Source organism: Gymnoscopelus microlampas (assembly GCF_963454915.1).
Source record: "Gymnoscopelus microlampas genome assembly, chromosome: 6".
Lineage (NCBI taxonomy): Eukaryota > Metazoa > Chordata > Actinopteri > Myctophiformes > Myctophidae > Gymnoscopelus > Gymnoscopelus microlampas.
In genome coordinates, this window is record NC_139943.1 from 40,717,156 (window position 1) to 40,861,334 (window position 144,179).

The 144,179-nt window shown below is 42.0% G+C and overlaps 5 protein-coding genes across 6 annotated transcripts; 2 read left to right on the plus strand and 3 right to left on the minus strand.

Moving 5' to 3' along the window:
* The first annotated feature begins 1,189 nt into the window (after nucleotides 1-1,189).
* rasef2 (RAS and EF-hand domain containing 2) lies at nucleotides 1,190-14,806 on the plus strand. 2 transcript variants are annotated; one of them, XM_084059054.1, is made up of 17 exons: nucleotides 1,195-1,752; nucleotides 6,480-6,632; nucleotides 8,993-9,083; nucleotides 9,518-9,613; nucleotides 9,844-9,921; nucleotides 10,041-10,156; nucleotides 10,843-10,911; nucleotides 11,069-11,150; nucleotides 11,281-11,351; nucleotides 11,461-11,656; nucleotides 11,739-11,843; nucleotides 12,121-12,265; nucleotides 12,686-12,767; nucleotides 12,921-13,035; nucleotides 13,793-13,906; nucleotides 14,019-14,095; nucleotides 14,416-14,806. In XM_084059054.1, exons 1-17 carry the CDS (start codon nucleotides 1,436-1,438, stop codon nucleotides 14,516-14,518), a joined length of 2,010 nt encoding a protein of 669 aa, XP_083915180.1. In that variant the 5' UTR covers nucleotides 1,195-1,435; the 3' UTR covers nucleotides 14,519-14,806. The 2 variants fall into 2 exon arrangements, with proteins under 2 accessions (XP_083915181.1, XP_083915180.1); XM_084059055.1 differs by lacking the exons at nucleotides 13,793-13,906; nucleotides 14,019-14,095; nucleotides 14,416-14,806 and adding an exon at nucleotides 13,247-13,771 and having other exon boundaries at nucleotides 1,190-1,752; nucleotides 12,921-13,050.
* A 1,663-nt stretch (nucleotides 14,807-16,469) lies between these two features.
* On the minus strand, nucleotides 16,470-48,529 carry fkbp16 (FKBP prolyl isomerase 16; the record flags this gene model as incomplete). The annotated part of the gene is made up of 8 exons (XM_084059575.1): nucleotides 16,470-16,556; nucleotides 16,675-16,812; nucleotides 18,362-18,439; nucleotides 18,908-19,095; nucleotides 21,154-21,371; nucleotides 46,677-46,765; nucleotides 47,351-47,520; nucleotides 48,076-48,529. 8 exons carry the CDS (start codon nucleotides 48,527-48,529, stop codon nucleotides 16,470-16,472), a joined length of 1,422 nt encoding a protein of 473 aa, XP_083915701.1.
* Nucleotides 48,530-54,012: 5,483 nt separating this feature from the next.
* On the plus strand, nucleotides 54,013-85,445 carry LOC311046618 (RNA polymerase II elongation factor ELL). Its single transcript, XM_084059060.1, has 12 exons — nucleotides 54,013-54,156; nucleotides 57,182-57,229; nucleotides 68,829-68,956; nucleotides 71,777-71,931; nucleotides 75,953-76,194; nucleotides 77,166-77,290; nucleotides 78,792-78,906; nucleotides 79,299-79,911; nucleotides 80,382-80,445; nucleotides 81,132-81,303; nucleotides 81,416-81,460; nucleotides 81,561-85,445. Exons 1-12 carry the CDS (start codon nucleotides 54,019-54,021, stop codon nucleotides 81,726-81,728), a joined length of 2,013 nt encoding a protein of 670 aa, XP_083915186.1. The 5' UTR covers nucleotides 54,013-54,018; the 3' UTR covers nucleotides 81,729-85,445.
* Nucleotides 85,446-88,114: 2,669 nt separating this feature from the next.
* On the minus strand, nucleotides 88,115-91,818 carry pex11a (peroxisomal biogenesis factor 11 alpha). Its single transcript, XM_084059069.1, has 3 exons — nucleotides 91,518-91,818; nucleotides 90,755-90,870; nucleotides 88,115-89,078 (listed from the first exon to the last, which is right to left on the minus strand). The coding sequence occupies exons 1-3, from the start codon at nucleotides 91,571-91,573 to the stop codon at nucleotides 88,510-88,512; spliced, it is 741 nt and encodes a 246-aa protein (XP_083915195.1). The 5' UTR covers nucleotides 91,574-91,818; the 3' UTR covers nucleotides 88,115-88,509.
* Nucleotides 91,819-113,921: 22,103 nt separating this feature from the next.
* gnrhr4 (gonadotropin releasing hormone receptor 4) lies at nucleotides 113,922-121,732 on the minus strand (the record flags this gene model as incomplete). The annotated part of the gene is made up of 4 exons (XM_084059576.1): nucleotides 113,922-114,014; nucleotides 116,034-116,290; nucleotides 116,491-116,683; nucleotides 121,262-121,732. The coding sequence occupies 4 exons, from the start codon at nucleotides 121,730-121,732 to the stop codon at nucleotides 113,922-113,924; spliced, it is 1,014 nt and encodes a 337-aa protein (XP_083915702.1).
* Between the last annotated feature and the right edge of the window lie 22,447 nt (nucleotides 121,733-144,179).

A 144,179-nucleotide genomic window follows, 5' to 3' on the forward strand; every position in this document is an offset into this window, starting at 1 on the left:
TTGGCTTTCCCCATGGGAGACTCTGGTCCGAATCCTGGGCGTTACACAAGGCTACAGTAAATTAAGACCATTATATATTATATCAACCCATGTCCCGCTGCACTGTAGCAAAAAACACACACACACACACACACACACGCACACGCACACGCACACGCACACGCACACACACACACACACACACACACACAGTACTTTTTATACTATTATATTATTTTTTGTCTGGAAGCGAGCCCACATTGTTTCTTCAGGAACAATATTTTCTAGTTTTAACTTGATGTTTTTGTGAAAAAGGTCCTTTTGCACACCTACTGGACAGTTGTGTAGGAACAGGCAACCAGTGCATGAGACAATGAGAAAATGGGAATCCCGCACCCTGTCTTTACTTACAGCAAAAAGGTATTTTATTAGGCTACAACGTTTCGGTCCAAGTCCAACTGACCTTCATCAGATACCTGATGAAGGTCAGTTGGAACGAAACGTTGTAATGCTAGTTATTTAATGATCTTTACAAGTTATTTTGACTTTTGAGCCATTGAGAAAGAAATGGCTCTGCATGGCCCCAGTGTATTTGTTTTAATCTATCACAAATCTTTATTTATAACAATTATGACATACAATACGATACAATACAATACAATACAATACAAAACAAACACAAACAACAAACACAAACATAACAATACAGCAACATCAGAGCCAGGGGGATTTACAAACAGAAAACATTTGCCTAAAGAGTGAACACAAAAGGACAGTTTTTGTAGCTTTCTTTTTTTTGTTGTCATAAATTGTTTTAATGTAGGCTACTGCTTGGCTTCAATCTCAAACACAATAAAAGAAGGTTTGGAATGACTAAATTTGGATTTATGTATAATTAATTATGTTTACCTATTACAATTATTATTGAAGCCAAACAGTACATTTCGCCAGTAAAGACCAAAGTCCAGAGTCAACATTATGAACAATATTGTAGGTACATCCTTCCAAAACGTGTTAGTGTGGGTACAATTCCAAAATAAGTGCAACATTGTCTCTGGGTACATTTCACACAAAGCCCCAGTATACTGTATTACTCACCTGCTCCCACAGCTACGTGTCTAACATAGGCCCCTATTTACACCAATAGACGCGCAACGACAATACAAACGACAGGTGACCGCAGTTTCAGACCGCGACGTGGCTGGCCAATCAGTGTGTCGTGTTTCCTGTGCGTGTTTAATTGAGGCTTTGATATGGGGTTTTCATTGACATATTGAATGACTGCCCCAGGCAGGCATACATACCAGCACCCGTTAAGTAGGCTACAAGCATTCCATCACCTGATTCTTACTGGCGATACAGGAGATCTATGCACAAGAAAGGCTTGCTTATTTCCTTATCCGTGTGATCGGCCTAATTGTTTTGTTTTTAATAGTTTTTATTTTATTTTTATTTTATGAAAATGGAGAGACCCAGCCTTCAAAGACTGTTTTCAGCGTGCGATGTGAATAAGTCTGGTATGATCGAATACGAGGACTTCACGGTCGTTTGCCGAGAGCTCAGTGTCTCCGAGAGTGAGATGAAAACTTTGTTCAACAAGTTCGACGCGGATCAAAACGGATACATCAATTACAACAACTTTTCGTCGAGGTTCCAGGAGGTTTCCGAGACCCTGGACCTGGCATCCTTCGGTGCTTCCCAGATCCAAGACCAAGGCTCCCCGTGGGACGAGTTTCTGAGCAAAGTCGACGGTGCAGTTCTTCTCCCCGAAAGGTAAGTCACCGTCATAATGCCTATTGGCTATAATTATGTGCAGACTGCAGAACACTAGATTAGATAGATTGGCTGTGATATTACATACATTTCATCTTCATGTATTCCACTAGCCTTGGATCACAAGATGGTCATGACCGTCTTGACGTGGATGATCTTCAAAATAGTGTTTTCACTTTGCCCCTTTTTGGTACGCATATCTACATAAAGTAAACGTTCAGATTTCAAATTTAAAGTGCTTACCCCATGGCCACGGATGTTACAATTATGCACGGCCAGACTCAGAAGTACCCGTATCTTCTGTATTGTTCAATAAAAATCAATTTAATCCGATCGGTGGCTATTTTCTCATAGTTATACTATATCAGGCTCAGTGCAATATATCTCCCAACCGATAGGGTCGCGTACTTGAAAGCATTATGGAGAAAATACGAAGAAAATGGCCACCGATCGGATTAAAATGCCTTTTATTGAACAATACGGAAGATACGGGTACTTCTGAGGGCCCATACAGAATTTTAACATCCGTGGCCATGGGGTAAGCTCTTTATATTTGAAATCTGAACGTTTAAGTAGATGTACGGACCAAAAAGGGAGACAGGGCAAACACTATTTTGAAGATCATCCATGTATGACAGTCAGTCATTGAAATCAGGGCTAGTATTCTACATAAACAGCCATCATCACCCTTCGCCAGAGCTGGCGATAACTTCTGGGAACTCAGATTATCATCACCCCGGCAAGAGCAGCATACAATTAGGCCTAATAGGGCTCACCTGGGGCACACAGTTGACAGGTGCGTCGCCATTGGCGTGCATTTCAGACCCGTTGCGGGCAGAGAATGTAAATGTCTTGGCAAAAGTGGAGATATTTTACCAGAGCCTTCTATTGGCTCTGTTTTTTTTCTCACTAAACATACGTTTTCTGCTAGAACTTTCAACTAGATATGATACTTTGATATATATGGTATGGCTGTATATTGTGGAAGGATACAGGAAGGGTGGGCACCAAAACATTCTGGGCATACTGATACTGGGCATTTTGGATGAGTGGGCACTAGGGAAATCTGGGCACCAAAACAGAGTGGGCACTAGGCCTTTGAAGAGTGGGCATTAGGGGAAATGTGGGCACCAGGCCTCGTAGTGGAGCGGCTAAATGCTTTTTTCTGGCAGAATCTTTCAGTTGATGATAAAAGCGTGAAAATTGGCATGAGCAGTCTCCATGGGTCACTTGACAAGAATATTGTCTGAGCCATTTGTAATTTCAAGATGGCGGCCATTTTTCAAGATGGCCGATACCTTAGTGGGCAGTTAAGTGATATGATGGTTTATTTGGTGATACAAGCATGAAAATTGGCATGAGCAGTCTCTGTGGGTCACTTGACAATAAGCCACCCACAGCTACTTGAAATTTCAAGATGGTGGCCATTTTTCAAGATGGCCGACACTTTAGTGGAGCATTTAAGTTATATAATGGTTCATTTGGTGATACAAGTATGAAAATTGGCATGAGCAGTCTCTGTGGGTCATTTGACAATAAGTCACCCACAGCTACTTGAAATTTCAAAATGGCGGCCATTTTTCAAGATGGCCACCACCTTAGTGGAGCAGTTAAGCTTAAGAAATCATTTAGTTGGTGATACAAGCATGAAAATTGCCATGAGCCGTCTCAAAAGGTCATTTGACAAGAAACCGCCCACAGCCACTTGAAATTTCAAGATGTCTGCCGTGCGCCATGTGGATCCTTAAATGATACCTTTTCTCATAGAAATGTATTGGGTTCCTCAAAAAGCTCTGTCAAGAGAGGTTGTTTGACTGTGTTTTGTCTGACTCCTCGCCCACAAGCTGTCCAGTTTGGTAAAACCTGTCAGGAGTTGCCTCCCACCGGCATAGCTCTCAGTGTTCACTGAGGTAGGCTTACACAAGCTCCCTTACCACGACAAGGTAACAGTCACAAGGGAGGATAATATATATATATATTTTTTTTAAACTAACAGCCATTACATGTGTCAAATAGATACTAAGGGGTGGGGAAACAAAAAAATAAGATGAATAAATTAACACAGTTGTGGTGCTGAACGGACAGTGCTCCAAAATTATGAGCAATGGCTAACACTGAATGGCAATAGCCACGGAACCATGACAAACTATACTAAGGAACTAAACTGAAAATGTGCTTCACTGTTAGATATGGCAGTGGAAGGTAGTGGAAGCAATGTTACAAAGTAACAACTGAAAATTACACAGTAATAGACTAGATACAAAGTAAAACATGATGCGCCGATGTGGCGAGGGGAAGCCGAGCCATAGGCCTACCCTTGAAAACACAGAGGACAACGGGGAATAACTGGCAAAATAAACATGCAAATATAGGTTCTAGCAGGGGCAATTACATAGGCATGTGAAACTGGGTCCATATCTGAAGCACTTACACCTTCCAGTACATGCCTTGGTGCACCCACAATTGGTCAACTCCCAACAACTCTCCGCAATAGGTGGAAGTGGAGTCCAGAAGACTTTCCACTTCTCGTCCTGTTCCACCCATCCCCAGTCAGATGGGCTCGGCATTTGTGGAGGTCGCTTCAATGCCTGTCCCCACACGTATCCAGCCTCATAATAAGCACGTTTGGCATGCTCTTTGAGTGCTGCTTGAGTTTGCAGGATCAAGTCATATCGTCTTTGCTTTCTGGCAAAGAGATCAAGCCTGGCCTCGTTCACAGTTGTGACATCACTGGACCGGTCATACATTAGATCTTCTTAGTCTCTTGACATGGATATCTTTGGTATCTTCAGTGTCTTCAGCAGATGTAGATGCTCTCTTTTGGGCCCTTTCCAGCTCTGTGTTGTTGAACAGCTTGAATGATATGTTGCTCTGTTTCTTGTCAATGTGCTTTCTATGCCATCACCTTCATCTAGTCGGGTTGGACTAAGTAAGATAGGCAGAGCATTGATCTTATGAAATAATGGAACATTTCTTGCAATGGTATCATGACCAGTACGATCGTGCTCTCTGTTGAATAAACTTGGCTGAATGAGTTTTTCCTTGGTGACCTGCTGACAAATGAAACATCTGTCCCAGTTAGTTTTCACAACTGTTATGATGGCTTCTGCCATGTCTGCAGCATAGGCAGAGGCAGAGGGTTTATCCTTTTACCACCTTTTACCAAGCACTTTGATGTATGGGATACAACTAAGTTTGTGCCTTAACCCAACACTTAGTCCGATCGTTCATCCAATGCCATTTAAATCCCATGCGATCTGTACACCATCCGGTTAATTAAAACCCCATTAACCTTGGCTAGGCTCTCCCGCGCTGGCACAACCTGTCAATTCAGGTGCGGCTATCTAACTGTTTTGGGGTAAATTAGACAGCATTTGGGATACTAACTTTCAATTAGCTGACATTGAACCCCACTCTGAGGTTTAACAGCAGTGATATATCACCAGTGTGCCCTGGTAGTGCAGATATTCACTCTTATCTAATCTATCTATGATCAACAAATCAACACAACTGTTTTAGCATAATAATAATAATAATAATCGTCCTTAATGAAGAAAAAAAACGTACATTTCTATGAGAAAATGTCTTTTGAGGATCCAGGGGGTGACCATCTTGAAAATAGAAATTTCAAGTGGCTGGGAGTGTTTTCTTGTCAAGCAACCCTTAGAGACTGCTCATGCCAAATGTAATGCTTGTATCACCAAATAAACCATTATATAACTTAATTGCTCCCCTAAAGTGTTGGCCATCTTGAAAAATGGCCGCCATCTTGAAATTTGAAGTAGCTGTGGGTGGCCTATTGTCAAGTGACCCAGAGAGACTGCTCATGCCAATGTTCATGCTTGTATCACCAAATAAACCATTATATAACTTAATTGCTCCACTAAAGTGTTTGCCATCTTGAAAAATGGCCGCCATCTTGAAATTTCAAATAGCTGTGGGTGGCCTATTGTCAAGTGACCCACAGAGACTGCTCATGCCAATTTTCATGCTTGTATCACCAAATAAACCATCATATCACTTAACTGCCCACTAAGGTGTCGGCCATCTTGAAAAATGGCCGCCATCTTGAAATTACAAATGGCTCAGACAATATTCTTGTCAAGTGACCCATGGAGACTGCTCACGCCAATTTTCACGCTTTTATCATAAATTGAAAGATCGTAGCACTTAGCTGCTCCGCTATCGGAAGAGTGTGCACAAGGGAAATTTGGGCACAAAAACATAGTGGGTTCCAGACCTCGGAAGAGTGGGCACTAGGGGAAATCCAGGCACCAAAACCGGAATACTTTGAAGTCTGGCATGCATATTATTATACTTATTATACATTATATTTATATTAATTTGAGGTTACGGTTAGGCATAGTTTTACTGAGGTTAGGATTAAGGTTTGGGTTAGGCATATTTGACTAAAAGTTGCCCAGTCTGCCTACTTTGTATTGATGCCCACATTTCCCTAGTGCCCAGTCTTCCAAGGCCTGGTGCCCACTATTTCTGGTGTCCACTCTTCTGGAGTGCCCAGTCTTCCCAAAAAATGGTGCCCAGATTTCCCTGTTTCCCACCCTTCCTGTATTATAATGGAATACATGAAATGTGTGCAAAATCACAGCCATTCTAGGGCTAATATGAGCATAGGTTCCCAAGCTGGCAGGTGCCAACTTCTTTTTCTCCTTTCTGTACTTCAGCTATTCATTCATTTGCTGTACTAATCTACTCCTAATTTATAGTCTTAAGGATCAGTTGGCTGATTTGTATCAGACCCTCCAGTCCTCCGCAAATATCGATATGCTCCAGCAGTACGAGGAAGTTGTCCACGCCCTCATAGGAGAAAGCATGGATCACAGCATGGAGAGAGAACAGCTGGAAAGCTGTTTAAAGAGGTAAGAATATATATCTGAGTTCTCGAAGCGCTGCTTAATTAGCGGGTCAGGGTTACATTATCGAAGTACAGTTCCTCTGTCTGTACAGTGTATGTTGGGCTCCAGTCTGGCTACCATTGGGGTAGATTCAGAAGAGCATAATAATGCTCTTTGTAACAGTGGCGTTCCCAGAAATTACATTTAGGGCAGGCGAGATTTTTTTTCTCTACCCCCCTCTCGGGGGTACTCGGGGGGAAATCTCGGGGGAAACAAGTTAACAACAACACTACACTGACTACAAAACTGAAAAACGTTAATAAAAACAATATGCAAGTATAATCAATCAATCAATTATTCAGCGGTGGTCTCTTCATGTTGTAGCCTAGTTTAATGGCTCAAGCTGCTCTCAGAGCCCCTTTTATGCCAGGTGAGTACAGGTGATGGCCCAGACCCCCACACCTGGCACCCCATGAAGATAAAGGAAAACATTTGCATCACTATAGGCGACGTCGCTCTGCCGCGTGAATGGACGAGGAGGTCCGACGGCCACTATTGTCTTTGGATTTTTTTCACTGCCTGTTTTTCAGTCTTTTACTTTATTTTCTAGGGGAGGCTAGATTTTAGTTGGGCAGGCGGCCGCCTGCCCTGCCTCTATGGTGGGTACGCCACTGCTTTGTAATGTAATTTCACATGCTTAGTCTTTCCATAACCTGGTTTATTGTCGAGGACAGCATTTTTTGTTGTTAAGAAATGTCAACAGACAAATCATCTACTCTCAAGAGCAAATTATCCCACATAATGGCATAGACCACAAAATGTGACAGCCTTTGGTTTTACATACATATAGCCAGAGGGTTTGTTTATCTACACAAAGTTGTGGCCCTCAATAATGCAACCTAAAGGCTTCTACCTTGCCATCTGAAACTATTCACTTGGCATAATATGTGAGTTCTAGTTTTTGCTCTTTCTTCCACTTAAAGGACCACTTCACCCGTTTTCAACCTATCTTCATATAATTGGTCCTCACTAATGCTCATTATAAGACAGAAGCATTTATGTCTATTGTCTACTCACTCGTCTCAGAGGAGGGCTGTGATTGATAATTTAAAGATTTATTTTTGATTAATGCAAGAAGAATGGCTTCTATTTCAGCACACTAACTTTCAAGGAAGAGCAAGGCCTTAGTTTCTATTAGCTTGTTATCCCCATCGAGGATGTCATTGGTAGGCAGGTTTCTGAACTGTTCATAGATTGATACAAGACGATAATAGATCAGTTTGTATAGAAGGGTTGGCTAGGATGACTGAATGACATCTTTTAAGGGTCAGACATATGTTGTTAACTTAAACTGTCACCTGAAAAAATATATTAAATATGACACAAATGATCTTGAATAGGCTGCAGATATACAGTCAGCAAAGCATATTTTTTATAATTGCACCTACACAATAGTAGATCAATTGTTGGAATTTGTGGTGCAATTAGCCATTAAAAACTCTTATTTATCTATACAACTGATACAAAGGATGATTACAACTTGGATGGCAAATATTGGGGGTTTCATGGATCTAGTATAATAATAGTAATATAGTATGTCATTGTCTTTTCACAGTTTGGGCGATTTATATTGCACATAAATATGGGCTATTTGAATTTCGTATTTCTTGACATTTTCTCCAAAGTCATTCAAACATCACCAAACTTACCTGAATAACTGAGTCAATGTTGACTAAACACCATTGTGTGGTTTATAAGTCATGGGAGGGGTTTGTGTCTGGGATATTTTCTGCTTCACTAAAGCACAAGGGACAAGTGACATTCCACACTCAAGGAAGTGATTATGAACACTGCCTGTTCCTTCTTATTTTACGTGGAAACCCTGAAAGTATTCCCGTTGTAGGCCGGTATTTTCTCTAATTTCACACATACAGTAAGTAGTTTTAGGAGCAGTTTATTTTGGTTCTTTAAACATAACATGGATATCTGTGTGTGCTGTGTGTATATATAAGGTATACTGTATATATGAGGAGTCTCGCAGACAGACTGTTCCCCTGTGGAATCTGTTTTCTGAGGACAGTCCCTCCCTTGGTGCTGTCATCTGACGAGAGCGGGGAGTGGTACAACTACACTGTGTGTGAGCTCCTGCTCAACTCAGTAGATATGAAATGTATGTCCTAACAAACAGTAGTTGTTTTGTATTGTGTCTTAGTTCAATTATGATAGATTGACTGATTAATTTAAACCTCCTGAAGTCGAGTTGGTTGGGTGGGAAGGGGGGGGTAATTTATCCTTACGTCTCAAACGTTTGTTGTTGGACAGTTGGACTTGGTCTGCTTTAGGTTGAAGGTACACATTAAATCACAGGTCTATGACCCTAACAGAGCAGAGGACATGAACAGTAGCCAGCTGGCGGAAATGGAAGATGACATGCAACAGCAACTTTCCACACTAGAAGAAAGGGTGAGAGAAGAGGTGAGTTGAATGTATTTGTTAGTGACATGCCAAGTTGTTAATACAGAGCAACATCATGTACACTCCTGTTGTTCACTCTCAGAGTTAAATCAACTACTATGAGGATTTTACTGTGTAGTGTAGTAGTGTACTGAACCAGTCTTTAGCAGTTTGTATTAAGAAAATTGCATTTTAATATGTATAACATGACAATGGCAGTTGTATATTGAAGTATAGTATTTGAGGAAATTACTTTATTTCTTTCCTAAGTGAAATGAGGGGCACTTAATAACCCTGCAGCATTCTTTCCTGCTTCTTGAGAGTTACCTAGACATTTAGGACACAGCAGCTGGTTCCATTTCTCACAAAGGGCCTCTCTGTAAAGTTAGATGAAAGCCCCTGTTCTAAGCTTGTGTCAGTGGGCAATTCTATCTCCTTGGGTTTCATGTTTGTAGGAGCGTAAGAGAATGGAGGGAATCATGGCCACCATGCAGAGGAAACATGAAAATGAGGTTTCGGACCTTCATACTGCTTTAGACAGGGTGTTAAAGGTAAGGTTTACACAACCAAGAAAACAATTTCATGTCTATTTCGTTCTTTTCAAGACAAAACAAATGTCTTTACTCTGTTTTAAGTGTAGCAAAGAAATTATTTGAGACTACATAATGATTCTGAAGAGATGCTATGTTGTCATCCAGCATTTAGCAATACAGGCTTATCCACAGTAACCCAATTAATATGCTGATTTAATAATGTGGTCATTAAAATGTTTATACTCAAGAACCAAGAGGAATCTGAACTCAACCGCTCAAGAGAGGATGTTGACAGCTTGAACAAACGTATCACTGAGCTTACACTGGTAGGTAATGTTGGGAATAGTTACTTAAGCAATGAAATTCTACTGGATGAATACTAATGCACTTACAGTACTGTAGTGTAGATAAACGTTCTAGTTATTTTTGCTGTCGGTCTCCTCAGGAAAATGAGCAGTTGCGGAGCTCTCTGATCAAAGCACATACAAGCATCTCCATTCTGCATTCAGAGCTGGATAAGCTGAAGAATATGTATGGAGATCAAAAAGTTCAGCATGAAAGGTAAGGTGCCATCTTAAGGCCATACTCATTTCAAGTCTATTCACACAGTAAACCCCATTGCTTTAGGCCATTAAATATACAGTAAGTACAGCTCTGAAATAAATTAAGAGACCACTCCACACTTTTCTTAACTCAGCACCTCTACATGTATGGCAGCCATGCCATTCCATTGTGACTCTGTGCATGCTGTAACTGTAGTTCACTTTTCCAGAAGGTTCCGGGTCAGCAACAGATTTGAGCTGGGAACGCAGTACACCTTCATATGTGTTTCCGGTTCAAATCTGCTGCTGAGCCAATCAAATGAAGCTATGAGAAGCTGATCCGGAACAGGAAATATTTATGCCACCTTCTGGAAACAAGATCAAACAGAACTGGCAAATCAACCTTATGGGAGCTACAGTAAAGTACTGTAACTAATCACACTCACATTCTAACAAACAAACAAACACATCAAAGAACAAGCACAGTCTTGGATGTGTGGCCGGTTGAGAGACGAAAAGACAGGTGATGCCCAGTCGTCTTATATAGCTGATCAGCCAATCAGCAGCCCCACCAATTATCTCTGTGGAGTGGCACTGATACATTTGCATACAGCAGCACACAAACACACATCCTTTCAATCAATAATACAATATAAACAACATTATAACACAATTACGACCATAGTTGTTGGTTTTATTTTGCAGAGAGAGCGATGACCTGAAGAGGATGGTGTTGGAATACCAGTCTTACTCTAGTCAAGTTGAAATTCTACAGTAAGTCTTAAGAGTAAAATTATTTTTCTTCTGTTTTAGTTGATGCAATCAGACCACAATCTATATAGACCACACCCTCTGTATGACAGTAAACACGTTTGTGCAGTAAAGTACAAAAGATCAGCGACAGATTTTTTTCTATTTCCTGAAACGTCAGGGAAATGAACAAAACGCTGTATGACAGCAATGATGGGCTGCGTTCTGTATTAGCCAGTGAAACGATGGCAACCAAAAGGAGGGTAAGTCTTTTCAGGTCATCTATTCAATAACACATTACATGTTGCCTTTACAAATGAGGACTTGCCCATACAAATGAAGTAATTGATCATGTTCACTTGAACATCATGACCTGCTTTATCTACCAAACAGTTGTCTCCTCAAAATGAAATCCCATCCAGAAGAATGAAGCCCCTTCGAGAAAGTACACTCATCCACAGCAGGTACTGTATGACCATGTTCCCTGTCGTCTCTTAAATGTGGTTTAAACTTGTGAATTGGATTGCCAGTTTCACAAATTATGTAATTGATGTGTGTTCCTGTGCTGTGCAGTCCAAAGATGGCTGCCGATAAAGCAGGCTACTCCCACGTGGACAGCTGGGCAGATAGGTATCTGGACAGTGGAGTTAACATACCGATGGATACTGGCACTGCTGAAAACTCAGGCAGCGATTATGACAGCGATGACAGCAGAGAATCAGTGCAAACTGTTCACCACAGTTATTCATGTGTCCCCTCTGAAGTGGAGGTCAGGTCAACCAACCACCATGCTTACTCATTTATGATGCTATGGTACTAGTGTTGATCTTTAACCTCACTGTCTCTGATAGATATTCGATGTGAAATCAGAGGCTACTGTGTCAGTGGCTCCAAGCAAAACCAGCTCTTTTGCATCATCAATAAGAAGACGTTTGTCTGCTTTCTCTTCCATGAAGGTAGCAGCATTTTCTTATTGTATACATATATTGTATGTATTATGGATGTTCTTATCTTTGACAACAGACATTTATGACTTGTGACATGATTTATGACAAAACTAACAGTTTATTGCATAATGCTGCTGCTGTATTTGGATTTTTATGATGATACTGCTATTTGAAGTGGGTGCACTAAACAACATGTCAATCTTATCTAATCTTGTCTTAATACTGTTATGTAAGATAACTTAATTCCGCATGCATTTGGGTAATTTGTTGTATCCATGCTACAAAGCCAAGTGAAACGGACATTGAAGAGGATGAGGGACCCACTCCGATGTACCGCCTGGTTTTAGCTGGAGATGCAGGGGCTGGAAAGTCCAGCTTCCTGATGAGGTTGACCCTTAATGAGTTCAGAGGAGATATGCAGACAACACTGGGTGAGTGAAACAGTGCATTGGATTACATACATGGCTTTGGAAGCAAAATCGACGCCTCCCAGGTGATGGGAGGTAATTTTATTGGACAGAGTTGCACATTTTTGTCTGTGGCACGAGTAGTAATGTTTAATAAAACTACAACAAGTTTACCTCTCTTAGTAGCGTCACGCATCATCATAGAGTTGTGTGCTTCTCGCATCAGGGAAGTTGCGCGTCAGAGAGAGATTACATTTATTTGGTGTCGGGCTTGAGCTAATAAATTGATTCAAGTCAATGTCTGGCTTGGGTGGGGGTTTTGGGCCCGTGCAGGGCTCTAGCAGTATTACAAATATGTTATGTTCACTGAACAAAACGTATTGATGCAATGTTTTCAGATGCTAAGTTATTATTATTCTAAAATGTTTCATAACTGTTTCTCAGGCGTTGATTTCCAAATCAAGAAGATGCTGGTGGATGGAGAAAAAACTACCCTGCAGATATGGGATACAGCCGGACAAGAGAGGTAATAATTTTAATAGGGTTATTAAGGAAGTAACAACAGCAACATATGGGCCTTGTTGCTGATCCGTGTTAATTCAAAACCGGATTCAAATAACAATAGAAGCAACCACGTGCTTTCAAGTTTTCAAGTAATGTTGTTTTCCTGGTACTGTAGGTTCCGCAGCATTGCCAGGTCCTATTTCCGCAAAGCTCATGGTGTCTTACTGCTCTACGATGTTACTTCAGAGAGCAGTTTCCTCAATGTCAGAGCATGGGTGGATCAGATCCAGGTAACTGTGGTGACTGTGAACAGCAGTTAACCCATTTAGACCGGGAACCCCTATACGTAACTATACCTTACAATCCAGGAACCCCTTTTGGGGTTGTTGTTGCTATGTACAGTATATAGCAACATATGTTTTTTGTCATTTTACGTTTTTTGTAAAGTTTTTCAGAAAACTTAGGTCAGGATTTAGAAGGTGTTTTTAAAATCGGCCTGAGGTCTAAATGGGTTAAATGTGCTTTTAAGTGATTTTTTTTTTTATCAGAGTTCGATAACTCTATATTCGCATAGCAGTCATTGCTATACAGTAGAGTCTTTGTACAACGGCTCTAGTAAACAGAAAAAAATAATTCAGGTCGGCATACCAATTTCATCCAATTAGGATAGAGAACAGAAATCACACAGGATACAGTGTGAACGTGAAGTGATAAAATAAAAAAGATTACCATACACAATTGTATGGTCAAATGGAACACAAGCTGATAAATGATTCTCTCTCCTGATTGGAAGAAATTTGCAACCCACCTGAAAATGTATTTTCTGTTAAATAAAGAGATGGAGAGACAGAGAGACCCCTGTTACTGAACAAACTATAGCAGTGATTACTATAGGAATATAGAGCTTAACATTTGAACAAAATACGTTGTTTTAACAAAAAAATATATCTGTTATAGAAACTTTTGTAAGCGTTAACAGTTAACACAAATCATGAAACCAAAGAAATATCTGTTGAATGGAGTCAACAGCACCTTTTGTTTGTACAGGACTCAACAGATGAGCAAATCCCAATGTGCGTTATTGGGAACAAAGTGGACCTAAGAGAAGAGTTACCAGAGGGGAGCTGTGTTAGCAGTGTGCATGGAGAGAAGTTAGCCAAGGTGCATTTCTCTGTTATCCTTGAACAAAAACCTATTCAGCGGAATGCCTCGTCTCCATATCAGTGTCTGAATCATTTCAAGGTAATCATGCATATCCATTCTTTGTTTGCAGGCATATGGGGCCTTGTTCTGTGAGACTAGTGCCAAAGAGGGGACCAACGTAGTTGAGGCTGTACTCCACCTAGCAAGGTAAGACCCAATGACAAAGCTTGTCTTTTGGTATCATTAAAGGTGACCTATTATGCTTTTCCTTCTTTTCTGTCATATTACATTGTTGAATGTTCATATTAAAGAGGCAGGAGCTAAAATGGCATGTTTCAGACAGGCTAAAATGAGGGGCTGCATAAAGAGCCAGTATAAGATAAATATGAGTTTTCTTTGAAACTGTAAATCATGCTAAACTTATTAAGTGGATTGAGTCCCAGAATAAAAATATAATGGCTGGAAATGAGCATATTAGGCTGCCTTTAAATTCACCATAATTAAACTATTTTCTTTTCATACCACAGAGAAGTGAAGAAAAATTTTAAAGTGAGACCTGAGTCCGACTCGCAGGTCAAGTTGAGTCCAAATAATTCAAAGAAGGCTCTGAATGCTTGCTGTGGATTATAGGCATGCATGTCAACAAACATAACTGCCTGGGATGGAGCAAAGAAGAAACAATCTTTTTATAAATAAATTCCAGTGTTAATAGTTCAACCCATTGCTATGGTTATTTTCTATACACATATTTTTCTAGACTTTTTTTAAAAGACTTTTCTCTGGGACATTTTAGATTATTTTTGAACAATGAAGAGAACAGTCAATGCATTTAACAAAAAATATGTTTTAATTTCAAAGATTTGTATTTCATTGTAATGTAAATTTTAATAATTTTAATAAAAACCTTTTCCAAGCTTTGATGCTATTGAGATTCCATCATTCCTTATTTCCGCCATCACTACTTATTTAATATGTTACATGGGGCCTTAGACAAAGTACCCACAACTATGTTGTTCTTTTTCATCTTTCTTATGCTGTTCTTTCCTGTGTACTAACGCCGACAGGAAGATTATCATTCACTGGTGCGTTCTGTGCCTGTGACACATAAGGCTTTAAAAAAGTAGGCCTACCCCTGTCATGACCAAAAAAAATAATAATAACCCCAGTCCCCGGAAACAAAAGAACGTCGAGCACGACTACCAAAATACACAATGCCAAGCCAGTAAATATAGCCTCCCCTATAAGTAGCCACGCTCTAACCACTTTCACCCCACTCAAATTCAAAGCATACAAGTCCCACTGGGGAAACACGGTACCACCTATCAGGGTCAGTTGCCCCTTTTATTTAAAAATGAAATAAATAAAACAACTGCAGTTTCCAACACAGGGAAACATACTGCCAAACATAGCAAACAATGCAAACACAAATAAACCGAAACGCTGTTCTGTGGACAAGCCCCAGCATATTGTGGCCCGGGTGGAAGAAAGAGCAAGGGGCAGGGGGGCTATTTATCATATGCTATTTATGCTCTGAGGAAACACTAGCCATGTGTCTCCAATCACCTGATCACCTCCATCCACCAACCAGCACACTGCAATAGAAGATAGGCACACGCAACTTAAACCGTATATACTTTGTTGACTGGCATCCCCCAGGGGTCTATACTAGTCATCCTCCTTTTTTCCCTCTACACCAAATCTCTTTGTCGAAAATAGCCAATCACAAGCTCACCACACGCTGCAACACAACGTGTTGTGAGCTTGTAATAGTGATGCTAGAGTTCATGTGGTTAATTGAAATGTCCTGCTAAGCAACATTTGAATCATTTCAGAAATGTCTATTTACTTGCGTCTTAAAAAATGTGGGGGAAAAATAATGACAAGTTGGTTTTTCAATCAATCTTTTTATTGAGCGTCACTGTAAGCAATAAGTCATTACAGCTGCAACACATTTACTTCACTGTTTCTGTTGAACACTGGACAATGTTTTTCCCTGCTGTTTTGGATTCTTCTGGGCTTATGAGCTACAGTGGAATGGCAGATGGTGGAAAGAATTTGCAATTAATTTTGCCATATGTTTTTATCAGATTAGTTGCAGCTTTTTTATGTGGGATGATGATGTGGGGATTGTGATTGTAATAGGGTTTTTGCTCAAATTGTGACTGTTGCCCTTGCCATAAAATTAGTAAAAGTTTGTTTCAGTTTGTTTTTAGTTTTAAACTTGGTTTCCAGAAAACATTGCACAACCAAGCTTTTCTTTTTCAATAAAGAGAAATGGAAGCCCATTCACAAATCGCATGGCCCAATTCTCTAAGATACACCTGACCCAAAGATTTCTCTCTCATGGGTCAATCTGCTTATACTGTAAATGTGTATACTGTTGTAGTGTCTTGATTCTTTGACGAGCACTTGATAATTGTAATGAAGAACATTAGTCTACTACACTTTGTTACTCTCACATAAAAACTTGGGAGATCAGCACCACCGTGGCCTTTGTGCAGTGCATGCCATGTTTTTCTGCTTTAGTTATTTTATTGCATAACCTGGAGGTGAAGAAGATACTTCCTTTTTGTTGGCGATGTCAGTTTCTTGCTGTCAGAATGACTGATGTCACTAAGCTGCCCAAGGCCACCACCAAAGCTCCAAGCAGGAACTTCCATGACATTCCCTAAAACACCAAACAACAGTCAAAACAATCTATACATAAACAACTGCTTTGTCTTTTAAACTGAAGTGAATGAAAGGCATTTCTTACTCGGCTAAAGCTATGAATTGGCTTGGCTTACAGGTGGCTTCTTTTTGGATGGGATCAGAAACGGTGCAATATTCTCTCCAAGAATCTGGGCAGGTTTAGGTTTCCATTTCTGGGTCTCACAGCCTCCGGATTGCCTTTTGACGAGTTTAGACAACTCAACATGGATTGCCTTAGGTGAAAAAGACAACATCTCAGAAACAAGTGACCTTAAAATCACTTTTGTCTAAATACCTCCATCTCATTACAAAGTTTACTTTAAACAGGATCTTTACATGTGAGATTGTAATATTGAAGTTGTCCAGTAGATGGCAGCAGAAGTCTTATTATTATTACGTTCTGCATATTCTTAGGTAGGCCAAATGACTTAAACTCAGTGTAAGCTTCAGCAAACAGAAAACAAACTAACATATTCTTTATAGTTTTAAAAGTTACATTTCACTGCATGTTCTACTGTAATGTAAAGTGCTCAACATCAATCTTAAAATTGTTAAGCGGAGAATTAAACTCATCGTGCATTGATTGTATAATGTAGCAGAATCAACTCTATTATTATTATATTTTATTATATACTATTATTAGACAACGTATCTGTTGAATCTTTTTCCCCTGCCATCAGATTCACACCGTAGACCAGTACCTTCTCACAGTGCAGCTAAATTAAGTTTCTGTAAAGGATTTTATCCGCCATCGAGACAAGGGTGTAATTACCAAGCCAGCAGATATTTTAGTTTTGTCTAGACTAGACAAGACTAGACGTATGGCAGCTATGGCAGATCATGGCACTGTGCACTTTAGGTCTGTTCGAGAGGAGCAGAGGCAACAGTGGGTTGACAAGAGTTAATGCCATGGTTATTGTGTGTTGTATGTAAATGATCTTATATCTCACAATGTCTGGCCATTTCACCTAACAACAGTAGGTTTGATCAATGAGTGAATTATCATGTCAAGCAAAAGCCTCTTGAGGTTAATGTGACAATTGCTGTTATGATTAACCATTCTCCATAGTAAGCCAGTAAGATGAGTGCTGTTCATTAGTCAATGTAGAGTATGAAGACAGCCGTAATGGTTCTATTTATTATCACCTTCTTTGCAGTATGAGACTGCAGCGACCCTTCTATCTACTGTCAGGGACATTATTTAGTTGATGTCTGGGTCATACGAGGTGCAGGGCTTTCCAGACAACTCTAATCAGTGTGGTCAGGTGGAGGATCTGGCAGACTCCACTACCCACACAAGCAAGACGGAACAGGTCCTCAAAGGAGCCCGAGTAGTAATGCACTAAGATCATAGGAATTGACAGTGTGATGAATGTGTTTATATGGGTTTGTGATTTGTCCAAATTTCAACTAACATGTTCAGTCAGTACACAGGTCTTGCATGGTTGTTTTCTTGTTGGTTAGATAGCATCTTTGCAGAATTGCATGAAGTGAAAACACAAATTAGTCCCTTACCATTAATTTGGGGTGTCAGGAGATGGGCCTCCCTATTGACTTTAGGGAGCTATTTTAGACTGACCTTTGCTCTCTCTGTGTGTGTGTGTGTGTGTGTGTGTGTGTGTGTGTGTGTGTGTGTGTGTGTGTGTGTGTGTGTGTGTGTGTGTGTGTGTGTGTGTGTGTGTGTGTGTGAGAGAGGTATGGTTGGGTTTCACAGGCTGTCTTTGGTAGGGAAACGCAGGTGGTGACGAAAGGACAGACATGCTCACCCATATAGAGTCTCACCTTAGTGGCAGGCTCCAGTTTCAAGGCCTTTTTAAGTAGCTCCATTGCCTCTTTATTCTCACCCTTGTCTGACAGCATCTGAAAAAGAGATGGCAACACACCCATAAATCTGACAATAAAGATAAACAGATGGCAGTGATCAGGAACCTCAATAAAGTGCCACGCCAAAATAAAAGTAACCTTACAGTGTGAGTGGTCACATGAATCTTCCTTGGAATAATAATAATACAGTTAATACATTTGATATATTAACTAATTGAATCCTAGCTTCCCAATTCTGGAGCAAACATTCAGAGAAAATAGATCTACAAGCTCACAATGTGTCATATTGCGACGCGAGATGAAGCGTGTAGATGAGCTATTTTGCTGAATGAATTTGGTGTATAGGGAAATACTGGTGGACCTAGAGCCCTGGGGAAGCCCAGTCAACTTAAGTATACAGGGTTAAAGTGGTTGAAGCTCATGACCTGAAAACCATAATCTTGGGTTGCAACCGTTTTTGCTGCGTTCACCACCAATAGGAAATCCAAAGGGAAGTGGCCTCACCTTTCCTGTCCTGAACAAGGCCTTGACGTTGTTAGGCTCCAGGAACAGCACATCCCGGCTGGTGTTCAGTGCATCTTCGTACTGTTCCAGTTTGAGCTGAGCGGCGGCTAGATTGTTCAGACTCTTCACTCTGTAGTCCCTCACCTCCTCCTCTTCCGCCACCGCCAACACACCGGCATTGTTGCCATCTACAAGAACACAGGGCCACACAAGACTCTCACACCTCCTGCCACTTTGTCACGGATATGTCCTGTCCTACTTTGTCCTCTCTACCTTTTAGTGCGTAATGTCGACAGAAAACAGGTGAAAGCGAGTGCGATGGATCAGGTATTTGATATATCGTAGGGCAGGAATGAAGGCTGTGTGCGTTTCTTGTATTTATTGCGTTGAAATGTATTCTGTTACGGAAGTGCCGCCACAGTTGCTCCTCTGGGATGGTTTGTTACGGTCAACACCTAAAGTGCGAGTCATTAGTTTTGTGTTGAAGAGGAAATGCTGTTTGAAGATTCCCGTTATATGCTCCATCCTTTTAAGGATGGAGACTAGAAATGTAAGTAATTCTAGACCGTTTGAGTGGACTGTAATGGTTTCCATGGCAACGGCCATCCTAATGGGATTATACGGAAATTGGCACCTATTGTAGGCTACCTGTCATTTTCTCTTCAGTTACCATATATGATGTTCAGATTCCTTAATGACAGAGTTGAACAGCTTAAGAAGAGCCAATTTCTTTCAAAAAAAGGGTGTGTGGGGGGAGGTGTTGCATGGTTATAGGATATTTTTACTGTGCATGGTGGGTTTAAATATCTATTGATTCTAAAATAATTTATTGTAAAATAAATGCAACAGACCTGAAAGCAAGAGTCACATGTTACTGTCCGTGCTGAATTATTTCTCACCGGTTGCCTCCCCACCCACTTAAACACATGAACCTGATGGCCCTGATCTCATCCTTCCTTCTTAAGTACCACCGAATATTCAGCCATTGGTCCATCATCATTGAGACATTATGAACCAGTCCATGCTCCACTCCGCCATGCTCCCCTCTTGGGGTGACAGCGCCATCTCCTTAATTAAAGTAATTAATGAGGTGGAAATAATATGAAAGCTGATTAGCTTTGATTTTCATTAGAATTATGCTAAAACATTTATGGCGGCTGTCACGCCGCATTGAGAGATGTGGCTCTGCATTGTGGTGGCGTGATTAGTGAATGTCAGAGAGAGAGAGAGACGTTATATGTCAGAGCTGAAGAAGTTGAAAAAGAAGTGGCTATGAAAGTTTGTGTATGTGTGTATGTAGGCTATACAGTATTTAAAAAACATCATTATTGTCCTGATGAAGGTCCGAAAATCGTTTACAGAATACATTTTTATGCAAGCTCCAGACAGTGTGTGGGACCTCTCTTGACATCTATCATTGATATCAAATGTCTCTTTATGTGCTTTTGGACGTTCCTTTTTGCCGTAAGCACCTGTTGTTAACCTTTGAGGTGTGCATCGGACTTATTTTCAAGTTACACTAGTATTAATGGAAAAACGTCCCGCATACTGTCTTCAGGGCCATTCGCACTGAGCGCTATAACTATACAAATATGTCAATATGTCAAGTGTATGGCAGAGTTCACACCAACTATAAAAAAAATACAATGGTGAACGATATAGTTATAGTTATCTTTATAGTTATAGTGCTCAGTGTGACTGGCGCTTTCAGCCTGGTTCCCAACATTTTCTCATCTCATCTTGCTTACTGTAAATCGCTCTGGATTAAGAGCATTGCCTGCTGAATGCCTAAATAGTAAATTGTAGAGGAGAAAAGCCTGGTTCCGACCTAATGCAGATCTGTAAAGCCTCAACGAAACTTCCGTCAAATTCCAGTAGTTCCGTTTAGACGCTCAACCGGCTAGGTCTCAACCGGATAGGTCTCACCCAGTGTGGTCTTCACTTACACAATAAAATGTATTAAAGAAACAATGTTTTCGGTCAACTGACCTTCATCAGATATCTGCAGATACCTGATGAAGGACTGTTGACTGAAATGTGTTTTTCTTTCATACACTCATACACCGCTGTAAGTGAAGACAGTGTGCAGGACTTTTGTCCTCTTCTCTATGCTGGCTGTTCACTCCTACACACCATGGTGTACTATAGGACTTTATTTATAAAGTACTGTCAACTGCCATGATGAATGTCTGGCATTATTGAAAATGTTTGTGTAAAATAAACCTTCGATTTCTATGGTCAGTTACCTTTGGTGCATGGGATTAGTACACCCAGAGCCATGCAATAGGCTCTTGCAGCCATGCTGTACGCTTCCCTCTGAAAATAAAAGTTCCCTCGCTCTCGCTTCTGGTTGCCAATGCGGATGCGGTCGGGTATGGGCAGAGTCAGGGGGTCTGGTTTGTCTCTGATGTGCAGGAGCTGGAGCTGGTAGAGTAGAGGTGCCCAGGGTGGAATATCAGGCTCCCTGCCAAACACAAACAAACACACATGACACACACTCATACATAACTAATAACATCATGGGGAAGTGAGGGAAAACATGTATATTTAAATATCAGCATTAGGAGTTCACTTCATGTTGTTACATATGCCGGAGTGCCTGCCAGGTACACTTATTATATTATACATCATACAAGAGCAACACAAGGGACAGGTGCACTTTAGATGTTTAGAATTCTCTCATAGCATTATGAAAGTGTAAATGTAAATCAATTAATTGAGAATAACTTCATGATACGATTACTTCTAAATAAGAAGATTGGGTAAAAAAAAAGCCAGGCAACCAATTTCAAGGTCTTGTAAAGCAATTACGTTTAGAAATAGAGATCAAGTAATACTGAGGATTTTGCAGTGTGGAAGACAAGGCAGAGGCCTTCAAGCAAGTGGTAATGGGGTGCAGATTATACACTTTATTGTCCCTGTGGAGAAATGTGTGCTCTGCATTTGATCCACCCTGGAACAGTGAGCAGCCACAGTGCAGAGACCAACTCCAGTTGGAATTGCTTCCCCTTCTTACAATGCAGGTTCAGATATGGGCCCACAATCGGCTATAAGTCTTCCCAGGCCACAGTACAACAATACGAAGAAGACACAGTAAAACAAGTAATGAAGCCAATAGCCGATATTCAAGCTCACAGTGCATTGAATCGTGATGCGTTGTGAGCTTGTAAATCGGCTATTTTCACCTATAATGACATGCCCAGAATAGGGACCTACCCAGGTTAATTAACTGGGTAGGCTGCTACAGGGCAAGGTTGCTGACATCTTGATCACTCAAAAAACCAACACAACAAATCCAAACACTCAAGAGATATCAAGATACAGACTAGCCTACAGGCTGATAGATGAAGAAGTGTAGCATAATGTTTTTCAATGTGGTATATTCCTGTTTATTTAAGCTACACCTGTACAACATCCGTTCATTCTCAAGCAGGTTCAATAAATTAAAGTATTATAATATACCAAGGCAGTAACAGTTTAGGGGCTTGTGAACTTAAACGCGTTATTCAAGTCCCTTTAAGCAGGCAAGTAATGTAAACTGGTGTACCTGTGAGCCATGAACGGCATCAGCTTTACTCAAGAATCACTGAGAAGGAAAGTTAATTTAGTTTCCAAGCATCCGGCCTCTGCGACCACATGACACACAATGGGGCATTATCAGCACTACCTCTGTGGCGGCTCTTATTCCTGTGTGTGTGTGTGTGTGTGTGTGTGTGTGTGTGTGTGTGTGTGTGTGTGTGTGTGTGTGTGTGTGTGTGTGTGTGTGTGTGTGTGTGTGTGTGTGTGTGTGTGTGTGTGTGTGTGTGTGTGTGTGTGTGTGTGTGTGTGTGTGTGTGTGTGTGTGTGTGAGGACGAGGAAATGATCTTCGATTTGCATTACATTTGAAAAAGTTAAACTCTGCTTTACCGTATGCTAGAATTGTAAAACAAATGTCAGACGCCATAGTAGAAACAAACAGACTGTCTAAAATCGACCGTGGATGCAGTGTTGGACCACACTTAGCCTACTTAGCCCCCGTTCCATTTAATGCCAGTGCCAGTCTGGTGCAAGGTGATAGCAGCTACGGTGAGTTGTGTCAAATCATGAATTATTCAACCTGGCTGTGTCAATGACACAATTTATGTCTGTCTAACAGAATTAGCGTAGCCTACCCCCGCAGTCGGTGGGAGGTTGCGTCAGCAGGTGGAATCGGGTTACCCTTTCACCTCTCCTCCCTGGGGACTGCATCCGCTGGACCACACTCAGTGACCCTCAAAGGACCACAATGGACATAAGCTCTCCACCGTTATTGTGTTTTATTCTTCTGACAGATACAATTATATGTTTATGCTTATGGATTTGTCAGTAAAGATATTAATCAATCAATCATCAATCAATCAACCAACTGTAGAATGCACAGGAAATGCAAACCATAGCCCCCCCCCCCCCCCCCCGTGTAATCACTGTAATCCCTTAGACTAGTTACTGTGGAAAGTAATAATACAGTACTGCATATTACCCAAAACTGGTTTACACACAAGGCGCTTCATTTAGCAGTAGAAGCCTGTCACATCTATTTGTGACGGCACCACTTGTTGTTGTATCCGTGCCTTTTCGCATCTGACTCCTAACAGTTTATATGGATCAAAGACCCACCTAGAGTTAACTCGGTTGTGTAATGGGTGAGCATATACGTCCACTGTAGAAGACTGTAAACACTTGGCCTGGGATATGTTGGGTAACATGATGAGTGATTCTATATGAGGCCTTGTAATGATGAGAGACTAATCCTGTTTCTTCCTCCTTAGTAGGTTTTCCCAGGTCGTGACATTGCATGCATGTGAATACTCAAGTGGTTTGCTTTGCTCACTTGTTATTCTTTTCTTTGCTGCTGTTATCTGTCAGTATTTCACAATATTCCAAAGGCTACATGTTATGTAACCGTGTGCTCCATCTAACAACAATGCATACAGTGTATACTGTCATCCTACTGGTTGAGGCCAGATCCAACCACTCCCAGTGCCTATAGGGATTCCACTGGCCCCGTTTCTGAATGAGGACTCGATCAGTCAACCCTGAGGAAATCACTTGGCTGCATTCTTTAGGGAAAGTTAGCCTTGCATCCCCTTGGATCACTGTGACTCTGAGACACGCTTTTTATTGAGACTGATGTTGTTATCACAGCAGCTGTTACGTAATGAAACATGCACTCCCTGTCACCCATACCACTCTGATGCTACCGTGGCTGCTGTGCCATGTCGATATGACAGCTTACAGAGATCGTCACAGCAGTTTCAGTTCACTTAATTTATTTCATGATGGAACAACGGAACCATAGAATGTGTGCACACTGCATCAAAAGCAAAACATCTTACATATTATTCTCAGTTTACATGTGTTTTTCTTTTTTTTTACAAGTTGTATTTTTATTTGTAAAATGTCACCAAGCATGTCGAAGCATATTACAAAACGTACAAATTAAGCTTGTGTGCAATGATTTAATGATAAAATTGCCTCCATCTGATGGAACAGATTGGGTAGAATAATGCAATGCATCACAATTTATATTTAAGCTAAGACTTGAAAGTAAGTGAGGTTATATCAGGTCTCAGAATGAAAATATATACCACTTAAACTGCATTTTGGATGCCAAATATTTGAAAAGGCATAAACCATGTCCATTATGTCATTCTAGACATATGTCATTCTTTTATTTCATGTCGCTGGACAGGGAGAGGGAAGGCTACACACTCCCACTTTGCTGGCCATGAGTCACATAGGAATACATCAGATGAGAAGTGATGAGTCATTTCTTATTCAGGTACGGCTACATCAAGGCTAGCAAATAGGACCAGATGGGGAACATTCAATCAATTCAAAATCATTGATGTGTTCTCAAATATAAGTAATTAAAGTCACACACACACACACACACACACACACACACACACACACACACACACACACACACACACACACACACACACACACACACACACACACACACACACACACACACACACACACACTTGGATCTAAGGTTGAGGTCATGTCTAATTCAAAGTGATGTCTCACAAAAGCAGCCAATCATCCTCTTGCAGTATTGGACAGGTGACCTTTGAAGCACATTATCATTAAGCTGAGCTTGGTGCCTGGATGGTAAGCATGCCACTGCATACACTAACTGCCAGGCCTATATTGAACACAATACATGCTTGTATGTGTTTGTAATTATGGACAGATTGGACACTATGTGGAGCGGATGCGCCATTGTCACAAACTCTAAGAAAAACAGGTAGCATTGGAGTGCTGTCAAGTGTAATTTGAGAGGGAATTGTGCTGACAGATCTATATGGTTTATGGTGTCAAGAAGGTCATTAGTGATTGGCACCATACAGAAACACTCCTGCATCGAGCCCAGCAAATGAGCCCCCAGGGTCTGATTAGAGCAGACAGGAAACGCACAGCCAGACTGATCAGTGGGACAAAGTCATCTCCCACCATAACTCAGCCCCATGCCCTTCCAGTGAAACCTGAATCTGGAACCTCAGTCCAGTTAATGTCCTAAAACTAGGCTGAACTGCTCCTCTCTCTCCTCTCTTTCTTGTCCCCCCCCCCCCTCTCTTGTCTCTCTCTTTCTCTGACAAGTGAAAGAACCGAGTGTTCTTTCACTCAGGGTAGTGTTGTCATCCACACAAATATTAAATTACAATGCTTTGTTGGGATTGAGCCCCGAGTTACTAAACTTGGAATGCTAGCCAAAAGTCAGTCAAATATTCAAAATCACACCCTGTGTGAAGGAAGCGGTGCCTTTGGGGCGGGGCTTAACTCATTTCAGTTCGTCCCTATTGGTGGTCTGAGTCCACTTACCAAGTTTGTACTTGGTAGCATGCTGCAAACTGGAATGATGGCTGTTTAAAGGCCAGCCAATGGGCAGACAGAGGGGGCGGGGCTTAAGTAATTACAGTTTGTCCCTATTGGTGGTTTTAGTCCATGTACAAAATTTGTACTCCGTAGCATGCTGCGAACTTGAGTTATGGCTGTTTAAAGGCCAGCCAATGGGAAGACAGAGGGGACGGGGCTTCAGCAATTCATGCTCGTCCCGTATTGGTGGTCTAAGTCCACATACCAAATGTGGACATGGTGGCATGCTGCAAACTGGAGTTATAGCTGTTTAAAATCCCGTGCTCATCCCGTGCTCATACGGGTGGACGGACATAACATACGCTGGGGGTCCCTGGACCCCTCTTTGATAACTTCAGCAATTCATGCTCGTCCCTATTGGTGGTGTAAGTCCACATACCAAATTAGGACTTGGTGGCAGGCTTCGAACTGGAGTTATAGCTGTTTAAAATCCCGTGCCCTAAACGGGCGGACGGACATAACATACGCGGGGGGTCCCTGGACCCCTCTTTGATAACCAGTGGCACGTGTGGCCAATGAGAGGAGAGATGGCATAGGCAATCTCCGAGAGGAGAGATGGCATAGGCAATCTCCAAGTGTGTGTGTGTGTGTGTGTGTGTGTGTGTGTGTGTGTGTGTGTGCGTGTGTTTGTATGTGTTGCTTCTTTGCCGTGCTGACATAACATACGGACGCTCATACGGACGCTCATACGGACAGAGTCAAGAGCGGTTGGCACCGCTAAAAATAAAATCATCATCCAGTTGTATTGATAATCACAGCCTTATTACAAGCTTAGATGTTAGCTAATTTGAAGTGAATTCACAATTTTAGAACTTCCATAGTAACTTTTTTCAAACAGTATTTGCTATGTTGATAGGAACAAACCATAAAAACAGCTTTATATACATAAAAAATGAGACTCTTTTCTAGTATTATTGTCATTTTGCAAGAATGAAATTAGCCCTCTAGTAACCATCTGACCATCTGACCCCAGAGTACTGCTTACGTCGTACGGCTAAGTACGTGCTCATTCAGTAGGCTACACAGATAGACTACAGCAAGAGCTTTAGAAGTGGGAGAAAGCCCATGGGAAGAAAGGGGCTAAGCTGGGTTAAATACTGGAGACATCAACATTAGACAAGTATTAGCTGAGACAGCGCGTCTGTCGGCAGTGAGAGGGACCAATTTAAGAAAGCCAATCCAAGTAGAGCTATACAGATCTACAGTAGGCCTATATACTGGTATCTGCTCCGCACACAATGATTTATCCAAGGCAGAGAGCGTTGACGAAATTTCCTTTTTTTTAAATGCACTCAACCAAATAAGCCATGAAGTCTGTTATTTATTTTTTCCGTCCATGAGTCAATAATCCTGTTTAACCTTGTTTTCTAGCATTGGGTTGCCCCCCGGTCTGCACATCATGGCGTATAGCAAAAGAGAACTGTATCTGTGGATTGGCAGAAAATAGAATGTTAACCAAGGTATTCTGAAATATCTCCTGTCTAATCTCTTACTGTAGGTTCTTTGGTCTCAAGAATGAAGAATCACTTTATTTGACACTTTTCCCAAGTACTTACATATATAAAGAAAATGAAATACCATTCCTCCTCAGTCACTTGCAGTGCAACATAAAACATTAAGCCTATCTAAGAAACATAAAAGCACCAAAACTAAAAACACAGCATAAACAAACATAAAAAAAACAACAATATGTATGACTTGCATGTCCATCTGTAGTGCTAAAGGCCTCATGATGTATGATGCCTACTTTACCTATCTGCCAGGCTGATCAGTTGGATGTTTTTTGTAGTTGTTGTAAAACGCAGTAATGTATAGAGAGGCATCTTGTTACAAATTAATCATTGGTCAAAAATGTGATGATCACCGGGGTTATGTTTATTGTTAGGGAAATATTCTCACTCTGTTTTCAAATAATATTTCTTAAATGTAAGTTTTGTATGTTTTGTCCAAGTTGAACTTCGTCCGTCTCTAACGGCCAGTCTATGAGTCATCTGTGACATACAGTATATATGACCTATGAGTCATGACTCCATATTTGGGCAAGGTTTCAGCCAGATTCAACCACAATACACATCCAAAAATGTTAAATATTTCAAAAAATATAAAACGTGGCCTAGTGGCAGCATGAACAAGAAATTAGGCGCTGATCGGTTTGCGAGATTAGTCCCGGACAAACACACACACACTCGCGCGTGCGCACACACACACACACACACACACACACACACACACACACACACACACACACACACACACACACACACACACACACAGACACAGACACAGACACAGACACACATGCACATACACACACAAACAGGCCCTCTTCTAGATGGCTTGCCTCCGAAAGAGACATGCCATAAAAACTTTTCCATCTTGTGCTCTTCTGTTATGAATATGAACGGTTCTCACTTAAACTAAATAAAGACGTATGCTTTGTCTCCCCTCCTCATATCACCCTCTATGGCGTGCATGTATTCATGGCTGACCAATCTGACTCACGCACTGCTGCAAAGCAAACTTCCTCATTAATGTTTATGGCACTCACTGCAGATGACTCACTTCGTGTTATCTGCCATGAGGACACCTTTGCCGCTCTGAATGGAAGGAAAAAAGACAGTAGCGCCTTTGACGTCATGCTCTTCATTTTATCACAACCCCTAAGTGATGGAGAGGCCAGCAGTGTACCTCATAGCAGTTGCTATGGCGATAACTGGCCAGTATGTTCATGTTGATGATAAATGCGAATTGTATGCTAATAGAGTGCCGGAAGATTTGTTCGTTTTCTCGTTGTCCTTACTGCGGTGATAAACAGATCAACTGCTTTGTTGGTTGTCTGTGTTTTCATTTGGGTGGACACACCAACGCAGCCACACAAAGGAGCTTAGCTTTAATCCTTGCCTCGGTGAATCGTCACAGCTGTTTTTCCTCCCCTTATGCCACACCGGTTAATGTGTTGCAAAAAAGAAAAGAAAAAGAGAAGCACCCCAGGTACTGCTTATGATTTTAGGACCAAACAGCCTGTCGGCTGTATTCAGCACTGCTGCTGCCTCAGGTTTGTGTTTACTATTTGTCTGGGTTGTAGGGGTGTGGGGGATCCAGCAGGGATCAAGGGTAGCCACTGCCTACAGCCTGGGGGTTGAGCTCTTCAAACGTCCCCCATAATCTTCAGCAGGCCTTTCCTCAGCCTGTTAAAATGAATCCAATCACAGCCCTGTGCCTATCTTCCGACTCCGAGGGTGTAGAGGGTTTATTAAGGGTAGCACCGTTCCAGTGGGACTATTAGTGAAGAATCAGTCTGTTGAACCACAACTAGCATCATGGTGCAGGTTAACCCATTCTTCAAATGTCTTCTAAATCCTAACAGTTTTCTGAAAAACTTATGTTGCTATATCAGTGGTTCTCAAGGACCCCCCAAAATGATGTGAGTTTGGCCGCGGACCCCCATCTCTAAATATTTTCTTCCAGGGACCCCCCAGAGGCAAAGATTTTTGTTAAATGTTCGCTGTTAGCAGATCTACAAGCTCATAGTGCGGCACAAAGTGACACGCTATGAGCTTGTATTTCTGCTATTTTTGAATAGCCAACGTATAAAATAATGGTTAAAGTCGTTAAAATGACTTGCTTGATGCTTTCCCGTTTTTAATGGGTTAAAGGTTGGGTTATGCTAGATAGGACAAGAGCCAATAGACTGACCAGACAAGTCTGATTTGAGGGTGTGAATAAATCCGTCATGTCATACAACGTTGTTAATACCAGAACTGTGTTACTGCCTGGGCTATAGAAACTTCAGCATTCATCCAAGATCACTGGCGAGGCCACATGACATGATGTGGTATCACCACAACAACACACCATTACCACAACTTAAGTCAGCATTCTAAATATTCCAATAAAAACCTGAATTTAATTTTGCATCATGTCCAGTTGTTGTTACAAATCCCTCAACAACTAACCCTAACCCTCAAAGGCTCAAAGGTTATAAAGTATGTCAACGAAAGGTGGGAAAGAGAACAATGGATCTAATAGAAAGGTATTATCAGAGCCAATCATCAGTGTCAGTCAACCTTATCTCATTGCAGGATTGAACCTCAACTCATTATCAATTAGTTTGCACAAGCAGAGGTCTCTGAGGTATGCAAGCTGTAGTCAAGGGTAAAGTCTTATTGTTCAAGGGACATAGGGTTTAGTTCAGAAAATTATTTTAAAGGTCCAATGGTACAACTTCAGTTAAACAGCAATGACAGCCAGGCTCCTTCCTTGCTTAGATGTTACGTCTTACAAACTGAATTGCGGCAGTTTTGTATTTCAGTTTTTAACTTCAAAGCCTCCTGTGTTACAACACAAAAGCTAGATTTTTTGAAAGATGAAAGTCTTGCCCTTAATTCCTTTTCTGTTATAGCTCAACAAACTTCATTGCCAGCTTAAATGGAAACCTGAGATCTATACGTAAATATAGCAGGATAGGATTATAAAGGTATCATTATCAATACACTGACTGTAAAGTGATTACTTTGTAGTTACTATATTTACATACATACACCCATTTTTATGTAATCAATTTAGATGTATGAATTAATGTACACTGAACACGAAAGCAAAAGAAAAGGGGAGCTGTGCAAAAAAGAAAAGACCAGTAAATGTTTAAAGTGATAAGGCAGATGAATCATGGTTGCAGCTTGCCTCCGTTGAACCCTCTTTTTGTAGATTTGTGGGACAGTGTAACAGCGTGTTTGTGAACACAAGCTGGTCAGTCCTTCATAAATGACATTCTGGGAGGATAATAAATGTCAGGAAGATAGATATTAATCCAAAATTCATTTCCTCAAAGTAGAACCTGTCACAGACGCATGTGCTAAAAACAAGATAACCAGTGCAGGGGAAAATGGCAATCAAAGAAATGTCACCAGTTCTGGAATATCGCTTTTACAACAAACGGTCATCAGTTATCACACCACGCAGAATCTCTGACTAAACTGATTAACTATGTTATGAAATGTTATGCAAAACGCATTAGCCTATAATTTGATCATGTGTGGACTTGTGCTTGCACGTGTTGCTGTCACGTCTTAGTTTGGGCATTCTACACACTTTAAACCCGAGGTTCTAAAGTACGAGCCCGCATATGAGGAAGTGCTGGACTTTATCAACCAAGCATATGAGACTGACGAGCTGTCCGAGTTGTGGCATAAAATGGTCATTGTTCCAGTACTAAAGTCGGGTGACCTCACCAGCTTGATCCTCAACCATCATAGACCTCCAGCTGAGAAATTCACAGAATGACCCAAAGCAGTCGGGCAGATAGCGGCTTTGAGGAGTATACTGGAAGGCCTCACATAGCGGAACCTGTGATCACTTTTATTAATTTCTATTTAAATTTTTTTACACCATATAGCTCACTCAATAGCGTGGTCTTTCACACTCCCCCCCTGATAGCCATGGTGCTGGTGCTCTGCCTGTATTTCTCTGGAGGAGGAAAGTTGTGGCGCAGGGTCACACTAATAATCACAGAGAGAACTTCAGAAGCAGCCATAGGCAATCAGCCAGTTGATTAATTTATACTTTCTTGTCAGATCACGTGGCTTGTGGAAATATTCCGATTTTCACCTGAACAGCATGACGTGTTGAAATGTTCTAATTTTCACCTGAACACCGTGAAGCAGTTAATACTTATCTTAACCGAAACCGTGCTGTAGAATGACTGTAGCTACTCCTTTCCGTTTCCCACAACACAAAACATTGTACGCAAAACACAGAATATCCTTTGTCATGTTAGGAAAATGAATCATTACATAGGAATAGGAATCATTACTGCTGTCTAGCTAGCGTGTTCATGGGTATGAGACAGTGGAGGCCATACTAATAGCAATGTCAAGGACCCCCCAAAATTATGTGAGTTTGACAATGACAGCTATACGGATAATCTCCAAACCTTAAGATACATCTGGTTTTGATTTTGCAGTCTTTAGAGGCACTCAGAGGGAAGCTGCCAGTGATTATTGAAGTAGTGCGTCTTCAAAAAATCTGTGTGTGTGTGTGTGTGTGTGTGTGTGCGTGTGCTTGTGGTACGCTATGTGTGCACAGTGCCTGCGATCTTATGACGAGGCGCTGACGTCTCTCTGAGATGAGTCATGCTCCACGTCTCCAGTGACGATAGTGCTACATGGACCCCCACAGCCGTGGCTGCTCTGCTGTGAGTCTTCTGTCTCCAGGCTGAGGCTCCCAGGCAGCCCAGGTCACCTGGTTATGCTCTGTATACCGGTGTTATGTTCTGTACTAGTGTTATGGTTTGCATACTGGTGTGTGATACATTCAACATGTTGGCTCTCAGATAAAGACCAGAACTCTGCAAAGTTGCCATTGTGTGTGTGTGTGTGTGTGTGTGTGTGTGTGTGTGTGTGTGTGTGTGTGTGTGTGTGTGTGTGTGTGTGTGTGTGTGTGTGTGTGCGTGCGTGCGTGCGTGCGTGCGTGCGTGCGTGCGTGCGTGCGTGCGTGCGTGCGTGCGTGCGTGCGTGCGTGCGTGCGTGTATGTACATACGTGCATACATGACACGTGCGCCTGTGTGTGCCGTTTGCCTGCCTTCACATGCAATAAATGTGTGTGTGTGTGTGTGTGTCTGTGGAGCTTTCGTGCAACAACAGCTGGCCTATCCACTCTCCCATCTGCTTCCATTATGCTGGTGGTACAAACAGGCAAAAGGCATACAGTACAGGAGCAGGAGATGTGTTCATGGGTTGCGCTGCAACTATTTGTCTGTCATCACCAGGCAGAAACATTATGGAAAAGGTGTGTTCTAGGTAGGTCTGTCTAAGACTTCAAGCATAATAAGAAGTGACCTGTGGCTACAAATTAAGCGTGGGACTGGGTGGCCCTGAAAGTGATTGGGTCCCAGAACCAGCTTCTGTGGATACAGAGAAAAACAGAGATGACTGGATCCAGCTATGAATACAAAGACCCACGCTCAAATGCAGGAGTGGCAGTGGAACTTGTGGAAGGTTTAGAAGCGGTTCAAAAAGCATTTTCACGCAAGTTATAAAGCACAAGCGTATTTGTTGGGACATGAAATCATGCATCGCTTGTTACTATTGTACACTTGAATTACTGAGACAAATAAATCAAAGTCCACTGACTTTTGGCAGAAGCTTCTAGCAAAATGGTTCATGACGATGGTCCAGCTAGAATAGTTTTATTTTATGTGTTATTGTTACATGCTGGGACTACGGATGAAAATTAGCATCCTTGCTAACTCCGACATATTTACACTGCATTCCAACGCTACTGCTGCAGTTTTGTTGCTGTGTTCATTAATATGTACTGTCCTGTGACCGTCCAAATAAACAAACAAAGTACATATGAGGGAGATATTGGGACAAACAGAGTTATATGCACAATGTATGCTACCCTAAAAGGCACATGACAGCCCACTGGCACTTTGCCAAAAGGCACCTGAATGACTATCAGACCATGAGAAGCTAAATCCTCTCGTCTGATGAAATGAAGATTTAACTATTTGGCCACAATTCCCAACAGCATGTATACAGACAGACTGGAAGACTAGTCAGGATAGAGGTAACTGGGTGGGGATATGGGCTAATTTTAGTACTTACTATGCACTTACTATGCATCCCATGTCTATACATCCCACTGTCTTAACCAAGGGTGCACGAGACTACTAGTGGTCCATGGCATAATTAGGCCTGCAGGTGGTCCATGGGAAAATGTAATTTCATAAATAAAATACCTTTGTTAAATGTATTAAAATATGTCCATCAAATGTAAGAAAATATTTGAATTAATAGGTGTGGTGTGGGAGATAAAGATTGAAATTAAATAATGACTTTAATTTGTTGCACAATACTACGTGCAACAAATTATATCAAGTCCAGGCTTTATTTAACTGAAATATGGGAGTGGTCCAGAGCTGAAAAAAAGATGGAGCATGAGAACCACTGATCTATTCCTATCCCACGGTTAGCCTTATTCCATTCTCTTACTTTATCCAACCTTCCATTAAACTCATGTTAACTGATATACTGATGTATCTTATGTATGACTGAGCAGACACGTGATAATATGGGCAAATTTCCTAATAATAATAACTCAATCTGGCAATCCGGTACACTTCCCCTTCTTGGGATTATAACTCCCTTTTCTGAAGAAATTTCCAGCAACTGACAACATTGATGCGTCATCATAGGTCAACAGGTCATTTAGTTCACTGTTCCGTGGAAGAAAATACATTTTAAAAGCATGGTCAAGGACTACATTCAATACCTTCACGGGACAGAAACCAGTGGTCCACAGACCACCTGTTGAAAACCCCTGTTTAAATAGAGCATCTCAGGAGAGACCTGAAGATGGCTGTGTACACTCCCCATCCAACCTGGCTGAGCTTCAACGACTCTGCCAAGAATGGGAGAAATTCCCAAAAGAAAGGTGTGCCAAGCTTGCAGGCTCATTCCCAAGAAGACTTCATTGCTGCCCCAGGTGCTTTAACCAAGCACTAAGTGAAGGGACTGAATACATACTGTATGTAAATGATATTTCAGTCATTTATTTTTTAATGCATGTATAAAAATACCAGAATCTTCTTTGTTGCTTTGTAATTGTGGAGTATTGCGTGTAGATTGAAGTGGGGGGAAATTAATTGATTCCATTTTAAGACGTCTGAAACATAAAAGGTCTGAAAGGGTCTGACAACCTTCCCTATGCACTGTATATGAGGGAGATCTTGGGAAAAATAGACACATTGGATACTGAAAGATACATTTTGTGCAGCCCTATTCTTTGCTTGGTTTAGTAATGCCTCTCTTATAGGCTGTGCAGCACAGCAGGGGTGGATGATTTGAGAGAGTGGCATAGATGAGAAAGACAGCTATAGGGCAGTGGTTCTCAAACTTTTCCATGTCAAGGACCCCCCAAATTCATATGTATTTGGCTGCAGTGCAGACCCCCATCTGAAAAGACTTTGTGCCCCCATACACAAGATTTGTGTTGTGCTGATATATATACATCATAGTGTTAAAGTGGTTAAAAAGATTTTGATGCTATTAACTCATTTTGCTGCGGACCCCCTGGAACCCCCTCAAAGACCCCTGCGGGTCCCCGGAACCCACGTTGAGAACCACTGTTCTAGGGTAGTTGGATTGAAGCTGGAGTGGACTGTGGCATCTCACGTGTATTCCTCCGGGTCTCTCTGCGACTCTACGCCCTTCCACATGGCTGTGGTTAGACAGCACAATACAGACAGAAAGCGGCCATCGCTGAACAATGTGCGATTGTCCCTCTATGACCCTCTATGTTCCGTCACAAACAGCTTGATTTTGGACGGGAATATGTGACAGTGACTCAGATAGGGGGAAGGGTGAGGGTGGGCTGGGGTGACTGGTAGAGGTATAGGGGGTTGGGGATGTTTGTATAAAGGACAACATCAGCCTCTTTGACCTAGCTGGAACCCACCAGGAGATTATTGTTTATCTTCTTTTGAAATTATTATTTTTGGCTGTTTAAAAAACGGCTAAAGGGGTAATCCTGTCGATATGATGGAGCCTAAGCGATTTCTGTAATGTTAGCAAGGATGATGAAATCGTGTGACATATGAAAATGATCTCTCCTCTCATATTGTCGCAAACCTTGTACCGCCATATTTCATCCTTTTTTCTTTTTTCATAAATCAATGCTATTGAAATTGGTTCACATCTGTCTGTATGGTGCTACAAATATTTAACCAGTGATAAGTATTACCAAGATCTTGTGGCTAATTCTAATTGGATCCATTGGAACACCTGTTGTGTCAGAGCCTGTGGCAAGACATTTACCCTGTAACTCTGAGAGAGGTCAAAAGCAACCCACTCAAGGAGTATGGCTGGAATGGCCGTTCAATCAATCTAAATTGGCCAATAGGTTTTCATATAGGGAACTGAGTTTAGTTTGATTCAACGCTGGATGCAAAGTGAGTATAACCCCAGAAAAAAAAAACATCAGGCAAATGTTAGGGGGATTAAGTCATGTTTCTGTGGGTGTGACGCCCATGATATATGCTACCATACAGTCTGTGCGCTGTATGCAAACAACATAAATGTACTACGAGCACTACCACAGAAGGAAATATAGCCTACCGCTCCTTGCAAACAGCCATCCAGAAAGCTCTATTGGCTAGCGCGTTGTTGAGCCAACTGGCCAACCGATGCTGTAACTTCATTACTCAATCAGTTAAAGACATGCAAGTGTATTGGGCTGACCTGCTGGTCCAGCCAAAAATACTAAAGCAGAAGTTCACATTGAGGGTGGTACCATATTACAGCCGGGGGCCGGCTGTGTTGACTACAGAGATAAGCCTGCAAGCAGGAGAGGAAAAAGGTAAACATCCAGAAATTAGTTGTGGCACAAGCACTGGTCAAACACTCGATCGAGAGGCGAATACATGTCAGAGTGACATTAAATCTAGTCTTAAAGTATTCAAAAGGATACTATTTTCAAGACAAAGTGAACATGTTTGACAGAGTCTACTGCACTGCAGCAGCAGGAGAACACATGCTGAGAGCCTGTGTGTCGTGATCGTTATCTCGGCTGTATGTGTCACGGTTGTCTGTGCACGTTGGTGTGCTCCTGGAGCATGTGGTCTGGGTGTGGCTTCTAGTTGGCCTGCTGCGGGTGTGCCAGGAAAGCTACAAACAGAGGCCAAAAGCTTTTTTTTTTTTTTTTTTCAAACGAAAGAAGAAAAACGTAAACCCAGGCGTTCAATTGCAGGTTTGCTCAAGACTGCTGCTGCAATCTCTTACAGTGTTATGATAAACAGAAAAAAGAAAACCCTCCTCATGTCTGCTCTTACCCTCTTCTGTCAACTTTAACCTTAAAGTTAGAGTGAAATCTTGCACTCTAACAGTTGTGTGTGAAAAGTCAGCGTACAGTTTGTATTGTGTGTCATGGGGGATGAGTCACACAACCATGGGCTCAGAGAGCTATTCTACGTGATCAACCTCACACATCCAGATTAACCTCCCCTGGTGTGTGCAAGCATGCATGTGTGTGTGCTTGTGTTTCTGTCTTTCTCTCTTCCCTCTGTCTCGACACTGAGGGGGAGGCATCAGTAAAGGAATGGAGATTTGCATAAAAGCAAGGAAAGACATGTATTATTCCCTAGTGTTCAAATGATTTAGTGTCCCTGTAAATGTCCTTCTTGCAAGTATTTCATGAGGCATAAAGCAGAACTTAAAGTTCCAGGCAGTATCAGGTTAACACTTACACTGGTGATAAGAGCTAGATTATTATGCAACAAGGAGAAGCACAGAGCGCACACGTGTCTGTCTGTCTGTCTGTCTGTCTGTCTGTCTGTCTGTCTGTCTGTGTGTGTGTGTGTGTGTGTGTGTGTGTGTGTGTGTGTGTGTGTGTGTGTGTGTGTGTGTGTGTGTGTGTGTGTGTGTGTGCGTGTGCGCGTGTGTGTGTGTGCGCGTGTGTGTGTGTGTGTGTGCGTGCGTGCGTGTGTGTGTGTGTGTGTGTGTGCGCGTGCACGCGTGCATTTGTGCATTTGTTCATGCGTGTGTTTTGTGCATGTGCATGGACAAAGAAACACGCACGCACGCACGCACACACACACACACACACACACACACACACACACACACACACATACGCACGCAAGCACACACACACACACACACACACACACACACACACACACACACACACACACACACACACACACACACACACACACACACACACACACACACATACACACAAACAAGCACATACTGTATGTGCTTGTACTCACAATACTCACACACACACACACACACACACACAAACACAAACACAGACACACACATACTGTGCACACTCACTCATGAAAATCGTAGTAAGCACTTTACTAGTGCCAGAGAACAAGTTCGAGCTAGTTATTTTCTCCTGTCACTTCTTGTTCTTCAAGTCTTGGGGAGGTGTAACAGAGTAACTCTGCCTATAGCCCAGAAGCCTAATATCACCCTTGCCCTTTGGAAGAGCAGTAGACGTTTGTTTTCCCATGTGGGTGACCTGGGTTTGAATCCAGGTGGTTACATTGGCACAGGACACATCCAGTCTATTTCCTTGTTGTTGGAAGGGATAGAGAGAGAGAGAGGGAGATACCATATTTTTGGCGAAGCCCAAAGTAACCCTCACGCATCATTAGAAATAATCTCATTCATCACATTTCAGAGTTCACTCTCTTTAACATGTTGCCAGGTTGATCTATGGGTGTATTTGTTTGCATGCCTTTCTCTCTTGAGAATGCCACTGTTATCTTAAACAGCTGCATTCCCAGCGGGATATGGGTGTGTCTCAGACACTGCGAGGATAGGCTTCCACACTTGCCGGCCTCCATAACAGTGTCAACAAAGGAATGTAATCTAATGAATCTAAACACAGGTGAACACCACACACTATCCAATATTGCACAGTTGTCACATAACAGAGCAACATAATCTAATTCAATTATGCACACTGTCCAACACAGGCCACTGACTTGATAGGGTTTGCTTTTTAAAAAAGAAAACCCGAAAGGGGAACATTTTCTTAGCCACTTAAGCCCTATATACTTCATCTTCATATGACAAATAGCGAAAATAGCCAAAATAGCAAAAAAGTTCAGAATAGGGACTCCAGGCTTAGTGTGGTTAACATTTTATTTTAATTTTATTATTGTTACGTGATTTTATCAAACATAAATATCAAACATATCAGACAGTCTTAATTTCCCAAAAGGAAATGTATTTAATTCAGTCTGACCAGAAACAGGGATCAAACAGATCCCCAATGGTGATAAACAAGAACGACCAGAGGGGGAGTATCAAAATCAGAGGCATTAATTCCCCCCATAACCCTCAGCAAATCAAACACTGGTAATGACCATCATCCAACAAGGGAAATGTTCAGCCTACATACATTGGCATGAATTGATGTTTCACTTTTCTGAAAACACGCTCTCACTCAACCCTGTGGCTAGTACTGGGCCAGCAAAGTGGGTAGTCGTCAAGGCTTGGGTAGCCATTTGAGTAGGCTCTTCCCCTGGGGCCTACTGCACCCTCCTCCTTCAGTCAAACTTGTTTGTTGTTATTCCTAACTCAGAAACTCACTGTGATAGCCCTGGCCTGTATGGAACACACATGGCTATCAAAGTGACTCCACCATGTCTCGTAGTCGAAAGGTTTAGTGTAGATATGTAATTACATGTTGTTGTGTAGTATTTCATCATAAACACAACTCCCACAAGGCACATTGCTAAAACAGCTGAATTGCATTCTGGGTTCACACTGTCCATCTGGGCTGGGATCATTGAACAATTCGACATATCCCAGTGGCCTAGTAAACAGCACTCCAACATGCGTCACTGAGAAGTTTCACTCCTCTGCCAAGAACAGAAGTCTTTGCCAAAAATGATAGCAGTGCAATACCTTCGCTATGAGGCGCACCAGGCCATGAGTGGCTGTTTATACTATACACAGTATGCCCATGTAGCCTTAAGAGCCTACCATGTTAAAACATAGAAGCCTTTAATTTCGTATGTAGTACATTTCATGAAACGTCAAGACAACACAAAATGTATTCATGATGTGGCTCTTATGTTTGGCCTATTTCCTTTTACTTTTGTGGCCAGTGTGGCCTTGAGACCTAGCAGAATCCAGGTCCACCAAGAGGAAGTGCAGAGGTTATAAATGAGGAAGCTCACAGTGAAAATTAAAAACTGGTTTGACACAGTAACCCAAGTGTACTGTATGATGTTGAAAAGCAAACCCCAGTCTGTGAAAAAGCCTGCGGCCAAACAGCAGTGAGGCCTTCTGAGGTGGTACAGAACATCACGGTGTCCAATCAAATCTAAAATGTTGCTTGGCTATGTCTGCTGCTACGACTGCCTCATGCAAAGCCCTTCCATAACTGTATACAGTTTTATTTTGTACTGTATTACTGCTTCTTAATTCTTTGTATGTGACAACATATTTGGCAAAAAATGAAGGTTTCACGATTTCATGCAGAGCTGTGGCTGCCAACACCCACTGTAGATATATGCTATTCAATGAAATACGTTTACAGGCCAGTAGGCTTGTGCAACTGTACATTTTCTTTATTTTCAATTCAATTAAATTCTTATTCCTTCTCTTTCATCTGTAGTTTTAAGCGCTGATTATTGCCTTCGCCAGGCTCGGAGGCAAAGCCTATGGACACCGCTGGAACGATTGGTGTCAAACTTTGCATGCACACTTTCATTAGGCCAAGGAAGAGACTCCACCTCAAATAAGTTAGTTCAAATCGGCCTCATCATGGTGGAGCTTTACATTTTAGTCTATAATCTATATTTTAGTCCCCATAGTTTCCACCATTTAGCATTTTCTTAAAAACACTTTTTGCCACTAAAGCTCGCTCCCTCGTAGGGGCTACCCTGGACAGGGTGGAGGAGGTGATAAACGTGCATATAGCGAGGAAGCATGGACGCTGTTATGGACAACCACCCCTTCACTTGGAGATCGTGGTAAGGTTTAGCACAGGGGTAATGATAGATTCATCTTCCCCTCGGGGACAACCAATAGACTTAGACAGTCTTTTGTGCCGCCAGCTATGAAGATGTATAACGAGGCACACAATGGTCGCTCAGCTTAACTCAGTAAGCTAAGACTAATTGCTCTGAAACAAGCAGTTCAATGCAGTATGGACACTATTAGACATGCTTACTGTGCATGCTCTTACATTTTCCTTTGTCTTATATTATGCAAGAACTGCCGAGGGTGCATAGCATTCTGTATCGTGTATGTTGCATATTTTATTAAAAATGTTTTGCCAACTTACTGATGGTGTTGTTTGACTGTGATGTGTTTCTATCATGCTGTATCTACAGTACTTTTTTATTGCCCTGTATCTGTATTTTATCTGCTATAGAGGATATGCGCATGCTTAAAGTCAATGGCACATCGAGTGGCAAATCGAGTGGCAAATCGAGTGGCAAAGCAACATGTAAAGTGAGTTTAACATTGTTTAATGTTGTTTAATGCAATCAGATATGACTTTTCTGTTTGGATGCATGGGCTGTCAAGGCCAGAAAGTATTTTTTTGATACTCAGTAGGCATTCCTGCATAACTTCCGGATTTGATGATGATGTCACACGCATATCCTCTATACTGTCTTTGGTGAATTTCCCTCGCAGGATCAATAAAGGTCTATCTTATCTCCCTTAGCCCTATCTTAACTAACAGAGGAATAGCACAGGGCCAGAGCAGTACATCTTAATGTGTGTGCTGTGGCTCCCCATTTAGAATTGGTCAGTTTCCGTAGGATGTTGTTTGGGGAGCTGACTTTCAATTTGGTGTTTTTGATGTGTTAATTGAAAAAGAGGGTGCGGTCCAGGGTTACGCCAAGGTAAACAGGGTTGGTGCAGTTCTCAAGTGGTTTTCCAGACCATTTGATGTTAAGAGGTTGGTCCGCCCAGTGTCCTAACACTGGGCGGACGGGACTGACACAGTCCATACTCCGTACATACTCCGTACATACTCCGTCCATACTCCATTTTGGTGCAGTACTACTGTGATTGTTTTGAACTGAATTCTGGGTATTGCAGTTCTTACAGACAACAGAGCTGCCAGAGGTGTCGCCAAAAATACTACTACAGTGTACGTTCATTTGTAAGGGTAATCTTATGATCACCCCTAACCTAATCTCTCAAGACTGAATCTGCTAACAGCAGATTCTGTCAGCACTACTGCCCTAGGGTACGGACACACTGGACTTTGAGTCTGCCTTTGTGGCCGTCTTTTTGCACTGCTTTTCAAAGGGAATGGAGCGGTTTGTTGCACTAAGCTTGCGCAGGTTTCCGTGTGTTGCGAACACCTTGTGTTTATGCGTTCGATGCGCCAGGGTGCTTCCAATAGAGAAAAAGTATATTTGAATGAGATAAATGCGCGAGACAGTTGCTGCTTTGTCCAATCGGATGAGTCGAAGAGGGACCGGCCTGGCAACGTCAAGACCGAAGGCGCAGCAAGCTACTCCGTTTCTTAGACTGCTCTGGTTGCACAACCTGCGTTTATCATCCTGCAGCCATAGTTTGGTGTGACCGTACCCTTGAACATGTAATGTTGTTGTTAGTAGGAATAAACACAGGAGCATCCGGAAGGAAGTGGACTGAAAAAGGGGGGGAGTCAAACCTCCCCTTTTTGTGTTAAACAGTTCCTGTTTCACACAAAAAAAGGAGGTTGTACCCCCAGAGGCAAAAACAAAGACTTTTTTCCTTCTTTTTTCCGAAAGGCTTCCCAGATTACCCCTAACCTGAGGTAACTTTCTGTGTTGCCTGTCTGTCTTAATTTTTATTTTATTTTTTTACCTCGAGTGGATCTCAAAACAACATTTAATAAGAAGGAGTTAATAAAGATGCTGAGTTCAGTTGTTTAAGTGCATGTACCAATAACAAGGTTATACAATTAGGGTCTATATTCCCCTGGTTACGCATTGTTTCTGGCACAAGTCATGTGGTTGACAGTGTCTATTCATATTGTTTATGTTGGCGTTGTTGAGGGTTGAGGAGGTGGTCCCAGCATAAACCCAGCATAAACCCTCTAGCCGCATCTCAGACTATATGGGGTTGACGCATGCTTATTGCGTCAGAAACAGACAGTATGACAGAGAAGTGTTCCTTACAGCCGATTTAGTCACAACCACCTTACCGCTGTGTCGGTTCTAATCAATCAGATAAATTGTGGTTCCTGACGATTTCTTCCCCTCAGGGGGTTCTATTAGCTATGTACTCACATTATTCATATTTAGCTAAATCCACATCCACAGCATGTATCAGATGTAATAGTTAGTGGGCCCATCACCTGTGGTGGACAGTAACGAAGTACATTTACTTGATTACTGTACAGTATCTACAAACACTAGTATCTGTACTAGTTTTTTGACTCCACTACATGGGTAACACAACATTGGCGACACAACACATCGCAATGCAACGCGTTGTGAGCTTGTAGATCAACTATTTTAACTATCATTTATATTTTTGTGCATGCATTGATATTAAGACTAGGTACATTGTTTTGTACTTTTGAATACTTATGTATTTTTACCAATTACTTTTGAATACTAATACTAATTAAAAACAAGTACTCCACTACTTTAACAACTTGACAGAGCAATTTTCACTTAGTATAGTATAGTATAGTAGTATAGTATAGTAATATTTGACCCGGAGCTATACTTTGACTTTGCGAACTGAGGTTGAGTACTTTGTCGACCACTAGTACTAGTGCAGTGATGAATCAACCAGGTCGTCTAACGGGTATTGTGTACTGCTCAGACAAGTAACTGTGAAATGCCGTTAGAAGACACACTGTGGCTGCTTGCTACAGGCGACTGACAGAGTTCAATCATTGTATCCGTCAGAGAAGAAGGAGAGTGTAATGAAATTCCTCCTTCTCGACTCTCTGTCATTTAAATGGCACAGACACCCGATGCTTGTCAACTTGTCTCTGACAAGAGACATGTCATTTAAATCAGTGGTTTTCAAATGTTTTCATGTCAAGGACCGCTACTGTAAATTGATATTTATTTGGTTGCCGACTGCCATCTGAAAATATTCTTTGCTAGGGACCCCCATAAGAGATGTTGCAAAGTTGTTAAAATCTTTACGATTTTTCGAAAACAGCAAATCTACAAGATCGCAAAGTGTCGCACCATTTGTTGTGATGTAGATTGGCTATTTTTGATTAGCTTAAGTATAAATATGGTTAAAGTAGTTAAACTGATTTTAATGCAACATTAACCTCAAGGACCCCTGGGGGTCACTGGACCACACTTTAAGACACATATTTACATAGATTTACTTACGTACGCACTTTACTAATTTAGATAGCCACAATATTTTCCCAGCTCACTTTCAAATGTTTCTTTGCCTTTTTGGGGGGGATCTGATAGATCTTCCCTGGATGTTTGCAACATGCTGCAATGCAAACACCAAATCATTATCACATTTATATTTATTAGAGAGATATTTAATTTCAACATTACCTTATAATGTTGCAGTTGTAATTGTTTTGAGTAAAGTATTTTGTACCTAGAGTACAACTATGGGAACAAACAACCTCAGTGTGTCGCTAGCCTTTATATAGCTGGCATGGTGCCCAGATTGTCTACCTTAGGGGCAAGGTTAAATTTGACTCCACGGTATACAACCCTAATCAACTGCATCAAAACAATCATTAACTGAGCTCCTGCTGTTTCTCTCTCTCTCTCTCTCTCTCTCTCTCTCTCTCTCTCTCTCTCTCTCTCTCTCTCTCTACACACACACACACACACGCACACGCACATGCACACACGCACACACACACTCTGTGACTCACCACAAGGCCACAGAGATTTCTTCTTCTACTCACACCTCCCACCTAAATCACCCATCAGCACCTCTCTCACTCCATCTCTCTCTCTCTCTCTCTCTCTCTCTCTCTCTACCCCCCCCCCCCCCCCCACACACACACACACACACACACACACCCAACCAGATTTAACAACCACTGTGACCTCTCTGGAGCACCATAATACAAACAAGACCTCACACGCACGCACATTGCACGCATGCACACTACATAGTAGACCCCAAGACCACAAAGAACCACACACATCACACTGGCCCTGACGAAAAAACAGAAGACCACAAAGAAACAAGTACACACATATGACGTGCTCAAAATACTCTGGTGTCTGTCTTGGGGCATCAGATGTTGTATACATTCCGGGATGTAAAGTATGACTTCTAAAGTTAGTGCTGGGGAATTATGCTTTCATGTTGTACACACAAGCATGCAGGCTAAAGCCTAATTCATACTTTGTCCTACCATGAAAATAAACAATTTTCAAGCGAGAATAACCAACACCAGGCATTAGTTATTTTTGGTGAGCAATGCTCAGTGAGCAAAGTATGAATGAGGCTAAAGTGGCATAATGTAGGGTAAACATGCTTCTGGGCACCTTGGAATGACCGATATTTAATTCATTCTGTGTATTCTATACATGGATCACCCTGTGGTTGCTGCGAAGCGGTTGGTTGGCATCTCCACTGCTTCTACATTTCCACCACTTGTGGTCAAATAAAACTCAGCCTTTTATAGCTCACAACGCATCGCAACGTGTTATGAGCTTGCAGATCAGTTATTTTTGCTACTTTTGCGTGACACTATTGTACGACAAAGTAGGGCATTAATTTACGAAAACAAACATTAGAAGTTGAAATATGGAGATATAAGGTTTCTGCCCGACAGCAACGATGTCTGGGTGCAAGTGACTTGTTTGGCTACAGATGTCCAGACTCCAGATGTAATTGTTTATGATGCATCAGTTGATCCGGAAATGTACGTGACTGAACCGCACTTGTCCTCAAAGGACCAGTCTTTAGTGCTGGCACTAATCCTGGCATTGGTGAAAGTCTGAATAACAAAATAACAAATATAATGTACATTTGATCTATAACAATATCTTATGTAATAATTGGAGAACGTCTGTGCAATAAAATTATTTATGATCACAACAAATTATGATGCATGTTCTATCATCTATGTTGGGTGGAAGCCATTATGTCTATCTGTTACTTTCCGGAATCAAATTCAAAAGTATCAAAAATAGCAGATCTACTAGCGCAAAACGCATCGCTTCACGCCGAGTTTCAAGCTTGCAGATCTGCTATTTTTGATACTTTTGTGTGACGTTGTAGTATGATCACATAGGGCATTAATTTACGAAAAAACACAAAAAGCTAAAATATGGAGATGAGAGGTTTTTGCCTGACAGCAACGATATGACATGGCAACCCCTAAAAACTAGCTGACCAATCCTTTTTATACAGTGGAAAACTGAAATCTCATCCTCACAATGTGTTCATGTTATCTCCAGGTGAGCACAAAATAGAAAACACTAGAACACATTTTTGGGTAGCAACAAACCAGACTCCTTTCTGTTTACACTGCCTCTTTTAATGGCACCGGCGTTATAAACCTAAGCCATTGGCTGTAATATGAGCACTGGGCTGGGAGGTGTTGGCCCCTGGCCACCTCTGAATGGTGTTAGGGGGGAGGCCATCTGCTCCTGTTTATGGTTCATTAACCCTGCTACTGAAGATAACCAGGCTGCCCCCACAGCAACAGGTACAAAAGCCCTGGGCCTCTTACAGAGTGATGATAGATGAGAGATACTTTTTTAAATCAGGGTGATAAATGAGCAAATCTGGAATTCTTGTTTAATCCATTAAGACCTGAGGCCGATTCTACAAATGTCTTCTAAATCCTAACAGTTTTTTGAAAAAACTTATGTTTCTAACTTGCTATAATATCAGTGGTTCTCAAACTTTTTCATGTCAAGGACCTAGCAAAGATTTGAGTTAAAAATGTTTCCTTAAAAAATTGTTAATAATAATATATACATATAAATATTCAAAGATTTGCAAAAAGATTCACGATTTTTCAAAAAATGCAGATCTACAACTCAGTGCTGCGCTATGAGCTTGTATAAAGATCAACAGGACCACGATGGAAATAAGCTTTTGGCTTTCTTGTGTCTATCCTTTTGACTATTCCCTGTGTACATTGTTTTGTTAAGTGCATATTGTCAATAATCAATCAATCAATCAATCAATCAATCAATATATATGCTATTTTTGAATGGCCAAAGTATAAAATAATGGTTTAAGTGGTTACATAGATGCTTTCCTGGTTTGAATTGGATAAGCATCCTCCCCAGGCTTGTAACATCATAAACAGTCCTCAGATTTACAAACTGGTAGATATTATGCCAAAGCCACTGTTGCTGGATGGATGGTTCCATGCCACAGTGTTTTGCGAAGGTAAGTGGTAAGCATCCCTACCTTCCAAGATGTCCATAAGCAAACTGTGAATCTGCCAGCAGTAATGCAATCTCATCCCTCTGCATAGATATGGTACACTCCTCCAGGGCCTGCAGGTTTTGAACAGCATGGCATCACTCACTACTCAGTGGACATTGTTGTATTTGCACCCAGTTATTGAACAGCGGTCTCATTCTCTGCATGTTGAATCCAAACTTGCCCTGTACATTTTGCTGTTGGTATAGTGTATCTATACACATAATTTAGCTCACCTTTAATTATAAAGAGCTTACGACATGTCATTCTTATATTGTTGCTGTTGGCCCGGAAACCTTGTACTGTATGTCCAAAACCGTACCTTTTCAAGATTTGAAAGAAAATGGATCCAATGTAGTTATTTTTAGGTACACACTCTCGTGCCATTGGTAAAATATTTATAAAACACACAGACAAACCTGACCACTTTCAACCTGGCATCCCTATTTCGGTCATATCATTATAGGCTTGTAGATCGGCTACTTTCACAATTTTTTGTAATGTTTTTCAAATAATAATGAATAAGTAACAATTTTGGACATACAAGGTTTCCGCTCGACTGCGACAGTACTCACTTAATTGATTTATTTAGCCAGACACAGGTGAGCTGGAGGAACCTGCTCAGCTGTTGAGAAGGTTGAGAGGTTAAAAGCCCTCACCTGATTTACGTCTCCATCTCCTATGACAAAGACCAGCTTGCAGTCTCTCTCCACCACAGTGCGGTCCTCCACCACACCTTGCATTTTTACAGTGACCTCCTGACCCCAGGCGGGGTGCAAGGCATCTGGAAGCCCAGGCTTCAGCACCTTCTTCCTTAACAGCCGCTCATCTGGATGAGGAGCAGGAAAGTCATGTTGTGGAAACAATGTCAATCTGTTAACAAATCGTTTGTTTGTTGGTGGTTGTTGTTGTTGTTGTTGTTGTTGTCTTGCAGATCTGAGACGACCACTGAAAGTGTCTGCTACTGTCTTGGTTCTAATGTCAAATAGCGATTTAACCTCTTAAGCCCCTATATACTTTGTTGTATGACAAATAGCAAAAATAGCTACAATCTACAAGCTTTGCGTCGCAACACATTGTGAGCCTGTTAATCTGCTACTTTTCCTGTTTTGGAAAATTTACGAAAGTTTCTGAAAATTGTTGACACATTTTGAAAGATGTTTTAAATTGTTTGGACTTTTACATACTACATTTTTTCTTTTTTGTTTAACATTTTTTTTAAATGTGCCCAATGTACCCAAAATGTGCCCAATGTAAACTCCATTGCTGAGCAAATAGACACGTGCACATACCAAAATGTGTATACAGTATTAATGTATCCCGCTTCCAGGTACAACATGCATAAATGATGTATAGCATACATATTTGTGTATCACAGGCTTACCTGTGATGTCCTCCCAGTTTTCTGTCACGAACAGCTCCTCAAATGTAGAGGAAGTCCACTCTTCTGTCTCATACTCTGGGAACAGATTCTCCACGGAGCTGTCCCTTTCCTCATCCCCAACCACTGCTATAGATGGGTCAACAAATCGGACTGTCTTCCAACTGTTTCTCTTCTCAAGCGTCTTCCCATCCTCGCGAGGAAGGCCAAGGGAGCTCATATTCCCAGTGCATTCACTCCCTCCACATTGTCTCTCAGGTTCGTCCTCCTTGTTCCCGTGTGCCTCCTCGTGCCCCTGTACGGACTCATAAGTATGCTCTTTCACTGTTCCGTTGTCTTTGTCAGCAGGCCCAGAAATGGCCTCCCTCACCTCAGCCTCTGCAGACTCCCCAACGGGCTCCTTAGTTTCTTCACAACATGCGTCGGTCTCCATTTCACCATCGGGAGCAAGAGGCATCATCCGAGGAAGCCTCCCAGAGGGATGATCCTTCTTCTCCAAACTATCTCTTATGAACGTGTTGGTTGGTAGTTTGGTTGTAAATGAAATCGTTACCCCTGCTGTTTAATTAAAAACCCCAAAGTATCTTCATCCGTAAAAGACACCATGTGATATTAATAAAATAAAAAAGAGCATCCAGTCCACGTGGTGTTTGATTAAATCCACCTTCCAAATGTATCCCTAAATACAAGCTTCATCTACAATTAGTTTGAAGCTTGGTCTAGCCTTGGAGAGTGCAGAGTTGCTGCACTTTGACCTCCTCTCTGCTCCTCGGCAAATATCCTACTTAGCCTCCATTGCGACCCAGGAAAGGAATGGGAGCGATGAGAAAATGACCAATGTAAAGAAATTGTACGGCGCGACGAAGCACTCTCAGTCAGCAGGCTTGTGGGGAGGTAATCTGCAGGATTAGAAGAGCAAAACCAAATCTGCAGTCTGTAAGCTTCTTAATGAGTTCATCGCACTGACCCATAATGCAGTTTACCAATAAGATCTCAGGAGCTGCAGTCTCTACTCTCTTTTGCTTAATGTATATGCTGTTGTGTGATTTTTGTTTGTAGTTTGACCATGTCACTCTGTGAGTGCGTCAGCGAATCCACAAGTCTCATAGAACAACAGTGGTGACCTGCTGACCCCTGAGTTGTCGTCCACCAGATTACCCAGTTACATTTACTTTTCTTGAGTATTAATACTTAAGTAAACTATTTTTTGTGTGTTCTTTCTTTCTTTTTTGGTAAGCTTATGGCTTTCACTTCACTACATTTCAAATAGAAATATTGTACTTTTGACTCCACTACATTTCTAGGAAGGACTCTTGGGACCCAAACGTACAAAAATATATTATGAATGAATTACTTAAGCCCTATTTCAAGTATAGGCCGATAATCAATCTATTAGCTCACATGGGTTGCAGCGCGACGCGTCACATATGCACATTCTCTGAGTTACAAATGCATACAAATGCATAAATTAACACTGAGGCTTTTACTGTGTAAGAGGATTTTAATATACTAAGCAAAAGCAATGCACTTTCATTCACGTAATCCCTTTGCATGTTAAAAGTAACAACAACAGATGTTGAAGATTGTATATTATTATGCATGGTATTTACGCAGCATGGTCTAATTGAACAATATTCCAACAAACAGGTTTGTCAAGGCTTGCGACATATTGGTTGGTTGGGACTGGTGAGCAGGCAGGCCTCAGTCTGTTTGTGGTTTCTCACTGTTAGCTGTGAATATTTCATTTGAAAGATTTAGAACAAATAACAAAGAAGGACCCTCATAAACACCTTTAGAAATGTTGTATAGCATACTTGTTTGTGTAAGTATCTGCAAACTCATCTCTTTGTTTATAAACTACTAAAATCATGTTAATTGTTCATGGTATTTTGGTGCGTGCGTGCGTGCGTGCGTGTGCACACAAACATGCATGTGCTTGCATGTGTGTTATTATATGCAGATTATTTGTCCTTCTAGGTTGTAGTAGTGTATTTGACTTGCAGATAGACATGGAGCTTTTAGAAACATTCTCCCTCCCTATCTTAGTCAATTGCACAGTTTGCACAATACAAATCACTGCCTATGTTGTCTTAAACGTCCAATATTACAGATTTATATAGTGATTTCCTAATACTCAAAGTCACTTTACAAAAAATATAGAAAAATAAACTTAAAAGAGAAATACATTTGAATGTGACACAATCAGTACAGTAGACTGGGATTTGAGATTATACTGCATATTTGGGCCTTGTCATTAGGAGGATGTGAGGCATTTTAAAAAGTTCTAATTCAGTTTTCAATGAAAGACTTTGTAAACTCTCTGCAGTAGATGAAACAAGGACCTCAACAATAGTTGAAAAAATATATTTCTTTAATAGCCAAATACACATTTAGAAAGTATTAAAACAATATAATAATTAAAAACCAATATGGTCTCCAGTCCCACAGTGTCCCTCAGTGCTGCTTTCTTTTTGCTATCATTAAATCACTCTCTGTTATTGCCTGCGGCAGGCCGGCGACTATGTTTTCACCCCTGTCCGTCTGTGTGTGTGTCCGTGTGTATGCCTTTTTCTCCCAAATTTAGTCATTATGCCAATTCATTCCGCCCCACACACATTTATGTGTTGTCAGTTGTCACTGCTGTTGTATCCTTCTGATCACCTGCCAGTGAGGAGCCCCCAACGGGAGGACATCCTACTCCTCCAGCCCAACACTCCCTGCTGACAGATGCCACCGCAGTCCATAGCAGTATGTGCAGGGCGCCAGTTGGCCTAGCGGTCCAGGCGCATACCACATAATATGTATAGACTCTAATGCAGCCTGACGGCGTGTCGCGGGAGGATTTAAACCTCCAACCTCTGTGGTGGTGGGCAAGCACTTTACCACTGCTACCTGAGTGCACAGTCTATATCTCTATTTTAAAGAGTAGTTTTCCCAAAACAAATCTTATTTTCTATCAATTACACGCCCCACGAAGCCTTAATTCATGTTGATTTTTTCAGAGAATATAAGTAATTTTTTTGGGTGAACTACTGTGTTTCTGATTACATCACCAGGAGGACATAAATGAGGATATAACTATACTTCCAGGGACAAATAAGTTGCGCAGTGGTTTGAATAGTGTTGGTGGGTGGGGGGGTTGTGTTATCATTCCTGCATACATTATTAAGGCATTGCAAGACATTGTAAAGACACCAGTCTTCATGTTTCAAATCAATGTCAGATCAATTAATCTTCATTTGGCCAAGCGTAAAAAACTAAGTAAATGTGAAGAATATACAAAGAACACGCCGAAAAGAGAGATATTATGTCACTGTAAATGGGGACAACTTCATAATAGGATGGAAAATAAGAGCTATAACACAACACGTTTTCACCTGCATGAGCAGAATAAAGTTAAACATTAAAAATGGATGATGTATTATCTCAATTAAATATGATAATGGCCTGAAGCAATAAAAAGAATTGCTGGGACATACTTTGTTGTCTTCAAAGACTACAATGTTCAGCATCAACTGAAGAATTGCAGACCTGAAAATGATTTAGGCACTTGTTAGCGGTGCCAACCGCTCTACGTTTGACTCTGTCTGCGTGTCCGTCCGGGGATGAGCACGGCAAAGAAGCAACACATACAAACACACGCACACACACACACACGGACTTGGAGATTGCCTATGCCATCTCTCCTCTCATTGGCCACACGTGCCACTGGTTATCAAAGAGGGGTCCAGGGACCCCCAGCGTATGTTATGTCCGTCCGCCCGTATGAGCACGGGATTTTAAACAGCTATAACTCCAGTTTGCAGCATGCCACCAAGTCCAAATTTGGTATGTGGACGTAGACCACCAATAGGGACGAGCATGAAATGCTGAAGTTATAAAAGAGGTGTCCAGGGACCCCCAGCGTATGTTATGTCCGTCCGCCCGTATGAGCACGGGATGAGCATGGGATTTTAAACAGCTATAACTCCAGTTTGCAGGATGCCACCAAGTCTAAATTTGGTATGTGGACTTAGACCACCAATACGGGACGAGCATGAATTGCTGAAGCCCCGCCCCCTCTGTCTTCCCATTGGCTGGCCTTTAAACAGCCATAACTCAAGTTCGCAGCATGCTACGGAGTACAAATTTTGTACATGGACTAAAACCACCAATAGGGACGAACTGTAATTACTTAAGCCCCGCCCCCTATGTCTGCCCATTGGCTGGGCTTTAAACAGCCATCATTCCAGTTTGCAGCATGCTACCAAGTACAAATTTGGTAAGTGGACTCAGACCACCAATAGGGACGAACTGAAATGAGTTACGCCCCGCCCCAAAGGCACCGCTTCCTTCACACAGGGTATGATTTTTTTTTTAAGCTCTTGACATTCATCCTCATGCAAAGCCAAGCTTGATAGTAGATTAATTGTACACAGATTGAGTAATTGTTTATTAAACCAAAATTTCCATACTAGTTTTCAATTCACTTTAATGTTATTTAAATGCTAACAACAACAACCTGTTATTTATTTTACCATATGTTTTCTTTTATCAACAATACTTAATACTGAATTATGATTACTGACCAAATCTCTGTGAAAATGCTTGTACTGTTTACACCATAGTTAAATGAAAGTCATCATATTGACATATGTTAAAACTCTCCATTATTGAGACAGACAGCTCTTTAATCCAAAGCCAAAGCATCTTGTCTGTGAGGGGATTAAGACTTAATTAACCCACATTTGATAGTTTGCATCATTGTCTCATCCACTTCATCTGTTTAAATAGTTCTAATCCTGAAATTTGTTTCAAATTTGCTATTATACATATTTCTTACTCGTGAATGAGAATATTTTCCCACCATAATTGGATGACAAATGGCAAAATGTGTGTGTGTGTGTGTGTGTGTGTGTGTGTGTGTGTGTGTGTGTGTGTGTGTGTGTGTGTGTGTGTGTGTGTGTGTGTGTGTGTGTGTGTGTGTGCGTGTGCGTGTGTGTGCGTGCGTGCGTGCGTGACCGGACATTAAATAGGACACATTAAATATTCATGTGAAATAACAGACGTGTCATGAAATATATATATTGTTTCAATACCTAATAGATAAACATATATTGTTTATCTATTAGGTCTTTAAACTTTTGAATGAACAACACATGTCTAGTTAACACATATTGTGCTTCTACAAATGAGTCGCTCTATGACAGTGGTTCTCAATGTGGGGTCCAGCCCAGGGACCCTCAGGCTTCCTTTGGGGGGTTCCAAATGGACCCTTAAAAGTCTGTAACTCTGAGAGTGTACAAATGGAATTTGTACACTCTCAGAGTCATGGGGGTCCTTGAAATTAAAAGGTTTGAGAACCACTGACCTATGACACAAGATTAGTTACTAATAAAAAAGGCCATGATAAAATGCAAAACTTTGTGGCTAGCACGCGAGTGTGGTGTGTGTGTGTGTGTGTGTGTGTGTGTGTGTGTGTGTGTGTGTGTGTGTGTGTGTGTGTGTGTGTGTGTGTGTGTGTGTGTGTGTGTCTGTCTGAATGAATGAATGAATATTTGAATGAATGAATATTTTATGTCCGGACAATTTCCTGACCAATCCCACATGGGATTATCAGACACATCAATTAAATCAAAAAGAAAAACATAAACATTCCAGTGTATATTAAGCCAGCAACTCATAATACAAACTGATTTTGAAGACACATACAGTATACTACATTCATATAGACCTGCAGTGCACACAGCTATATGAAGTAAAGAGAAATGAAAGTTCATCTATTATAAGTAATTTATTAAAATGTGTGTGCGTGTGCTCTCGCGCATACATGCGTGCGTGCGTGTGACGTGTCAGAACAACGCTGTGTGCGTGTGCAACACGCACGTACGGCACCAGTAACTCCGCCCACAGGTCCTCGTGACGTTTCACGGAGAATGTCGCCAACAACTCCCTTCAGTAGTAGAGATGGCAGCGCTGAGGCAGGAGCATCGCTATGGACTCAGCTGTGGGAAAATCAACAAAAACAGCCCGAATAAGACCCTCTACCACGTGAAGCTCACTGACACTGCGATCCGCACGCTGGAAGCCTATCAGAACCTCAAGGTAAAGGCAACAGAATGTGACTGCGGTTCGTTTGAAGACTTGTTTTTGTTTAGATCATAATCTAAAATTGTGAGAACTGTAAAAAAGGAGAAAGAAAAAGATATGTATTTTCAAAAATAGCAGATCTGCAAGCTAAGCGACGCGTTGTGAGGTTGTAGATCTGTTATTTTCAAAGATATTTTTGAAACATTTTTAACAACACAAATCTGATACGCGGGGTCCCTGGCACACAAACAAAATTGGAAAACGGGACACTTCTATATCTTGAAAAGTTCCGATCCGTTGAAATACTCAGCACCGTTTGAACTAAAGTGTCGCCCAGAATAACGTGGTGGTCTTGTTATATGTAGGCTAATATATTCATCTTGTCTGAGACAGTTATACACAGGACGGGACGTCAGGGGGAGCTTGATTTATTATCATAGTCTATGATGAATGAACGGAATTTGTTAAAGTTGCCTTGATAAAATCTTATTTTGATCTTAAATAGATGTAGAGTATTCGAATTAATGCTTAAATAGCCCATTTATATATAGAGCAAATACAAATAAAACGTAGGCTATTCAAGTTCGTATAAGAAGTGTTTATGATTTTACTCTCGACATTAATAAAGCCTGAAACAGTCACTCGTGATCTGATGCCTAGTTTGCCTACAGTAGTTTATTATAAGCTATCGGCGAAAAATATTGTCAGTCATTATAGGCTCACCCGTCAGGTAATGAATGTCTACTACAGAGGCTATGGAATCACTTTGGATATTCTATGTAGACAAACTCTGTTTATTTTTTCTGAACTATTTTGCGTGTCAGCAACAATACTCCCACAGTTGTTGTTAAATCCTACTTTTGTGAGTCTTCTCTGACAGTCACTAAAGCCTATAAATATCCCCCTACAGTTTAGTTGCTTTAAATGTCAGCAGCTGTACCACAGAGAATGGGAGCTGTGGACCAGTGTTGCCAGGTTTTGAGAGAGAAATAAGCAACCAGGTCTAGGCAAACAAGCTCAAGAGAAGAAACTATGCTACAGCCCTTTAAACCTAGAGCCCTTTAAACCTATTTGAAAATTCCGTTGTGAGCTTGTAGATCTGCACATCTTGTATGGGGTCTGCAGGAAAATACATATTGGCTATTCATTTGAGGTCCTTGACATGAAAATGTTTGTGAACCACTGGTTTAAACAACCCCAAAATAAGCAACTACACTTTAGAAACAAGCAACAAACCAAAAAAAACGCAACCCGCAACTACCAATATATTTACAAGCACCTTCACAGAAAAACAAGCCTAAAGTACCTTATAATAAGCAGACATGGCAACCCTGAATGGGAGCTGTGGACATGGGTTCGGTAGTTTACAGTCTACAGCCCAACAGAACTCTGGTTGCTTATTGGGTGGTGTGGGGCACACTACAGCAAGTTGTTGCTGGGCTCTTGTCAGTGTTGCCAGGTTTTGTGAGAGAAATAAGAAACCAGGTCTATGGAAACAAGCCAAAGAGAAGTGACTACATAGGCCACATGAGCACTTTAAACCATGCATCGGCTATTTAAAAAAAAAACTCTTGCAATAAAATGTGTAATATTTGGGATGTTTTTGAAACATTCTAACAACACAAATGCTCCCTGGCTCAAAGCATTTTCATGAAAATATTTGAGAACCACTGGTTTAAATAATAATACAAAAAATTGGAAGCAAGCCTAAATAAGCAAGTACACTTGCCCAAACAAGCCCAAAAAAACGCAACCACCAATTTTTACAAGCAACTTTACTACACAGAAAGTAGCTTATAATAAGTGGACTTGGCAACCCTGACAGCAAGTTGTTGCTGGGCTCTTGTGCATTGTTTTTGCCCTTTAGCCCGCCCAGTTCCAACGCTCATTGGTCCGTCAGGCAGGGTAAAACTTCTGTGCTGTTTTGCTCCAATCAGGGTGCTAGACAACTTCCTCCAGGCCAAAACACAGGATAGGTTACCCCACTGAATTATTCATCCTCCTCACTAGGCAAACCCTGGGGTACAATTGTCAAGGGCTACCAAATAAGAAGTTATCAGCATGAATGTTTCGGTGTTTCTGTTTCATCGATAAGTTTCCGCCACAAACATGGCTTTTAAAAATGTACAAATGGATCCAAATTCAAATGCTTAGGAGGAAATGCCTTGGGTCCATCACCGCTGTCACTTGCAGATAATAGGCCTTATCTCTCAACCACTCTCTGACCTCAAAAGTAGACAATACATTTTTAAAACGATATTTCGGCTTTGTCAACAGATGAAAGATATTTCGGTCTTCAGATGAAAGAAAGACGTTCTTTTTCGATCACAATCTCAAACCAGGCACATTATGTTGCCACTGTTATATAAGGAATTTGGTATTTTCAGTTTCAGCTTTACAAAGGAGGGAACACAGGTTTCAACCAGCCACTGTACAGGGCTTATAGAAAGTACTTGTTTACACAGATATAATTGGTCCTAGAATTAGCTTAGGCTGCCCTTTGGGATCTGTTGCAACCTTTACCCGTTTCAACGGGAAATAAACAGAAAAATGGAGGAGGGGGTTTGGCTTTGTAACCCCCCCCCCCCCCCCCCCCCACACACACACACACACACACACACACACACACACACACACACACACACACACACACACACACACACACACACACCTTGAACTGACAGCAAGGTTTTCTGCAAGATTGATTGAATGAATCAGATTCCACTGAACAATGGTGCCTGAACAAAAATTATTACCTATAACTATGACACTGAGCCATTAGGGCAATGCCTGATTGAAAATGTCAGTTAATGTGATGTTTGGCTTTTACAAGGGGTATTATACTGAGCTGGTGTTGTCAGAATAAACTATGTTGTGCTTACCTTACAGTCTAGGGCTCTTATTTTATCTAACGTATTATCAATTAAAAACTGTCTACAACATATTAACTGCCTATCTGATTGACAAACACTCTTCTACCATATTACAAATCCAAATCCATTAATGTTAAATGTTAACCAATTTCTCTCTCTCTCCGCAGGGATCACTACCAAATCAGCCAGCAATTTGCTTCAAGGGGAGCCAGGGGGTAAGATGAATGTGTTTTTCATGCTCTTCCTAAGGCAGAAATTGAATGCTTTAATTAGTTCTGATTTGGTGTGTGCAGAGCACTCATGACTGTCCCTCTACAATTTTCATTTGATTTTTAAGGCATCTGATAGGCAGCTGCGTATATCTGATGTTAAGCCCTTGAGGCCTGCCTTGTGAGACTGCAAATGTTGTGATATCGTGGAGTTCTTCTCATGTTATATAGTTATATGCTATATAAGTGAAAAGCCTCAACAATCCGCACAGGGAATTTGGTTATTGTAAATGCATGTGTGATTATTTTCTCAGTACCCTCGACCATGAGTAGTGCAGGTTTTTCCTGGGGTGCAGTGGGGTAGGGAGGCTGTAGTACATGGTTTGCTCAACCTGGATGCTTAGCATCAAATATCCTTGATTGTGAACATAAGGAGGGGGACATAATCTACAAAAACACTTGGCAGTAAAATGGAGAGGACATTCCTGTGAATTGCCAGTGAAGAAAGATGCCTGTGTCCAGCCAGATTAGCCCAGCCACTACTACACCCTCCCCAGCTCAAGCCCTGCTAGGCTATCGCACATTTGCCACACAATTGGCCCTGTCTAAAAGGAGCTGCTCTAATCCCTGCAAGAGCCGATTGCACCGACGAAAGTGACTTTGCGCTGTGCAAAAGTGCTGGCCCTGTGTGCTAACATGGGCCCTGGAAGCCCTGGTAGTCAGGGTACATTATACCCCCAGGCCACTGGCCAGGTTACTGGGTCAGGCTTGCAACTGGGCAGGCTTTGTTCAGAGAGGGGGAGGTGTGGTGGTAAGTGAGGTGGCGAGCCACAGGGATCTCCCATGTCCCCGTGCTTGTTGTCTCAGTACAGTCATGAAAGATCTGAAACACAGGAAATGATGGGTTTATTTTCCCCACATATCTTGACAGTGCTGATGAGCATACAGGAACCAAATGTGTTCCAAACAGTCGGACCTGCGAAATGGGCGATGCATATTATGCTTATGAACGATTGCCGACTTTCAGTTAAACAGCATTATGTCTGTACAATTTAAGTATGCTTTAATCATTGAATAGGATTTGGTGATTATATCTTGGCTGGCACATTACATATTCAAATTGCTATGTGGAATTCAAGCATGCCCCTCCCTCACACACAAACACACCCATCCACCCCCTGTGTGTGACAATGGTCCCTGGGCTGGACGGCTGGGCTTTAATGAGATAGTTGCAGCCGTTGGTGGGGGAAAGCAGACTTAGCCGTTGGTTGGGGGAGGATGCTGGTGAACGTGGTAGTATGGAGAGCAACTAACATAACGGACATCAAGTCTGTACTTGTGTCAAAGTTGGAGGGCCCCTGTACTATACTTGGACAAAAAAAAGGTGGAGGCATTCCCCAGCATTTTATTCTCATGCAATTCTAAAGTGCTTATTTGTTAGAAAACAAACTTGGAGGGGGTCTGCATACCCCCCCCCCCCCCCCCCCCCCCTTCAAACAGTATGAGGTCAAATGCAGTGCCGAGCGGCCTGCTGATCATGGACAAGTGGCGGTTATAGAGCCGACAATAAAGGCCATCAAAAAGCCACACTCGGGTCCTCTGATTTTTTATATCCCGTCACATTTCCTGTGTGGAGGCACCTCCGGAGCCATGAAGCCAAAGGCGTCCCTCAAACTGCTCTCTTGGCACTGCTCCAGGACTCAACGTTGTCAGAGGCCAGTGCTCCAATCGAGAAATAGCATACTGAGGTTTTCAGCTGGGTTTTTTTTTTTGACTCGGACCTTGCAATTCACGCTACTCCTGTAAATTGTGAGTTTGTAATCAAAAACTATAGGCAATGCCCCCTGGCCTCCCTCTGGAACCAGTGTTGAAGGAAGGAAAGTGTAAAAAACAACAACAAAGGTTTACTCAGTTGTAGCATGCGTACAATCCCTCAAGGCAAAAGCTGAATTCAAAGTCTGCATGTTTACACTGCAAGAATATCTTGAATCAGTGAATAGGACAACCGATCCAGGGTCCCTAAGCAGGTCACATGAACATTGAACTTAATTTTGACTTGCACATGACTGACAGTCAGGAAATAAATGCCAATTAGAACATCTTAGATACTGTGTATAATACCCCCCTTTCACACATACACATACATACTTGTGCACGCACGCACACACACACACACACACACACACACACACACACACACACACACACACACACACACACACACGCACGCACACGCACGCACACGCACACGCACACACATACACATTTACTAATTTAACCAGAATATTGGATTCAAAAGGACATTGGAGAAAAGTGATCATTAATTAGTTAGGCTGCGCAGGAAAAGAGAAGACATCCCGGCGGTACAAGTTGAAAGTGAGATGAGAGGGTGATGCAACTGTAAAGAAATAAGAGAAGGAAAGATAAATCATTTTCACTATTCATATAAGCTGCCAGTTGAAAAAAAAGCAGGTCTGCATTACTTTGAAATCATCACCAGGGACTGAGAAATATATTCGGTGCAGGTTTAGAGTTCCCATGGCCAGGAATTTCACATGCTGCTGCTTATTTTCCTTAAGGGCTGGCAACACATACTGTAGTCCTTGCTGGCATGTTCTATATCCATTTAGTAATAAATTAATTTCATAGTACTTCTTATACGTAGAACCAAGCAACAGGAAACATTTATAAGCATTAAAATAACCAGGTAACAATTTACATCATTTTTTCTTATTTAAAAAAATATATATATTGTCACATGAATATATTGCCCAGTTTTAGGGGATATTCTCCTGTAAAGAGAGATTGGTTATGACATTTGTATTTTATTGTAAAAATCTGTTGAGATATTTCTTTTGAGTTATTGACTATTTGACCTTTAAATAATCACATAATAACAAGCAACCTGCACTTTGTTATTGTGGCTGGCTTGAGACGATTCTTTTGATTAATATCACTGCTGTGTTAATGATTTGACAATGGAGTCACTTCTTCTTCCATTCATCAATAGTGAATTGCAATGTTCCAAGCCAATGAAAGGATGTTTCTCTGTCTGTGTCCTTGTCTATATTTATATGCACAGCTGCTGGGTTAAGGCAGTGGTGCTTCAGAGGCGGGGGAATGTAGCAGCCCTTTTAGAGATTATTCTCATGAGGACTGTGAAGGCTCGGCTTCCCGTGCCCTCCCCCTCCCCCTGCCTGCCCCCCTGATTATTGTGCCATTTCACCCCGTGCCTTGGCTGAATCCTTGGGAGACATCAGGACCTCTATCTTACACATGGCTGCTTTTGGTCTAACCCCCATCATCACAGCGCTTTGCCTCCCACTGAAAATAAGCTTTTGCCATGCCCGTGTGTGTGTGTGTGTGTGTGTGTGTGTGTGTGTGTGTGTGTGTGTGTGTGTGTGTGTGTGTGTGTGTGTGTGTGTGTGTGTGTGTGTGTGTGTGTGTGTGTGTGTGTGTGTGTGTGTGTGTGTGTTTTTGCACATGCACACCCACCAGGGTGGGATTTTTTCCTTCTTCTGGAAGCTTATTAGAATAACAATAAAAGGAATGCGGTCAGAGAGCAGTCGTCTTCCAGTGTGTGTGGGGAGAGTTGTCCCACGTGTGTCTGAAAGGGCACACGCCACTCTATTCATCCAGATGTGTCAAGCGAGGCAAAAGTCCCGGTGTGCCCTGCCCATCTGAGGCCCACTGTTTTCACGGAAGGGCAGTTTGGCTGCAGGATTTTTTAGATCGCCTTATTTTAGGAACAGACCTCATGAGATCCTGAAGCCGGGGCAAAAGTGCTCTGAAGTCAGCTCCTCTGTCATTATGGCATACTGTAGTTTCAAACAAGGACTTGCCATGGATATTATTGTGACGACCAGGGCACTTAAAGCCAATTTTACACTTACAGGAAGTGTAGACAAAGTGTGTAGACAAAGCAAAGTGTTGTAGATGATCAGAATTAAAATAATGTCATAATGTCGTTATGAAGCGTTCATAGAGGTTGTATTCTTGGGACTGCCAGTATAATGGTCATCCCTGTTGAAGTGCACTTGAGTAAGACACAGACTCCCCTACCTGTCCCAGGGATTCCATTACAATAAGAAACCAGCACAACTATTCAGGCTAAATTCTGTCTGCCAACCAGGAAGTTGAGACCTTAAAACATTGAGGTGGTGGTAAGGAGGTTTAGTAAACAACCTGTGATACTGGATTATGTGTCATTCAATGGAAGGTGTCTGTGACCTTAAAAGAAGAGTGCAAATATGCTCTGCTGGCGGTGGCTCTGAAGAAGTCTTCCTGCAACATTGATTCTTTCCGGTATTAAAAACTCAGCATAACAGGATACAAGCAACATTGGCACTGCAAATAAACAGGAGTATATGGACATGTGGTCAGATAGATAGATAGATAGATAGATAGATAGATAGATAGATAGATGGATGTATATACATTATTGATTGCCTAACAGTACAAATACGATTCTCAATCTATCATTTCAAATCAAAGATCGAAATGCACTGATGATTGGGATCACAATTAATCGTGACCAAAGAATAGCGATTCGATCAAAGGCCCCTGTCTATTCTCACCAATTGTGTGTGTTATGTGTTTGACCATGTGAGCATTCAGAGTTTGTTATTGAGCAGGGCTTATCTCCTTCCTCTGTGTGCCTTGGACGTACACGTCACTTCCTGGTGCATGTTTTGGATTTGGTCTGGTTCCTCTTGAGTTTGCCTGTAAGTTCATCAGCTTTGGATATGTTTTCCGATACACAATATGTGAATTGTTAAAGGATTACAGACGGCCAGGGCCAGTAATGGTAAAGTATATTGCCAGTAAAGTATAGCACAATGTTCCCAAGTGGATCAGGATCACTGCATTGCAAACGACTTGGAATTACAGAGAAAAAGTGTTGTTATCTCAGCTTTATTTTTGTCTGCTGAAGTAGTCTCCATGCAAAGACATCGATGACAATTTTTGGAAAATGTAATACAAACAATAGTAATAAAGTAAAAAAAAGAAAATAAAAGATAGTGTTTTAGAATGGCATGTCTCAGTTTACAATGGAAATCCTCACATGTTCCTTCTCTCAATATACTGTTACCAATGCTATGCAAATGAGAACAGAAGGGTGTTTTGTTTTAGTCTTGCAGGATCTAAGGGTTTCCCCACATCCATTGATTTTGATGGCAGTTTTTGAAAAGGCTTTGAATATGTTGAGATGATAAGAGAAAGCACTGGTTCATACTGCTCTGCTTGAGTCTGCTATCATCTGTTGTTTAACTTGTTTTAACATGGGGGACATTTAAAACATGACCAGAAAGTGGGTGTCTCCATGTTCAGCAGAGAGGGAGTCACCCCTTGGAGGGGAGATGGGGGAGGCTGGAGAGTGTTTGTGGAGGTTGACAGATTAGCCCCGGCTCCTTGGAGAAGACTGATCTTGCTTGGCATGAGAGGCAATACCTTGGGGGATGCTCGACAATTGCCCATCCCCACATCCCCACACTGCTCCCGTCAAAAAATACCCAACCCCCAACCTCTGCTTCCCCTGTCTCCCAGTCCCAACCCCCATCAATGGGTTGGATAGACTTTATCACATCCACCCTCACTAAAAGCATGATTTAGAGCCAAAGAGGCGATCTCACATATGTGTTCACAACAAATGAGTCACTGTGGAATCATAGATCACATTGTAAACAGTGGTGGGGATAATGAATAGCCATAATTAATGTAGCCGTGTGTCTCCCTGAGGCACTGGTTGTCGACATCACGTTCATCTGCCCCTGTCACTGAAATGTTGCCTTCCTTTCGATTGACACTTGTGTGCTTTTTATTGACAGAATAATGGCTCAGTGTGTGGAGTCCATTAGAGAAATTACAGCGTCACGTCCCTCTGTGCTTGCCGTGGCGACTTCCAACTCTCAAATAACATAATATACCAACATGTTTGGGAGGTCAGATGCAATAACATAACAACATGTTTTGGGGGATAGATACATACACTGCCCCCCCCCCCCTCCCTTCATTGCTGAGTCGCTTAGCAATGTTTAGCACATTCCAGGGAGAGGATTGTGAAGGGGCTATCCCTCCCTCATGCACAGGCTTGAGGGAGGCATTAACACCCCCCCCACCCCACCCCCACCCAATCAACACGCTGCCACTGCCACACTGTTCATGAATAATCCAGGCGGGCCGATGGACCTGCTGCGCTCAGCTCTGCGGGGGGAAAGACACTAGAAACAAAAGATGGACATCACAGCCAGTGCTGTGCTGGGCTGAGATGAGAAGACAATGGCAGCTGCACTGTAAAAGCCTGAGGAATGATTTAACTCTGAGAGTGTAAAATGGATCAGTTTGTGGTAATTCTTTACACACACAGGGTTAAATTAACAGTCAGAATTTCACAGTGCAGTGTCAGTACAGACACAGCCTTCAGAGTAAATCACATATCCAGGCGCCTGCTCCCATCGCAGAGCTGCCACGCCAAATACCAGAGCCGGGAACTCTGCCTCCTCACTCACGTTTGCAGAGCAAAAAAAAGACAAAAAAGGGTGAGAGATAGAAAGGCCAGCCTCTCATCTTTCCTGGCAAATGTGTTTTGCCAACCTGCTGCAGAAGAAAAGAGAAAAGTAGATCTACTAAAAGATATCTATCTCCTTTTAGTGAAAACATTTCCCCCCAAATCTCACACCAAACAGGAGTCATACTGTAAGAAAGTACTGTTTCAATCAATCAATCAAAGAGTAGATTCAGCGCTTTCGTGGGGGTTGGAAGTTGAACGTGGAGTTCAAGTTTTCCATGGACATCACCGAAAGTGCCCTTTGTCCACGTCCCACGGTGGGAGCCCCCCGCTGCCAAGTTTTTCCGTTCCAGTCCAGTTCACACCTTACAACAGCCTGAAAGTATTTGACATCTCCAAACACACACGGGGCTGAGGGCAGCAGATGTGGCTGGGCTCGGGCCACAGAGGTGGTTATTGTATCTGCCATGGCGCTCTGTGGGGGGCACTGCAGCCATGGTGCTGCTGACGACTGCCATTTGACTGGGATGAGCACTTTACAGTGTGCAATTATTATTGTAATTCATCTTTGTTATTTTTATTTACTGTTATTGCTATTACTGTTTACTGCTATTTGCTATTTTGTCTTGTTGCTGCAATTTCAAGGTCCCAAAACCCAATCATTTCACCCTGGTATAGCTGTGCATGGGATGTAAATTCAATCTCAAATCTTGATTAGTTTGACTCATATGATGCTACTGTACTGTACTGACAGTACTGTTATTCCTGCACCCTTTTTGCTGTATCTCATTCTTGACCACTTTGAACCTAGCATCCCTGTCATCCCATCCATGTCATTATAGGCTAGATTATTTTTTCCGAAATAGCAAAAATAGCAGATCTACAAGCTCACAACACGTCACATCGGGATGCAAGGTGGGCTTGTAAATCGCCTATTTCACTATTATATAGTGCTTAAATGTTTAAGACAATTCATTGACCATATTCATAAACTGGTGGCCAATTTATTCTTTCATCACTATTCACTATTCTTATTAGTTGATCCTTTGCTAAGGATTACTTATGTTTAATTTATGCTAGCATAAACAAGGCTACACAGAACTCATTATACTCGCAGTAACACACATACTGTACATGACTAGTTTTATTTTTGATATTCATCTGAAGAAGTGAAAGGTGAACTTGAATCAGAGCATTGGTCTGTAAGTATAATATCAGTGTCATGATGTTTACTCTGAACATTACAAACACTGCAAATAAAAGTGTTTGCTGCTTTTAATAGTTTTTTAAGCATATAATATTTTACTGTCACACTCTCAGTAATGTCACTTTACATTTACATAATGCTTCTTTTGGAAAAGAACACAATGCATCCTATCTTGTTTGTATGTTTTTATTTTGTGGCATATCTACCCTGTTAAATAATAATAATCTATACTGGAGAGATAAGAAACTATCAGTTTGTGTGTGACGTAACACTGTTTGACTGATAGTAGTTTGTGTTGGTTGAAGTCGGGTCCAGAGCTCCAGCTGTGGTTTGGCTTTGGAGATGTTTGACCTTAGTCCCCTGCATGTGACCTGTTGGAGCCAAATTGGGAGATGAAAAAATGCTCTGCAAACACAGTGCCTGGGGCAAAGCCCAGGCACCCCCTGGGCCCTGGGGAGAGCAGACCCAGACTGGAACCTCTATGTGTGAGTCAGCGGCTCTATGGAAATTAACACCGCCTCTCTGACTGATAGTAGCTTCTAGATGACTAAACCTGCCAGCGTGGGCAGGGTTAGGAGGGGTGGTGGGGGTTCAGACAGTGGTCACAGCACAACTGAAAAAGCCAGGAGTAGATTTCATCAGGTCGGGGAGAGATGATCATATGGCTCACTGTGGATTAAGTCACTGACATGACAAGTCATGGTAACTTCCTGCAATGATTGCACATTGCACTAATGACTTGTCACATGGAAATGCAGAACCCCGTTGCATTGCGTGAACTGATCGCAACAAGTCCAAACTAACCCTTCAAATAGTGCTTTTAACCGTCAAATGGACATTTCTCCTGCTCAAACGAGGCTTTTTAGTATAAGAGTACCCCTGTGTTTCCAAGATCTTTTCGTACTGCTCTTGCCTCTTTTTAAAAAAGCAGCTGTGTTTACCGTTTTGAGGGGAGACAGGCTCTCTCCGTTAAGAGCAGAGAGCTGGGAATTAATGGGTTAAGTGACATATGGTTATGAAGATGGAGAAGCCGGCTGTGCCTAAAACGGGGCCAAACCCTGAACGGTCTGACCTGAGTGACATTGATTAGAATTAGAATGTGAAGTGTGCAGAGTGGCATGGATGGGGGTGACAGGCAAATCTAACGCTTGACTGGAGTGGGGGTGGGGGGTGGGTGTTCCCCACTGCAGGCACACAGTGAAAAGGGAGGGGGTGTCATGGCAATATGGGAGGCAGGGGGGGTATGTTTACGTTGGCCTTTTGGGGGGTACCACAATTGCGACGCTCAAGACAGTAAATCCTTGGATTGCAGTGCTGCCTGCGGGCCAAGCCAGCGTTTGTTTAGCAGTATTCTCATTTAAAATACAAGGGGAAAAAATTTTTATTGTTGTCTGTTGCAATGTTGCATGCTGTGCCTATGACCTACTTCCACAACCTCTTTTTTGCCGACTTGTTGCTTCTAATTCTGGTCAAGGCAGCCACCACTTAAGACAGTGTCTTGAAGTAAAGGGTCTTGAGGACATGGCTCGTCTGTTGGTCCTGTTCACTTTGATGCTTTTTTGGTTGATCGTGGTTAATTAGCGGAAAGGGCAAGCAGACATGTATGCGACTCTGCCTTTGCCACGTCGTGTGACCGGCTGGACATAAATAGGTCAAAAATATATACAGTCAGTTTAATGTCTCAAGTGTGCACGGCCTTGTGGATTGCCTTACACATTTGTGTTGAGATGGGTGGGCTGTACATGTTAGGCAGAGATGAAGAGCTGATGGGGGGTAGGGTGAATGGCAAGCTCTCTTGGGTTCAGTAAGGGGAGGAGGGGGGTGGAACGAGGAGTTGTTCATTGGCTCCACGCTGCAAAAAAAAAAGAAGAATTATTTCTTTCCTGCATGACTGGGCATTTGTGACAGCTAGAGTCCTGCCCGGCCACATCTGCCAGGGGCGCTCTGCTCGTTGCCAAACAGCCAGTAATCCATCACTTAGCGCTGCAAACTGAAGAAGCAGTTTCGATTGAACTGCATTTGCTTGTCTTGGAACACATGCACACAACACACAGTAAAAAAGATAACTTGGTGTAGAGGGCTTTGTCCTTTGGCTTAATCTTATACCCTGTTTTCTGTGGCAACATAATGATAAAAGAAGCAGATTCTCTCCATTTGCAAACAAAGCACTGAAAATATAGTAGAGCGATATGCAATGCTACTCGTCAGTGTGTGACAGCATCCTTGTTTTAAAGGGATTGGTGATAATCATTAGCACTACCCTGAACAAAAGATACCAAACGGTCAAACTGTTCAAAAATGTTCAGGCTGCAACACAGCTGCAGGGTCCGTTTACCAATATGTTTTAAAGGACGTGCTTTACCTGTTGGTTAATGACTTTCTACGTTGAAATGGCATTCTAGTGGAACTAGGTTTTCAGGTCATTTTATGTAACAGGGTTTGCGACACAGACAGACGGCACCCCTCCAGCTTGTTTGTCGCTATGGAAGCGCCGACAGTACACAACAGAGGCTGTGTGCCTAGTATAAGCATTGGTGTGCATATGGCTATGGTGGTGGGCCTATCAGGCTGGCTCCACCCATGGCTGGCTGCAGGTCATCATCTCTGACCTGGGAGGTCCCATGTGGCCTCTGTGATTGGCTTAACGTGGCGTCTATTTAGGTCACTTTTTTTAGTTAGGAAAGTAGAGAGGACAATCAGTCAAGCTTGCTTTCTTCGGTTTCAATAAAAGGAGGAGCCAGTTCACTTTATCCAGTGTTATTTATTTATTTTGTTTTCCCTTAGCTTCAGTGAGAACAGGCCATATCTGGAAAGATAAAATGTGCTCACTTTGTAATTCATCACTCATAGAGCAATAACACAGAGACAACACTGACAGATAGATGGACAGTATCTATGTCAGAGGGGGTTACACTGAATACTATAACTGATTAATAATTACCTGGAGCGGCAAATTAATTGTAAGTCATAAGTGAGTAAAAAGCAGCCCAAAACACTCTTGGGGAGTTATTACAATGATGATTTTGGTGTGCAAATGCCAGATTCCAACTTTTGGATGAAGTGCATTTGTTCACTAATAAGTTTTATTCTAATGTGTTGTATTGTTCATACGGCGAGTGGTGACAGTCATGTCTCGGTTCAAATGGAACATTTGAGTGTTGTGTATGGACATAATAACGCTACCAGAGTTGAACAAATCAAGACTAGACTTGCGTGTTGTTTGTTGAGCTATCTCAGGGGAACAGAAAACAGAATTCCGTTCCCGGACGTGCTGTGTACATCGTTGTTTCTCCCAGGATGTTTATTCGAGCACAGAGTGTAACTCAACAAACGAGATTAATTCTAGAAGACGGACGTATCGTTCAGCTGGAATCAGCAGAGGAACACTGACTGTACAGCAGATACTGCAGTATCATCACTGTAACATTAAAGCACAGCTTTATCATTTTGAACCAAACCCGTTTGAACGCGCTCCTGCAACTTCAGGCCAACATAGCTACACAACACATTAGTGGCTGGGCAATTAACTGAAAATATATCAAAACCGATATTTAGAACCAATAACCCACATAATCCTGCTTATACAGGTTAAGAGAAGCAGGTTTTTTTCCTTTTTTCCCCTGTATATCAACAAATCAACACACACAAAACAAAAAAATCAATTTTCCATAATCGACTAAATCAATTAGCCTGATTTAACCACTTAACCCTGTACTATACTTCACGAATGTGACGAGTTGTGAGCTTATAGATCTGCCATTTACTGAGCACGATACCAGCATGCAACTAAGTATAACTGAGGCTTCAGTTAAAAATAAAAATAAAAACGCATTGCAATTCCCCAAATGTATCTAACGATATCATGCTCTTTGCTTTCTCCCCCCTGACAGTACGTTAAGATCCCAGCACCATCCCCTGAGGCTCCGGACGCACTCCGGGTCTTCTCCTTCTACTTGTCCAGCGACAGCAAAGACAAACCTCAGGCCAGCTTCGACTGCATTCACCAATATGTCTCAGGGTGAGCAGTAGTGTGCCTCACTGTTTTCACAGTCAGCCCGCAGATGGAATTCACGGCAACTTTGGGGTGTCAGATTCAGACCGCAGGGCCTCCTAGACAGTGGCCTCTCTCTTCGATATACTCCCAATTGCCAATTCAAGCTACCCGAACCCCCCCCCCCCCCATGTCCCATGTGACCTGAAGCAACAACAGAAAGTATATTACCCTGCTATTTTTATTTACATCCTGGCCCGTTAACTCTTTTGCGTTTGCGTTTGTTAGTTTGTTAGTGTTCTGACCAGTGGTGGAAAGTACATTTACTCAAGTACTGTACTTAACACATTGGGTGCCAAAACCGTAAATATACTGTTTCGCAAATATACCTGTGGAGTGCCAAAAAGCAAAAAAAAAAAAATACTGTTTTGTTTTACCTTTTTGTTTTTTTCGTCTTTTTGGGGGGGCTAGCGCAGCCCTCTAAGAAGTAAGGGACAGATGGATCACCGTGCCAAAAAATCTGGCTCCCATCCGCTTCCATTCTATCTCCTTGCTAAAAACCTCTGTATCTCCTTAACTTTTTACATTGGGCAAAACGAGTCATTCTCGATGCGCGATCGCTCTGCAATGGTGACTCGCATGAGACATGTTGTTGTTCCAGGCTTAAGCCAGGACCATCGCGCACCCTTCACACACGCATTGTTTTTCATGGATTGCTCGTCTTGGAGTCTACAGCTTTAAACAGCACATTGCAGCGCAACGGTGAGATTTCTGTCACCGAACGTAATCTGTTATTATAAAATTCGGGCACCCAATATGTTAAGGTACATTTACTCCACTCCACTACATCTCAGAGGCAAATATTGCACTACAATTATTTGACAGCTTTAGTTACTTGTTAATTTACAGATTTAAATTATTAATACAAAACATGCATTAACCATTAACCATTGACACATTTTGGAAGTAAATAGTACTTTTACTTTGGTACTGTAAGTATTTTGAAGCCAATACTGTTGTACGTTTAGTAAAGTAAAATACAGGTTTAAATACAGGCCTTTTACTCGTAACAGAGTATCTATATCTTGCGGTATTGCTACTTTCACTTAAATTAAAACTGGGAAAGCATCTGTGTCATTTTAGAATTTAGCGTTGGCTATTCAAAAATAGCAGATATACAGGCATATACAGCATATATACAGCTTGTACATCTGCTATTTTTGAACATTTGTGAAAAAATTATTGCTTGAAAAATGTTGAATCATTTTGAATTACGAAAACGTTTGAGAACTACTGATCTGATCTGAACTATCTGCCTCAGGTCTTAATGGGTTAAGTAAAATAAAATAAAAAACTGAGTATTTCTTCCACCACTGGTTGTGACTTAGGCATTTCACAACTTCTAATACGTGGCGGCTGACTCGCCAGCCACGCTGCACCTGACCTCAGAGGTGCGTGCAGAAAATAACTGAGAACAGTGAGGTAGTATTTGTGGTGAATGATGCGGGGTCAAAGGGTTTGCTGCGGGGTTACATTAGTGCTGCTTTATTTGGCCTGCTACTCAGAGGAGTCTTTTAGTCCTTACAATTACTTACTTATGTAACGCAGATCTCATGCTTCACATTCTATACTCCAGCATATACGACTGGAACGTCCATATAGACACAAGTCATTTAGATGGAGCCCTGACAAATGGAATTATGACGGACTCTTCTAGACCAGTGCTTCTCAAATTTCTTCCTGTCATCGACCCCCAAATTTACATTTATTTGGCCACGGACCCCCATCTGCAAATGTTTTGTGCCAGGGACCCCCAGAAGAGAAGATTTGCTAAAAAAATCAACATTATTCAAAATATTTAGAACCTAAAATTTTAAGATTTTTTTTTTTTAAATTGCAGATGCACATGCTCGCACTTGTGGAATAACCAACGTATAAAACATGGATGAAGTGGTTAAAATGATTGTGATGCTGTATTATCACATTTTGCTGGGGACCCCCCAGGGGTCCTTTAGGGGGTTCCAGGTGGGTCCCCAGCAAAATGTGTTAATATAGCATCAGAATATTTATTTGATAAAATCATATTTAATTTAGCATCAAAATCATCCATATACAAAGGTGCTATTTTCAAATAATCTTGCTTTTCCCTTTTTTGTGTGGAATATTTTTGATAGATCCCTGGCATTGTAAAACAGAAAAAACAACAGCCACACACTCAAAACTGTGCAGATATCCCTGGCATAAAATATTTTTGGATGGTGTTTCGCGGCAAAATAAATATGATTTTGAGAGTCCTTGAAATGAAAACCTTTGAGAACCACTGATCTAAGACGTATGTTTAAGTGGCTAATACTGAGTTTCCCAAACGTCACAATCATGCATAATCATCATAATCGCTTCCATGTTGAAAAATGTTCATACATTTTCAAATATCTTTAAAAACAATGTGTAAATAGACGCTCGACAATTCTCAACCATTTTAATTTCAAGGACCCCCAGTTTGACATGCATTAGAGGCTACGGACCCCCATTTAATGGCATTTCTATCTCTGGGACTCCAATTTATATTGTAAAAGCAATGTTGATTTAACTCTGAGAGTGTGCAAATGGAACCAAATGGACCCTAACGGCCATTTGGTTCCATTTGTACACTCTCAGAGTTACAGACCCATAAGTGTCCATTTCGTTCCTAACTATCCATCATTTAGCTGGGGACCCCCTGGAACTCCCTCAAGGGTCCCTGGGGGTCCCCGGACCCCACTTTGAGAACCAAATGCACTAAAAAGATGCACCATGATGCGCAAGTGAGACTGAGACTGTTCCTCTTGTGTTCTCTTCAACCGACAGGGAGGGCAGGGAGCACCTGGAGGGCCAGGGCAGCATTCAGGACAAGATCACAGTGTGTGCCACAGACGACTCCTACCAGATGACACGGGAGAGAATGTCTCAGGTGGAGAAAGACATCTGGAGCCGTTCGGCCATCGAGATCAAGCCAGGGCCAAGTACGTTTCTTTTTTTTACCGCTACTTAAAGGGAAATACCACTCATTTTCAACATCGAACTATGTCTTATGTGACATACGCAGGGTGTACTTTTGGCTCCGCCCTCTCAGCCAAAAGTACACCCTGAGTATGTCACTGATCACATGACCTCTATCAATTATCCAGTTCTAGGCAACATAGATTAGTATTTCCACACAACAGCTCTAAGGTGTATTAAAGACATAGTTCAATGTTGAAAATGAGTGGTATTCCCCTTTAAATACTATATTTTTGCTGTCGGGTAGAAACCTCTTATCTCCGTATTTTAACATTTTGTGTTTTTTCCCCCCGTAAATTAACGCCCTGCTTGATCATACTACAGCATCACACGAAAGCATCATAAGTAGCAGATATACAAGCTCGAAACTTGAGCTTATACATATACTGTATATCGTTGCATTCAGGCAGAAACCTTGTATCTCCATATTTCATTTTTATGTTTTTTTTTTCTTAAATTAATGCCCTATTCTATACTTTGTTGATATGACAGTTCTACACAAAAGTAGTTAAAATAGGCCCGGACTGCTGGCCTAGTGGTCCGGGCACTTAGTTAGGCTCCAATGTAGCCTGACAGCGCGCCACGGGTTCGAGTCCCAATTCCGACGGCCTTTGCTGCATGTCACTCCCCATCTCTCTCTCCTCGTTTTCTGTCTTAACTTCACTTCACTATCAATAAAGGCATAAAAAGCCCACAAATAAGTAGTAATAAAGTAGTTAAAATAGCTAATCTACAAGCTTACAAGGTGTCGCGATGCGAAGCGTTGTGAGCTTGTAGATCAGCTATTTTTTTAGAAAGAATTGACTTGTTTATACATTTTGTACACATTTTATAACATTTTGCCTGTCCCAAAATAGGGACAACAGGTTAAAAATTGTTAAGTCTGTCTGTAGGTTTTATAAATATTTAACCAATGAAAAGTAGGTAGCTACTAAAAAAAGTAGCTTGTGACCAAATAATAACTACATTGGACTAATTGGAAGACTGGTAATTTTTCCCCGTTTCCTGAAAAGTAACGGTTTTATGTTAGTGCCTGACAGCTACAATATACTGTATATAATATGAACCTACTGTACATGAGATAATAACCTTTTTATTTAGATGTTTAACTAGAGGATAAGCCTTTTACCATACACACCAGTGTTTTTTTCTAATTCATCTCTTCTCACCATTTCATCCTGCTGATAATTGCCATATGGCGTGGAAGTTATCACATAATTGATCAAAGTGTCGGTCTGCAATTATTCATGCAGGAGGGATGCCCCCTTTTCTTGTAATTTTACCTTCATTTTGACCAGATTGCTCAGGCACAGTGCCAGCTTGCCTGCCAGCACCATTAATGTGATTGAGTTTGCCAGAAGTATGCAATAACAAGTCTCATGCTGAGTAGATGAAGTTTTGCCTAAGAGTTTAATTACTCCAGCAGGGATTCAATTATATTTCATTTCTTGAAATTCTGCAATTTATGTCTAGCATTTGTACTTAACCTTGGTTACTGGGTGTCAGACCTGAGACTTTTCTCCGACTAATTTGTTTTTCTCACTGCCAACCACTTGCTATCCCATGGTTTTAGTGTAATTATCTTTTGAGTGGAACACACTATCTTTTTTAAATGATTTAGTCTGGCGGATTCATGACATTTATAGCTCCCCTGTGAACTGACATGTTTGTGTAGATTATATTTTATGCATGGAAACATGCTGTGCAGAACGTCGTGGCATTGTAACAGTAATAGTAATTGCTGCACAAGTCAAATTATGCAGATCTTGAAACCAGTTTCTCCAGTGTACCGTACGTGCCATGCTCTGTTCCTGAAATGACCTCTTAAGTTCTGTCACGGTCTGCTAACTCTTTGAAAGAGAAATGACAGAGGCTGGTTAGAAGCATGCTGTCAAACATGGCCTTTAAGTGTACAGACACAGTCTTATTTACTGACACTGAGGCCTGTAGGTACTTGGTAAAGAGAGGTGAACTGCCAGGCTGTTAAAGTCCCTAGGCAATGCAGAACAACACATACAATAAACCTTAGTGGTGACTGACACTCTTCCTGTGTTATAATGATGCTATACTAGCAAATAACAATAATGGGTTGCAGAGTGGAGATATGTTGACAGAGAAAAGCATTTTATTTAAGGGAAAAGAGAGTAGTCACTGACATACAGCAGGAAAATGGGAATTTGGACGCATGTCTTCGGATCAAGGTCCTGGAAAACTGTGGACCCTCCTAGATATTTGTTATATAATAGAGTTAATTATTCACACACATTAACCCCAAAGCCATCTCCTGTTTTCTTTTTCATTGCTCAAAGAATACTGAACTCTCACTAACAGTGAGAACCACTTCAATTATCTAAAGTAGGCCTCCAATGTCATGGCAAAAAATTCAGTAAAGATACCTTGACAGTTTAAAACCTCCCCAAAGCTGCTTCATTCAACTTTCAACAATGTCTCTAGTTGCTGCATGTTTGAAACTCAAAGTAATCCAAAGTAGATGTCAGTACAAGCTCCCGAAAGTTTTGTATTTTTGGCTGTCAATCAGGGCATGCGCCAATAGGTATTTAGCAAAGTGGAAAAACTGTCTTTAATGCGTACTGTATGAGGCTTACAATATGACAGGCCTCACAAAGTTTTGATTTGTCACATTTTGCATACATAGCACTTCTTCCCACTGTCATGAAAGAAAACTATGAAAATGAAACTGTCACTTTCGTTGAGCGACAGAGTTGCGTGACAATGTGTAAATTAGGCTTCATAAGACTGCATTTAAAAAAGGACACAAATCATGAACAATGTCTGTACTGTAAGGCTATAATTATGCAATACAGCTACTCCTAACTAGTATAGTTTATATGCTTACATTCCTTTGTGTAAAGCAGAAGCTATATGATACTACATCCTCCCTGTAAAGAGACTCTGCTCCTATGGCAACCTTCAAAGTATGGCTTAAAGTTATAATGAGATTAAGGTCGGCAGATAGCTATATGCACCGTGGTGCCCTGCCTGTCTGGGTCCGGCTGAATTAGCACTGCAGTGGGAAGAAAGGGCCTCTCTGTGTTAGCTGCTTTGGTTTCCATGCTCCTCTGTTTACTCAGCAGTAAGCTTACCCTACTGTCAACCCCTTTCACAGTGTTCCACTCACAGTAACACAGTCTCGACACACCAGCACTCAAGTGCATGAGCGCACAGGGTTGTTCCAGCTATTGCCAAACGTATGTTTTAAACACTTAAGCCCTATTTCAGAAATAGCTAAAACGCGTAGCATCACAAACGTTTTCGCCTATAATGTCATGCCCAAAATAGGGACGCCAGGTTGAAAGTGGTTAAACAGAGATTTTCCTTTCTGCGTCTGCAAGGAGGTGCCGTGCTTGTCTCCTCTGTGTTTGCATACTGTATTTGATGAAGATTGAGAGATAATGGTGAAGCTGAAAGTGTTCTTTTTCCTGAGTATGAGTTAATCTTCCAAAATCCAAGCCCTGGTTTATATGTGGCCTGGGGACTGGATCGGGGTGGTGTGTTGGCTGGCTATTCAAGGGACAGTCTGTGTATTTCAATCCTAGTCGTCAGACTATAATCCCTTTGCGTATCCTCAAGCCTAATTCAAATATATAATGATAACGATAACGCTTTTTTTCGCTTGAAAATAAATGATGACTATGCACTCACAAGTTATTATGTTATAAACTATTAACTAATATATATATACTATCATTGATCAAAGAAGTCTCCCCAGGAAGCTGGCTGAAAATTGCATCGTCACACCAAAACAATCTTGATCTTCCCCTTTGTGTTCTTGTTTTCATTATTCTGCACTGTAATTCTACTCTCTTAATGTTCTGTTTTATTTCTATTTTATTACTTTATTTTGCTGTCTTCAAATGGCCTTTTATAATGTGTTTATTATGCTCTGTGTCTTGATGTCTTATGTAAAACACTTGAAATGTGCTATACAAATAAACTTGCTTTTCTTTGCCTTGTCGAACTCAGGTAAATGTGTGAAGGTGCAGAGGAAGCATGGCCCAGCGTTGAGCGTGGACGGCAGTAACAAGCACTCCCCCAGCCACAAGAGGAGCACGGCTCCCAGCTCCGTGGCCCACAGGCCGCTGAGGGAACGCATCATTCACCTTCTGGCCTTAAAACCCTACAGGAAACCTGAGCTGCTACTGTGGTTGGAGAGAGAGAAGGCCAGCCTAAAGGACAAGGCTGACCTGACCTCAGTTCTGGACGAGGTGAGACATCTGGCACATTGCTGTCATCGTAGCTGGCTAGTGTTGAACCACTTAAAACCCTCAATACTTAGTAAATCTGACCTGAGTAGGCTCTGTACTTGATTCGCTCTTTTTTCACTCTGCACTAAATCTCTTCGCCGAAAGTAGCCAATCTAAAAGCTCACAGCGCGTCGCGTTGCAATGCGTTGTGAGCTTGTAGATCACATATTTTTGCCGAATGTTCCCCCCAGAATAAGGATGCTACGGTTCAAGTGTTTAAATGTGGAGAAGTTGGGAGCAGGAGCTGAAACACAGATTGATGTGTAAATCCTGATGGATTTGATTTGTCTAATCCTTCTTTGAAATATATTATTAGTTATATTTTGTAATCATCACATCACATAAGTATGAATGAGACCAGAGGATCAAAGGGTAAAAAAAATGCATTGGTTCCTTAAAAGTGGGCTACACTCCTGGGCTTCACTCTGGAAACACAGAATAGTCGTTTACTGCCACAAGCGAAAAACAGTGATCTAAATTGCTGATCTCAAGTAAGTTTATCTGAGTTGTATTTCCTGCACTCGGTTATGTTTGAAAGTACCACCGCAGTCGTCAAGGGGAGACTGTGCCGACGCTGGTAGCTGTAATTAGGGCTGTGCTTTAATTATCTTTGGAGGAGAAGATTGTGTTTTGACAGGAGAGGGGTGGGGAGTCTCCAGCTGGGCTGACTGTTCTATGAAAAGAAGATGGTTTCAGAATATGTATTCTGGGTAGATACAGTTCAGCATGTGATAAATTCACAAAAGTTAAAACGGTATAAGTAGATATAAAGTGCTTTTTTCATATGACTATAGATTTATTATGGTCACTAAAAAACTACGTCTTCTTTACTTGTTCAAGATGAGGTTAAGGCATGTGATACTTTTACTATGGTTATTCTCACTGAAATATCTGTTGTATTCAGCTATTTATGTGGAGCAATTCTTTTCCAGGTTGCTAAATTGAGCCCTAAGGACCAAAGCTTCACTCTAAAGGATGAGTTCTACAGGCATGTCCAGAAGGATTGGCCTGGCTATCTAGAGGAGGAGAAGCAACTCATCCACAGGCTGCTGGCCAGGTTGGTCTGATTTCCATTATTCCATTATTTATCTCTCCAGCGATCATACTCATCTGGATTACTCATTATCAGTTTTTGAACTCGTCAATGTCATGACGTGGTGGTGGTGGTGATGGTGAGTTATTTTTTTGATAGATACAGTGTCGAGAGACAGGAAAACGGAGAGTCTGGTCTGGCCGGCCGAGAATCGAACTGGGATCGCACTGTCAGGCATTAGAGCCCACGTGGTATGTGCCCTAACCACTCGGCTATCGGGTCGCCCCAATGTGGAGGTGTTTGGTTTCATGTGGTAAACTTGGAAACCTGTAACAAAAATGTTTCTTTCACACTTTCTTTAACACTGCAGATATCTGTGAGGAGACAATACGGGGAAATGGCCCTCACAGGAGGATTGATGCATTTTGACAATGTGCTGGCATTAATATGGCCAGGTGACTGGATTAATATAGGAGTCCAGTGTGATCACAGTGAAAGGCGAGCTACTAAATTACCACTTCTCTGCACTGATGAATCTGTTAATAGCCACATCAAAGCAGGGGGAAAATATTCACTGCATGGTGTTGCCAAATAGCATTAGCACAGACAGGAGGCTCAGAGTAGCAGGGGCTGAGCTGTTCAGGATGAAAGCCGTCCCTCTGTACTGTATGTGTGCTGTGCTCTACCTGGCAGTAAACACTCTGGCCGCGTGCTTCGTAAACGTTTTGGAAGAACTGCAAACCCAGCTGATTGCACAGCCTTTTCATTTTACAAACCACTCTCCGATACAAAAAAAAAACAAAAAAAAAACGAAGAGGCTCAAACTGGATGTTATCAAAATGTTCTGCTACATATGAACAGGATATATAATGCTTTTCATTAGTGTGGAACATTTCCTCCTGTAGCTGATTCCAAAGGACAGAATATATTTTATTGCTTTTTACTGGATCCTTATCATTTCTAGCTGGCTGCCTATTCAGTAAGCTTTATATCAACAATATCCTGAACCGTACAGGAGCTTAGAACAGATTCCATTGATCATGTGGTTGAAAGCGTTGTTTGAGTCCACTGGGAGGAACGACTAGTCTCGGGGTCTAGCGAGGTCTGGATGAGGAAGGAGCTGTAGGAAGCAGATTGCCAGAGGAGAGGGTTTGGCCCTGCGGAGCCTGCATCTGTTACTATTGTTCTGCTCAGTGCATTGGATACCACTCAGTCTTTATGGCTGCAATGGGATTGAACGCCTTTGACTGCTATTTTAGTTTTTATTTGGTATGCTAAAAGAAAATGTGTCAGTATCAAAACATTTTTGAACTGAGCCAGGGCGCTCTCTGGAAGGCATGTCATTGCGATGGATAATTCACCGTTTACTCGTAAAATGCATACAACTGTCAGAATGAACTGCATGGCCCACATAAATTGCTGCTCATCTTTTACAGCTCTTCTGCAGTAGGCGTTCAGTCTAACATAGGCCTATTAATAAATAAGAATAACTGGCTCACTGAAGGCGATATGTTTGTTTCTGCAGGAAACTTCAGCCACTCCACAGTAGCCAATTGAAGAGTCTCCAGTCCAACCATTCATTCCACAAAACCCCTGGGGATTCTCCTTCACAACTTAGCCCTGCCAAGAGTCTCTCTGCGGTAAATATTCACCTCAAATGAATTATACGTTGAAGTTCTACCTCGCTATTGCTTTCGCACAAAACAGAGAATTGTTTGCAGCTTTCCTCTGCTGATATACTGCTTTAGAGTGTTATTTCTGATTGATCTTTCAATAACAAAAGTGATCACGTCGTCCAGCAGCCTGTGACTAAATACACTTCAGCAAGTAAGGAAAGTAAAGTTAATTGGTGTGGCACCATCTGTTTTGTATTTATTGAAGTGCTAGAGGCAGTGGCGACTCTTCTACTTCAGAAATCAAGTTAAAACTTTTCTATGTAAAATAACATAACATCTTATGTTACAACTTGTGAGCCTTTATTTAAAATATTTTTTTTTCCTAAAATTGAATAATCACTTGCTTTATTTTTTAGAAACGCCCAGTGCCCTCTGACCCTTCCAGTTGTCAGACCCCTAAGAAACAAAGACTACTAGACCAGAGTTTACCTCTGCAGTCTCCTTCCAGTGGAGACCATGGCCCCAATGGGACCCGTACCCCTTCCAATGGAGACCATGGCCCCAATGGGACCCGTACCCCTTCCAATGGAGACCATGGCCCCAATGGGACCCGTACCCCTTCCAATGGAGACCATGGCCCCAATGGGACCCGTACCCCTTCCGATGGAGACCATGGCCCCAATGGGATCCGTACCCCCTCTAGTCAAGGAAACACTAGTGTACAGACGAAAACGGAGTTTGAAAGAACCCACAATCACATCCAGGGGAGCCCGAATGGCCTCTATTTGCGGCACAAAGTCCATGGCTCATCAAATATTCCCAAACTGGAGAGAATGGAGCCCACCCCTGCAGCCCCAAGTCCCAAGGCGCCACAGACTGAGACCTCCGTTTGCACTGACCAGCAGCTTGCCAATGGCCAGCATAAAAAGAAGAGGTCCAAAAAGCACAAGGAGAAAGAACGAGAGCGCTTAAAACCAGACTGGATTGAGACCAGCCCGGATCTGAAGCAAAACCAGGAAAATATCAACGGTAAATACAAATAAAAAGTTAAGAAGTTAATTACTTATGTTTGTCTCACAGCCTATTTGACTGCAACAAATCCCCAAAATGTTCTTTGTTCTGGTCGTGAAGTTAACGGCTTCTGTCTAGTAAATGTACAAGTAAAAAGTGAAATGTTCTATTAACTTAGGTGAACCACAGTGAAACGTTTTCACGTTGCAGCGTGTTGTTCGGTACTAGTAAAAAAAAAGTACCGGCCCTCTACTCTGTTGATGATTGACTGTGGAACAGCTGGGTGACCTCTGGTCCAGCGAGTCAGCAGGCGGTGTTGCCTCTCACTCCGGGCCTCTGGCGTCACCACTTTCCTCGGAGCAGGTCTCTTATCAGGGACAGTGATAAACGATTCCATCAGCCTTGATATGATGGGAGCTTTATCACCTTTGTATTGGCCAATTGCTTTAACCTTTCTCCCCCCCCCCTTTGTGTGTGTTTATCCACAGACCAGGACAGGGCTAAAACACCTGTCACTTGCACGTTAGCTGAGGAGCTGCCTGACTATTTGATGTAAGTACAAAACCCCATTTGGCCATGCTTTGTAGGTTCCTCACCGCAACGCTTGCTTTCTGAATAAAGCCTAATTACCTAAGTGACCTCTGAGCTTGTAGGTCGGCTATTTTCGGTGCGTGACACCGAAGTATAAATCGGGTTTAAGACTCCCAGATCCAGAAGGCATTTCTGAAACCTGTTCAAACAATCCACCAGTTTGTGATAAAGTCTAAAGGTTGCAGCTTTAGTTATTTTTGACCCCATTTGTTGCTGAGATGATTCAGGTTAGCGGCCACCTACTCTTAACGTATTTTGGTTAAGAAAGGATTGTCCCAAAAGGCTTAGGTTTTACATTCAGGAGAGTCGCATACATTGTGAAAATGGAAGAAAAACAAATGTCTAAAAGGGCCGTCACACATAGTAATAACAAAGCTTCACAGAGAATGACTCAGAAAACAAATGATCTAATGTCTTACATTTTTACATCTGGACAACACATCACACTGTTGAATCCTTGACGTGTCACAGGCTGTTCATGCCACCAATCTATGTCGCCATCTACTGGACAGACTAGCAAATAGCATTGCCTTGTGAATTTCAGGTCACATTGCTTCAAGAGACAAACGCAAGCCCAAGCAAGACTTACAAAAATTACAGTTATCTGGAATGTTTTCTTTATTTTATGAGTGGTTCTTTTTTTTCAGAAAATACAATGCCATAACAGCATTGGAGCAGCGTCAACAGTATAAGGAGGACTTCTGTGCTGAGTACGATGAGTACAGAGCTCTTCACGACCGGATTGGTACTATCACAGAGATGTTTGTACAGCTGGGCTCAAAGATCAACAGTTTGTCTCCGGGGACAGAAGAGTACAAGGTACTTACTGGGCCAGGAACTGATGCCAGCTCTATTTTCAACACAAGCACTGATGTGTTTTGGAACACAGATGTGTTTTTTGCTAACAATTGTTTTCTTTTAATGTGTACAGCTTATGGAGGACCAAATATTACAAAAGTACAGAAAATATAAGAAAGTAAGAATATTTTGTATTACCTTAAAAAACAATTCAGTATCCCACAGCTGTGTTTACAAATCCCCACATTGCTAACTTGGTTCTCCCTTTCTCTTTGTAGAGGTTTCCTGGGTATCGGGAAGAGAAGAAGAGATGTGAGTACCTGCATCTGAAACTGTCACATATCAAAGGCCTGATCCTGGACTATGACCGAACGCAGGCACCGTCCTCACCCTCACCAGGGTGGAATGTGATTGGACCAAAAGACTCTACAACACGGACCAAATGACTGGCCAGCTGGAGTGTTAAGGACTTTGTATACAAGCTGAAACACTATTCACTTTACTCCTCTTGAGTGTTCATGGAATCAAGGAGCAAGGTTCTCTTTTCAAAAGTGGGCCCAGACCACCAACTCGTGATCAAATGACGCCCTTTAACCACTTAAACCCTATACTTGGTTGACCGGAGTCCCTCGCGGCTCTATACTAGTGACTTTTCTGTTTTCGCTCTACACTAACTATCTTTGCTGAAAATAGCAGATCTACAAGCTTGTAGATCTGCTATTTTCCTGCGAAAGGTTTCCTCAGAATACGGATGCTGGGGTTTAAGTGGTTAATACAATAGTTTTTAAGAATGATTGTTATTGGAGTGGCTGGACATTGTTCTGCTGTAAAATGGTGAGGTGATGCAGTGAAAGCCAAATCCTTTTTTTATTCTAAAATCTAAAATGCAAAATAGATGTAAATTCTCCTGCCCACATACTTTGTAAGTATGTATTTTGCCAGGACAAAAAAAGGAGCATATTGATTCGATGGTACAATCATAGCAGAAAACAAATGTTACTAAAGTCTTTATATTTAAGTACAAAGTACTTTGCTTATTCATTGTTTTTCATGGTACAAACATAAATAATGAGATAATACCTTAATTCCCCACAATAAGGAAATCCCATAAAAACACGACTGCTCTGACCATGTAATAACAGCCTGGGGAAAATACCACTTCTTTTCCTTTCACTTAACACCTGGGACTTCTGGAGGCTACTAGAAAATTACGTCCATTCTATACAAATAAAAGGCTTCAAAATGTAATTCTAATTCATAACGTTATCATGAAATTCAGTGACATTCATAGAGCACAATGTGTCTGGTTAGAACCACTATCATCAGTTTGTGATGATAGAGAGCAGTGAGTTGTAACATGTAGTCCAGAAAACTGCTCTTTCAAATACCATTCTGATAGTTTCAGGATGGATATTTAGCTAAACTTAGCATAAGCAGTGCTATTTTCCACACCAACACTTAGCCTTCCTGGAATCGCCTTTACATTATGTAATGGAAAAATACTGGTTTGTTTTGATGCTATTTTAATAACTTCACCTATGTCATGGTACATGTGACATACCAGAAGGCCAGAAAATGTGTCAAACAAAAAGTAAATAAGCATCAGACAGCCACCAGAGAGCAGTGTGTGTCAGAATGCTCCGAGGCGGTTAGTGCTAGATTGGATGTGCCAGAGGGAGATGCTCCTTTTGTTTCATTCTCAACTGACTAAAGAGTGGTTTCGCATGCATTAGGGCTGGGCAGTTAACCGAAAATATATCAAAACTGATATTTAGAACCAATAACCGGAATAGGTTTTTAACCTGTTTTGGACATTGCATTCACACAGGATGTTGAGTGAAGCAAAATGAGCACGAGTCCCCTGTCCCTGACACGCCCAGATTCCTCCCTCTTAGTCACACATGGTCAAACTCACCGTCATCGATTCCTGCGACGGGAGTTCGATATTTTATCGTCTGGCTACTGGTTGTGGTAGAGATGCCTTTCATAAAAACGGAATTGTGAAACTTTTAACAACTTTTTACCATGGCATGGACATCCAAATCATTGCTACTTGTGAGTTTTAATTTCACTTTAAACTGTTGTGGCTTGAAAAAAAACTATAGGGACCAGATTCAATGATCCTTTCAAGCAAACACAACTTTTGTCTTAATGATGGGTTAAAATGGAATAATGAAGCTATGCCTTAATATGCCTGATACGCATTTCTTTGACTCAGATACCCATGTTCTGAAATGTACTTAATCTCAATTTTGTTCATCTGCACAGTCAAAAGTGTTTTAAGACAATTTGTTTAAATGTCTTTGTTATTAGTTTGAAGGAAATGCTGAATTTAAGTTAATGGATTTTTTTTAGTACTGCAAATGTTATCTCATCTGTGTTGACTTTTTTTTTTTTTTCATGTAAGTCTTAATCATGTTGTGTCATAGATGCATTTTATTTCTTAATGTAGCATAATCTGTTAGATAATCATGAGCAGAAAAGGAATTTATTTGAAATGATTGTTCAGTCCTATCAAACACCACTATCTGTCTAAAGCCAGAATTATTTCATTGTTTTACACATAAGAAACATGTGCTGGACTCCTCCAACAGGTCTTAGATCAATGTGATCTTTTTATCAAATATTTATTTTCTGTTCTTGACCAAATTGCATGTTTCCAACTGTGGTATTCTGGCTCCTTTCGTTTGACACATATTCATGAAGAATATTGATTAGGGCTGGGTATTGATATAATGCCTATCAGAACCATTTGAGGTTAACAGTATAAAGTTCAAGCATCAGGTATTAAAAAAGAAAAGTATAATTTATAAACTTCAGTATCAACAGACTGGTCTCAGAACATATCCTCACGGTCGGGCGCAAACCTTGACCGTTACTTTTCAGGAACGGAAAGAAAATAACCTGTATTCCAATAGTTATTTATCACAAGCTCTTTTTTCATTTATTAAATATTTATAGAACCCACAGACAGACATAACCACTTTCAACCTGGTGTCCCTATTTTGACCATGTCATTATAGGAGAACATTTTCTAAAATACTTTAGCGTGATACTATCATATGACAAAGTATAAAATGGGGCATTCATTTATGGAAACAAGATTCAATATGGAGATGCAGTACAAGGTTTGTGCCTGACTATGACAATATGCGTACTGTTCCCTTGTGTGCAGTATTGGACTGGGCTGGTTTTCCAGAAAGCATCTTATTATTAGGATGATGATGCAACACTATGCTTCTGGGAAACCTGGGCTGTGGGGGGTAATCAAGTGCTATTTGTGATAAACGTGTGTTTTCCTGTTGTTTCAACTACTGTAGGTGCCTTTTAGGAAGGAAAGCAGAGCTACATGGAGTTTACCCATCATTGTTTTTCTGGAAAACCCATGGGTCTACAGTATTTCCACCTTAACCTTTCATGCCATAAAGTAGTATTGGTAGTGTTCACAGAACAAGGTTTACAATTCACAGATCATTCAGCCTCATTTCAGATTGTGATTACAATGTTCAGTATTTTCCAGTTCTCATAATAATGGCTTTTTTTTAGAGAGAGAGATGGGAGGTTTTCCAGGACACCAGTTGTGTCAAAGTGGCATTGAATTGGTTTGCGTGTGCATACATGTAAATGTCATTATTTCAGGGTGTCCGGGTATCACAGGGGTAGAGTTCCTGCCCACCACTGTAGAGGCAGGAGTTTGATTCCCCCAGGTACCCCAAACAATCAAAAAAAAAGTTATTATTTTGATGAGTGGACCCTAAATAATGTTTTCACTTTCAATCCCTTCTTTCAAATTGTATTTCATTCCGGTGCGCTTACCTTATGTTTTGGTATCGGGAAAGCAATGTCTCACTAGAAATGTGAAATGAAATGTTGTGTCTAGTTTAACTAAGTCACTGCAATTGATCTACCTAGGAGAACAAATTTCTGTAACTATTTATTGCTTTTTATGTGTTTGTTCTTTTTGGGGTTCTTTCTTTGCACAGTTTATTCAGTCTTTTCACAAGCAAAACTCGAAGTATGGTGAAAGGGAAATGGAATATATATTTTTGCAGTTTTTGATGGTGGATGCTTTATAACAAATCCATCCTCTTGAGAAATGCTTACATGCAAAAAGTGTTTCTTGTCTCAGTAAAATTGACAAATAAAGCTCTTTACATGTCTGATTTTGACCATGTACAATGTTTCCACAAGAGGGCAGTGTTAATTCAGCTGTAAATTTAAGGGCAAACAGTGGTGGAAAAAGTACTCAATTTTTTTACTTAAGTAAAGGTATCAATACCGCAATGTAGAAGTAAAAGTCCGTTATAAAAAATGTACGTGAGTAAAATTACAAAAGTATTGGTATCAAAATGTACTTAAAGTAGAAGTAAAAGTACTGAACATTGGAAATACTCCAGTAAAGTCAGTAAAGTACTTTACACCAGTGGTTTCTCAGCTGTTTTCATTAAGCCTCGTTAATTAACCCACTTGTTGTCGCCTTGACGCAGCAGGCATTTGTGTTGAAAATAATCCACTGTGCAACTAAATAAATAGGCCTACTTCTAATTTAAAACCACAAAGGATTTACATCAACCCTCTCTCTGAAATCAAGGAATAATGCAAGTTGGTTGTTGGTGGTGGAGAATGACAACAGCAAAACTAAAGAGGTTTGTGACATATATTTGAACCGTAGTGTTGTGTTGATATGACGACTAGTTATTACTCCATTAGTCTACTATCCTCTGAAAATACATGTTAATTATAGCATTTAACTGCTTTGCAGTGGTGTAAAGTAATTACGTACATGTACTCAAGTAGGCCTACTGTACGATTTTGAGGTGTTTTTTTACTTTATTGGATTATTTCCAATTTTCGATAATTTACTTCTACTCTACTACATCGCAGAGGCAAATATTGTGGGTTACTTTTACTACACTACAATTATTTGAACATTTTAGTTACTAGGTACACTAATATACATTTCGGCCATTTGAAAATAGCCGATCTACAAGCTCACAATGCATTGTGATGCAAGGTATTGTAGATCTGCTATTTTCAAAAGATTTTTATACATTAATTTTTTTTGTGAAATGGGATATACTGCATAATGAGTACTTTCTACTTTTGGTACTTTAAGTGCATTTTGATACCAATACTTTTGTACTTTTGCTCAAGTAAACTTTGAATTCCAGACTTTTACTTCTAACAGTATTTCTACATTGCAGTATTGATACTTTTACTTAAGTAAAAAATGTTAATACTTTTTCCACCACTGGGAGTAGTAAGCAACACCCATCATTTCATGGCAGTTTTATAAAACGTTCGCAAATGTTCACCATTAGATAGCATTTGTAAATGTTCACCTTGATTCATAGGTTGATGTGATTCACAGGTAGCCTACTACAAATTCAATGTAACAATATTGTGTATTGCTGGATACATATTCTGCAGGCTTTTGAGGACTGAAGTCTGATCATTTACCAATGGAGGATGATGATGATAATGATGATCACCAGGATTATGATACTGACACCAGGATATAGCATCACAAATAATATTATCGCAAATATTAGGCTTGTCTGATCATTTATGGGTTATGCAGTAATGTAGTTTTCACAAACGTAAACTATCTGAAATACACAAGGACATTTTCACAAGGCTTCATTCACTAGTTGAGGCAAGGTGATTTGAAGTCTGTATTTCAAATACATGTATTTAAAATACTGCCCATCTTTGACTAATGCGAACGATCACATTTCTTTGTTGTATTGGACAGATCTTTGGGTGTATTTGTGTCCAAAATGGGTGCACTCTGGAACCCTGCTTTTTCTGTAGATGTATAGTATAGTCATAGTGTTTGGACAACATAGAACAGTGTGGAGATTTTATTATATATATTATTATAGAACAGAAGCCGTTAGGTAAATTGGTACATGGGTAGAACTTCTGTCCTCTATTGGGAGGCCATCATAGCGACAGGGTCAAAAACCTGGTGCAAAACATACCCTCCTTGGCAGAGGTAATAAAAACATGAACAGAATTAGGAAGATACAATATATTAAGACTTTATTTCAAAAATACTCTGTTACACACGCTACATATTACAGACACATTTATTAAGGCTCTTTAATTTAGTAACAGGATTTGCATAGATTTTATTTTGCCACAGGATTGTGAGCACAACCTTTTCCATCATACTCTTCATTAATAACAATGAAGCTGCAATCCAGAATTCATTTAATATAACAATTTCATCAAACCCGTATGTTAATACAATATTACTATCATATCTGCAGTGGTTGGAGGTGGTCTCCCTACTTTTCCATTAAGAAATTTGGTGTCGGGAATAAAACCTACAGGTTGACAAATAACCCTGCCTGAAGCTCATAAGCCCAATATCTCCCCTCGCCAAGCAGGGATTCCCTCTTGGATGAGCGGTACATATTTTGTTCCCTCATGGGCGAACCAGGTTTGAATCCCAGGTGCATAAAACAAACAAAATGTGTTTTTATTCCAGGCTGGGTGTTTACAGTACAGACACAGACAATGGCTGTATCAATGGCAGTGCCACGCAAATAAATAAATGTCCTTTACTGAGCCAAATTTCAAAGCTGTTTTGGCTTGTAGTTTTTTCAGTACTTGATCCTTACCGTACTTGTTACTGTGGAACAGCCGACTAAGAAATACAGGAATTGTAAAATGATTAGGCCATCCAGGAAACTATACACAGTGTCAACTGGTTAAACGTATGAATTAGTAAGCAGGCCCACACAATGACAACTATCAATTTTGTATCACTCTTCTCATTTACCTACTGTATGTTGCACACTGAAAAAAGAATATTAAAAAATCAGACATAGCTACAGTAAATAAACACACAGTGCAGAGCCATGGTAGAAAGTAGAGATTTCAATGGCTCTTTTGGACATATGATCCCATTAATTTGATCAGATCCCTAAACCATAGTCAAAAATACAGTACGTTGTAAAAATTGAAGACATTCCAAACACTGTTGTATGAAAACAACTTGCTCATTAAAGAAGTGAGTTGAGTAAAACTACTGGACAACATGCACGTTTGGCTATTTCAGTGCAGCTTGGTGTAAAAGTTAAATGCCAAGATCTTAGACTAGTTGGTAGAACTGCTGGTAATGTCTAACCTAACAAAGGCTTTCCAGCCATTCTGCACAAATGCAGTACAGGATCCCAATAAAAACATGTATTCCAATACAACTTTGAACCCTGGTCATCATGGTTTGATTTTTAACTTGGGCTGCATGAGGGTCATTATCCCTAGTAGTGAAGACATCAGACCACAAAAGCCCACCACTCCTGCATTTGACTGGTATATACCCAACCTGTCCAATGGAATGAACAGATCGCAAATATTCTTCAACGTGTCCAAGGCAACGGCAGGGCGGCTTTTTAGGCTCTCAATCAGCACAAAAAGAAAAGCATCCAGCGGTGGAAAAATCACCTCAGCAACCTCAGGATTGTCACTGAGGTGGCGATCGATTTTCTGCTGAAAGCGTTTATCCCTCGTCCTCTGCACCATCAACTGGGAGATCACGTAAACATCTCTGGTCAGGTTCATAACTAGAGAGATGAAGTAGCAGCGAGAAGCGTTCAGGCTCCAGCGGTCCTTGTCGATGTCACGGATGAGACCGACATTTCTGGCCCAAAGTACATTGTCACAGATGAAGTAGAGGGCACGGTTAACATTAGCCACTGTAAGGCACAGGCACAGCACTGGGTCAGAGAGCTGCACGGTTCGCTTGGCAGCCTCAATGGAATGCACTGTGTTCCCCAGCCTGAACACTAAAACAAAAGCACAGGACATCAGAGCAATTGTCAATTGAATTGGAAATGTGAGATGAAATAAAAAAGTTAATTTATGTTCTCTAAGATGAAGAGTTAGCAACAATAAACATCCAATTAAAACACTAAAAGAGAGGAGACAGGACATCAGAGAAATTGTCAATCTAATTAGAAATGTCTGATTTGGAGCTGGTGACAATACATAAACAAACAACTCTAAAATTGTAATCCATTTTTCTAATTTGCAACTTAATCTTGTGGCGCATTCTGTCCCAATAACCAGTGACGCACCTGTCACTCACTTTCAGGACCCTCCCCGTAGCCCGCAGTTGCTTAATTGCAAGCAGCGTATTATTTAATGGTAACTAGATTCTACCAAGCCCCGCCGCCCTGCCTCCCTTGCGATCGGCCGAATGTAAAAACGAGAAAACAAGGACTCTGCCAGTCTGCCCCCAGAGGGTACGGCGGGGGCGTTGTCACATTCTAACACAGCCCAAAACCCAATTTTTAACTGGTCTGGTGACATCACTGGCATACCTCGCTGAGTGTTGGACTGCCGACCCCAACCCCCTGCGATCGAATCCCACAGCCGGTTTTGGACCAAGTGAACTTGAGCTACGAGAGGCACCACCGAGTAAGCTAAAACGCGCAAGTTGTCGTGCCGAACGTTGCGAAGTTCGCTCGAACCAACTCAGTGCCGTCTGAGGCACAGAATCTTAAATCTGCCACTGAAGTGACAGCTGGCCAATCACACGCGTATTTTCCGGGACTTGTCAGAATCTAGTTGTATAAAACTATCACACCTGCGAGCACTATGTCGCTTCCTGAGTCTTGGGACGGTCCTCTTCAACTCACCGATTGGACAGAGGGGGAAAAGCAGCATCTGTCTCGAGCATTTATCTGCTTCAAATGGGCGTATAGAACGCATAAACGCAAGGTGTGCGCGACACACGGAAAGATGCGCAAGACCATCAAACCACGCCATTCCCATTGATAAGCATTTGCAGAATCCACCCTCATAGGTAGAATTAAAGTGCGGCGTGACCATGCCCTACGGTATACACTTTATTCAAAAGGTCTCCTTTGCATTTTGAAAATGTTATTCAGTAACTTCACAACTTCCTAAATTCAACATTGCAGCTGCATGCTAGAAGCTAGCAGGCAAATGTACATCTCTTCTTGCGGAGTCTGCCACTTCAACAAATTGCAGGAGGAGTTTACAGCACCATCTGAAACATCTTCTCCGGCAATTTGGACCATTTGTATGCTGTATCCACTCATCAGGCCCCTTTTTACAGGGTGTGAGAAGTGTCTCACTCCACTGCTAACAGCCTACCAAGCTCAGCAGAATCCAAGAAGCCACTCCTTCATACAAGCATATCAGCAATCCAGGAGATTGCAGGTATGCTGATTTTTAAATAACATTAGCAGTGAAAGCAAAGGGGCTCTGCACTTTGTTCCACCTCTCTACATTTTCCCATTTTTCTATGTCCATGTACTATTGAATAGACAACAAGCACATGTCCTTTGAATTCTCCACATTTTATTAAATGATATGGGAAAAAAGCATAGTAGGCCCATACACAGTAAAATCCTCAATGCTATTATTTAATTTTATGTGATGAAATTATAACTCTTGGTTGCATTCACACTCAAGAGTTGAGTTAACTACTCACATTTCCGTCCAGAACTCATGTGTGATTCCAAACTGTGGAGTTTGGTTGCCAGCTCCTTTCTCTCTGAATTGTTCCGGAGTAAATATTTGGACAATGCACAGGCATACTGGGTCGCCCTGGAAAAATTATAAATAATACAAAAATTACACCTCACTATTACGAGTGGGGTAAAGTAAGTACATTTACTCAAGTGCTGTACTTTACTGGAGTATTTCCAAGTTTCTATACTTTTACTGCTACTGCACTACATCTCAGAGACAAATATTGTACACTACAAATATTTGAAAACTTTAGTTACTTTGTAGATTTTGATTATTATTACAAAACAAACATTAACCACTTCTGCCTATACATTTCGGCCATTTGAAAATAGCCGATCCACAAGCTCTTGTGAGCTTGTAGATCGGCTATTTTCAAAATATTTTATACTTTTGAAAAGTTGTGAAATGGGACATTCTGCATGAGTACTTTTACTTTTGGTACTTTAAGTATACTTTGATGCCAATACTTTTGTATTTTACTCAATGCATTTTGAATTCCGGACTATTTCTACATTGCAGTATTGATACTTTTACATATGTAAAAAAAAAAACTGTACTTTTTATACCACTGATTACATCTATCTATCTATCTATCTATCTATCTATCTATCTATCTTAAGCTAACGATGTTAGCACACCATCACAGCTAACGATACTCAACAGCACAGTGAAGTTGTAGAAAAACCGCTCATATACAAAGAAGACACTTAAATGAACGTTACCTGAATATACGGTCCCGCCCTTGACTTTGATTAGAGAATTTAATAAAGGAGTCCATGGTGGATTCCTCTTAGAACAACTTGTTCTAGTTGGGAGGAGAGAGACTGCAGCTCAACGGTGGGACAAGTGAACCTGCTGCAACAGTAAATGTAACCTCCTTGGTTATAAGTACTGTTGCTCAGTGGCACTTTACACGAACAGATAAAGAATATATCAGTGAAAACTAATCCCTGTCCTGACTGACTCTAACGATACACGAGATGTACAGTAGATGTAGGCTAAGTACAGATAATGTGGGCAGCTCGTTTCTCCACGGAACGTTTAGCGGACGGAACGGTGGTGTTTAGAGGACGGACCAGTGCGTCTTCTTGCTTTACATGGGCAGTGTTGCCATGTCCGCTTATTATAAGCGAATTCGGGCTTGTCTTTCTGTGAAGTTGCTTGTTATTTGTAAACATTGGTGGTTTTGGCTTGTTTCTAAAGTGTCGTTGCTTATTTAGTCTTGCCCCCCCCCCCCCCAAAATAATAATAATTTAAACCAGTGGTCCTCAAATATTTTCATTTCATGGACCCCCAAACGCACGTATTTGTCCCTAAAACCCATCTGAAAATGTTTTGTGCCAGGAAGCCCGCACCAGATTGTGTTGTTAGAATGTTTCAAAAATATTCAATATTCACATTTAATTTAAAGATTTTTTGGGAAAATAGCAGATCTATAAGCCAGCTTGCAACGCGCGTTGTGAGCTTGTAGATCGGCTATTTTCAAATAGGTTTAAAGTGCTCATTTGGCCTATTTAGGCTTGTTTTCCTAGACCTGGTTGGTTGGTTGCTTCTTTCTCAGGCAAAATCTGGCAACTGGTCTGAGAAGCTTGACCTTTGACTGAGAAACGTATCTAAGAGATAAAGTTTATACCTGCTAGTCACTGACCCTGTACAGTGATAGTCCACTTCATAATTAGCAAAGTTTGAATCCTTACTCTCCCTTCAAAACCGCTCTTAAAGATCACGGTGGCTGAAAATTGTAACTGGCCCCTGTAAAAAGTCCAAGCTTATCACCATAAACCCCCCCCCCCCCCCCCCCCCCCCCCCAGAACTGTTTACATACATACATATTTTTTCTTTTTGATTGCTACTCGTTTATATGATGTTTTTGCATAGTATTGTATATTTGTCTGTCATTAAATGTGTCGATGAATTGAATACACAGGACCCAATGGAAACAAGCGATACTGCTTTCTTGGGTTTTAATCCTTTTAGCAGACCTTGAACTGTACTTTCTGTGGGTTTTTTTGGCATACCGTATCAATCAAAAGTAAAAACAACAGCCTGTTTTTTCACATGATGGATTTGAGATTGGCTTCCCAAGATAATTTTGTGGAGTTTAAAAATAAATGAATGAATGAAAGTTTGAATCAATTAATAAATCGCTGACTATTAATTTATAAACGCACTTGATAGGTAGCCAAGGGGCACTGAGGTTGATGCAACTGCTGCTGCCAATGGCAGGTTGCTATGCTTGATCCAGGAGAGGAGAGCCACAGGGTGGCGCTCTGGTGTTGCAGTTTAACACCTGTCTCTCTAATCATTGACCAGCCTTTGATTTGCCCTTGGGCTTGCCTGGCTCTAGGCCAGGGGTTCTCAACCTGTGGGTCGGGACCATGGAGTTAAAAATAAGGTTGGGACCCCCATATGATTTTGGGGGGGTCCCCAGATGACAGTAAAGTGACAATTTGAGGACTTTTAAGACATTTTCGATACCTTAAAAAAAGTATCAATACTGCATTGTAGAAATACTGTTACAAGTTAAGTCCAGAATTCTAAATTTACGTGAGCAAAAGTACATAAGTATTGGTATCAAAATGTACTTAAAGTACCAAAAGTAGAAAGTACTCATTAGGCAGAAGGTCCTATTTCACACGTTTTCAAATGTATAAAATGTATAAAAATCTTTTGAAAATAGCAGATCTACAAGCTCACAATGCGTTGCAACCCCCACCCCCCACCCCCACTGCGTCCCTGGGTTAATGTATGTTTTGTAATAATAATCAAAATCTACAAAGTAACTTGTAACTAAAGTTTTCAAATCATTTTAGTGGAGTAAAAGTACAATATTTGCCTCTGAGATGTAGTGAAGTAAAAGTACTGAAAATGGGAAATACTCCAGTTAAGTAAGTAAACTCAGGTACAGTACTTGAGTAAATGGACTTACTTTACACCACTGGCTCTAGGAGTGTCCATGAAGTTAGACACCTTTGAACCTTACTAAGCAGAAGGTACTCACTTGAACGTACCCTTTTAACTCTAACTTATTGTTCATGAAGTCATAGCACAGATGACAAATTAAACTGTCCCCCGTTTTTGCCACACATAAAAAACTTTGACTTGAGTTTGTCTTTTTCCTACTTACTGTATCCTCAAGTCCTTAGTCCACTTTTCTTTATCTTATCTCACTGAATGTTCCCTTTATTTTATAACACCTGTCTCGTGGCCTGGCGGGTTGTGGGTGGGAATGTATGTGTGTTTTGTTATATTGTTTGTGAATACATTTTTAAATTGTATTTTAGTTTTAAACTGCAAAGGTCATTAACCACTTAAGCCCACTTGATATTTTCTCATATGACAGTTGCACATGATACCATGTCCATGTCACATGATACTGACATGATACTAACCACGATACTGACATGATACTGACCAGATGCTGACTATGATAATGACCACGATACTGACATGATACTGACCAGATGCTGACTATGATACTGACATGATACTAACCACGATACTGACATGATACTGACCAGATGCTGACTATGATACTGACATGATACTAACCACGATACTGACATGATACTGACCAGATGCTGACTATGATACTGACATGATACTAACCACAATACTGACATGATACTGACCAGATGCTGACTATGATACTGACCAGATGCTGACTATGATACTGACCAGATGCTGACTATGATACTGAGGCTATATGCATATAGCCTTAGAGGAGAAAGACGTTGTATATTTTGTTATTGTCTCTGCCAGGCCGAAAGGCATGGCGAGAGAGTATGTTTTGCCCCCTGCCCGTGTGTCCGTCCGTCCGTCCGTCCGTCCTGTCCGTGTGTTACCAGCTAATCTCCACCACCGTTGGCCCGGTTGCTGCGAAACTGTGCACACTCACTCCCTGGATGCCAATTCAGAACCTCTGCCCCAATGCAAAACCCATTTTTTTATATTACTCCTACAGATTCGCATCTGTCCGATATTTCATATTCCATCCTGATTGGCTAAGGTTTGCTTCCAAAGTTTGCAGGATTGGTCCGTTTGAAACAAAATGTCTGAAATCATGAACGCAGCGTGCGATTTCTGTGAAAATTTGCACGCACATTCCCACTAGGCCACGGAAGAAATGCCACCCTTTTCACATTGCCCTGTTATAGCGCCACCAGTAGGTCTACATTAGCAAAACACATTTTTGCAACAAAATGCCTCAAATCATGAATGCACGCACATTCCCACTAGGCCGAGGAAGAAATGCCACCCTTTTCACATTGGCGTATTATAGCGCCACCAGGACGCCATAATAACCTAACTGACCTGGCGGAGACCTGTGCTCCGAGGAGCACTTTTTCTAGTTCTGTTATGTTTTCTACAATCGGGAATGATTTTCTTCCCCCTTTGTTTTTGCCCCTGGGGGCACTACCTCCTTTTTGTGTAGAAACAGGAACTCTGTTTGGCTCCTCCCCTTTCTTAGTCCACTTCCTTCTGGGTGCTTATGTGTTTATTTCCACTAACACTATATGTTTTAGGCAGTGCTGCTGACAGATTCTGCTGTCAGCACCACCCCAGAACTGTTTACATACATACATATTTTTTCTTTTTGATTGCTACTCGTTTATATGATGTTTTTGCATAGTATTGTATATTTGTCTGTCATTAAATGTGTCGATGAATTGAATACACAGGACCCAATGGAAACAAGCGATACTGCTTTCTTGGGTTTTAATCCTTTTAGCAGACCTTGAACTGTACTTTCTGTGGGTTTTTTTGGCATACCGTATCAATCAAAAGTAAAAACAACAGCCTGTTTTTTCACATGATGGATTTGAGATTGGCTTCCCAAGATTATTTTGTGGAGTTTAAAAATAAATGAATGAATGAAAGTTTGAATCAATTAATAAATCGCTGACTATTAATTTATAAACGCACTTGATAGGTAGCCAAGGGGCACTGAGGTTGATGCAACTGCTGCTGCCAATGGCAGGTTGCTATGCTTGATCCAGGAGAGGAGAGCCACAGGGTGGCGCTCTGGTGTTGCAGTTTAACACCTGTCTCTCTAATCATTGACCAGCCTTTGATTTGCCCTTGGGCTTGCCTGGCTCTAGGCCAGGGGTTCTCAACCTGTGGGTCGGGACCATGGAGTTAAAAATAAGGTTGGGACCCCCATATGATTTTGGGGGGGTCCCCAGATGACAGTAAAGTGACAATTTGAGGACTTTTAAGACATTTTCGATACCTTAAAAAAAGTATCAATACTGCATTGTAGAAATACTGTTACAAGTTAAGTCCAGAATTCTAAATTTACGTGAGCAAAAGTACATAAGTATTGGTATCAAAATGTACTTAAAGTACCAAAAGTAGAAAGTACTCATTAGGCAGAAGGTCCTATTTCACACGTTTTCAAATGTATAAAATGTATAAAAATCTTTTGAAAATAGCAGATCTACAAGCTCACAATGCGTTGCAACCCCCACCCCCCACCCCCACTGCGTCCCTGGGTTAATGTATGTTTTGTAATAATAATCAAAATCTACAAAGTAACTTGTAACTAAAGTTTTCAAATCATTTTAGTGGAGTAAAAGTACAATATTTGCCTCTGAGATGTAGTGAAGTAAAAGTACTGAAAATGGGAAATACTCCAGTTAAGTAAGTAAACTCAGGTACAGTACTTGAGTAAATGGACTTACTTTACACCACTGGCTCTAGGAGTGTCCATGAAGTTAGACACCTTTGAACCTTACTAAGCAGAAGGTACTCACTTGAACGTACCCTTTTAACTCTAACTTATTGTTCATGAAGTCATAGCACAGATGACAAATTAAACTGTCCCCCGTTTTTGCCACACATAAAAAACTTTGACTTGAGTTTGTCTTTTTCCTACTTACTGTATCCTCAAGTCCTTAGTCCACTTTTCTTTATCTTATCTCACTGAATGTTCCCTTTATTTTATAACACCTGTCTCGTGGCCTGGCGGGTTGTGGGTGGGAATGTATGTGTGTTTTGTTATATTGTTTGTGAATACATTTTTAAATTGTATTTTAGTTTTAAACTGCAAAGGTCATTAACCACTTAAGCCCACTTGATATTTTCTCATATGACAGTTGCACATGATACCATGTCCATGTCACATGATACTGACATGATACTAACCACGATACTGACATGATACTGACCAGATGCTGACTATGATAATGACCACGATACTGACATGATACTGACCAGATGCTGACTATGATACTGACATGATACTAACCACGATACTGACATGATACTGACCAGATGCTGACTATGATACTGACATGATACTAACCACGATACTGACATGATACTGACCAGATGCTGACTATGATACTGACATGATACTAACCACAATACTGACATGATACTGACCAGATGCTGACTATGATACTGACCAGATGCTGACTATGATACTGACCAGATGCTGACTATGATACTGAGGCTATATGCATATAGCCTTAGAGGAGAAAGACGTTGTATATTTTGTTATTGTCTCTGCCAGGCCGAAAGGCATGGCGAGAGAGTATGTTTTGCCCCCTGCCCGTGTGTCCGTCCGTCCGTCCGTCCGTCCTGTCCGTGTGTTACCAGCTAATCTCCACCACCGTTGGCCCGGTTGCTGCGAAACTGTGCACACTCACTCCCTGGATGCCAATTCAGAACCTCTGCCCCAATGCAAAACCCATTTTTTTATATTACTCCTACAGATTCGCATCTGTCCGATATTTCATATTCCATCCTGATTGGCTAAGGTTTGCTTCCAAAGTTTGCAGGATTGGTCCGTTTGAAACAAAATGTCTGAAATCATGAACGCAGCGTGCGATTTCTGTGAAAATTTGCACGCACATTCCCACTAGGCCACGGAAGAAATGCCACCCTTTTCACATTGCCCTGTTATAGCGCCACCAGTAGGTCTACATTAGCAAAACACATTTTTGCAACAAAATGCCTCAAATCATGAATGCACGCACATTCCCACTAGGCCGAGGAAGAAATGCCACCCTTTTCACATTGGCGTATTATAGCGCCACCAGGACGCCATAATAACCTAACTGACCTGGCGGAGACCTGTGCTCCGAGGAGCACTTTTTCTAGTTCTGTTATGTTTTCTACAATCGGGAATGATTTTCTTCCCCCTTTGTTTTTGCCCCTGGGGGCACTACCTCCTTTTTGTGTAGAAACAGGAACTCTGTTTGGCTCCTCCCCTTTCTTAGTCCACTTCCTTCTGGGTGCTTATGTGTTTATTTCCACTAACACTATATGTTTTAGGCAGTGCTGCTGACAGATTCTGCTGTCAGCACCACCACCACCACCATCTCTGTCTTGAGAGATTATGTTTTTTATGAATGGACCCCGTGGAGAGCAAGGCAATATATTGATTTATGTTTGTTTACAGAAAAACCATCCATCCATCCATCCTTTGTTGCAACAATTCATCTACTGTACCTAAATAGTTAGATGGCTTATATAATGTCTGTGAGAACACAATAACCAGGCCAGTAGTAGAGTAAGTTGTCTTTACTGTTCAACTGCAAACGTTACAAGCTGGAGCTCCATTCAACTGAATACAGGCAAGCACACTCAAGTAAGACTCTCCCCCCCAGCCCAGCACTTAAAGGAACAGAGACTACTTACACCAATAGCCAACAACAATACCTGTGTGTAGTTAATACACAACACCCCTTTACCCTAGTTAGACCCCAACAATAAAAGTCAAAACAGTAACTGTGTGTTAGTACATACACAATAGCTTAGATCCTTGTGTTTTAATGTGCACACCAGGTTGTTGTTTTTATCCTTTATTTAACCAGGGTCAAATCTCAGCTAGAGCTCTATGGTCCAGTCATCCTTACCAAATCAGGCAAGAGGCAATCATAATCTAATTGACACCACATGTCAACATGGAGTTTACAATCTTTTTTTCACAGAGGGATAATTATTTGATGAGGATGGGTGCTCATCTCCTTGACTGATTCATGAGTCATCTTCATTTCTCTCTATGAGCGAAGAAACATTATCCCACCCACTTTGTTAATACTTGACAGAGTTCTCTGTACCATTATTAAAGGACCATACATTACAGTATGTCATTATATCATACATAAAAACATAGACCATTGTCATCATGATACTGACAACATATTTAGTGATATAGTTTGCAATTTCAGGAAGTTCAAAATAGCCAAACATGACATGCACTGACACCAAATCTGACACCACATAAGTATTCGCTTACTCCAGTTTGAAATGTGCCTTTAAGTTTACAGAATATTTCAGTGTTGTTTTGCTGTGGAATGGCAGATCTTGAGGTCAGTTTGGCAAAGTAGACCATATTCACACGGCGGCCATATTGCCGTTAAGCAGGGGCGTCAATTGGGTATGGCAGGCTATTGCAGCTGCCATACCCTGGCTCCAGGGAAGAAAAAAAAAAGAAGTACTTTTTTGATAATAAATCGGGAAAATCAGGCAAAAATAAGAATTAAATAACATAACCCTAACCTAACCCGAATCCTAACCCTAAAACCGAAATAAAGTAACCAGAAACTGGAAAAAAACGAACCCAACCCGCCCAGAACCGCACAAAAATTTCTCGCGCGCGCGTGCATGAGGTCGCATGCATGCTGCCATACCTTAGCTTTTGCTGAACTGACGCCACTGCCGTTAAGTCAATGAAATGCCACCCCCCAGTTGCCACCCCAGTTGCCACAGCAACGCAATGTTAAATTACAAAATGGCCGCCGTGTGAATATGGACTATAGAGAATATTCTTTATCGTTCTCCCTAAATCATCCCGTGGGCTGCCAGTTTGTCACCCCTTCACCTGCAGTATCCCCGCGACAATAAACTGCATGCATTCAAGAGTTTAGCATATGTCTGTACTTAGTATAGTGTAGAGTGTTAACGTGTATGTGGGTGGTAGTGCTGGGGTAATGGACCCTTCGCTATACCCCACCCCAAAAGCGATTGTCCAATGCCAGCTTAGCAACCATTGTTAGCCTGGCAATGGTCTGGCAAGCTTTCGTCACCTGCCAATGTTATTTCGCCCGCACACACACAATCATTTGCAACATAATAGCAAGAATAGGAATACCACGATAACGCAATGGTGACTATGAACCACGTACTCAAACCCTGGAGGCTGCTTCTCCCAAGCTGAAATCTGCACTTAAACTGCAAGGCTGCATGGCTGTGTTGTTGAACACATACACAGCTTAACGTCAGGAAAGTTACACGACTCACTCGCCCAGGTGGTGTCAATAATAGGCTACTAATCACCGTAATCGTAACAAAATTCAGAATCACAGCGCTGCCTGTTTCGGATTCCGCACGTTAAAGTATATTAATTCATTTGTTCGTCTATGTATTAACTGCTACTCCATTTACGGTCCGTACATCTATATAAACGTTCAGATTTCAAATATAAAGTGCTTACCCCATGGCCACGGATGTTACAATTATGCACAGGACTCTCAAAAGTACCCGTATATTCTGTATTGTTCAATAAAAAGCATTTTAATCCGACCAGTGGCAATTTTCTCATAATGTATCAGAGAGCAATACACCTACCAACCGATAGGGTCGCTCAGTTGAAAGCATATGGAGAAAATGGCCACCGATCAGATTAAAATGCTTTATATTGAACAATACGGATGATACGGGTACTTCTGAGAGCCCGTACATAAATGTAACATCCGTGGCCATGGGATAAGCACTTTATATTTGAAATAGGAACGTTTATGTAGATGTACGGGCCATAAATGGAGAAAGTGCAAACACCAGGTTGAAGTTCATCCATGACGGTCGTGACAGTCGACCGTCGTGTATCCATGGCTATTACTCCCTCTAACATTTCCCATGTTTTTAGTTTATTGAAATAATGTCATGCACATTTGTCCAGTGCATAGCCTACCAGTGCATGGCACCACCAGTCACAGTGTGGAGTGGATGGGGCTTAGCGAAGGGTCCGTCCATTGACTAGCCCAGGGGTCTTCAACGTTTTCAGGCCAAGGACCCCCTAGCTGAGAGAGAGATGAAGCAGGGACCCCCTCTATATTGTATAAAATTGTGTTTCAGATAAACTTTTGCTGCTCTTTTTTCCCTCTACACATCTATAACTCTTTGGCAAAAATAGCCGATCTACAAGCTCACAACGCCTCGCAGCGCGAGGTGTTGTGAGCTTGTGGATCTGCTATTTTTGGCTAAAGTTCTCCTCAGAAAAGGGATACTAGGGTTCATGTGTTCATGTAAAAAAAAATATCTATCACACAAAGATTTGGCGGACCCCCTGTAGTAACTCTGAGGACCCCCTAGGGGTCCCGGACCCCCTGTTGAAGACCCCTGGACTAGCCTATTACCTCAGGAGGTAGGGAGGGGCTCTTCTTTAAGCTTTCTTTGGGTATATGAATGTAATGTGGGTATATGAATGTAATGTGATATAATGTTTCGGTGAATGTTGTGATGATTATCTATGATCATGATCTAGTGTCTGTAGCCACAAGGTGTCAGTAATGTCAGTAGTGTGTCAGTACCTATATAATGAATGCACAGAGACAAGAAGTGAGTTCATATAGAGTTCACGCATCTGACACACATTATATGTGATGATATAAATAAAGAAGCCTTGGAATTAAAGGACATGGTCATCATTGACTCAACGAACAGAACAAATAGTTCTGCAAGTGCTTTGGATAAAGATGTTATAGAAATACAGACCATGTACCCTATTTGATTTGCTATGCACTACATTCTGTAAGCTGCAGCTTCATTCTTCACGGCACTTGCCTCTGTAGAGCAGATCATTAGGGTAATAATACATGCCATCTGTTATTCTTTCATGGGCCTATGCTGGAAGAATAACCACTGCCCACGGTGCTACGAATTTGTGTATTAAGCAGTATTAAAGTGTATTAATCTTGTATTGGTGACCTGCTCAACAGAAATTAGTTAAATGTCAATTATTACGCACAGCTGTATATAATTTTCTATCAAACATTCGCCGTTCAGCTATTTTCAGGTTTCACCAGATTTCTATGAAGCAAAGTCTGGTTTTCAACTTTTATTGGGTCAGGTTAAATATAAATAATATGAAGACATTATACTCTACATATCATTTCTGTCGGGCAGAAACCAACTAACTCCATTTTGACGCTTTTGCATTTTTTCCCCATAAATCAGTGCCATTGAACACCCTTTACGTCTGTGTGTTGGTAAAAAAAAATTGAACCAATGAAAAGTATTAAAAAGCGCTTCTGACAAAACCAGCTAACTCCATTGGATCCTCAAACGTTCTGCTAAACCAGCAAACTCCACCAAAGGGGGTGGAGCTAGCTGATTTAGCTGACTCGAGGCTACGCCCCCTTTTGACCTCCATCCTCATTGTGAGCTTGGAGGTCCATTCTTATCAATGATGAACAAAACCTCCTAACTCCACTTTTTGTTTTGTTTTTGTCATTTTGGAGTTAGCTGGTTTCTGCAGAGATATACTGTATCAACAGCTTTGTTTTTGTTTCACGAGGAGGCTTATAAATAATTGATGGATTACCATAAGCAGGTAATCAACATTTTGAGTAGCTATGTGATTTCAAAGTGGTTGCTTCTGCAAGGCAAAACTGTCTATTAGCAGAATGATATCATTAGTCACAATGTATTCTGTACTCTGCCCACGTCTGTGAAGTATCATGTGTCATGGGGAAATTCAGCTCTTGAAAGGGAATAAAGTCTGCAACACTGGTTCTTTCTCAGCTCCACAGCTGCAACGTTTCGATCCTACTGGATCTTCTTCAGGGATCTTCCAAAAATTCCTGAAGAAGATCCAGTTGGATCGAAACGTTGAAGCAATAAACAAGTGGAGCTTTGAAATAACCATTGTTGCGGACATTATTCCCTTTCAAGAACTGATTTTCCCTTGCGTCATGAATTATGACCCTATCTGCTTGACCCAGTACACGCATTTGGTGAATCACTCATCTACATAAGCATATTGATATCCGTGATGACCACTTTATCAGAGAGACTGATGTCTGCGCACAATGATACAAGATGCATGTTCTATTCTATCCATTCTGTTCTTTTTCATATCTTCTGGTCATGTGTCCACTGTCCAATACTGTATATATTCTCTGTGTGTATTAAACTTCAGAGCATGTAGTATGATACTGCCTGGTGTTATCTTGTTCTCCACTCAACTGAAACATCCCTCACCACCCTTAGTTAGATAGACTCTTAAGGGACCGCATGGTTCGTCAACCGAAATCACATCACCGTGCAGGATCAATAAAGGTCAATCTATCAGAGAACTGATCATTGCTCATCTAAAAACCCACATGTCCCCTTAATTCCTTTTCTGTTGCATCGCTGTTTGTCCAGCACCTGGGTGAGATTGGATGTGCATGCACTATCGCCTTTGTAAATTCAGTTCTTGAACATCATTCTGTCTGCATGGCATGATTGTCTCGGAGGCGTAATGCTATGGACAGTGGTGGAAAGTAACTAAGTACATTTATGCTAGTACTGTACTTAAGTTCAATTTTGAGTAACAGTACTTTTACTTTACTTGAGTATTTCAATTTTTCAGTGCTTTATATTTCTACTCCACCACATGGCGAGTATTGTACCTTTTACTCCACTATTATTTTCAAACTTTAGTTACTAGTTACTTTGCTACACAGCCTTCAAATCCAGCCCTACAATATATTGCGCTGATCATAGCAATGGTCACTGAGTTATGGCCATTTGAAGTGTTAAGCACTGCTGTAGTGCCCCATATGTGTGCAATTTCGTTTTTCTTTTGTGTGACTATTTTCGTGGCACACCTCTGGCTCTGAACAGTGTTTGTGCCAGGTTTTGTGATAATTGGAGCAACGATGTGCCTGTGGCCGCCGGGGCCCCTGGTGTGGCTATTCTGAGGGCAGACCCCTGAACAGTGTTTGTGGCAAGCTTGGTGCGGATCGGAGCAATGGTGTGCCTAGCAGGTCCGGGTGTAATGTTTGTGACCGCGGCCGGTTCACCTACCCAAAAGATACATTAAATTAAGCCCTATTTTATACATGAGCTTTCCAAAAATAGCTGACGCTTGTAGATCTGTTTTTTTAAAAGGGTTTGATATCTTTTGAGGAAATGTGATACACATGCACGCACGCACGAGCACACACGCACACATACGTGTTTATAGTTTATTTTGACGCTAATATGTTTGTACTTTACTGCTGTAAAATTCTGAATATAGGACTTTTACTTATTATTTATTCTACAGTACATTGTAGTATTGTTACTTTTACTTAATTAAAACAATGACCAACAAAAAAAAAAAAGATTAACGAGCAGGTTTCTAAATTGCCCCAGTGAGATCATGGAGTCAATATTTAAAGTGGTAACTCATTCTCATTTAAATGCTGCATTTGTTTAGGTAAGTTACATGTTGAGTCATTTTAAAGCCTGGAACCAAGCCATCCAGGCTCCTGGTGAATCTTGACCATAAAACATTAAAATTATGTATATAAATATTTCCGGAAATCTCTATGGGAGAAAATGGGATTTCTATATGTGGCACCACAAAATGCCCGCCACTGTTATGCCCTATAGTGGCACAAACAAAATGGTTTTATGCGACGATGACTGTGTGTGTGTGTGTGTGTGTGTGTGTGTGTGTGTGTGTGTGTGTGTGTGTGTGTGTGTGTGTGTGTGTGTGTGTGTGTGTGTGTGTGTGTGTGTGTGTGTGTGTGTGTGTGTGTGTGTGTGTGTGTGTGTGTGTGTGTGTGTGTGTGTGTGTGTGCGTGCGTGCGTCCTGTCCGTTAGCAAACTCCCTGGATGCCAATTCAGAACCTCTGCCCCAAAATGGGCCTGTTATAGCGCCACCAGGAGGCAGATTTGTGCAAAACCCATTTTTTGACATTACTCCTACAGATTTTATCCAAACGTCATGCAAATTGGTACACAGTATCTCTATAGTCATGTGATCAACACGGATCTGTCCGATTTCCCATATTCCATCCTGATTGGCTAAGGTTGGCTTCCAAAGTTTGCGGGATTGGTCCGTTTTGAACAAAATGCCTCAAATCATGAATGCAGTGTCTGATTGCCATGAAAGGCCTAAGAATAAATGGCACCCGTTTCACATTGGCCTATTACAGCGCCACCAGGAGGCCACAATAACGTACCTGACCTGGCGGAGACCTGTGCTCCGAGGAGCACTTTATCTAGTATATTATTATTTTTAACAATGTAAATACTAGGGAACGATGCAAGTTGGGAACAATGCCCCACCCGGTTTTGTAATACCCGTTGTACCCGTTGTCAGAGTACCTGTTGTAACCGTCTGTGTCCCTTTTTCTGCCTATATGGAGATCTAAATATCTGTCTCTCTGCATTCCTTTTATGCCCATAGCCTATATCGAGATCCTTGATGTCGTCAGTAATGCCCATATATGGGCATACCCATATATGGGCATATTGGTCAGATCGGCGGACGGACATACATGTACAGATATTTTGTGCATTTATTGTCAGATAGTTTTTTTCTTGCGGCAGAAAAACATATTGGTAATAATATATTGGCTATAGTACTTTTTGTAGATGCTGTCTTTTGATTTATCAATTTCATTAATTACATCCTGAGCACATTCCAGGATTTGCATAAAAGTGTCCCATATTTCCCTTAATTTCTTAAATTTACCTCTGACCAGGCACAATGACATTTCCTAACCACTTTGCCCGGTGTAGGGCCATCCATATCTTTTCCACCTCAACGCAATTACCACCTAGCCTGAAGAAGGCACGTATCAATCAATGGCACTTTCTTATGACCTGGTTTAGATGCCAAAACTATAAAGAACAATTGCCTTAAGAGGAAATAATCTATTGATAGTCTTGCATGTTAAGCAGCTTGGCATGTACCCTAACCTCATGGCAATTTTCATTTTTTGTGTGTGCATGTGCGCGTGTGTGCACACATACGCACACACAGGATATACAGTGTATATATATATATATAGAACACACACACCCAGGCGCGCGCACACACACACACACACACACACACACACACACACACACACACACACACACACACACACACACACACACACACACACACACACACACACACACACACACACACACACACACACACGTGTATATATATAATACTCACTATCCCTCTATTAACATTCAAAGATGCTCTAAAGGAAAGGACATGAAAAGAAAGGAATTAAGATGGATAATATCTGCATTGTCTTTCCTTTTCATGTTCTTTCCTTTTCTTACCTTACCTAATCTTTGAATTGACCCCATTGTTGGATGCCTCATTATTTCATCCTTTATTTATCTGAAGTCAAGTGCACTTGAAGGTGAGGGGAACAAACCTAGTTGATCCCCCAAAGGCTTCAGAAATGTTTTATAATTATGAATGTAGAACAGCTCTTTCCACATGAATATGTTTCCATTTGATGTTTTATATTACTTCTATTTGTGTTTTCTTTCTTTTGCAGATACAGGCTTCATGAATACCATTCACAGAGCCTATCACTGATCTGCAGGTATACACAGGAATGTATATTAAACTGATTTGTGTATGCTTGGAAGTCCAGCTGATGTGGTAGTCTTTCCGACAACTCAAATGTACTTCTCACATTCACCCATACTGCAACGGTGGAACACCATTACACATAAGCAGTACACATTCACACATCAACGGCGGAGGCAACCACGCGGCATCGACCTGCTCATCTAGAGCAGTTAGGGGTTCAGTATCTTGCTCAATGACACTTCGACATGCAGCCGGGGATCAAATGCAGCCGGGCATCAAAACAGCAACCTTCCTACTTCCATGAGCCAGACAAGATTTAATTATCGAAAGAGTGGGCAAAACCATACCTATATTAAATTGTTTATAGGGTCAATATAAGTAAATAAATATATGATAACCTTTCCACAGGAGCAGCTTTTTCATAGTTATCACACATTTTGTTATTTTCCCCATACGTACATGACAGGTGAAAAATTACAAAATTTAAAAAATAGTTATAATGAAACTTCCCCAGTTGATTACTTACATGAAGACAATGATTTATCGTATTACAAGTTTTCTGAAATTCTATATTTAAATATGCAAATTAGGCATTAGGAAAATATGCCTGAATTTGCATAACTTTCCAGAATCAACATTGGAACATTGGACAAAGCCAGAGTCAACATTCTTATTTCATTTTGTTAAGATGTTGGAGTCAAAGGTTTTTAACGAGGGAATATTCAATATGTGGCTCAATTTTGGGGCTCTGGCTCATGGACTAAATGCCCAATTTGCATATGTAAATATACAATTTCAGAAAACTTGTAATACGATAAATCATTGTCTTCATGTAAGTAATCAACTGGGTAAGTTTCATTATGATAACTATTTTTTACATGTTGTCATTTTTTTCACCTGTCATGAACGTATGGGGAAAATAACAAAATGTGTGATAATTGATAAATATGAAAAAGCTGCTCCTGTGGAAAGGTTATCATATATTTATTTACTTATATTGACCCTATAAACAATTTGTGTGTATGTATGTATGTATGTATGTATGTATGTATGTATGTATGTACATATGTATGTATGTATGTATGTATGTACGTACTGTATGAGAGTGTTTTGATGTTGTCATTGTAAAGAAATGTTCAATAAACACATTGTTTTTAAAAAAAAGATGTTCCAGCAGAATGGAGCGTTAGCCCTGGGGAGTGACAAGGCATGGCTTGGTGGTGACCTCCGTTCTAGGCCGGGTGGTTTGTCCTAGAACATGAGCTGAGGGTATCAGTGTTTTCAGATCTGCTGGACAGTTGGAAGTGTGTTTCTTGAAAAATAATAGGTGTTCCAGCAACTGTTCTGTGAAGTCCCAGCCTGGTAATAGTATAATTCTTTATGGCATAGTCCTCCTCATCCATACCAATGATCTTTGGTGCTTTTTTTTATGGATGATATCTGCCTAAGGATGTGAACAATTCATCCAGGAAATACCACATGAGTTATATCCCTCAAACAATTTATTTCAGTTGCTTCTGGCACTCATGACATACTGTATATTGTAACAATTTTATCTCCGGCTTCTAATGTATCATTTATAATGTTCATATGATACATAAAATAATCCTACTGGATTCCTTTGAAAACCTTTGTGTACGGGCCAACCGCAGACGTGTGCACATATCTCTGTTTACACCTGCAAAAAATATATAAATATCCTCGCAAGCTTTCTTTGGTCACAATATTATGCTTGCAAGCCCAACAGTTACGTGCAGCACTACACGTAATAGTCACTTGAAGCAATTCACCTGCTGAATCAAAATAAAAGCGTCACAAACCAGAAAGAGAAGGCTCTTTTTATCCTGTGAAATTGTGGATTTCCATTAAACTGCAGCTTAAACTGCAGATATCGTCTCGTGCCTATGGTGTTTGCATAAACACAACCCAAAGCAGCCGTGTTGCAAAATGCCCCACTGATGCAGCAACACAGTTGACCCACCAACTGCCGCCTTCCTTCTGTGGCTATAATCTGTCGTCATATAGGACTTCTATATAAGAAAATAAATAATATAGATCTTTCTGTTGGCTCCTCTATATAGAGATTCCATGACCGTTTTGGTTCTCTACGTTGCTAGGAAACAGCTGCATCTACAGCTCACTTCCATTCGGGTTTGTAGTTAAAGAAAACGTCAAGATCTGCGGCATCCAATTTATTTCAGGTAAATGAGTGAGTCTTATGACCTTTCTTACCAATTATCAGTGCTGTTAAATGAATTACCGCCGGAAATAAGTACCATGACATTATTCGTTAATCTGTACACATGCATCTTTATAAGCATATGTTCTGCAAAATGTAAATAGATATTTATACACACATACGGTACACATATGGATACCATTTAGAAGAAGGAACCATATACACAGCACCTTCAATGTTAGGACTTATGTACATATTTTGCAACAAATTATGCTATTTTTCTTCACCTTCTACTTAATATTGTTATGTCATTGTTTTTATTGTCTCCGCCAGGTCGAAAGGCATGGCGAGAAAGTATGTTTTGCACCCTGTCCGTCTGTCCGTGTGTCCGTGTGTGTGTGTGTGTGTGTCCGTCCGTCCGTCCGTCCGTCCGTCCGTCTGAGCAGCTAATCTCTGGCACCGTTGGCTTGATCGCAGCAAAACTTAACTCCCTGGATGCCAATACAGAACCTCTGCCCCAAAATTTTCACATGGGCCTGTTATAGCGCCACCAGGAGGCTGCTTTTTGCAAAACATATTTATTTACTGTACTCCTACAGATTTGGTCCAAACGTCACGCAAATCGGTACACAGTATCTCTACAGTCATTAAACGAAATGGGTCTTTCAGATTTTCCTTATTCCATCTTGATTGGCTAAAAATGGCTTCCAAAGTTTGCAGGAGTACTCCGTTTTGAACAAAATGCCTCAAATCATGAACACAGCATGCAATTTCCGTGAAATTTTGCACGCATATTTCCACTATGCCGAGGAAGAAATGGCACTTGAACATTTTCAAATCAGCCTCATGGTGGCGCTATAACGGGCCGATTCATGCTTGTGCCTATAACTGCACCGATCTGTGTAAAACTTTGTATGCGCACTCCTAGAGGTCAAGGAAAAACCTTTGCCCTGCATTTTTTCACATCTGCCTTTTATAGCGCCACCAGGAGGCTGACTTACGTAAAACACATTTTTTTTTACATTACTCCTTCCGATTTTATCCAAATTTCACCCAAATCGGTACACATGATCTCCATAGTCATGTGATCAAGACGGATGTGTTTGATTTTTCATATTCCATTCTCATTGGCTAAGATCGACATCTAAAGTTTGCAGTAGTGGCTTGTTTTGAACAAAATTCCGCAAATCATGAACGCACCGTCCGATTGCGGTCAAACTTTGCACTCACCTTCACACTATGTTGAGGAACAAATGCCACCCTTTTAACATTGGCCTGTTATAGCGCCACCAGCAGGTCGAATTTAGCAAAACACATTTTTTGCACAAAATGCCTCAAGCCATGAATGCAGTGTCCGATTGCCATGCAAGGCCTAATAAGAAATGGCACCCTTTTCACATTGGCCTATTATAGCACCACCAGGAGGCCACAATAACCTACCTGACCTGGCGGAGACCTGTGCTCCGAGGAGCACTTTTTCTAGTTGCTGCTACAATGTTGAGGAACCAAAACCAAATCATTTTTCTGTTGTTTATTTGTATATAAGATGTAACAATAAAAGATAAAAGTTTTATAATCTTCCAACATGGTCATGTGCAATAACTACTTTTCAAAGGTTAGAGATGTACCCGTCTACATTGTTAACCTTCTGTATGTCTCTACTACCCCCCCCCCCCCCCCCCCACACACACACACACACACACACACACACACACACACACACACACACACACACACACACACACACACACACACACACACACACACACACACACACACACACACACACACAAAACATGGCCCTCAGATTACCACCACAATGGAAATAAGCTCTAAAGCTTATTTATGTTTTATCCTTTTGACAGATAGAGCCAGTATAAATATATAGTCATGTATATGCATTTTATGGAAATAAAAATATCAATCAGTCATCGACAGAATTAACCCATACGCTTTACACATCTTTTTTTTTTGCTCAACACAGTTTGTGCAATAATAACACTCACAGTAATTGCTGTCAATTTGGAACCACCCCTTACATGTTACCATGGAGACAAGTATGTGGTCACATTAGAACATGTCATTAGAAGGAGGTGATAACAATTCATTAACGTAGTTTCATAAAAATAGGACAAATGGGTCCCCAGCAACTATGCATTGCAAGGATCACAAACATAAATGGACATCACATCTCACAACATGTTCTCAAAAGTTATCAGTCCAGTCACAGTAATCCCCAGATTAAAAATATTTATTGTAGTATGCTGTAATTCAAATAATTATTTTGTGCCTATAATGTACAAGTTTAATTCTTGTTGGATATATATATATATATTAGTTGGAGATAATGAGACAATGACAATGACAGATGCATGCTAATCCATCCATTTATTATTGTCCCTGAGTGTACAGAAGTGGTAAAGTGCAAAAAGGTCTGTGGCACTTCATCGAATGTCTTCCTCTCTTGTTCCTTGGAATCTGTCTGTCTAATCTATCTATTGTCTGCTGTCATTATTTTATTATGTCATATAGGCTAGTACTGTATATCTGAATTGAGTTGATTGATTGATTGAATACTTTATTAACACGATTATTACAGTACAGGAAGTACAGGAATGACCTGAGTCTTTTCCCAGGCCAGCACATTTGTCATCCAATTCTATGCACATTTCACAGTTAATAGATACACTGGTAAGACTAACAGAGATCTCCAAGTGTTTAACAACAGTGGATGATGTTGAATGTCATGTCGTTTGAAGCAAATGTCCCAACATCATGCATACAGTATATCTATTTGCCCTTCAAATAAGATACAATTCTGGGGTGATATGCATCATTGTCCATGACCTTTAGTTTATTTTTTTTTCTTTCTATGTTGTCATCTCCCTTGTATTGCTTCTTCTTCTTTAAGAGATCAAATAAAGAAAAAAGATCACTAAAATCATTGTCGTCTTATGCCAGCCCAGGGTCTTACAAACTGGAGATCGTACGTGGTACGTATCTGGTCACAAAGCGCATTAATGTATAAGGGATATTCTTTTGATAAAGTAAGTGTTAAATACCTCTAGTAATCATTACTATGGAGAGTTTGTTCGGAATTGGAATCTCCCTGTCTCTCCAGCTCTGTAGCTGCAGAAAAACATACATTTCATACAGGAAACAGGATAAGCAAGTGAAATTGGAAGTGGTTAAATAAATACATTGGAAATTGAATGCTATAAAATTGGAGCTGTAGAGATGGTGGGACAAACACTATAGCAATGATTATTATCAGAATATAGAGCTTTAAAAAAAACGTTTTGTTTGAACCAAAGAATATCACTTACAGCATCTTCAATGTGTTCTTTTTTTGTTGGATTTGAGGCAGTCTGTGGTGGACAGATCACAGTTCCAAAAACTGTTATCATATTACTACATAATATAATCATCACGGTAATATCAGAGGAATCACCTGGAACCTGAACTCTTAAAAACACACATTTTGCCCAAATTCACACAAATTGGTACACAGTCTCTGTCATGTGATAAACATGTATCATACAGATTTCAGACAGTCTGACGTATGATTGAAATTCGGGCAATCTTTCATCCCGATATGAGCCCCATTGACTTCCATTATAAAAATGTAAAGTTAGGTTCTAAGTTGGCCTACAAGTGTGCAAAACTAATTTGGCACTGATCGTTCCAGCAGTTTGAGAGATTATCTCTGGACAAACACAAAGACTGACCCAGGCAGAGCCATGCTAAATAAACGTTCTATCATGAATGCAATATAAAATCAACCCAAAATTGGAATCGCATGTTGAGGGGCCTCATATATAGACCACCTCCAAAAGCTTTCACTAATGACCATAGGTGGTAAATGGTGCATTTATATAGCACTTTTATCCAAAGCACTTAGATTGTGCATTACATTCACCCATTCACACACACATTCATACACCGATGGCGCAGGAAACCATGCAAGGCACCAACCTGCTCATCGGGAGCAATTATGGGTTCAGTGTCTTGCTCAAGGACACTTCGACACTAACTCATACAAATGTTACTCCGCCAGGCCACCCGGCCTGGAGCACCCCTTTCTAGATTGTTTCTGTAATAATTACATAATTAAATCATAACTACCTCATGAGCCCTTTCTCATAACTAACTAACTTACTTTAATGTGTTAACAATAATGCAATAACAGTGAAGCAGGAATGGACAAGACTGGTAGCATATAGCCCATGTAGTCCACTGGGAGTTGTTTATGGTACCGTGTCTCAATGGAAGTGCTTAATGTGTGGTAAATGTACTGAGAGTAATGATCTTGAAATCTGATGTTTATGCAAAGCCACATCTGCTCTGGGTCACTGATTAGCATTTCATCATTGCTCAAGATGCACCTGTCATCCACATAATGGCACTGTTTACAAGGTTCACCAGCCGTGCCCTGTTCACTGGTGTAATTCAGAGTGACACCTGTTCCATACAAGTAAGATGAGCTTCTGTGATACTGTCACTGCAGAGATGAACTCTGTGATGTAGTCATCGAATGTGTTGCAACAGTACACATCAAGCCATTACTGTACGTAAAAAGAAAATAAGTCCTTGATGGAGAAACAAAGTTAAAAACAAAAATCAATGGAGAAATCTTGCCTCAGGATGATATGGTTCAGCAAAATGTTCATGTTCCATTCCATTTGAAATAATGTAAACAGTAACGGAAATGACGTGTCCTGGTTCAATTAAGCCTTGAAATAATGGACGACACAGTGTTCAGGACATTTAGCTGGTGTAGTGCAATATGCGTACACATTATATTATTATATACATTATGCTTATAATACATTGTTCAGCCAAGAACTATCAACATTTTTAGGATAAGGAACCTTTAAGTCATGCTCTGAATATTAATTAGTATATACATAAAACAAACAAAACATAAAATTCCAATTTTATAAATAGGATAATACAAGCTTAACCAAGCATGTAAAACATGCTACACATGCCACCATTGATTCATTCAACCACTTAAACCCCAGCATCCATATAGTGGGGAAAGCTTTCGCAGAAAATTGCAGATCGACAAGCTCACAACGTGCCGCACTGCGCCGCGTTGTGAGCTTGTTGATCGGCTATTTTCAGTGAAACCTTTCCCCACAATAACAGAACACAGAAAAGACACTAATGTATAGCCCGAGGGACTCCGCTCAACCATATAGGGTTTAAGTGGTTAACCATGTATTTGTCATACCAGACCGGTGCTCTTTGGGCCCTGGCCTACTTGGGGACCATGCAAGTCAGGAACAATCTAAATACAATTACCCATCTTACCTGTTGTCAGAGTAGTCTATTCGCTGTAGCCATTGTTAGAGCGAGGTACCCACCATGCAGCACAGGCCAAACTTTGCAATACTCATACTTGTAGTACTAGTTGTAAGAGTACCCGTTGTACCCGTTCTTAGAGTACCCGGTGCAGTATCCACTACCATACGACAAGGTATGGGGATTCCTTGTCAGAAACTGCAGACGACGGTTGGCCAATCAGGGAAGATCATAATGCTTTTTCGGGAAGTCGATCGGACGGACTTCCCACTCGGCATTGCACACCCCCAGGTCATTCAGGGGGACACACGCCAAGTTTGCTACGGTCGGATGGCGCCCGAGTTATGCCCGGGACAGACAGACACACAGAGACAGAGATTCCATGAATTTATATATATCCCTGCCAGTGAATTAATTTAATTCAAACACATACTACCAACATTAAAATAGCCACCAACCTTTAAGAAACATCTTCCTTGTGGTAATGTAAAATGTTCTTTCTTTTGATTGAAATATCTGAAGCTCTTCTGAGTAACATGATATTGTTTACATATTTTCACAAATCACTCCTCTTTGCCCAATAGTTCATAAATACATGACTTTAACTATGGCTTATAATTAGTATAAATGCCAATTACAGAGTTAATTATGTTTGGGAGTCTGATGGCACCATAAATTAGAAGATGTTCACAGCAGTGCACTAAAATCCCCTTCCTGGGCCTGTATAAATAAGATTCCCTCATTATTTTGCATTATAGGTCTGGGGCTATGAGTGTTACTTTGATTAAGCCATTTTCCAACGTGAATGACTTGATGACAAAAAAGCATAATTGTGATTGCTCTTTCAATCTCCTGACATGCTGAGACAGTAGGTAATTACTGTGGTATAATGGAATTGAGTCAAATCATGCGGCAAATTACGCAAACTCTTTATTCAGTTTATTTTTAACAGGGGCAATCATATTATGCACAACATCTTACTTGGAGCGAGATACATTATCATGCACAGATTACAGTTTGCCACCAAATGTCTTTGAAAACACAAACACATACAGTACAAGGAAGGATATTGAACTAATTGTCTATCTGACATTACCAGTATCTGGTGGTCTAGTTTGTCTCTCTGGAATACTGTGATGACATGAAATCAGAACAGTTCTCAATATACAGTAATACTTACACAAATAAAACATTGAATCAGTTGAGCACATTTTTGCACAAAGTCTCTCCAGCAGATTATTTATTATTAATATTATAGTAATATTGCAATGTGTTGCAATACACTATATATAACACTAGATATAATTTCTCTTGGGTTAGTACCCTTGCATCAACACAACACCAAAGAAATGCAGAATCAAAACATTCACAACATAGTACGCCAGTTCCCTTAAATAAACGGCTCTTGTTATAACAAAATTGTGCACTGTATTGCTGCATAAAACATCACAAACATTTTTATTCAGATAATAATTCTCTGTGAACAGTGAGCAGAAATGTCCCTTGCAGCGGATGTACAGCAAAGCATCATTACATTTTACTTGACCAAAAAACGCTAAATTCACCAGTCTACCCAATACCAGATCAATTTCGTCGACAAAGAACACACATACAGATACAGTTTTAATATAATAGTCGAAACCAATACTTATAACAGAAGAACTCGACTAGCCTTTTTAGGTCATTGTTTCAAGTCATAGTATTTCAAAGTCAGTTTGGAGAATAACCAACAGTTATCACAGACAACAGACAGGGCCATGCTTTTCAAATGATCAAGCATAAATAATGGCAGTAATGCTTAGGCTTATATCATGCTAACCGATCCTATGTGCCTTAGGTCACTGGGTCTCAATGTGGGCTCCAGGGTTACTGGATCTCAACATGGGGTCGGAGAACCCCCAGGAGTCCTTGGGGGGGGGGGGGGGTTCCAGGAGGTCCCGAGCTAAATAATTGATAGTTAGGAACCAAATGGACACTTACAGATCCATTTGGTTCTATTTGTACATTTTCAGATTAAAATTGAGGATTTTACAGTGTAGATTGGGGTCTCAGAGATTATTTGCTCTCCTTTGTGTGTGCATTGTGGCTTCTGGCGACAGCCTGCCTCTGAGGAGAGAGCCGTGTCATTTGTAAGGTGGAGCACCTCAAAGAGCTTGAAAGTGATGTGTTATTTTCCAAATCTGTTCGCATTGTTGCATTTTGATAGCGCCCCTTGACGTGAATGGTGAACAGGCCATAAGTAATGGGGTCTAAACATGCACTGAAGAGACCAAAGATAAATAGCATATGAGTAAGAGAATGAGACACGGTCTCCTCCATTTCATCAGGGAATAACCAGTACCACAGGCCCAGAAGATAGTATGGGGTCCAGCAGACGATGAATGATGTCACAATAACGATGCTCATCTTCAGAGTTCTCATACGAGCTTTGGGGATATTGTTGCGTGAGCGCCGGAGATGAACCCTGGACAGAACTGTAATGGACATAAATAAAAAGAGACACACGTAAATACTGTCTTTACCACAAGAGTGTCACTTCACAACATACTGTAATACTCACTCCTCATAGTTAAATTAATTTATTTTTTTATCCCCCCCCCCTCGTACACTCAAATGTATAAAACATAAAACAACCATTGCGCCTGCATATTAGATAGAAGAAATGGAGACGTACGATTGCGTCTGGATATCTCCACCAAGATGCGTGTGTAGCAGAAGATCATGATGACCAGAGGAAGCAGAAAGAGACAGACAAACGTGAACATGTTATAGAGGGTCTCCTGCCAGCGCCTGACGAAACTCCCATGGGTGGTGCACTGGGTGAAGTTCTCAGGGACTGTGATGGTCACATTGTGAAATATAAACATCTGTGTGAAGACACAAGTATAGTTATTCTTAGCCATGGCTCTGAAATACATGAAATACAACAATCATTTTATTTATGGACTTTACAGTTGAGCTTATTACTGTAATGGACAGACTGTATAGCCTAACTGTGTTCACTCCAGGGTTGAATAATGATTAAATACCTAGGATTTGTCAAGAGAATATTTCTTTATAAAGAGCCTTATCATGAGCCAGCAGAGGAATATTGTGATAGCTCAACCCTCCAGAAATAGTATGATACTATGGTGGACGACAATAGTGCGGCTGCCTTGCTGTCAAATCTTTCTTTTCATGAACTGAGACGTTCAAATATTTTCTAATAATATTTTATCAGTGTTTCATATTGATGCTATTTATCTTCATGAATATAATCAGAATCAAACTGAAGCGAAAAGTGTGCTCCTCTGAGTGCAGGACTCCGCCAGGCCGGGTTGCCTAAATGCCTAAATGCCTACCCAAGGAAGGCAGTCATAGCCAATTAATAATTAAAAAAATAAATAAAATTGGAATGGAATCTGGAAAATCTGAACCAGGAGGGTCAGTTAAATGTCTTGCTCAAGGACACTTCGACACATCACATTTGCTGCAGATGGGAATTGAACCTGAGACCTTCTGCTTCCCAGGGGGCTCTCTACTATTCAGCTAGGAATGGGTAGAGAGGAATTTAATCAGCTTCACCTTTATGGCAGTCATACACAGCCAAATTGGACCCAAATAACAAAAAAGAAAAAGAAGGATTTTACTGACAGTAAATGTAATGTAATTATCCCAATGTTGTCCCATTGCTCTACACAAAATAAATGAACAACTAAAAAACACAACAGTGACCAATAATGGTGCATTCACACCAAATGTGTTGAGAATGCATCTAGAGTCTAGATTCTAGACGCACCAGAGTCAGTACCCCATAGGCTCCAGCCAGAGGGTGGTGCTGTATGCTGTAGCGTATCAAATTGTATGCCTCCTCGTTTTTGTTTGGCCGTAAATGTAATTGCGACCAAGTAATACACAATCTCATTTGGCTAAACAGCACTAAAATAAATTAATGAAAACATTTAAGGTAAGAAATAGGCAATGCGTTAACATATCCACGATTCATATTTGATCGTTTGACCAGATCTGGAAAAGAAAAAAGCTCCTGTTGAGATCAAACCGGGCAGCAGCTATACACACATGGCTAGCCACACAAACTCATTGCCAGTCAGACATCAGATGACCTGCAACAGTCATTGGAGATGGCAGGGTTTGAAGCAGCTAAACACACATGGCTAGCCACACAAACTCATTGCCAGTCAGCCATCAGATGACCTGCAACAGTCATTGGAGATGGCAGGGTTTTAAATCCTTTGGCAAGGAAAAGATTGCTCATACAAGAGACTGTTGTACATCTTAAGAATGTTTTGCTCAACATATAACTTATCATACCTTGTTCTCATATGTCAACCGTCACTGTTCCCTCACTCAAACAAACTGATTCGACTACTTCTCGGACTGGGGCCCATGACCCACCTCTCTCCCACTCACTTTGCCAGCCTAGGCTGGCTCAGGGTGGAAGACAGGGTTAAACAACTAAAAATGAAACTGGTCTTCAAAATCGTAAATGCAGATTTGCCCGAAATGCCCCCATATCTGTCTAAATACCTCAAAAAAGTTAGTGACACCCACAGTCACAAAACTAGAGAGAGCGTAAACAACAATCTGGTACCACCCACCCATAAAACAAACATGGGCAAATTCTCCTTCTACAGCACGGCCACCAAGGTATAGGTATAGGAATAGTCTAACCCCATCCCTCAAAAAATGCAGTTCGCTGGGCTCATTTAAAACAGCCCTAAAAACTCATCTTTCTGGAGGCCATAAGAGGACGTAGTACCAGTTTCCCGGTAGACAGACGACCCCCCTCCCCTTTTTTGGGGCGGTGTAGCCGCCCCCTATAAGTGAGTTTTGGACACCGACCAAAAGATTTGTATACCCCCTAACCCTTCCATTGTTAATGCAAATCGATACTTTTGCAAAGTCAGCCTTACAGCTAGTGTCATCACCACTAACTGTAATGTGATTGGCTGAATTTGCAAATTCAGGACTGTGATTGGCTAGCGAAACACATGACACATGTGCAGCCCTATGAATAGCAGTATGGACTTTAAAAAAAGTCATTTATCCTTTTTAAAGTGAGTCATGTTGTGATGACCACACACCGCCCACTTCACACTGGGTGTGATTTTTTTATATATATTTTTTTATTTTTCATGCTTTTTGGGGCGGTGTAACCGCCCCCTATAAGTGAGGTTTGGACACTGACCAATCCTGCACAGTGATTGGCCAATAGTCTACAACGCAGTGAATTTGTTTATATTCCGTATTCAAAATGTTTTTTTGTTAATGGTCTCCTAATACACTTTACAGACAAGCTTTTTCCCTGTGACTGTCGGAGCCCTGATCACAAACAAATAAATAAATAAACAAATAAAAAGTAAACTTACTAACTAAAACAATAAGCTGCATTGATCTGTAAATAACTATGCTTGTTTTAGCTCACACATTTACTTGCATAGATATACGTAGATTTTTTATTTATTTTATTTTATTACAGTCCAGTACTGTTCTTATTATTACCTTATGTAAATTGTATTCCTGGTATTGCGCAGTCTTGCGGGCCATATCACACCAATATTTCGCTGTGTGTACTTGTATGAGTGAGTGACACATAAAATCCCCTTGATTGATCTTGATCTTGTACAGTACATGTATCATCAACACAGTATTAATATACTGTAGTAGAGTCAAGGGATCCAGTGCAGCATGAAATTGTATCTGGTCAGAAACCTGCCTGATTTGTATTCAGCTTTCAATCTCAATCACTGGGCTATTGTTCTGTATTTCTCATTCACACATATAAACACGCTTTTTATTTGGATGATGACAGTCTGTGACGTCAGTCATCTATGACGTCACTTGTCTATCTACTGTGGCAAACCAGGGGAAACTGAGCTGTCAACTGAGCTGTCAATCAAGCTCAGACTTGGGGAGGCGATAGAGGGAGTGTACTACCGTGTCCAGGTTCTACAGCCACTACTAGGTAATTGGCACTGGACACACCTGGAGTCCATCTAATAATCAATCAGCTGAACCTTTAACTCACTGGCAAAGAAGTAACATGGTAGCCTGGCGTAGCTAGACTATATCACTGCGTGGATATGAGTCTGGTGCTTCCATGAAGACGTTTTGTTTCCCAAGGGGCGGGATCAAAACAATGGCCCTCGACGCAATTGGTTAGACCTACAACCAACTACCAATTGCAGTCGCCCATATTCGAATACTGGGCCCTGATTGGTTACACACGTCTTCTGGAACAGGAAATGGATTCTCTATGGAGCGGTGCCAGACCCAAATCGCAGAGTGCATTTTTTTTGCACTCGCAGATTCGTCTGGTCCAGGGCTAGTAACATGGAGAGTCAGTTGGTGCCTAATCTCTCAAGAACAGATTCTGCTCTCCAGGGCGCTGTTTTTCCTTTTCATTTGGCGATGGGTTCCCAGATTGGTTGGTGCCAGACAGCAGGGAGGCAACACCTCTTTAATTTCCAGCAAGAGTCTGGTAAGAAGAAGGACGTCGAAAGACAACAGAGATCCCATGCAGTAAGCCTAAGCTCAAGGACAAAGACCCCAGACGGGAAGAACTTCAGTTATCGTTTTGAACCACCTCTCTTTTTCCCTAACCTTTTTTAAGACACTTTTTGTTATGCAAATTGACATTTTGGGCAAGGTTGCAGCCAGATCAGATCCCATTGTACTTCATTGAAATGAAAGTTAAATATTTCAAAAAGTATAAAACCATATTATATATCCTCTTGCATAGCCATGCAGTCATCACGCAACGTCCAATCAAACCCAAATTGTTGAGGGGGCTCCACAAATGTGAACCAAATCATGAACTATACAGTATCACTGTTTCCCAATTCCCACACAGCTTCTTCGGGTCCTGACGGCTGCAACCTTGCAACTTACACACAGGCGACTTACACAAGCCACCAGGCCTTTCTAAGTCATTGTGCAGATATCCATCCATTCATTAGGATAGCAAACTATATTGAGATGCTTAAAGAAGAACAGCAAAACATCCTTTGCAAGTAAGTAAGACTGCTGCCTATTTCAGATAACATGAATATTTGTTTTACCTTACATGAGTATGACCTGTGTCTGTGCCAACAGATTTTGAATACGCTTTTGGATTATTATTATTCATCATTATTCTTTGCTTTCTTCAAGCTGATCTGCAGTACATTGAGTTAGAGAAATGTTAACCATCTATCCCTGGTTTAGAGAAAATAATTGAACAGAGCGTTTGATGAAAACAACCAAATTGAGTGAAGGTTACACAGCAACATTCTGAAAATCATTTTAATTCTGAGATGCAGGATAAATGGACCGCCTGGATTTTGCAGTGTACACAGCTCACCTTTACAAGTGAGTGATTGGAATTTAATGAATTTGATACAATGCCCAGAGAGCTTTGGCTTAGCTTGGAGAGAACACAACATATCTTTTAACGCCACCCTTACCTGAGGGAGAGAAAGAATCACGCTCATTGTCCAGGCCACAGACAACATGACTTTGCTTCTCCTCTTGGCCTCGCTGATGCCCAGTGGATTTAGGATAGCCGACTGTCTATCTAAGCTGATGACCACTGTTACAAAGGCACAGGAGTACATCGCCACCAGTTTCAAGAACATCAGCACTCTGCAGGCTGCGTCTCCCCCTTGCCACTGCACTGTGATGTTCCAGACAGCATCCACTGGCATTACAATGAAAGTAACTAGCAGATCGGCCACGGTAAGATTCATTATGAGTATCCTAACGTGAGATTTGCGCTTTCCGCCATGACCAGCAGCGTACAGTACAGCCAAGTTGCACACAGCTGACACAGCACAGAGAACAAAGGTGATAATCACTCTGACTTTGGCCGCTGTGGAGAAGGTGGGAAGCTGGTGCTCCTGTCCACTTGTGCTGCCATTGACTGTTTGCTCCGTCATTTGATGAAACATAATCAATCCGGGGGAGGCTATGACATCCTGGGAGCACACAATAGGCTCGTAGTAGTGGTCATTACACTCTCATTTCCCCCCACCAGAGTTGCTGTTCAACAGCATGATGTAGAAGGAGAAAAACACACTGCGGAAAGAAACCGATTGGAGAATTAAATTGACACAAATGTAGTTTGAAATAGTGCAAAGTCTAGTCAATGACTGTCATTAATGTAAGTGGTTCAATTGCTCTGAGGTGATGTTTTCTAAGGTCTGCAGACAGACCTTAGCTGCAGAAGAAGGTTTTTTTTCTGCAGCAGTGAAAGAACTGTGTGTAAAATGGACATGTGAATGCATACAGTATGATATTCACACAATTTGTCCAGTGTTGTCCTTTATAATGTAAACCAAAATAAACCATTCATTCATTCATATAGATATGACATTTTGACTTTAAAGGTACAATACCCACCCACATATTGATAGGTGTAAATGTACTTAGAAAATAATTCTCATTCCAAAATAGCCTATTCATCGAAGATTTCACTCTGATCCTATACAGGCACTACTGTACATAAAAAGGATCCTACCAGGTATGCAATAGGATTCTAAGATGTGTGGCATTCAATAGCCTGATATGAAGTAAACAACAAGTGCAATCAATCCTAGACATGATTACAACATAAAACAGAAAGGCTAAAAAAAATAGGTTGGATAACAGCCTAATTTATACAAAGAAAAACATCTGGAATCATCCCAGCGTCTGCATTTGTGGTCTAAAGAGTTTATGCCTACTACTAAACTTTAAAATTCGACAATGTAGTCAAGTCGTCCTTTAATTAAAAAATAAATTAAATAAATAAATAAAAAACATCCCACAGAGATCCCGCTGGAGGATCAGTGGCGTACCCACCATAGAGGCAGGGCAGGCGGCCGCCTGCCCAACTAAAATCTAGCCTCCCCTAGAAAATAAAGTAAAAGACTGAAAAACAGGCAGTGAAAAAAATCCAAAGAGAATAGTGGCCGTCGGAACTCGTCCATTCACGCGGGCAGGCAGCTAATCACTACCGTATCCAAACAGCAGAGCGACGTCGCCTATACTATAGTGATGCAAATGTTTGCCTTTATCTTATGGGGTGCCAGGAGTGCCAGGTGTGGGGGTCTCTGGGCCATCACCTGTACTCACCAGGCATAAAAGGGGCTCTAGTATGAGAGCAGCTTGAACCATTAAACTACAACATGAAGAGACCACTGCTGAATAATTGATTGATTGATTATACTTGCATATTGTTTTTATTAACGTTTTTCAGTTTTGTAGTCAGTGTTGCGTTGTTAACTTGTTTCCTTGTTTGGGGGGGGGGGGGTAGGTAGAGAAAAAAATCTCGCCTGCCCTAAATGTAATTTCTGGGAACGCCACTGTGGAGGATTAGCCCCTCGCAGCATCTCGTTTTCGAGGGGGTCCTCGCACAAAACAAGAAAACTATCCAACAACACAGAACAAAAACAAATCAAGGACATACACACAAAGGCTCTTCCACCATCTCAAACCCCACTACGTCAGTATACTAGTATCCTCAGAAATTCTTAAAATGTAAACAAAATAAAATGTAAATACAATTTAAATAAAACAAGCAATGCAAGTTAACAAACATGATGCCAATGTAGGATCGTCTTGAAAAATAAAATACAAGTAAATATATACAATCAGAAACAGGAACAGCTAGATGTAAGGCAATTAAAGTTGAGCAAATTTCCATGTAAAACCAACGGTTACTGAGTTACCTGAACCTGGTGGAAAGAAGAGCGCGTTACCAGTGAGAAGCGTCCCTGCGGCTGTTGCTTCAGTCCAGTGTTGCCAGGTTCTGCGAGAGAAACAAGCAACCAGGTCTATGAAAACAAGTCCAAAAGAAGCAACTATGAGCAATTTAAATCTATATTCATCAGCTATTTGAAAATAGCCGATCTACAAGCTCACACGTCGTGTTGAAACATTGGGGTCACAATTGCGTTGTGAGCTTGTAGATCTGCTATTTTCAAAGAAAAATCTTTTTAAAAAAGGGAAAATTGTGGTATATTTTCAAATCCACACAAATCTTGTATGGGGTCTCTGGCACAAAATATTTTCAGAAAGGGTGTGGGGGGGGGGGGGGGTCTGCGGACAAATACATATTCATTTGGGGGTCCTTGACATGAAAAAACACTGGTTTAAACAACATTTAGCCCAAATAAGCCACTACACTTTAAAAACAAACCCAAAAAAAAACGCAACCCGCAACTACCAATATTTACGCCAGGTGGTGGCAAGGCCCGTTGCTTCACAGTAAAAGTCGGTGGCAATGTTATCACAAGAAAAGATGAAATTACATTTTAGAGGCACATTTTTCCTTTTCATTAAAATGGCAACTAAAGTAATCAAAAAAGTCAACCAAAGAACAAGATTTTTGTACAGGAACTCCTCACTGGTCAGTAAGAATACATTGAGGACTCTAACAGGGGCACTCATCCAAAGTAACTTCGACTATTGCACCTCATGGTACCATGAGGTGCCACCACCACAAAGGCCTTAAAAACAAGGCTCCAGACATCCCTATATAACTGGTCAGGCTCCTGCTTGGCCTTACATCTACAACTCATTTAACCCCTGCTCATTTTGCTAGGGTCGGATTGCTCAGGGTAGAGGACAGAGTACAGCAACTTGCAATGGGCCTGGTCTATAAGATACGCTACACCACAAAGACACCTGTCAAACTACTTCCAAAACGTTAATAACGTCCACAATCACCAGAGGGAGCTCCATTAATAACGTTCAACCCAGATTTGGCTGAAACAAGGGGTTAAATTTGTTCTCCTGCTATGCCACAAAAATGTGGAACGCCCTACCAACAGTCGTAAAGGAGTGTAAATCCCTACTCTCCTTCAAAACCGCTCTAAAAGAGCACTTGTGGCACAGGTGGCTGCTGGCTGCAATTCGAAACTGGCCCCTGTAAAGAGTCAATGCCTACAGCCCCCCCCCCCCCATTTTATTTGTTTTGATTTATAACTGTTTATATGATGTTTTGCATAGTATTGTATATTTGTCTGTCATTAAATGTTTTGATGAATTGAGTGCAAAGGACCCCAATGGACGGTAGCCTCGGAAACCCATGCCTTTTTTTACCCAATGGAAACAAGCCATAGGCTTTCTTGGGTTTAAAATCCTTGCAGACCTTGTATTGAACTGAACTTTCCTGTGCTTCTTTTTTGCAAGCTGCTAATAAAGTATTCAATCAATCTAACAAGCAATCTTAGGCCTACAGAAAGATAAACTCTAAGTCGCTTATAATAAGCAGACCTGGCAACACTGATTCAGTCCCCTCTGAGTCCCCTCATTAATGTTCTCCGACGCAAGCGATGATTGGCAGATTAAGAAATTATACAAGCGACAGCAGCGGTTGGTTCATTTTTCTTCGGCTGCCCTCGACAAGCACAATGATGCTTGGTGTGAAGAGCAGTGGTAAGTAAAGTAACTAAGTAGGCTACATTTAGGCTACTCAATCTATAGCCTATAAGCACACGAGGCATTTTTTTTACTTTACTGGATATTTTCAAATTTTCAATGCTTTTACCTTTACTCCACTACATGTCAGAGACATATATTGTACTTTTACTCCACTACAATTATTTGAAAACTTTAGTTACTTTGTAGATTTGGATTATTATTACAAAACATACAACCACTTCAGCCCTATGTAAACTTTGTCTATTTTCAAATAATCTTTTGAAAATACCCGATTGTAAGCTTGTAGATAGATATTTTCAAAATATTTTATACATTTGAAACCTGTGAAATGGGACATTCTGCATAATGAGTACTTTTATTTTTGGTACTTTAAGTATACTTTGATGCCAATACTTTTGTACTTTTACTCAAGTACATTTTGAATTCTGGACTTTTACTTGTAACAGAGTACTTCTACGTTGCAGTATTGATACTTTTACCTAAGTAAAACATGTGAGTACTTTTTCCACCACTGCTGGACAACCACAATGATGCTTGGTGTGAAGAGGATCTCTCAAGATGCTCATTAGGGCTATGATTAAATAGGCGGGCCTAATCATTTTAATATGAGGTTACTGCAACCTAGTCCTCATCTCCCAAATAGGAGATTTTCAAGTAGCATTGTTTCGTGAGCTAGAGGGTAAGTGGATTCTTAAGCCTATATTAATCACATAAAACAATATTGCAAGATGAATGATCATGAATCGTTTCGTTTTAGAGGGGTCTAAAACACAAACACACATGCAGGCAAAAATCACCTACAGCATCACCGAGGCTTTACCCACATGCCCATACATCCCATCCAAATAACTGTAACTGTTGTTACGGCCAGTCGTATTTTGTTTTGTATTAATTATTTCATATATATTATAGGTTATTAACTTGGTATATTTAAGTATTATATTAGTTGGTATATTTTTGCATTGTTTGTATTTTGTATTATTGTATGTTTCTTGTTTTTTTACAAGCTACAGAATGGATGTGCTGGTGAATGGTGGAGAGTTGGGTGTGGTAGTGAACGGTGGAATGGGTGATAATTGGCAGATTGAATGCAGGCAGCGCTCCAGATTGCCAGAGCCAGTTTCTGCCAGTGGGGAATTGATCCCTATTGATGGCCTCTGGTTCCCTGTGGCTTTGGGTCCAACCAGAGTGTAGAAGAGAGAGTAACGTCACGCTTTGATCTCGCCGCAAAGCCCGATATGGACTATAGTTCCAAACATTGGAACTATCACATTGAGATAGACAAAGCACTTCCGCATTCCATTCTTACAATGGGAGTCAACTCTAGTGTCATAACTCTCTTATACGGCTCTGGGTCCAACTATCCAAAAGCTTCAGTTTGCTTTGACAGCTCTAAAGATCGATAGCTGAGCAGCAACAGAGAGTCAATTCCTCTCATCCTCCAAGGCAGCCTTTGTAACCTTTATTTGATTATTTTTGCTTATTTGCCTTTGTTATACCTTTGCCTTTAGTAACCGTTGGCCAATTACTTGATCGAGTTGTGTGTTTGCCTTGAGTTAATTTCAATTAGTTCTATTGTGTTTTGGTTAAGTTGTTCCCATGGTTACTTAGTTTCCTTCAAGCTTCAGTTATCACTGTATTGTGTTTGATTTAACCTTGTAAATAGTAATTCCTTCACGTATAGAGGGTATGGGCATGCTTAAAGTGAATGGCACATCGAGTGGCAAAGCGAGTGGCAAAGCAACATGCAAAGTGAGTTTAACATTGTTTAATGTTGTTTAATGCAATCAGATATGACCTTTCTGTTTGGATGCATGGGCTGTCAAGGCCAGAAAGTATTTTTTTGACACTCAGTAGGCATTCCTGCATAACTTCCGGGTTTGATGATGATGTCACACGCATACCCTCTATAGGGGTGTTTGGTGCTTTTTGATTGGTAATCCCATACCCAACTAAATAATAAATAGGAGGGTAAGTTTTTTTTTTTTTCATTTTTTTTTCATTAGCTTAGCAGGTGTTTTACATATTGTAAACAAGCACCCTAAAGTCACTTAAAAAAAACTAAGAAAATAAAAACATTCAGCTCCATACTCCATTTTCATGTTGCCCTACCCTAGAGCCTAGACAGGGGTCGTAACAGATGTCGTTTTGGATTTTTCTAGGGAATTAAAATATCTTGGACAATAAATAAAAGACGGTGACATCCACCGACAGTAAAATATATCAGGCCAACATGCTCTTGAGGAAATGTTCTTTGTAATCTGCAAATGTAAAATGTGCACTATAGAGCCTAAAGTCACCCCCTGTATACAACTCATCTCTGGAGTGAAACGCATTCAGAGGCTCAGAGTGGCATACAACTATGCCACGAGGCTGCTGCTCCGTGTCCCCCAAGTGCTCGCTTGTGAGGCACCGCTGAGACTAGCCTTATATCAAGACTATCGTATTCGTAGATGTATTTTATCGAGTCTGACTTTTACTTTCGTATCTACGAGAGTCTTAGCGACCAGCCCTCCGTTTGCCCTGGAATGTCACCAGTAAAGCAGTATTTCTCAGAACTTGTACAAATGCAAAATATACCTGCTTACCTGCTTGCCCCAAATTTTAAGGTGTCCGGAGTATTTGTGCAATGTATTAGTCCATATTTTTCAATAAAGAAGTGTTTTGATCCCGTCTGTGGCCGATTCTGTTGGAAGTTCCCAATGGGCGGTAGTGACGGGGCGCATATGGTGAATGCCGGAATTATACTCAATTGGCTACGTTTACATGGACAGGTTTATTCCACTTCAATTCGGAATGAATGCTCATTCAGAATAGAAACGCTCATGTAAATGCATCGGTATGGCCATACCGGTCTGATCCCAATGAAATTTCATTCGGGTTTGAAGGGCTGGTATATACCGATAGAATCGGGCTACATTGCCCATGTAAACGCACTGGTATCAGACTGGTATACATTTGTTCTTTTGCGCATGTGTCATTGGCTAGCGCGGTGACGTCCCCCGCCCCCAACCTGGCCCGAAGCACTCTGCGCATGACCAGAGTTCTATTCCGAATGAATGCTTTGCTCATGTAAACGATTGAGGAACAGGAATACTTTTATTCAGGTGCCATGTAAACAGTTGTGTATACATTTCTATTCGGAATGAGTTCATTCTGAATGAATAAATACAGTGCATGTAAACGCACCCAGTAAACAGGAAGTAAACGAGGGGGGAAAACTCCGGACACCTAGTTAACATTTGGGGCAAGCGGGTAAGCACCTTATATTTTGTACATGTTCTGAGAAATACAGGCTTTACTGGTGACATTCCAGGGTAAACTGGGGTGGTGGTTGCTAACACTCTCGTGGATATACAAATGTCAAAATCGATAAAATACATCGACGAGGGTTTTGATCCAAGGCTATATTGAGACGTACAATTGATGTACAATTTTATGCAGCACCACAGCATAGTGGCTCTAACAAACCCTGTGAAGAGCTGCTACTGGGTCACACCCAGGCTTTGCAAGCACTGGCTCAGCAGCCTTAGGCTTATGTTGTATGTCTCTTATGTTAGTATGTCTACTGAAGTTTCATGGCTGTAGATCAAACGGGGCATGAGATATGGCTGTTCAAACATTGCATTTTTGAATTGATTGCTATGGCCCCATTTGGCCAATAGGAGTAAGATTAGTTATGTTTCCCATCATTGTATCACTCCAATGTGGGTATCACTCCGCAGCGGAGGGATACATTCGAGGTAAGGATTAACTGATTCACTACCGTGCGCACCTGTGCGTGCGTGCGTGGGGGTGTGGCCTCCCCTATATAGGCACACCACACCCACGCGCGCATTGCTTTTTCATTTCTCGGCGGAACATTCAGGTTCAAGGTCGGTAAGTGAGCAGAGAAGGTATGTAACCTCTACTATAGCTCAATTATTTCACATCCAAGTGTTCTCAGTGGCTAGGTTTAGCCTGGAGCTGCTAACTTTGTAGCCCTCCTCACGAGAACTCTTGATTATTGTGCCGTGTGTACCATTTATGCTGGTTGCTAAATGTTTGTAGCGCTGTTAGCGCTGGTTAGCAGCCAGCTGCACTAACCAAGCCTCAGCTTGTACTAGCTTTGCTAGCTGTTCTGAGGTCTTTTTGTGCTTTCTTTCCTTGTTTTGCAGGAATCCCAATTAAAGTAAATTCTGCTTTATATTCCAAGGTTTGCATTTACAGTCAGTTTTACCATAACCTGGTGCTGACTGTTATTCCCCCTTAGCTGACAGGCATCTCCATAACCTGGAAGCCTGGTCAGTCTGTTGTGCTTTATATTTCAAGTTTTGTGTTTTCAGTCAGTTTACCATAACCTGGTGCTGACTGTTATTCTCCCTTAGCTGACAGGCATCTCCATAACCTGGACGCCTGGTCAGTCTGTTGTTTGCTGACTACTTTTATTACTGTTTAAGAAATAAGTGTATTGTTTTCAGTTACAAGTGTGACCCAGGTGTAAGACCCTTACGGGGCGGCCATTGTCATTGGGCCTCTCCCCTGGTAATTCCCTTACCGGGTGCAGTGCATAGGGAGAGGTGACCCTGCCACGGCGTGCCAGGTGCACGGGTCCACTACAGGATGTCAGCCCTTTGTGTCAAGTGCAGAGAGGACATCCCACCTGGGGATGCGTATGCATCTTGCATGCACTGCCTTGGGCTGGCCCATGCAGAGGAGGCGGTGAGGCGCCCTAATGGCTGCCTGTACTGCGCAGTCTTCTCTGAGCGCCTGAGAGTGGCCCGACTGGGGGCCATGCGGGCCTGGGTGGCTCAGGCCTTGGCTCCAGCCGAGGACCGCAGATCTCTGCCTCCCTCTGGTGTGGTGAGCCGTCATCACAGTAGTCCTGCCCGCAGTGCAGGCAGGCATGGAGAGCAGGCCTGGCATCAGCGGGTGGACGCTGACCAGGGAGATGACATTCTCTCAGTGGAGGCCAGCGAGGGCCTTTGGCTGGGAGATGACGCCGGCACTGTTAACCGCAGGTCCGAGCAGTCAGCAGGGCCCTCTGAGGGGAGCAGTGACCGTCCTGATGTGGCCCCTGCCATGCAGGAAGGGGTCCAGGACCTTGTAGAGAGGATCAGAGTTACCCTGGACATTGCCCAGGAGGATCCTCCGGGCAGCCCGCCAGTGGTGCCCATATCCAGTGCCTTCAAGGAGGCCATGATGGAAGGCTGGGCTGAAAAAAGAGGCCGCTTCCACTTTACCTCTGATTCGGAGCCATGGGCTTTCATGGCAGAGCCTGATTCCCTTGGCCTCCGAGAGTACCCAACCATGGACTCCATGATTGCAGCCATGGTCCTGCCAGATAAGGACATCATTGGCAAAACCCCCCGTCTTAAGCCTGGTCCTCCCAGGACGTTTGACGATGACCTCAAGACAGTCTATGGTTCACTGACAGCGGTGGGACGCCTGTCTAATGCAGTGATGCTCCTCCATGCCTACCTGCAGAGCTTGCTGCCTCAGGTCAAGGGGGTTAGAGGACCTCTCACTCAAGAGGTGAAACTGGTCTCTGACCTGATCGGCCAGATCCAGAGAGACATGGCCCGGGCTAATGGGAAAGCCTTGGGCCAGATCGTGACTGCTAGGCGCCACCTTTGGCTGGCACAGACTAAGCTGCCTTCCTCTATGCAGAGCACATTTGCTGACCTCCCCCTGACCCCCGGTGTTACCTTTGGGCCCGGGGTCGATGATATCTTGCGGCAGACGGACAGGGTCCGGAAGGATCGGGAGACCCTGAAACATTTCATGCCTCCACCTCAGGCCCATGCCCCTCCTTTCAGGACAGGCCGACAAGACCGAGGTGGCCCTCCACCGTCCAGGAGGACTGCAGAGTCCTTGCCTACTAGGCAGCCCCAGGCTGCGCCACCTAACCCGGCTCAGAGACGAGTCGACAGGCGCAGAGAGGAGGACCGTCGTCGGGGACGCAACGAGACTGGAAGGCCCAGACGCGCCACTCCTAGGGGGGGCGGGCCACAGCAGTCAACCTGACGGTGTCACCGGCCTCGGCCGCTTCTCCCAGGCCCAAAGGGCAATCTGGGAGGAGCGGGTGGAGTCCCCATGGGTTCTTTCTACCATGCTCCAAGGGTACAGACTCCAATTCCGAGGCCGGCCGCCTCCATTCACGGGTATCCATCCTACGACAGTGGCCGACCCCCTGAAGAGGGAAGTGCTACGGAAGGAGATATCCGTACTGCTGGACAAGGACGCCATCAGGATACTACGGCCGCTAGAACGGCTAGGTGGGTTCTACTCGACCTATTTTGTCATTCCCAAAAAGAGCGGGGGGCTTCGCCCTATTCTCGATGCCATGTCGGAAGGCCTATGGTTCACGACGATCGACTTGAAGGATGCGTATTTCCAAATTCCCATCCATCCATCCTGTTGGAAGTACCTCCGGTTCGCCTTCGAAGGGACGGCTTACGAATTCATGGTCCTTCCCTTCGGGCTTGCGCTGGACATTTACCAAATGCACGGTGGCAGTCCTCGCGCCCCTGGCAGCTGGAGGTCTGACTATACTAAACTATCTGGAGGACTGGCTAATTTGCGCTCACTCCGAGGAGGAAGCGAATTTAGCCACACACAAGGTTGTGCTCCACATACAGCAGTTGGGGTTGGTGTTGAACCACGAGAAGAGTCACTTGACTCCATCCCAGGCTGTGACATTCATAGGGATGTCTTTGGATGCACAGACAATGAGGGCGTCTCTACCGCAGGTGAGGGTAGAGACAATCCTCTCATTCCTGAGCCGCTTTCAGCGTCGTCAGAAGGTGACAGTGTGGGAGTGCCAGCGTCTGTTAGGCTTGCTAACAGCGGCCTCACTGCTGGTTCCTCTAGGCCTGCTCCATCTCAGGCCTCTACAACTGTGGTTCAACTCCCACAGATTTCACCCGAAACGACACAGACATCGTCGCCTTGTGGTGACAGCACAGTGCCTGAGGGCGCTGTCGAGGTGGCACTCACGCTCCTTTCTACGGCAAGGAGTGGAGCTGCACAGGGTGTGTCGCAGGGAGCTAGTGTGCACGGACGCCTCCCTGGCAGGTTGGGGAGCAGTGCACAATGGCAGGTCAGCGAGTGGCCAGTGGAAGGCCCCGTGGCTGGACAGACATATCAATGTCTTGGAGCTCAGGGCAGTGCAACTGGCTCTTCAGAGTTTCCTCCCGTCCCTAAGGGACAGACATGTGTTGGTGAGGACAGACAATGCCTCAGTGGTGGCCTACATCAACCACCAGGGGGGGGTGAGATCTCCCCGTCTGCACAGAGTGGCAGAGAGGTTGCTCTTGTGGGCTCATGCGCATCTAGCTTCTCTACATGCAGCGTTCATTCCTGGGGCTCACAACACAGCAGCGGACATGCTCTCGAGGGCAGGGCCGCAAGAGGGGGACTGGCGCCTGCACCCTCAGGTGGTGCAGCAGCTGTGGATGAGGTTTGGCCAGGCCCAAGTGGACCTCTTTGCCGCCTCAGAGAACACTCAGTGCCCCCTCTGGTTCTCAGTGACGGGGCCTCCAGGACCCCTGGGACTGGATGCTCTGGCCCACGACTGGCCAGAGGAACCGCTATATGCTTTTCTTCCAATTCCCTTGATCCCTGCAGTGCTGGACAGGACCCAGCAAGCAGGTCACAGGTTGATACTAATTGCCCCGTTTTGGCCGAGGCGCCCGTGGTTCAGTCTCCTGTCGTCTCTCCTTGCAGGGACTCCATGGCAGTTGCCCCTGAGGCCAGACCTACTCTCTCAGGCCGGGGGGACCCTGTGGCACCCCGAACCACGGCGGCTCAATCTGTGGGCCTGGCCCCTGAGCGGCGCCAGTGGTCAGAGCTAGGCCTTCAAGAGGGGGTGATAGCTACTTTGCAGGGAGCCAGGGCTCCTTCTACTAATGCAGCATATCACTTGCGCTGGCAAATCTTTAGTTCTTGGTGTGCAGCGCACAGCCTGGACCCAGAATTCTGCAATGTGCAGGCCATATTGCAGTTCTTGCAATCCTGTCTGGATAAGGGATTGTCTGCCTCCACTGTGAGGGTGTACTTGGCACCCATCTCTGCTGGTCATGTCCAGCTTCCAGAGGGTTCGGTGGGGAGACACCCCTTGGTCTCTTGGTTCATGAAGGGGGCCAGACGTCTGCGTCCAGCCAGAGCTAAGGTGGCTGCACGCTGGGATCTGGACATTGTTTTGTCAGCCCTTACTAGGCCTCCATTCGAACCCCTCGAGGCTGCTTCGTTGAAGCACCTTTCCTTGAAGGTGGCCTTTCTACTAGCAATCACTTCCACCAAGAGGGTTGGTGAGTTGCATGCTCTTTCTTTTTTTTTTTTATATTTTTTATCCCGCGATTTTTGTAACCCATTTTTTTCACCCGGTGCCAATTTCCTAAGTGATCCTGGGCGCTACACCAGCCCTACACCAGCGCTACACCAGTCACCCACAGCCAGGGAGGCCAGGGCCGAGCTCATGCTTCCTTCAGTGCATGAGAGCCAACTGACCTTCTTGTCACCTGACAGGGGGGAGTTTCCCTGGTTGGACGTAGCGCGTGGAAGGAACACGTTATTCCAACCAGTTCCCTTCCCCTCCATCAGGCGCCCCGGCTGTCATGGGGGAGGCGGTATAGCGACCAGGATTACTACATGTTTTTGTGAGGGTATTAACTACCCTAGGAGACACGGGGAGAACATGCAAACTCCACACAGAGTAGGCCCTTTCGCCAACCCCACCCTGGGTATGGGCGCTGATGACGCGGAGGAGAAGACACGCCCCCAGCGCCCACAGCGTCCCTGGCGGGAATCGAACCCAGGACCTTCTAGCTGTGAGGCGACAGCGCTACCGACTGCATGCTCTTTCAGTAAGCCCTGAGTGCTTCCAGATGGGGCCTGACCGGAGGAGTGTGGTTCTTCGGCCAAATCCTTCCTTCTTGCCGAAGGTCCTGTCTGAGGGGTACGTCAACAGTCCCTGGTCTCTGCTTTCTCCCCATCTGCAGATGGGGAGGGGCATGGGTCTGCTCCCAGTGTGCTTTGCCCTGTAAGGGCTCTGCAGGCATATGTGAGTCGCACGCAGTCGCTGCGCAGGACAGACCAGCTCTTTGTGTGCTATGCAGAGCGGGTGCTGGGGTCAAGTCTGTCTAAGCAGAGGCTGTCCCATTGGATTGTGGACACAATCCAGTTGGCATATGGTCTGGCTGGTAGGCCTGGGCCAGTTGGTGTGGTGGCTCATTCCACCAGGGGAATGGCGTCATCTAGAGCCCTCCTGCGGGGGGTTCCACTCTCTGAGGTGTGTGCCGCAGCCAGTTGGGCCTCATCTGCCACCTTTGCCAGATTTTATAATATCAACGTGGCGACACCTAATGCAGTGGTGTCGGCAGTTCTGGGCAGCTCCTCCTGACCTCACAGACGAGGCGGCCAGTTCGGGGTAGGTTCTATGCTTTCAGCCTTCTTGTTGGCCTGACTGTTCCTATCTCAACCACCAGGTGAATCGGGTACTTCTATACCCACATTGGAGTGATCCAATGATGGGAAACATAACGAAGGTTACGAAGGTAACCACGGTTATGTGACCCTATTGGATCACTCCAATCCTGTTGTGGTGCTTGAGGCGCCTCGAAATGTTCTTCAAGCAGGCGCGCGTGGGTGTGGTGTGCCTATATAGGGGAGGCCACACCCCCACGCACGCACAGGTGCGCACGGTAGTGAATCAGTTAATCCTTACCTCGAATGTATCCCTCCGGTGCGGAGTGATACCCACATTGGAGTGATCCAATAGGGTCACATAACCGTGGTTACCTTCGTTTCTTGGCCGTTTGGCATGACCCTCTGCCATTCTACCAAATTTCGTAAAATAAGTGACTACACAGTTATGCCAGAATTGCAAAAAACAGAATAATAATAAAACAAATACAATAGAGTGCCTACGTAATTCGTGCTTGAGCCCCTAAAATATATATATTTTTTTAAATACTAACAATAATACTGTAACAAAAGTTAAAAACCATAAATTGCAAATAGGTTATTAAGTGTCAGTATTCACTCAACACACAATACATAATAAACCAACAAATATAAAGACTTTGAAATCAAAAGACTAGAACAAATAAGTAAAAAAAAAAAAAAAACGTGCATGCTGTTATATGAGATACTAGAGTTTCGGGGGGCTACGCCCCCCTCAACCCCAGCCGCGCACGGGGCCCAGCGTGGCCGTGTGTATATTGGGGGACCCAAATCGCCGGAGTGAAACTGTGGAAAAGTTTTTTTGAAAAAGGAAAAAATTTGAAGAAATAATATTTGTTATGTTTCAGGGGGTCCACAGGGGGTCCGCGGACCCCCTGATGGTCCACTGACCCCCTGTGGAGTGTTGGGACGCGCGGGGACACCCCTGGAACATTGCGGACCATTTCGGTGTTTTATTTTTTTTCATGAAGGTGGTTGCTTGTTTCTGGCGCAGGCTGTGCAAACCTGGCAACCCAGCGCATGCTGCCGCACGTTTAAGTGGCGTAGCGTCATGAGGGTCAGTGGGGCCGTGGCTCGGTCAGTGAAGACCCTGTAGTGCGGATGATATGTGGCATAGAGGGGCAGATAGTAAATCCACAGAGGAAACATCCGTGGGCTACCATTGGTTCAGCGATGTGTGAGGTCGCCCTGCGGCCCCTCCTCCTCCACCAATGTGCAGTATTGAGAGCCCTGACGTGACAACAATTGGAGCGATGGGCACTGCACTGTGGTTGGTTAGGGTACACCTAGGGCCCAGGTAGAACCGAGTTAAAGCCTGCATGGGCAAACCCAGTTAGGACCCGCCTTGGTCCCACATAAACATGGCTAGTTGGGGCCCACCTAAGGGCCAGGTAGAAGCTACTTATAGCCTGCATGGGCATCGCAGTTGGGACTGAAGTGGATGCCGCGGACATTGCTGACATGGGGTCCATATGGTTTAGCCCACCTTGAAACCATATGGGAACTACGCTGGCATGCTGGCTGTAATGCAAACGCTGCATCATACCTGCAGTGTGTAGTTTGATGTTGTGTGTGTAGCAGATATACCTGCAGTGTGTAGATCAATGTCCATAGGAAAGTCAATGGGCAGCAGTGTTGTTTTTTCCCCAGCAGAGTTTGTAGTGTCTCTGTGTCTCGCTGGAAGAGGTTGCACATGAACTCTGCAGCCGCACTGAGGCGCTCCAACACAAACACTCTGACATTAAGCTGCTTCACACAACAAACATCAGCACCACGCTGCTGTTTGTCCAAAAGACACAATATCTCCTCTTCCACCGACGTCATGTGTTCATTTGTCGACAGCCGTACAGACTCCTTTTGACACATTTTACGTCGTTTATCCAGCTCTCACTGACTCTCCACATCGGGCTGTTATTTTGCTGCGATCAAGTCAACGATGTGAGAGATTAGCTATCACAGACGGACGGACAGGGGGTGAAACATAGTCTTGCGCCATGCCTTTCGGCCTGGCGGAGACAATAAAAAACCGAAAGTAAAGGAAATGGCCATTTCTGCAACAGAAGTAGTCAATAAACTATGCTATGAAAACATGGGCCACATTGGCAAAGAATGTAAGAAAGAGGCAATCATGTAGAAAATAGCCGATCTCCAAGCTTACAAAGCCTCTCAACGTGAGGCGTTTCGAGCTTGTAGATCGGCTATTTTCACAATATGTACTTGTGGAACGGAGTCAAACAGAATGGGGGGGTCCCAGATCAAGTACGTGTATTTGGGGGGGGGGGGGGGGGGGGGGCGGCGTGAAAGGGTTGATAAACACTGCTCTAATCGGAGCGAAATTATCTGAAATTACTACATGACCATAATGCAGCCTAACATGCGTTGCAGGGGGCGGTCCTGCCATTACGTTAGTTACTGTAGTTGCTGTGGAGTTACATAGTTCTCCAGAAGACACACACAAACATACACCATCTACAATGGACGAACTGAGCAGCAATATAGACATTCACCACACGAACGTGCATTGTTGACAAAGTGATTGCACAGCCGCTGCAGGCATGACAACCAGGTTAGCGTTAGCGACATGGCAGCTATCACAGCGCCCTGTCCGTCGTGCTGCAACTGCCTGTGATGGCTACAGCAGTAACAGCAAGCTGTCTGCGATGCCATTGTCTGGAGACTGCTCTTAGCGTGACACGACCAATGAGAGTGAGCGTTGTAGTTGTTGCTAAGATACGGTGGCGTCTCTGCCCCATAGCTTGTAGATCTCTCACACATGATTGGCGTAGGCTGCGTTGCCAGGTCTGACTTTGTGTCTAAGCAATGGTCGGCTTATTTTTGCGCGCCTTTGGGCTCGTTTGCATTGTGCGCACGGCAGCGCTTGTTTAGCGTACGTCAGCGCGACGTGGCAACGGACGTGGCAACGTGAAAGGTGATTGGCTGGTGAAAAGAAACACCCGACGTTACACCAGAAATGGTGCCTGGAGAAAATGGTGACCAAAAAAAAAGTTTGGAAAAAAAGGAAAAAAAACCCGCAGCGGCTGCGTGCTGTTGTGGTGATGAGGTCGTGCGCACGGTAAACGGTACGAAGCTGGCTCCCCTTCCGTTTTGTCCGACATTTGGTGAGTAGAATTAATTATGTTGCGCGGTGGAAAAGGTGCAGTGAGCAGTGAGATGTCCCCTACGCGAGGCGTAAATTCAGCGCGGCCGCCGTGGCGACTCAGTTGGCGAGATGTGGTCTGGCGGTGCGTTGTTTAGTCGATAACAGAGCTGTGGGGTGTGGACACCGAGGGTGCGGAAGTTGGTCGGCATTTATATAGTTAGATAATGAAGTCTTTAGAAAGTCGGCAGATGATTCTGTCTGTTTAATTGCAGCAAGCATGTGCTTTGCCTGCAGATTTGTTCTTGGGGGAAATGTTTGGGTTATCTGTAATTTGTCTGTATTTGCACGCACACACACACACACACACACACACACACACACACACACACACGCTAACCACATCTGTGTACACTTTGAATTTGCATCAAAATGGTCACAGGCAATCTGCATAATATACATTTATTCATAAATAAGAATTTGTAGATGAGGTGTGATTTTGAAAGGGCTTTGTTCAGGAAATCGATATCATGCACTTTGAAGTTAATTAAAAAAAATGATTACAATGCTACCAAGATACAGAAAACATGATATAGTTGACAAAACATGAAATTGATTTTGATCCCGCTCTGTTCCTGTTCATTTGTGAAGACAACCTGCTGTTGCTAGGCAGCGTTTGAATGCCCATAGTGACCAAAAAGTCAAAAGCTTGGTTTGAATATTTCCCCTTAAAAACTCAGAAAGATCTCGGAAAACAGTTAAAATAGGTTGTTTTTAATTACTAGGGCGATGCCCGTTGGGAATGATGCCCATTGGCAACGCACTCCTTCAGTTATGCAATACCGGTTGTCAGCGTACCCACTGTACCCATTTTCAGAGTACTTAGTGCGGTACCCATTAGTACTTGGAGTAGATATACAGCATGACGTGACGTCATATTGATTAGACTTAGTATGACATCAGTACTAAGACGTCATATTGAGGACATCAGGGATCTCTATATATGGGCATAAAAGGGCAGACAGACAGCCAAATATAGAGATCTCCATACATGGGTATAAAATGGACACATAAACAAGTAGACCTGGTACTGCCAGACCCCTAGTGGTTGAAATCTGAATGCCCGGACTTCGCATGACGTGTGTGCAGAGGAAAAGAGGGACAGACCGACCGACCGACCGACCGACTAAGCCTCATGTAGGCCGACCCCCTGGGTCTGGCAAAAATAACTCACATCCAGAGTTTAAAGTGCCAGATGCAGGCAGGGCAGAAGCAAAAGTCGTAATTTATTGCCACCACATTGCGTGATGTTTCGAGCCTGGTGGCTTTTCCTCAGAAGTAAAATAGACACAGACACACCACTGCCATAAGTCCTCGATACATATGCCAAGTTTGAAGTCGATCTGGCGGGAGTTCTCGAGATATGCTGGTGTCAGACAGACGGATATTGAGGCTGTCTTTCATTTAGGTGTTACTGTGACAGCTCAAAACAGTGGGTTGCGCACATCCAGTTCGTTGCTGGTGCTGGACACAAAGTGACAGTTCAAAATAATAAAAGTCTGCACAACAGCATTGCTGTTGTTTAGTTTACTTTAAAACACAAAGAATTACATGGTACAACGTTTCGGCCACAGTTGGCCTTCATCAGGTGAAACTATTTGTGACCCACCTCTCTTATGACCACGGTGGCTTATAGGGCAGAAGAAGGTTACTTTGAACACCAATCTGTGAATGAATAATAACTATTGTGGATATCCCACCACATGACATACAAGTATAAATACATGTTTACTAGACCTTTTTAGCATGTTTTTTAATATTTTTAAAGTTTAAAAATGTTTAATGATTTTTTTAAATGTTTTAGTACTACAGTGCTTGAGGCTTAGCAATCTGCTCAAGGGGCACAAAGAGTACATTGTACAATAATAATGGTGATGAAGAAAGTTCTAAAGGTACCTTACCCTGCACAGTTAGCCAATATATGAGACTGTTTGAAAACAGATTCATATTGAACCCAGCAAACCTGTTCCACAAACAAGTGAAGTTTTACAAATGGTTCATAGATGACATCTTTATTGTATTTTCAGGCACACAACAGGACCTTTCTAGCTTCCATGACTACCTAAACAGCTGCAATGAGCACCTTCGCTTCACCGTGACCGCAGATGCGAGTGAAACTAACAGAGCAATCTGCTCGAGTAGCACAAAGAGGTGATGAAGAACTATAATAAAGGTACCTTTAGAGGCACACTAAAGGACAAGGAGGCAACGGTGTGTCCCATTTTGTTGAAGTGTCAGGCTGCTGGGCTTTTGGGGTTGCTAGTTCTGATGTTGGATCTATGTTCGCTTATTAGTGTTTTTGAGGGCTCTGCTTGTTTGGCCAACATAGGAAAGACCACAAGGGCACTTCAGCATGTAATACGACATTGAACAGGTGATAGTTCCTCTGATTTTAATTGCCTTGCCCGTGTGTGGGTGGTTGAAGGACTCACATCTGGAGGTGAAGCTACACTGTGCACAAGAGCTGCATTTGAAATTGCCTGTGGGGATGCTGTCTAGGAATGTTCGAGGTCCAGGGGGGTTGTGATCTTATGTTACAGTAGGTGCCCTTTTGTACACAATTTGTGATGGTCCTTGATATGCTGACTTAAAAGCGTTATCAGAGTGAGCTGTTATCAGTGTATAAGACAGTGTTTACCTAAAAAAAAATCCTTTCCTAATGGTGAATAGGTTAAAAAACACTTGGGTCTTTTAATTTATTGTCTGTTCTTGGTACTGGAGCTTAGACACTCAGGAAATATGATGAATCACCCTTTACAATAAATAGATAAATAAAATGGGTTGAAATTGGTTAAATCATCCTTCAATATAAATAAAGAACTGTTAAAAAGTCCTCAAGTGACAATTAATTAATTCCATCATATTACCTCACTACAGTAAAAGATGCACAGAAAACCCCTCAGATAAGTTCATCCAACCATTTAGTTATACAGTATATCAGCTTAATTGACAGCAAGCTGTGGCCCAATCAAACTCAGCAATAAAACCTCACAACATACATATTTGCACTCCATATTGCACTAAGGTGAACTGTGCAAATTACTAAAAGTGCCAATGTGCTGTGCAAATATCATTCAATAAATAAGGGTTATATCAAACATAAGTAACGGAGGACCTCTCTCTGTTACATTTCCTCCCTCTTCTCCAAGCTCCTCAATCCTCATGGTGCTCGGCAGGCTATGGGAGAATCTGAGGGTGGATTCAGACTGGGTCCGATTGATTCGAACCGTTCCCGAGTACGATTGGCCTCTCCCAGCTGGGCAGCATTCACATTGGCCAAAATTCTTCCGTACTCGAGTACACTTCATTCAACAGTAATGGTAAATATGTGCCTCATGGGGGCAGAGCATGTGAGCGGAGCGGAGCGCGAGCGACGCGATTTTGACGTGAGCGCGGAGCTGGTTTATAAAAAGGTTGGAGACTCAGAGCGAGGACCACCTCCCGCTCCAAGCCGCCCTCGCGGGGGCCGCGCACCGAATGTTTGAGCATGCCCGGTCGCACGGACTCAGAGACACACAGACATCCAGCAGTGCACAGCGCACCGAGATTTCATTAGAATTTCTACTTTCTTTTTCTTTTCTTTTTTTTTTTACTGTTGAGCGACCCGGTTTGAGCGGAGCATGGAGCGAGAGGTGCGCAAATCAACGTGAGCGACGGGGAGCGGAGCGCTGGGGGAGTCGACGTGAGCGAACAGCGAGCGTGAAACCAGCCCCCTGGAGCGCCGAGCGGCATTTCCACCCGCTCCGCTCACGTGCTCTGCATGGGGGCGCTGTTGACTATGGGGCTTAGGGAGATAGAGAATGTCATTCACAGAAGAAGAGTCACTTGTCAGAGTTTAAAGTGAATAATAAAGTTTGACTGTGTTCCTGACGTTGTCTTGAGTTATAATAATAACAGAACAACAATACACAACCATATACAGACCATAGTCTGAATCCGCCCTCAGTGACAACAGTCCTCTCCTCTCCAAGTTCCTCAATCTTCTGGCACTTGAACAGGACACTCGCACACTTTCCCCCTCTCAGGCTATGGGAGGAGGAATGCATATAAATATACATATATTACCCCTCTCCTCAAGACTATATAGGCACACTCACACCCTTTCCCCCCCTCTCCAAGCTCCTTAATCAACATGGGCTTGATAGAGGCTCTGGGAAACATCTTCACACTTTGTTGTAGTTTTCATTCACTTTGTTGTAGTTCATTGTTCTTCTATCTGGAGACAAAGGGAGCAACTTGGGGGTCTGGCACCCTCCCTGGCATCCTCGCCAAGAGTCTCTGCAGGTGGAGCTGGTGTCGCATGGCCTCTCCACTGCACCTCTGCTCCCGACCAGATGACACTTTGGCTAGCTGCTGGTCCATGGCCGCCTGCGTCCGGAGAAGACACCTCACCAGCCCCGCACCCCCTGGGCTAGCTCCTGCCATGGCTCCCAGGTCAGCTGATGAGCCCACTCCGGCATCCGGTGGCTCCTGCTTGTCTTTCTTCCTTGCAACTCTGTCCTTCTGACACCACTTGTGAGAATGACCGGCTATAGCAGTTGGAATTAGTACAGAGGCATGGTATAGAGTTCAACCAGACGGTGTATTTATTCACCAAACCAATACAGATAACATTAAATCATTGTCACCACATTGACACGTGGTGGTGTCCAGCTTTCCACCCCTCCCCTCTCTCTGAGAACTGGTAGCTTTTTATACCAGCTGCAGCTAATGAGCCTGGATAATTTTTCCACATTATACTACAACATAAATATCAATAGCAAAAACACATCACAACCCCCCTCTGACCTCCTGACTACTGTTAAGCATTTAATCAAACTCAACAATAAAACCTCACAATATACATATTGCACTCCATATTGCACTAAGGTGAACTGTGCAAATTACTAAAAGTGCCAATGTGCTTTGCAAATATCATTCATTAAATAAGGGTTACATCAAACATAAGTAACAGAGGACCTCTCTCTGTTACAGTACCTGAAAATACAATAAAGATGTCATCTATGAACCGACTATGTGCCGAGGGGTCTATGAGCAAGACATGTAACCCATAACTCTTCCTCCCTGAGCTCTCATCTGAGCAGCCATTATCTGAGTGAAGCTGAAAACTGGATTTCCCCTGTGGGATTCCCAGGTCTCCCCATATTCCATTCCATTCCATTCCCCTTGTGCCAACGCATTCATTGCCCCAATCCAGACCGCATATGATTGATGACCTTAGGTGCCAAGTAATGGCTGTCGTGTAATGGCTGAGTACATGGGGACCCCATTTGAAACAAGCCATTAGGCTTTCATGGGCTTTTCAATCCTATTTAGTTGACCTTGTATTTAAACTGTACTTTCGTGGGCTTTTTTCTGCAAACTTCTAAATAAAGTATTCAATCAATCAATCAATCATCTTTGGTGGAAAGAACACAAATTTTGTCGTGAGAGCCGGTGGAAATTTAGGTTGGTTTGTGTTTTTGGTTTATTATGTGATTTAGTGTTGCATTTTCCATAGTTTCATTTTTGCACGTTTTTGAGTGAGATTATTGTGATTATCGTTTTGATTAAGTGTGCCCTGACTGCATGCTGGAGGACCTCGTCCGTGGGAGGCTGCCCAAGTATGGCCAGGTCGCAGGTGCGACGGCGAGGAGGCCGAGAGAGCCAGGGGAACAGACACACACGGCAGACCACCAGCAGAGATGGGTGCGTGAACAGCAAAGAAGAGGGACCAATATAGCAGGGTGACCACACAACAGGACCAAATCGTGCCCTGTGGAGGACCCCTGAGAAGGAAGATGCGACCTCGAGTATTGACGTGAAACCACCGGAGTGGCAGAGCATATGCTCAGCCTTGCTGGGAAGTTCCAGATCCACAACAATACTTGTGGTCTTCAGAACGTGTGCTAGGGCCTACTAGATAGGAAATTTGTCATGTATCTGGTGATTGGCATGCTTCTTTGTCCTCCACAGGGGCCGGTGTGAAAGGTGGCACTGTCCAACACAGCTGCCCCCCCCCTCACAACTGCCTGGTTTCATTTTATGCTTTTTAGTAGTTGGGCCCTTTTTGGTATAGTTTAGGTAGGTATTTTTATTATTGTGTTTTGGTGATTTTTAGATGCCACTGTAAGTGTTTTTTGTTTTTGCCTTTTAAATCTAAGTTCCAAAAGGTGGCATAGTCGGCCCTTTTAACTTGTATTGGTTTTAGCTTGAAGCACCCTGCACTTTACAAACCAACTTATATTTTATTGCTTAATTTGTAAGTGCACACAAACGAAGTAATCGGGTGTTTACGGTGCGTTTTAACAGCGGGCGATCAGGATAGTATTTTCCGGAAGTGCATTATATGTCTATGAGAGCCGGCAACTACTGGC

Excerpts from the sequence above, each read along its gene's own strand:
- pex11a (XM_084059069.1), bottom strand. The coding sequence starts at position 91,573 with ATGGACTCCTTTATTAAATTCTCTAATCAAAGTCAAGGGCGGGACCGT. Across the intron at positions 90,871-91,517 it reads GGGCGGGACCGTATATTCAG|GGCGACCCAGTATGCCTGTG; the intron begins GTAACGTTCATT and ends TAATTTTTCCAG. Across the intron at positions 89,079-90,754 it reads CATGAGTTCTGGACGGAAAT|TGTTCAGGCTGGGGAACACA; the intron begins GTGAGTAGTTAA and ends CTTTTGTTTTAG.
- rasef2 (XM_084059054.1), top strand. The coding sequence starts at position 1,436 with ATGAAAATGGAGAGACCCAGCCTTCAAAGACTGTTTTCAGCGTGCGAT. Across the intron at positions 9,614-9,843 it reads CTTTAGACAGGGTGTTAAAG|AACCAAGAGGAATCTGAACT; the intron begins GTAAGGTTTACA and ends TTTATACTCAAG. Across the intron at positions 14,096-14,415 it reads GCTGTACTCCACCTAGCAAG|AGAAGTGAAGAAAAATTTTA; the intron begins GTAAGACCCAAT and ends TTCATACCACAG.
- LOC311046618 (XM_084059060.1), top strand. The coding sequence starts at position 54,019 with ATGGCAGCGCTGAGGCAGGAGCATCGCTATGGACTCAGCTGTGGGAAA. Across the intron at positions 77,291-78,791 it reads ATCCACAGGCTGCTGGCCAG|GAAACTTCAGCCACTCCACA; the intron begins GTTGGTCTGATT and ends TTGTTTCTGCAG. Across the intron at positions 79,912-80,381 it reads AAACCAGGAAAATATCAACG|ACCAGGACAGGGCTAAAACA; the intron begins GTAAATACAAAT and ends GTTTATCCACAG.